This window comes from Taudactylus pleione, unplaced genomic scaffold, assembly GCF_031769625.1.
Source record: "Taudactylus pleione unplaced genomic scaffold, aTauple2 ptg000147l, whole genome shotgun sequence".
Lineage (NCBI taxonomy): Eukaryota > Metazoa > Chordata > Amphibia > Anura > Myobatrachidae > Taudactylus > Taudactylus pleione.
Window position 1 is genome coordinate 2,085,917 of NW_028284549.1, and position 144,179 is coordinate 2,230,095.

Sequence of the window (144,179 nt, forward strand, 5' to 3'; positions counted from 1 at the left end):
CTGTCCCTGCCACCTGCAATGACGAGCGGTACCAGCAATTGTCCCCCGGAGTCAGATAAGATAAACGAAATGACTGTATGGAAGTGGAGTGGGTTAAACCTCCTAGGCTGGGGGCGGACCTGTGTGGGGAATCATGTGGTAATAAGGGTCCTATGGGTTTTAGGGTTGTAGGTTATAGCAGGTATATTAGAGTTTGTTGGAGGCGGAGTCAGCCTCTTTTGTTCCTGTTTGAGTGTGGTGAAAACATTCCTGGGCTACTTTAGGCGGGAACGAACGGCAGGTTACCTATTAGCGCTGTGAATATTGCTTTACTTTTTGTTTCGCTCACCTTCGTTGACTGTTTATGTCTGCTGGACCACCCCGCCGGGGGCAGAATCATCACCTGATCGGGTGGGTAGTCAAGGTAGAAGGCTTGAGTGTATGTGTTGTGGTTAGAGTGTTTATAGTGTTAGGCTTGGGCTGTTGTTAGCCGTTCTTTTTTTGCCACCTTATTTAAATTAATTTAATTAATTTTAGTAACTAATTTCATTATCTGATATTTAAATAAAATAGCTAACAAATTCTGCCAAATACAAGTCTCTGTGTCTTTATTTCAATTGAGTATGTTTTATTATCACTGATTCACATGCGGGTCAATCCTCAGATGATGGGAGGTTTAATAATAAGCCAGGTTTAACTCGTTTCAGACCACACCGGATCCTTTGTCAGACGGATTGTTGGAGGAAGTGGGTCCCCAAATCGGTGTTTTGCTTAGGGCCCCATGATGTCTAAATCCGCCTGTTCGCCAGTGTGGTCCTTTATGCGCAGCGGCAGCCTCCACTCCACCTCCTCTGTGGCACCTCGGCAAGGCGAACGCTGGCAGCTGGGCTTCCCTGTGCTCTCACAGGAGGTGGTCCTGTGACAGTATTCCTGGGGACCTCAGCTGCCATTTGGTGGGCAGGTATGGCGTTCCGGAGCAGATAGTGCCTTATGGCCCCTCCTAGGTGGACATTTCTCTCTCGTCTCCACGCCCAGTGATCATCCCCTCTCATCACCTAGTTAAAAACATAAAAAAATTATTTATAATTCAACTTTTCAGGGACATAGGGGTTTAATCATCATTACATAATTATCAATGGTGATAGTATCGGGAAATTGAGGCTGAGATTTTCGTTCTTGACCAACAGATCGGATAATGGAAGAAATGCGTTTCTGGATGTTTTCTAACCATTTTATCTGTAAAACACTAAAATGATTGTTCATACAACTATAACATAAATCAGGCCGATCACCCGATTATTGACAAATCGCCCCAATAATTGTATACTATGTAGGTAACATTACTCCCAGTGTGGTCCTTGACATTCTCATCCATGAACTTAATCTACTACATTACACACCTCTTCCAGCTGTTCTGGAGCCACGTATGTGCGGCGCTGGATCCTGGCCCAAAATGCATCTTTTTTCTTCCGGAAGAACCATACTGGATACACCCAAGAAATGTCATCGTACATTCTTACATAAAACAGTTCATCTTCTTCCATTTGATTGGCCAGAAAGCTATAGAAACAGAAGAACACAGTAATAATAAGCATCACATCTGCAAACATGTCTAAATTACCAATATTACAGAGGACCTACCATGTTTTCCACAGCTCCTTGTATGCCAAGTACAAGGCTATGGATAGACTGTGATGTAGAAGGGTAGAGCCCTTCTCTGGACATAATGGTGTAAAGGGCCTCTCTTTACTGAACACAATTTAGTATTGAGATTTCCATAGATAATTTCCTCTCCAGCTATTGTATCATTTATCAACTATCCAAAACGATTCCTATTTTGTTAGCGCCGTCTCAGGATGGCAGTTACAGAAAGAATCACCTTGATCTTTTAAAAGAATGGGCATACCATGCCTCCCCCAGAAATAAATAGTAGTTCTGGGGGATAATGTTGTATTTTTACATTACACTGTCAGTTATACTGATGACCTGGCCACGTACATACTCAGAGGAGAACGGAGGTCTCTAGAGTGATAACTAACTTTTATTGCTCTGGATTGTTTTCTCCATGGCAGCTGGGTATTGTTGCTCACCTGCCATGGTGATAAATCACTGTTGAATCACTATGATACATACACTTATATTGCCATGATAATCAGTGATAGAAGACTAGACTGGCCAGTACACTGCTGTGTCCTGATGTTACACTGATAGCTACGGTATAATTTGTGATCTTTAGTTTGAATTCAGGAAACTTTATTGTCTGGAAGTACAGTAAATTATATTTAAATGAGTAAATAACCCCTGACTTGGTTAGTTAGTTCTTCTGGAACATTTTGTATTCTGGTCTCATTTCATAAATCAATGAGTTAAAATACTTACAGTGCGCAGTAAAAGTTGCTGACGGTGTATTCATCTACAGTGAGACCAGCCCTCATGAAATAGATGAGGGCCATCGCCAGTAAGTACTAGAATATAAATACCAGATACATTATTAGATGGAGAAATGTGTGTATACATACACCAGCAGTACTATTGTCCACTGTTGGGAATAAAATTGGTAACATGGTTATGAGATTTGGAAGTGTAGTTTTGGAGGATCTACATGTAGTCTAGTAGTGTCCACTGTTGGATTTGTTTGGCAGGGTGCTGACCACTGAGGAGGGCACATTATAATTTTGAAGGGCAACATTTTGGGTGCGATGCATTGCTAAATCTGAAACATATAGTTATTGATATGCATTTAAATATGTACATAGAACCACTGCTTATTATATAAACCTTTTATATTCTATTTAGTAATTAATAATATGCCACACAATAGTGCCCCCACCAATTCATAATATGTCACACAATAGTGCCCTCACCAATTCATAATATGCCACACAATAGTGCCCCCACCAATTCATAATATATATGTCACACAATAGTGCCCTCACCAATTCATAATATGCCACACAATAGGCCCTCACCAATTCATAATATGCCACACAATAGTACCCCCACCTATTCATAATATGCCACACAATAGTACCTCCACCAATTCACAATATGCCACACAATAGTGCCCCCACCAATTCATAATATGTCACATAATAGTGCCCTCACCAATTCATAATATGCCACACAATAGTACCCCCACCAATTCATAATATGTCACATAATAGTGCCCTCACCAATTCATAATTTGCCACACAATAGTGCCCCCACCAATTCATAATATGTCACATAATAGTGCCCTCACCAATTCATAATATGTCACACAGTAGTGACTTCATCAATTCATAATATAGGGCATTTTTATCCCAATCCGCATTTATTAATGCTCATGACTTTCAAATGAAGTAATGTAGGTAAGTAAGTGTATGGGCACGATGCAGATAAATCGGTGGTGGTTCTATAATGGGCACAGGTCATCGTATCTTTCCAGCAACATATTTGGAAAGATGGAGACTCCACAACAGATAGCAAAGACTCGGTCACTGTGCCAGATACATTGCTGGAAAGATGGCCGTACAGCCGGGAGCAAGTATGGGGAGGGGCACTACATGGGCACAAGTACAGCCAGCACTGGCATGGGGGGGTGCTTTACTATGAGAGCCCCCTCATCTCTTAGCATGCCTCTGAGATAACCTTACACACAATGATCCTTATGTCAGAAGAGACAGTCATTGGTTTATGTTGGGAAGTACATTACTGGAAGCGACATGTGGAATTTCCATAATGAGAGATACAGCAAACACTAAAACATATGAAGTTGGAATCCCCTATAAACTGCTGTATAGTGAGAGAAGTACTGGCTAATAATAATAAGGAAATACCTTGTCAGACATCCTCATTTTCTTATCCCTCCTGAGAAAACGCTGGATTGTAGGTAATTCTAAAATGAAAAGCATGAAATGTAATAATGATAGAGGATATAGTGGGGAAAATGACAGAATTTCATTGGTTGATAGGTAACTGCCTTTCTACATAGCTAGACTGGCGTCACAAGGGGGTACGGGCCACACTGGGTGACACCATCCAAAGGGGGTGATACCAAAATAGCAGAGCTGCTCTGCTATTTTGATGTCACCCCATTGGATGGTGCCAGGATGCGGAGAGAGACAGGGAGAGACTGTGGGCTGCCCCAGCAGCTGCAGGAGCACTGGGGAAGCCCACTGTGTGCCTAGAATGAGAGGTGGTAATGTCCCCTAGATTGGCACACATAAGGGGTGTGGCTTCGCGGGTGAGACCACGCCCCTTTCTGCAAAGTCACGTACCCTTTCAGGAGCGCGCGCCTACGGTGCGCAGAAGGACTCAGACCACCCGCACCAGGTGTCACCAAGCTAAGTGATGCCTCTGCATAGCTACCCATATAATAGTATTCATTATGCTATACATGTAATACATAAAGTAATGTAGCATATAAACAAAACTTTGCAAGTGAATCTTCTCTTATAACAGTTTAAATCTGTTTGTGCTGGGATGAGCTTACTCTGCCACCATGCTTTATAGGGGTTTGCTGAATGCTTTGTACCCATTGTGCTGGGAGGAGCTTACTCTGCCACCATGCTTTATAGGGGTTTGCTGAATGCTTTGTACCCATTGTGCTGGGATGAGCTTACTCTGCCACCATGCTTTATAGGGGTTTGCTGAATGCTTTGTACCCGTTGTTTTGGGATGAGCTTACTCTGCCACCATGCTTTATAGAGGTTTTCTGAATGCTTTGTACCCGTTGTGCTGGGAGGAGCTTACTCTGCCACCATGCTTTATAGGGGTTTGCTGAATGCTTTGTACCCGTTGTGCTGGGAGGAGCTTACTCTGCCACCATGCTTTATAGGGGTTTGCTGAATGCTTTGTACCCATTGTGCTGGGATGGGCTTACTCTGCCACCATGCTTTATAGGGGTTTGCTGAATGCTTTGTACCCATTGTGCTGGGATGGGCTTACTCTGCCACCATGCTTTATAGGGGTTTGCTGAATGCTTTGTACCCATTGTGCTGGGATGGGCTTACTCTGCCACCATGCTTTATAGGGGTTTGCTGAATGCTTTGTACCCGTTGTGCTGGGAGGAGCTTACTCTGCCACCATGCTTTATAGGGGTTTGCTGAATGCTTTGTACCCATTGTGCTGGGCTGAGCTTACTCTGCCACCATGCTTTATAGGGGTTTGCTGAATGCTTTGTACCCATTGTGCTGGGATGAGCTTACTCTGCCACCATGCTTTATAGGGGTTTGCTGAATGCTTTGTACCCATTGTGCTGGGATGGGCCTACTCTGCCACCATGCTTTATAGGGGTTTGCTGAATGCTTTGTACCCATTGTGCTGGGAGGAGCTTACTCTGCCACCATGCTTTATAGGGGTTTGCTGAATGCTTTGTACCCATTGTGCTATGATGGGCTTACTCTGCCACCATGCTTTATAGGGGTTTGCTGAATGCTTTATAACCGTTGTGCTGGGAGGAGCTTACTCTGCCACCATGCTTTATAGGGGTTTGCTGAATGCTTTGTACCCATTGTGCTGGGATGGGCTTACACTGCCACCATGCTTTATAGAGGTTTTCTGAATGCTTTGTACCCATTGTGCTGGGATGAGCTTACTCTGCCACCATGCTTTATAGGGGTTTGCTGAATGCTTTGTACCCATTGTGCTGGGATGAGCTTACTCTGCCACCATGCTTTATAGGGGTTTGCTGAATGCTTTGTACCCGTTGTTTTGGGATGAGCTTACTCTGCCACCATGCTTTATAGAGGTTTTCTGAATGCTTTGTACCCGTTGTGCTGGGAGGAGCTTACTCTGCCACCATGCTTTATAGGGGTTTGCTGAATGCTTTGTACCCGTTGTGCTGGGAGGAGCTTACTCTGCCACCATGCTTTATAGGGGTTTGCTGAATGCTTTGTACCCATTGTGCTGGGATGGGCTTACTCTGCCACCATGCTTTATAGGGGTTTGCTGAATGCTTTGTACCCATTGTGCTGGGATGGGCTTACTCTGCCACCATGCTTTATAGGGGTTTGCTGAATGCTTTGTACCCATTGTGCTGGGATGGGCTTACTCTGCCACCATGCTTTATAGGGGTTTGCTGAATGCTTTGTACCCGTTGTGCTGGGAGGAGCTTACTCTGCCACCATGCTTTATAGGGGTTTGCTGAATGCTTTGTACCCATTGTGCTGGGCTGAGCTTACTCTGCCACCATGCTTTATAGGGGTTTGCTGAATGCTTTGTACCCATTGTGCTGGGATGAGCTTACTCTGCCACCATGCTTTATAGGGGTTTGCTGAATGCTTTGTACCCATTGTGCTGGGATGGGCCTACTCTGCCACCATGCTTTATAGGGGTTTGCTGAATGCTTTGTACCCATTGTGCTGGGAGGAGCTTACTCTGCCACCATGCTTTATAGGGGTTTGCTGAATGCTTTGTACCCATTGTGCTATGATGGGCTTACTCTGCCACCATGCTTTATAGGGGTTTGCTGAATGCTTTATAACCGTTGTGCTGGGAGGAGCTTACTCTGCCACCATGCTTTATAGGGGTTTGCTGAATGCTTTGTACCCATTGTGCTGGGATGGGCTTACACTGCCACCATGCTTTATAGGGGTTTGCTGAATGCTTTGTACCCATTGTGCTGGGAGGAGCTTACTCTGCCACCATGCTTTATAGGGGTTTGCTGAATGCTTTGCACCCATTGTGCTCGAATCGCAGATGCAGCCAGGAGGTGCCTGACACATGTATCAGAGATGGAGGGATGTGCACAGCCGCTTGTGTCCCGCTCTGCACATCTGTCCTTCCCTGTATCAGGCCCAGTAGTCACTGATAAACTCCACTTAGAAGAACCAATAGTTGGTAAAATTTATCCATCACCAGAAAATGGGAAGAGTGGATTCTACAAACTATTGGTTCTTCTAAGTAGAGTTTATCAGTAAATACTGATTATTAAGCATCAATAGTGAAGTGCACCCTGAGACATTATGTGTAAGTGATAATAAATAAGAAGAGAATAAGCCTTACCCAGCAATTCATAGAAAGCCTCTCTCTCCTTGTGTCTGAGGAAAGTAGACAGGGAATCTTGGCGGCTGTCTACTCTCCTTCTCTTAGCAGGATGTAACTCGGCTGGCGTCCTGTGATTAGAAAGTTTTCTCTATTATATATGATAATAATGATCAATTACAGTATTTTCAAATGAAAGATAATGGATACTATGTAGCATCCTTAAATGCCCCTCTGCAATTCATTGTTTGCTGTATTTTGTGTGCGCCCAGCACAGGAGGGTAACATACCGCTTTTGGGAAATGCCATCATAAAATGGGGGTGCAGCTACTTTTGCAGGATAGTAGTTCTGGCTAATATGCTCATAGTGATAACAGTTATAATGTGAGGTTATAATGTCATCCTACTAATAGTATAACAGCAATCCCCAATTAGTGGCCTCTCCTAAGTGCCAATAATAATCCAAATAGTTTTGCAGGTGGAAGAAACTCTGCAGCCACCCACAGATCAGGTAATTCCTCTGTAAATGTGCTTTAATCTTATTTATATACTTTGTCCCAGAAGATGACGATTTGCATGTGGAATCATTTTGAGGGTCATATTGGCTCTATGACTGAGTACATTTTTTATATTTATTTTTTCAAAGAGAATATTAGATCTAAAACTATAACAAAGTTAGGGGTGTATTTACTAAACCTTGGATGGAGATAAAGTGGACAGAGATAAAGTACCAGCAATCAGCTCCTAACTGCCATGTCACAGGCTCTGTTTGAAAAATGACAGCTAGGAGCTGATTGGCTGGTACTTTATCTCCATACACTTTATCTCCACCCAAGGCTTAGTAAACAGACCCTTAGTTACAAATCTGTACCCTCTATACTGACCTGCAGAAATCAGTGGTATTGTTTGTCTGCATAATATCTGCATCTACTATGTGCACAGTCACCTGTACACTATTTATATCCCATTACCAGCGTGACCCCCATTACTACTCACCCTATAGCTTACTATTGTAGTGACTCGCTTATGGTACTTACCCACTGTCCATAGCTCTGCTTGTCACTCACAACCAGCAAAGACTGAAGAGTATAAGTCCTAAATAAACTAAATAAAACTAAAATCTATCTAAAAAGTAAAAAAATATAGAAAATATAATAAAATACTAACTAATACTAACTAATACGAACTAATTCTAAGTAGAAAATAATAATATAAATAGAAAAATATAAAATATAACAAACTATAAATATAAATAAAACTTATCCTACTGCCTATATCTAATTCTAAGTATAATATAAAAAAATAAATGAAATATATATAAAAAATTATAAAATCTAAATACAACTTATCCTACTGCCTATATCTAATACTAAGTATAATATAATAAAATAATATAAATATAAGTATAACTAACTAACTAAATCAATAAAGAAATAAAGAAATGCAACTAAAGTCTTATGCTCGTCAGTGGTCTGGCTGTTATGTCATAAGACTCCAGAGGTCTCAGCCAGGTTGAACAATCACAAGTGATGTCACAATGACAACCTTTGATGACTAATGTTTTAGTGCTGTTGTCATGGATACAACATGGCTTAATGGGCCACTGAGGCTAAAATGCTGCATTACATAAAGGAACTAATAGTAACATTTACAATTACATGAGGCAGTAATTGTGGTGGAAGACTTTGTCCTATGCATATCAGTTTTCTTGTTTATAGGTCTACTGAGAAAACTTGCAGTTAGCCTGTCTTAGGCCCCTGACACATCAGCAAATGGTTTGGCTGCTATGGGGCCCAGAGGTGAGAGGCCCAGGCAATGCTAAAGGAGCAGAGCAGTGGGTCCAATGCATTCCCAGTGATGTCTGAATTGGCATCTAGGGGGAAGGAGGTATAAGCGAATACTATCTACAACTTAGGCGATAGGCACAATGATGCATTGTTCCACAGAGGTGTATTGTTCCACAGAGGTGTATTAGTGATAGTGACCCGGATCTCTGTGATTACATTGTCTGCTATATTATGGAAAGATAAATGACCTTATTTATCAATGAGTTTTATCATTCACAATGAGTGACAAAACTCGCTGCGTATGATAATGGTGCCACTGGGGAGGCAGCGAGGAGGTGGCAGAGGGATCCGCTGGGATCCCTCTTCGCATCCCTGGATCTCCTTCCCATATGAAGATGGCGCTTTTTCCTGCAAGCAAACTCCTAAAACTATCAGTATTGGAAGATTGCTGAATATCAGGTGTTCCTATTCGGGCCCCTGATGATGAATGGCCTGGTAACCTAAATATGCGGAATAATAGTGTTTCCTCATGGTTACCAGGCCATTTATTGTGTGATGAATAGGCCCCATAGTCCTCATGCATTTATGAATATTCTAATTGCATATACTTGAATTTGTGGTTACTTATATCAGCTACTGACTATTGGGAATGATCCAGCATAGATCGCAAATGTAACCGCGTACACATATCGGTCTATGGCGTGTACTGCGCATGTGTATGCACCACAGTGCACATAATAGTAATGCAGTCACACTGTGATCACGTACACAGAAAGAACGTCATCGCAGAGTGAGTGACGGGATGTCAGCATTTCGGGGTGGTGACGGGGGAGTGGTCAGAGAAACGCAGGCGTGCCAGTCTGTATGAACGCCGTTACATGGCCGTGCATAAATTAGCCACTGCGACGGCATACACAGTTTGTGTGCTTATTTAAACTTGCAATGTTACTCGATGTTACTGATGTGTGCACAGGACTGTGAGGTATTACAGATGTGAGATAGCAGTAGTGGGTGTCTCTATGCTGGCTGAACTGTGGCTGATGTTACAGATGTAGACACAGGACTGTGAGGTATTACAGATGTGAGATAGCAGTAGTGGGTGTCTCTATGCTGGCTGTGCTGTGGCTGATGGTACCGATGTATACACAGGACTGTGAGGTATTACAGATGTGAGATAGCAGTAGTGGGTGTCTCTATGCTGGCTGAGCTGTGGCTGATGTTACAGATGTATACACAGGACTGTGAGGTATTACAGATGTGAGAAGGCAGTAGTGGGTGTCTCTATGCTGGCTGAGCTGTGGCTGATGTTACAGATGTATACACAGGACTGTGAGGTATTACAGATGTGAGATAGCAGTAGTGGGTGTCTCTATGCTGGCTGAGCTGTGGCTGATGTTACAGATGTATACACAGGACTGTGAGGTATTACAGATGTGAGATAGCAGTAGTGGGTGTCTCTATGCTGGCTGAACTGTGGCTGATGTTACAGATGTATACACAGCACTGTGAGGTATTACAGATGTGAGATAGCAGTAGTGGGTGTCTCTATGCTGGCTGAGCTGTGGCTGATGTTACAGATGTATACACAGGACTGTGAGGTATTACAGATGTGAGATAGCAGTAGTGGGTGTCTCTATGCTGGCTGAGCTGTGGCTGATGTTACAGATGTATACACAGGACTGTGAGGTATTACAGATGTGAGATAGCAGTAGTGGGTGTCTCTATGCTGGCTGAGCTGTGGCTGATGTTACAGATGTATACACAGGACTGTGAGGTATTACAGATGTGAGATAGCAGTAGTGGGTGTCTCTATGCTGGCTGAGCTGTGGCTGATGTTACAGATGTATACACAGGACTGTGAGGTATTACAGATGTGAGATAGCAGTAGTGGGTGCCTTTATGCTGGCTGAGCTGTGGCTGATGTTACAGATGTATACACAGGACTGTGAGGTATTACAGATGTGAGATAGCAGTAGTGGGTGTCTCTATGCTGGCTGTGCTGTGGCTGATGTTACAGATGTATACACAGGACTGTGAGGTATTACAGATGTGAGATAGCAGTAGTGGGTGTCTCTATGCTGGCTGAGCTGTGGCTGATGTTACAGATGTATACACAGGACTGTGAGGTATTACAGATGTGAGATAGCAGTAGTGGGTGTCTATGCTGGCTGAGCTGTGGCTGATGTTACAGATGTATACACAGGACTGTGAGGTATTACAGATGTGAGATAGCAGTAGTGGGTGTCTCTATGCTGGCTGAGCTGTGGCTGATGTTACAGATGTATACACAGGACTGTGAGGTATTACAGATGTGAGATAGCAGTAGTGGGCGTCTCTATGCTGGCTGTGCTGTGACTGATGTTACAGATGTATACACAGGACTGTGAGGTATTACGGATGTGAGAAATCAGCAGTAGTGGGCATCTCTATGCCGGCTGTGCGATTGCAAACATTAGCAGCAGCTCTGCATGTGATTACGGAGCTGTGATCGCAAGAGCAATTCGTACAGAATCAGGCCCATTATGTTCTGCGCTAATTTACCGCTTATTAGTTGCTGCATTCTAGAGTTCATTATGGATTCTGCAAGGCTCTGGTCCTGATTCAGCGCGGATCACAAGCTTGCGCACGCACGCACCCGGCCACTGTGAAATTATGCAAATTAATGCGATCGCACTGCCGCCGCAGCACAAGATGCAGATGTCCAGCACTACACAAAGCCGCCCCCTTACCTTTACTCACTGCCACCATACAGTGAAAACATCGGTAACATCGAGAACCATCGGACCCATATGCACAGTTGTGGTTGACCTGACCTCACTCACAAAGAGCTAAACTTCCTGCACGCAGTGAGAGCTCAGGCTGCGTATACCATCGCATTGGCTAATTTACTGGACGCCACTGTAATGGCGTTGAAATATACTGGTAAGCCTGCGTTTCACTTGCCACCCCCCGTCACCATCCCCAAATGGCCACTTCCTGTCAATCATTTTATGCTGAGACTGAGCGCTCACTGCGATCGCTTCCCAATCGCAGCAGCTGGTTCACACATGTGCACTGCGATACATACGCATGTACAGGACGCAAAAATCAGAGTGAGACCATCGGGCTTGCGACGAGACCCTGTGGTAGGGTCTCGGCTCCCACAAGCCCAAGTAGACTTCCTGCTCTAATACAGCACTCTCGGATCGCAGATGCTGACAGGAGGCGTTTATTTCTATCAGACGTTTCCTGCAGCATTAGCCAATTACACATCGCTGGTGTGACCACAGACCTAGTAGCCATGTGTCCTGCACTTACATCAGTATCCGGTCCCATGCTACAAAGTATTGTTCCATGTCAGCCATGGGTGTACTCTATCTATAATGGCTGCAGTGTGGTTGTGTTGCCCTCGGGCCCCTGTGCCACTAACTGGTGTTTGTGTACACTGATTGTATTTACCACATATTCCATTACAGTGTTATCATGAAACTGTTATTTATTTATATTACACACACACTTTATCTATCTATCTATCTATCTATCTATCTCATAGCTATTTATCTATCTCATATCTATCTATCTATCTCATATCTATCTATCTACCTCATAGCTATTTATCTATCTATCTCATATCTATCTATCTATCTATCTCCTATCTATCTATCTCATATCTATCTATCTATCTCATATCTGTCAATCTATCTATCTATCTCATATCTATCTATCTATCTCATTTATATTTCACATCTATCTATCTCATATCTATATATCTATCTATCTCATATCTATCTATCTATCTTATATCTATCTCATATCTATCTATTTATCTCATATCTATCTATCTCTCATATCTATCTATCTATATCTATCTCATATCTATCTATCTCATATCTATATATCTATCTATCTCATATCTATCTATCTATCCAGGGTCGGACTAACAATGGCGCGGGTGGAGCTACAGCTCCAGGCCTCCCATTGAAAATAGGCCCACATACACTGGCTGCGGTAGAGACAGGAAAATAAAAGACTTTTTTTTTCCTGTCACCACCAGCCCAGCTAACTCTTCCCCCGGCCGCCTGCAGCTAAGTTTATCCCTTTCCACAATCCCTTGCCCACCTCCCATACCTTCCCCTTGGCCGGTGGACGGACCGGCCGGCCGTAGCCCCGCCCACGTCCGACCCGCCGAAGCTCCGACCCCCAACTCACCCGAAGCTCCGCCCACTGACCCTCCTGCTCCCACCATCCTGTCACCTAGCTCAGGAATCAGGAAGGAAGGCAGCCCAGCAGGTCCATATTAACTTCCTGCTACAGGTCAGTGTAATGTCTGGCCCCAGAGTATGTAAATGTGTATATATATATATATTTGTGTGTGTATATATATACTATGTGTGTATATATGTGTGTATGATATATGTATGTATATATATATATATATATTGTGATAGGATCACTGGTAAAGTGGTCTGTGGCAGGTACATTTGTCCCAGATTCCTGTCTTTTGTGTTTTAAACCCCCAGGAGAAAGTCTGCAGTGTAGCAGGCTTGAGTTTCGGCTTTTTGAAAAGCCGGTTTGGGACCTGGGGGTTGTGGGTGAGAGGAGAGGGAGGGCTCCTCCCACGGCCACTCCAGGTTTTGGTTCTCGCAGCCTGGTATCAGGCTTGTTAGTTTTCCACCTGAGAGTGGCTAATATAAGCCTAGTGTGTTGAGGGCTGATTGTCTCACCTGGGAGAGCAGATAGGGAGTTTGCTCAGAGACACTTGGATACCTAACTGCGAGTGTTGTGCTGTGCTTTTGTTGCTGGCGAGAGCATTAGGCCCTGCCAGGTTCTGGTAGTGAGGGAGCTACCTGTGAAGTTAGTGCCCCGACAGGGCTAGGATTTATATTTATGTTTTCTTTATGTTTCTGACATTGTACAATAAAGACTGGTGCCGACCAGCTTGTACTTGCATCCAGACTGGTGTGCTGCTTCCCTGCTGCTGTTTGTGTGTGTAAGGAAGGAGTCCTCTACCCAGGAGAGGGACCCCCTAACCTAACTGTGTCACAATATGGTGGAGAATGCGGGCACCCACACACACTGAAGTTGCAGCAAGAGGAAAACTTTCCGTTTAAAAATTAAAGGGACAGACACCCAATTTGTGAGTGTGGAAATAACGCTGTGTCCTTGGAGTCCCATAGAGGAGGCGTCAGCCCATGCTCAGAGAGGCAAGGTTCAGCTTCCAACTTACACCCCAGGGCAAAATGGAGGACATTATTAAAGCCCTGCTCCAAGCTACAGCAGCTCAGCAGGAATCTACCAGAGCTCTGCAGGAATCCACCAGGGTGCAACTGTTGGCCTTGGAGACAGCCCAGGGGCAACAACAGGTTGCCATTGAGGAAACCCGCCGGGCCTTAGCGGAAAACAGCCAGGCCATAAAAGAGGTGGTACAGCACCTGATCGCCAGGCCCAGAGATGTTGGTACTGGTCCTCCCACCACCACTCACTCCGTACGAGCCAGTCACTTCCTCCAGAAGATGACTTCGGGCGATGATGTGGAGACCTATCTCACCGCATTTGAAAGAACGGCCGAAAGGAAGAGTTGGCCCAAGGAGCAGTGGGCCAGTCTGGTGGCACCTTTTTTGTCTGGAGAGCCGCAAAAGGCCTATTTTGACTTATGCCTGGCTGATGCCAAGGACTATAAAAAACTAAAACAGGAGATCCTAACTCGCTTGGGAGTCACCACCTTTGTTCGTGCCCAACGGGTCCACCGCTGGGAGTTCCATATGGACAAGCCTCCACGTTCACAGATGCATGACCTTGTCCATCTGTCCTCAAAATGGCTACAGCCCGAGACGCTGACGGGACCACAGATCGTGGAAAGGGTTATGATGGACCGGTACCTGCGATCATTACCTGCGACTCTGCGCAAGTGGGTGAGCCATGCAGACCCTAAGTCCGCGGACCAGTTGGTCGAGCTGGTGGAGAGGTACGTGGCGGCTGAGGAGCTGATGAGTATGCCCCACCGAGCCCCAATGGCGCACCGGCGAACTCCCAGAGACACTGGTAAGACTGTTCCAGGGGAGAAGGGTGCTGGGCAGTGGAATGTACCTAAGACTGAGGGTGTAGAACCTGGAGACAGGCCTGCCAGGCCGGGAAGGTTCTTGCCCCGTAAACGACTAGACATTAATATGACTCAGTGTTTCCGATGTGGTGGCTTCGGCCATATTGCCGCTAATTGTGCACTTACAACTGAAACTATGCAATGTGATACTGCTCATGTCTACCGCAGGGGGTCTTTCTTTGCACAGATAGCCTGTACGGCTGACCGGCAGGCTGAGACTGATAAGCACATGTGTGTACTCACTGTAGATGGCAACCGAGTAGAGGCACTGTTAGACTCTGGTAGCTTGGTGACACTTATAAAAGCTGAGCTGGTGAACCCCTTGAGGCATACAGGGAAAACTGTTGGTGTGACCTGCATACATGGGGATACTCGATATTATGTTATGGCCGAGGTGAACATCGAGACACCATGTGGCTCTGCTATAGTTTCTGTGGGTTTGGTGCATGGTCTGGTGTACGATGCAATATTGGGGAGAGACTTTGCTCACTTCTGGAAGTTGTGGGAAAGCCGTTTTGTTCCAGAGGTGAACAACCCCGATCCATTTGAGAAGGTTGTCGATGTAGTGGAGGAGGGAGTTTCTTCTGAGTCAGAGTTATTCCCTTTTTCTACTATGGTTGGCGAACTAGAGAATGCGGGACGTGACGGTGGCCCGCCAACTGATGTGCCTCCCATTGAGGTGGGAAGTGTTATTGGGCCAGGTGATCATCTGCCTGATTTAGAGGTCAGAAGAGAGGTCTTTGCCGTCGAGCAGTTGAATGAACCTACTTTGGTAAAAGCCAGGGAGAATGTAATAGTTGATGGTAAACCCGTAGACCCTGATAGTCCTTTGTCCTATCCCCACATGGCAATGTGTCAGGATTTGTTATATCAGGTGACTAAGAAGGGGGAAGATGTTGTGGAACAACTAATAGTTCCCATAGCCTACAGAAGAACAGTGTTGGATCTGGCCCATGGTCATATAACGGCAGGCCATCTAGGGGTAGACAAAACCACTGAGCGAATAATGCAGAGGTTTTTCTGGCCCGGGCTTCATAAAGAGGTATCTGACTTTTGCGCATCCTGCCCTGAGTGTCAGTATCATGCTCCCAGGCCACATTTTAAGGGTTCACTAGTTCCATTGCCTATCATAGAGGTGCCGTTTGAAAGAATAGCGATGGATTTGGTTGGACCCTTAATGAAGTCTGCCAGGGGACACCAGTATATTCTGGTCATAATGGATTACGCTACCAGGTACCCGGAAGCGATCCCGTAGCGCAATAAGTCAACCAAGACCATTGCCAGAGAGCTAGTTCATGTCTTTAGCAGGCTGGGTATACCTAAGGAGATACTAACTGACCAGGGTACACCGTTTATGTCCAAAGTCATGAAAGAGTTATGCCGACTGTTCAAAATCGAACAGTTAAGAACTTCGGTTTATCACCCCCAAACCGATGGGCTGGTCGAGAGGTTTAACAAGACGTTAAAACACATGCTTAGGAAAGTGGTCGACAAGGATGGTAGGGATTGGGACTACTTATTGCCGTATTTATTGTTGGCCATAAGAGAAGTTCCCCAGTCCTCCACCGGGTTTTCACCCTTCGACTTGTTGTATGGGAGACACCCAAGGGGGTTACTAGACATTGCCAAAGAGACATGGGAGGGGCAGTCTAGTCCTTACAAAACGGTGATTGAGTATGTTTCTCAAATGCAGGAGAGAATTGCTGTGGTAGTGCCGATAGTGAGAGAGCACCTGGAACAGGCTCAACAGGCATAGCAGAGGGTATACAACCGCAATGCTTGGTTACGCAGCTTTGCTCCTGGGGACAGAGTGTTAGTATTGGTTCCCACTGTGGAAAATAAACTTTTGCTAAATGGCAAGGGCCCTTTGAAATCTTAGAAAGAGTGGGGCTGGTCAATTACAAAGTTTAACAGCCGGGGAAAAGAAAGCCGGAACAGATATACCATATAAATCTGTTAAAGCCCTGGAAAGATAGAACGGTACTGTCGGCCGTCCGAGACCCTCCAGTAAGTCCAGGGCCCTTAGTTCCCGAAGTGACAGTGGCAAAAACCCTGTCGGCAATTCAACAACAAGAGGTCAAGGAGTTTCTGATTAGAAATAGGGTGCTGTTCTCTGACGTACCTGGGAAAACCTCGGTCATTAAACATGACATCATCACTGACCCAGGGGTTAAAGTTAATCTAAAGCCCTATAGGTTACCAGAAGCACAAAGAGAATCGGTGTCGAAAGAAATTAAAAATATGCTAGAGTTAGGGGTTATTGAAGAATCACATAGTGAATGGTCAAGCCCCATTGTGTTGATTCCAAAGCCCAACGGGAGTGTGCGTTTCTGCAATGACTTCTGAAAGTTGAACAGTGTTTCAAAATTCGATGCCTACCCAATGCCAAGAGTGGATGAACTGACTGAGAGACTAGGGACGGCAAGGTATTTAACCACTCTTGACCTAACCAAAGGGTATTGGCAAGTACCGTTAACCGAGAGCGCCAACCAAAAGACAGCTTTTTCAGCGCCAGAGGGCTTGTTTCAGTACAAGATGTTGCCCTTCGGGCTACATGGGGCACCCGCTACCTTCCAAAGAATGATGGGCAGGATTCTAAGGCCCCATAGACGGTATGCGGCTGCTTATCTGGATGACGTGGTCATTCATAGTCCTGATTGGCAGTCTCACTTACCCAGGGTGCAAGCAGTGTTGGACTCCATCTATAAGGCAGGTTTGACAGCCAACCCAAAAAAGTGTTGTCTAGGCATGGAGGAAGTAAAATATCTGGGATACACCATTGGCAGAGGCCTGATAAAGCCTCAGCTCAATAAAGTTGATGCCATACAAAACTGGCCACGGCCTCTGAATAAGAAGCAGGTGAGAGCCTTCTTGGGAATTACGGGGTACTACAGGAGGTTTATACCCAACTTTGCCACCATGGCAGTCCCACTGACTGACCTGACCAAAGGCAAACAAAAAGTCATGGTAGAATGGAGTCCTGAGGCAGAGAAAGCTTTTCAGGAGTTGAAAGTAGCATTGTGTTCCCAACCAGTCCTGACGACTCCTAATTTTGAAAGGGAATTCATAGTACAAACCGATGCATCAGAAGTAGGTATAGGAGCTGTCCTGTCCCAGAACAAGGAGGGTGAGGAACACCCTATTTTCTATCTTAGCAGAAAGTTGAATGTACATGAGAGAAACTGTGCCACAGTGGAGAAGGAGGCGTTGGCCATAAAGTGGGCGTTAGAGGTTCTCAGGTACTACTTGGTCGGAAGAAAGTTCAAATTGATCACTGACCATGCCCCTCTGAAGTGGATGTCTGAAAATAAGGACAGTAATGCGAGAATTACAAGATGGTTCTTGGCGTTACAAACTTTTAAATTTTCAGTGGAACACAGGCCAGGAAGCCAGCTGGCCAATGCTGACGCGTTGTCATGCGTTCATTGTTTGGGGGTTTCAGTTGTTCCGCCCCACAGGTCGAAACAAAGGGGGGGGATATGTGATAGGATCACTGGTAAAGTGGTCTGTGGCAGGTACATATGTCCCAGATTCCTGTCTTTTGTGTTTTAAACCCCCAGGAGAAAGTCTGCAGTGTAGCAGGCTTGAGTTTCGGCTTTTTGAAAAGCCGGTTTGGGACCTGGGGGTTGTGGGTGAGAGGAGAGGGAGGGCTCCACCCACGGCCACTCCAGGTTTTGGTTCTCGCAGCCTGGTATCAGGCTTGTTAGTTTTCCACCTGAGAGTGGCCAATATAAGCCTAGTGTGTTGAGGGCTGATTGTCTCACCTGGGAGAGCAGACAGGGAGTTTGCTCAGAGACACTTGGATACCTAACTGTGAGTGTTGTGCTGTGCTTTTGTTGCTGGTGAGGGGCATTAGGCCCTGCCAGGTTCTGGTAGTGAGGGAACTACCTGTGAAGTTAGTGCCCCGACAGGGCTAGGATTTATATTTATGTTTTCTTTATATTTTCTGTCATGGTACAATAAATACTGGCGCTGACCAGCTTGTACTTGCATCCAGACTGGTGTGCTGCTTCCCTGCTGCTGTGTATGTGTGTGTGTAAGGAAGGAGTCCTCTACCCAGGAGAGGGACCCCCTAACCTAACTGTGTCACAATATATACTGTATATATATATATATATATATATACGTGAGTGCGTATGTATACATATATATATATATTGCAGAAAAGAAATACTAGCGCACAACCTTTTTTAAAAAACCTTTTGTGGATAGTCTTATAACAAAAATTATCATTAATAAATTCTTTGTGGCACTTGTGAATGTGAACAACACTCCTGATGATGACAGGTGGCCGCAATCTTCTAAAAATCCGTATGGCAAACGGAGAAACAAGGGTGCTGAAAAATAAGAAAACGTGCGCCTAATAGTGTAGTATTTAAATAAAAAGCTATTAGTGCTCAATATAAGTAATATGCGTACCAAACAATAACTTTGAATAAAGCTTATCTGATGTCCAGGTCAACTTCCTATGGTCAGGAAACAAAACTGCCAATAGATTCCGGATATCAATCCAAGGACGGGTACCCTCTTACAAGGACCTTTAAATAAAAGGGCTCAAGCCAAGCCCATAAACATAATAATACACTATATTATGTTTATGGGCTTGGCTTGAGCCCTTTTATTTAAAGTTGGCCGGAGCACTCAAGTCCACAAACAAACATTACACATCATTAGTCCACATGAAACAGTCGTTTCGTCATCATAGAGCCTGTATCCCCTGCCGAGTTGAGACTGCAAGAAAGTCTCTCACTGCTGCCACAAAGTCTGATAGGCAATCAAGGGACTGAGGAGCCAAGGACCGACATGCGAAAACTCTTCATGGTGGCTTGAGGATTGCACGGGGTATCATCTGTGCTGACGACTCCATCCCTGACAACAGAAGCGACAAATCGATCCCTGGGGTGGTGGTAGGAGGGGATCCGGCCACATCGATGTCTGAAATAAAAGAAAAACAGGGGCAGTATCGAACTCCAGGGTCCCTTGCATTCAGGCAATGCACCGTATGCGCAGGCGCAGCAGTGTAAAGAGAAAACGGGACACCAATCAAATCTAACTGCTGTATGAGTGGACCCAGCACGCCGACATGGCGGATGCTGGGGGAGCAAACAATGCCAACCCTTCTTGTAAACAGAGCCTCCCGTATAACAGCAGGGGCCTCAGAGCACCTCCACTGACACAAGCAGCGCAGCGATGGCTCCTGAATCGAGGAATGTAGTATTCCCCGATATTGGCAAACCCGCATAAACACTGACCATGCGTCACCAAGCCATTAGGAGATCACAACCCACGGCACGGGGAAACCAAAGCCGTAGGCATGTACCGAAATTACAGAGGGCTGTGTATAAAACACGGCGTTCCTTGAAGAGCGTTGTATGTGGAGGTGGTGGACTCGGGACAAACTTTTTTCCCTATGTAAGCTATATATAACTATGATTAGGTATATATGAATGGGGTTGAGAATGCAATGTAAGTTGTGGAGCTCCCTAACTTCTATGAACATATATTTGTAAATAACAGGGGGTGTGTATGAGATATTTTGTAATTTGAAGAGCGATGCATGTGGGGATGGACTCGTGTCAAACCTGTACCTGTATGTAAAATAAGATAAATATATATATCTGATTAGGTCTCGATTGGAATAAGGATGAGACTACAATGCAGAAATGTGTAGCTCGCCCAACTCCTATGCACAATATTTGGAATATAAAAAAAAAATTTCACACCAAAATGTAACATATAAAACAAATATTCCCAAGGGCCAGAACCCACGCTGGAGTAGGAACTGGACCACTGAGGGGATACCTGCAATCATGCCAGCAGCTATCGCATGAACGTACCTTATGTATGACCACACCATGTATTAGACACAGCCCCCAAATTAAACCGGTATGGAAAAAAACACCCATTCATGGGTAAGGAAAAAACCAAACCGCGAGCGCCGGCTATAGGGAAAGGGCCAGAATAAACCAAACGGAATAAATACAATACAACTACCGAAAGTACCAGGGAAAAATTATATAGACAAAAGAAAATAACCCCAGTCACTAAGTGGTCCAGTATACACGAGCACCGGCTACAGGTGAAGAGCATAAATTACTGTACGTGGATCAATACAGTTCAGCTACAGAAAGCATAAGGGGAAATCATATGGATGAAAGAAAATGATGCCCCGAAACGTGGAGTTCCTATGCATTTACGCTTATGACAAAAACTTATAACAGAGAAAGTGAGTAAACAAGTGAAGAATAACAGAGGAGGAGGTGGTAGGTGAATACTTGATTTTTGCTCTGAGCCCGTGATACCATTCACAAACCGACTCCACCTTGGGCACGCGGTGAAAGAGGGAGCGGAGAACGCTTCAGGTCCCCATGTGGTCATAGGGTCCCAAGACATTCCCCAACTCTATTAAACTCATGGAAACCCATGTAATGTAAATTAGTATATTTAGGACATAGAATGTATATATTAGCGTGATATTAGTAATATTGCGCAAGAACACATTTGTGATAGATTAACTTATGAATACTCCATTATACATATCTTTCTTATCCACGTTTCTCTGCCGCACTTATTTTCTTATCTATGGGCATGACTAAACATGAATGGTATTTGTAATAAATGAGATTGATGGACTATCTGGTCTTATTTAGATTGAAATAATTAATTTGCTTGTTTTAATATTAAATCAATATATCTTATTGTGCGCACTGACTTATAATTTTCGACATATCAACAATGTGCATGACTATAACATGAATGTTTGCTGTATTAAATGAGTGTCATATGACAAAAATCTATAATGCAATAAATCTAATAATGAACCGTGCAGAAGAACCGCAAAACAAAAGGGCCAAACGCACCGCGGTACCTGACATGCTGGCTTATGATAACGTGTGCTACAACGCATTTAACGCGTATATAATCACTGCATTCATTTATGAAATGAGTGCTCTAACAATATTATTGATTAATAAAACTGTTTTTATGACTAGATTAATTAAAACTGGTTTGTTGACAATGACCAGCCAACTGTGAGTAGACCAAATAAAGGCTGTGCGGAGGTGGGTTGGTAAGCTTCTGAGGAATATGGCACATGGCCGAGAAACGAGATACGCCATGTCCTTGTAGTCGTGGGTTACGTATGAAATGAGCCCTCACAACAAGCGAGTATAAGACCGCCGACTCCTGACATAGAGCAGCGAGGAAATCTCCCAGCACTGTAATTACAGATTCCTGACAGTCCAGACCAGGAACTGCGGCTGACATGAGCGCTGGAGAATGGTTCTTAGACTGCAACCAGATATGAAGACCACCGCCTCCCTACTGTTATTTTTAATTTATTATATTGTTGGCTTACTGATCCATAACTTACTACAGGCGTAACCATATACCTAATTAATACCATAAAGGATGTACTAATAAATACACAGTAATTACCAATTGCCACGAGGCGTATAGACAGCGCTCACCTATGCTAAATAGCAGGACACAGCCGGGGAAAGGGAGAGGGCACCGCCGGAGTCTACGGCTGGCACCCGTGCCGATAGCAGCAGCGTGCACACAGCGGACGCCGAGGGGACATAGGAGAAACCGCACACGCCCCACCCGATCACCGGGGGGACAGCCGCGGCCGCCCATAAGGGCCAGAAAGGGCCATAAGTAAGGGGGGTGGGGGAAGGGCAAGGCAGACACCACCCCAAATCTGGCTACATTAGACAGACAGGCGGAGATGAATATTCCCAGAATCCCATACAGTGATTCAAACCCCAGTCACTCTATATAATAAAGCAGTGTAATGTACACTGCACCACCAGAATATTGCAGTGAGATATAGGGAGAGAGGGAGATGTCTAATGGACCCAACAATCCTGGAGCCCCTGAAACCACAGAGGGGGGAGACAGCAATTCTGCTGGCTGCTAATATATAATAACCACTATTTTTATCATCTTTAGCCTTTTAACACAGCTATGGGAAGGGGAGCTGATTAGCCAAGAGCTTGCTCATGTAGCACAGAGAGAAATAAGTGAAGTTAGCATAAGGCTCAGAGAGGAAGATGAGAGACAGGAGGAGCCATGAGGGAGGAAGGCAGAATCCTGTCCTGACCTGTACATGACCCTGTGCCCTATTACATGTTACTGTCCTGACCTGTACATGACCCTGTGCCCTATTACATGTTACTGTCCTGACCTGTACATGACCCTGTGCCCTATTACATGTTACTGTCCTGACCTGTACATGACCCTGTGCCCTATTACATGTTACTGTCCTGACCTGTACATGACCCTGTGCCCTATTACATGTTACTGTCCTGACCTGTACATGACCCTGTGCCCTATTACATGTTACTGTCCGGACCTGTACATGACCCTGTGCCCTATTACATGTTACTGTCCTGACCTGTTCATGACCCTGTGCCCTATTACATGTTACTGTCCTGACCTGTACATGACCCTGTGCCCTATTACATGTTACTGTCCTGACCTGTACATGACCCTGTGCCCTATTACATGTTACTGTCCTGACCTATACATGAGCCTGTGCCCTATTACATGTTACTGTCCTGACCTATACATGAGCCTGTGCCCTATTACATGTTACTGTCCTGACCTGTACATGAACCTGTGCCCTATTACATGTTACTGTCCGGACCTGTACATGACCCTGTGCCCTATTACATGTTACTGTCCTGACCTGTTCATGACCCTGTGCCCTATTACATGTTACTGTCCTGACCTGTACATGACCCTGTGCCCTATTACATGTTACTGTCCTGACCTGTTCATGACCCTGTGCCCTATTACATGTTACTGTCCTGACCTGTACATGACCCTGTGCCCTATTACATGTTACTGTCCTGACCTATACATGAGCCTGTGCCCTATTACATGTTACTATCCTGACCTATACATGAGCCTGTGCCCTATTACATGTTACTGTCCTGACCTATACATGAGCCTGTGCCCTATTACATGTTACTGTCCTGACCTATACATGAGCCTGTGCCCTATTACATGTTACTGTCCTGACCTATACATGACCCTGTGCCCTATTACATGTTACTGTCCTGACCTATACATGACCCTGTGCCCTATTACATGTTACTGTCCTGACCTATACATGAGCCTGTGCCCTATTACATGTTACTGTCCGGACCTGTACATGAACCTGTGCCCTATTACATGTTACTGTCCGGACCTGTACATGAACCTGTGCCCTATTACATGTTACTGTCCTGACCTATACATGAGCCTGTGCCCTATTACATGTTACTGTCCTGACCTATACATGAACCTGTGCCCTATTACATGTTACTGTCCTGACCTATACATGAACCTGTGCCCTATTACATGTTACTGTCCTGACCTATACATGAGCCTGTGCCCTATTACATGTTACTGTCCTGACCTATACATGAGCCTGTGCCCTATTACATGTTACTGTCCTGACCTATACATGAACCTGTGCCCTATTACATGTTACTGTCCTGACCTATACATGAACCTGTGCCCTATTACATGTTACTGTCCTGACCTATACATGAACCTGTGCCCTATTACATGTTACTGTCCTGACCTATACATGAGCCTGTGCCCTATTACATGTTACTGTCCTGACCTATACATGAACCTGTGCCCTATTACATGTTAGGCAAAGACCTGGCTCATGGAGCTATTTATTCCTGATCACACAGAGAGAAATAAGTGAAGTTACAATACAGAAAGAAGAAAGAGAGAGGTTAGGGACAGAGTTAGAAAGAAAAGAGTATATAGAAATGTAGAACTACAACCTAAGTGTGACCATGCAGCCTGCAGATCAGAATCAAAGAAAAGAGAAAGATAGAGAAAAAAGAAAGATAATTGAACTTAGGATGCATGGAGACCGTAGTTTATAACATTCTTGAAAAACATTTCAGTGACATGTTATTTGTGATTGGATCAAAGGTGGACTGAGGGGCAATGGGTAATGGGCTATCAATAGCCTCTCGCTCTGGTCCTTGTTTATTGTAAAAAAAATTCTTTAAGCCGCAATTTCCTATTCAACCCATATACTTCAAGTTTCCACTGAAAGTCATACAACTTAAACATTAACCTGCCACAGGAGTAGCGTCTCCTTATTGTTTCTACCATTCTAAGTGAAGTCCTGAGAGTGCCGCCCCGTTACTTGTTTGTATCTACTTGGACTTGGTTTTTATTAGGACCAGGAGGGAATTCACCAAGGCACGTGTATGTATATATATATATATATATATATATATAAAATGAATATCTAAAAATTGAGAGTGGTGTTTGGAGGGAAGGAGAGAGAGTGGCGGATTTCCAACAGTGGAAACTTAGTTTTAAGGTAGGCACCAGCAATACCTTCCACAGAACTAAACACACCCACAGCACAGGCCACACCCATATGTTTACCACACCTACACCACATTGGTCATGACCCCACATCACCACTCAACAATAGTGAAACTAAAACAAGTTAAAGGAACCTTGTTCATAGAGGTGCAGTACTGTAAACGCACATACAATAATCCTAGATAATAATGTGCTAGCATCAAGTCACTAATAACACCATAACATGAACCCCATCTCTTTACCAACGAACCAGCTAATACATAACGATCACATAGATGGTAATAAAATTACACCAATCATCACCATAACACAGTACTGGTGTTAGAAACAATAAGGAGACGCTACTCCTGTGGCAGATTAACGTTTCAGTTGTATTTCAACTTTCGTCAGAAACGAGTGCTAAAATACAAGGATATTTACCTTTATAGTGTGATCCCATCACCATGCCGCGCTGGACGCCTCCTCCCCGCTCAGGGCGAAGAATACTGACGTCACCTACTAGCGACGTGCGCCACCTGGCGCCTCCTGGAACCGGGGGGTAGCCTAGCAACGGTATACAACACCCAGTTAGTGAATGAAATACATAACCACAGGCACAAGATCGCCATATCTATAAATTTAATACATTCCTTGAAGAATCCCTGCTCCTATACTGTGCTAGGTTGCAGACATATTTTAAAAGATTAAAGAACTTAATTAACAGGAGACGCCAATTGAGTTAAGGGTACTCAACAAAGACCTTACATTTGTGCCTTCATGTAACAGAGATGACTTTCAGTGGAAACTTGATGTATATGGGTTGAATAGGAAATTGTGGCTTAAATAATTTTTTTACAATAAACAAGGACCAGAGCGAGAGGCTATTGATAGACCATTACCCATTGCCCCTCGGTCCACCTTTGATCCAATCACAAATAACATGTCACTGAAATGTTTTTCAAGAATGTTGGAAACTACGGTATCCATGCATCCTAAGTTCAATAAATCGCTCCATCCTAATATGTCAAAAGAAGAATTCATGGCACTAAAATGCCTAAGCAAGGATGACAGTATAGCAATCCCCCCAGCAGATAAGGGGGGCGGGATTGTTATACAAAATATGACACAATACCAATCATTCTAAGTGAAGCCCTGAGAGTGCCGCCCCGTTACTAGTTTGCGTATATATATATATATATATAATCTATACATTGGGCTCATAGCGCGAAGTGAATAGTGCGGGAATCAGCTCCCGGAGCTATTCAATTCATCATGCTGCTAAGTCCGACTAAGGATCTCTTCTCGCATCCCTCGCATCACTAAGAAAATGTCTGTGGTGGCCATTTCCCCTGTACTGAGCATGCGCAAAACAATGGGAAAATGGCCACGTCGGCCTCTTTTCAGTCATTTACAGTGCTGACACCGGCGCCGATGTGGGACTCCTGAGTGGTAAGTATAATATGGGTGCAGGGTGTGCGGTGCGGGCCCCCCCTGGACCCAGTGGCCTGTGTGCACCGCACACCCTGTACCCATTATAAATATGCCCCAGTATATATATATGTATACATACACACTCACATATATATATATATACACACACATAGTATATATAAACACACACAAATGTATATATATATATATATATATATACTTTTCTATACATATATATATATAAAGTATATATATATATATATATATAAATATATATATATATATAGTAAATATATATATATATACTCACATACATACTCTGGGGCCAGACATGACACTGACCTGTAGCAGGGAGTTAATATGGACCTGCTGGGCTGCCTTCCTTCCTGATTCCTGAGCTAGGTGACAGGATGGTGGGAGCAGGAGGGTCAGTGGGCGGAGCTTCGGGTGAGTTGGGGGTCAGAGCTTCGGCGGGTCGGAGGTGGGCGAGGCTACGGCCGGCCGGTCCGTCCACCGGCCAAGGGGAAGGTATGGGAGGTGGGCAAGGGATTGTGGAAAGGGATAAACTTAGCTGCAGGCGGCCGGGGGAAGAGTTAGCTGGGCTGGTGGTGACAGGAAAAAAAAAGTCCACTGCAGCCAGTGTATGTGGCCTATTTTCAATGGGAGGCCTGGAGCTGTAGCTCCACCCGCCCCATTGTTAATCCGGCCCTGGGATTATGTATTTTTCCAGAAGGAGCACTCTTCCAGATATAGAAAATAGAGTAATAAATTCCATAGGATATGGGGTCTGTTTATAGATAAATTGGATATTACGGTCCAATCGCAAATCTTTAAACTCTTTGAGAACACAGAATGGTATCTACACCGCCTATTTTTATTAGAAGATAATTGAAGACAATTTGCAAGAATAAGATAGAATCGATCTGGTTACCTGGCATACAATGAGATTTAACTTTAGATTGTTATACTTCTGCCCCTCCCCCTTCCCATCTCTCCTAGTGTGTCTTCCCAGTATGTCTATATAGATAACTATATAAATACCATCACCATTTAACACACTATGAAAATGCATCGTACGTTGTAGGATCCAGGCCTATCACATTTTTGAAATTCATATAGTTGTTATATGTAACCAGATTGTCCATGTTGACTCTTTAACGATTCACACTTGACTTAAACTGTAGGTATACTGACATCTCTTTATATAACCCCTTTTGGTTAATTATCTATACCTATTTGTGATATGTTTTACGATATGTTCTACATTGTATGTAATCTGACTTTTCACAAATACTAATAAAAAAAGATTTAAGCAAAAATGCAGCAGTAAAGATAAAGAGGTTATTGTCAACCTGACATAAAAAAAAAATAGGAAATGAATACTGGGGGTCATTCAGACCCACTCGCGAGCTGCAGTACGCTCGCAAGTGGGTCGATGTTCCCCACTGCGCATGCGCACGACGGAGGGAGCTCCGTCATGCGCATGCGCGAGACCCGGCGAGCGACGGGCTTTCCATCGCTCGGGGTCTCGCACCAAAGGGGGCGTGCTATCGATGTTGATTGACAGCACGCCCCCTTTGGTGGGCGAGCCGAGGGCATGCCTGCCAGACGGAGGCGTTCCCATGGGAACGCCTACCGTCTGAAGCCGGCCCCACTGACATCACTAGTGATGTCAGTGGGAGTGATTTTGGCTCTGATAGAGCCAAAATCACTCCAGGGCTCGTGGCTGGGAAACCCGACCGCAGGGTTTCCCTCGCAAGTCCGATGGCCGCGATGGTCAAGACCATCGCGACCATCTTTTTGGACGCTCGTATATGCTGTGGGTGGTGACCCACAGCTATACGAGCGTCCAGGAGGACGCTCCATTTTAATGGAGGAGGGCTCTGATTCAGAGCGAGCACTCTGGTCAGAGCGTCCGGCTCTGAATCAGGCCCTCTGTGCCTTAATATTTAAGCTGGGACACCAGTACAGCACACATAATATGAATAAAAAATATACATATGTATTTTATTCAAGGCAAATGCCCATATACAAACAGAAATTATTAAAAATAAACAGTTAAGAACAATTAACACAATAAATCATATTGAGCATAAAAATAAAAATGCATTCAACAATATAAGAGTTGATCAGACTCTTATAAAAAGTGGTAGCAGACGAAAGTAACAAATAAGAATCATTAAAATATATGAGAAAAATCCAGAGTTAATGTGACCACAAATGTACTGTATCCAGTGGAGGAGTGTGTATCTACTTGACTGATACAGATTGGTACTGTAACTCTAGGTGATAACCTCGGAGAGCCTTTCAGGGCAATAAATATGCAACAGTTTGCCTCTGATTTAAATACAAATGTCCCGACATTAGTAAATTGCAAAAATGTGGCGTCTTCTAAGGGAGATTATAACTTTGTATATCCACTGCTGTGCATACGAGTCACATGTAACTGTGGACCTCATTCAGAGCCGCTCGCAAAATGAATGAGGGCGGCCGCATCTAAAAAATGATCTGGACTCGCTAGGCTGTTACCACCCACAGCTTCAACGAGCGGCCAGGATGATGGTTGCGATGGTCACGACCATCGGGGCTTGCGACGAGACCCTTGTGGTAGGTTCTCGTCTGCCGCAAGCCCCAGAGAGCTTCCAGCTCTATTAGACTGGTGATGTCAGTGGGGCCGCCCACAAATGGCAGGCGTTCTTTTTGGAACGCCTCCGTCTGTGAAGCCACCCCCCCGCCACTACAAAACGGGGTGCGCTGTCGATCAACAACGACAGCCACCCCTTTTGTAGTGAGCCCCGGAGCAAGAGAATTTCTTTCTCGCTCTGGGGCTTGCACACGCGCAGTGCGGCCGCTGCGTGTGCGTAGAGCCCAGCATCGACCCGCTTGCGAGCGGGTCTGAATGAGACCCTGTGTCTGATTACAGCAAATAGTTTGGTAGTGGATATCACTTAGCACCCTATAATCAGGGCTGTACTTCAGGCCAGGGAAGGGCGAGTACAGTGTATTATCCGCCATGTAACACTCCACAGTTCCTATCTCAGGAAGCGCCAGCGGCACACATGTACTGGTCAGCCGCAAGATGCTCACAGTCACCGTCGTATTGCACAGGAGACAGCGCGGGTGGCACAGCGTGGAGGGAGCCGGAAACACTGACCGTATGCAGCGGCAATAGAGCAGAGTAGTTCACGTGTCACTGCCGCCTAGCCGCTTTAGATTGCAGGCAGGGATAGTATGCAGCGTTACTGCGTCAGCCAATCGAATAGTCATCAGTGTGAGATATCAAGCCCAAAGTGGATCTCCGGTTCACAATTGAGGGAGCAGCAACATGTTTCGGCTACCGACCGTAGCCTTTTTCAAGCTGAATTGCTCACCTCCATTAGTTGGGCAGTTTAAGTAGCGTCTAATCCGCAGGAGAGAGGGGTAGGTTTAGGGCACCCCTAAGGAAATTAGGCTTAGGCACCCCCCTGTGAAGTAATAAGGTTAGGATAGGGAAAAAGGGGGTGGTTAGGGTTAAGCACAACCCAGGGGGAGTTTAGGGCCTAGGAACCCCCCGGGGGAGGGTTAAGTTTAGTTTGCGGGGAGGGGGAATTAGGTTTAAGTACTAATGGATGGGAGGTTTAGGGTTAGGCACCCCTTAAGGAGGGTTAGGGATGGGGGGAGGGGAAGGTAAGCTGTACTTACCTCCACTGTTGGGATTTCCTCCCTTCGGCAAGCCGCTGTCGGAATTTAAAACCGGCTGTAACTGCCGGCAAAACAATCCCATTCCATTTTGGACAGGTGGGAACTTGTATACCAGGGAAGTATAGGCACATGATTATGAATGGAAGAGATATTGTAATGCTTCTTATGGCCCAATATAGTCAACCAGAGCACTTCTGACTATGCCTGACAATCAGGGGTTATGTGCTAACATATCAGCATTTGTGGCCACAATAGATCCGTCCACTGGACAAAGCCCGCCAGCCCCCGGCATCCAAACTTCGCCTCCAAGTTTATCCCTCTGCTGGACGCCGGTCAAAGCCAGCCCGAGGCATTTTTTTAGAGTTGGCGGATATATATTTTGGCACCCCTCTGTGGACCTTCATCTCAAATCACTCATTCCCGCCCATGGAGTACCTCAGGCCAGCACCCCTCATCACATGCACCCCACACCACAGCCCCAGTCATCAAAGCCCTTTCATCACAGGTCCCATATCCCCCTCATCAAAGCCCATCTCTCTCCTCTCAAACACAGCCACCATATACCCCTTGTCATAGCCCCCAAATCCCCCTAGTCACAGCCTCTCATCATTTCCTCCTTTATTCCCCTCTTATGTCTTCATCACAGCCCTCAAAATCCCCCTCATCACAGCCCACATGACCCCCTCATAACTCCTCAACACAGCCCCTATATCCCACTCATGACATCCCCTCATATCCCTATCATCACAGCCCTCCCCTTCACACCAACCTCCATCATAGCCCTCCAACACACCCTCATCAAAGCAACTCTTACTCCCCCTCCATCAAAGCCCCTCTCACACACCCTCCATCACAGCCCCTCTCACTCCCCTCATCACAGCCCTCCATCACACTCTGATCATAACCCCTCTCACAGCCCCCTCCATCATAACTTTATCAAAGCTCCGCTCACTCCCCACCAAAACAGACTTACCTGCTGGCTCCAAGCTGTACTTAACAGCAGCGCTGCTGCAGTAGAGGACTGGCAGTGGGGGACTGGTCTGGCTGCGATGTTGGCGGATGCCCTCATGGGCACTGTGGTGCGGCCCACTTTGCATATGACTGCTTGCGACTGGGTCAGGGCGCTTTACCCGGCTGCATAACCAACTTATTTGTAAAACCAGCACTGATGCCAGTGGCGTCCCTCCCCGTGGTGAAATCCGGTGCGGGAAGGGTTGCCATGCGTGCGGCGCATGCCGAAAAGGGGGCGTGGCCTTGGAGATGGGCGTGGCATCACAGCCCAAACCCGGTCCGTGGATAAACAAAACTTATCAATGGGGTGGTGCTGGTAGGGGGGGTACAGGAGGTGCAGGCATGCGCAGTGCCGACTCCCTCACTTGGACAGAAGCCGAGTGCTGCACTTAATAATACAGTGCAGCACCCAGCTCCTGTCTCTGAGGTGGAGCCTGCTCCTTGGAGTCACCCCTCGGCGGATGATACCCGGGTGCAGGCTGCACCCGCCTTGTGACACTGCTGCCGGTCTGAGGCCAGCTCCTGGCGTCGGCTGTGCGGCGCACCACAGCTTACCTCCTCCAAGCTGAGCTTAGTCTGCCTAAGGGCCCTCACTCTTTCTCCACGCAGCGCAAATGCCTGCACTGTTCGCCGCTTTGACAGCGGGGGAAGCCAGCATCGAAGTAGTGTGCATGTGATTCATGGTGACACAATGACCCTGCACCATATGAGCGCATGTATCGGCACCAGGGCCGGATTAAGGTCTGTGGGGGCCTCTGGGAAACAAACTTGAGGGGGCCCCTATATACCACCATTTCTTGTCACCCTAGGATTTTTTGTCCTTTCTATTTACCTTAATGCCCCTCTTGCAATGCCCACTGTAGAAGTGCCCTTTATGCAATGTCCCCAGTAATGGTCCTCCCTATACAGTGCTCCTTATTCAGTGCCCCCTGTAGTAGTCCCCTCTATGCAGTGCCCCCTGTAGTAGTGCCCCCAGTATTGGTCTTCCCTATACAGTGCCCCTTATATAATGCCCACAGTAGTGGCCCCCCTATACAGTGCCCCCAGTAGTTGTCCCCCCTATGCATTGCCCTTGGTAGTAGTTCCCCCATATGCATTGCCCGCAGTAGTAGTCCACCCCTGTATAGTGCCCCCAGTAGTAGTTCCTCCATGCTCTGCCCCCTGTTGTAGTCCCCCCCTATACAGTGCCCCCAATAGTAATCCCCCCTATGCAGTGTCCTTTATATAGTGCCCCCACTTGTATTCCCCCAAAAGCATTGCCCCCAGTAGTAGTAGTCCCCTATACAGTCCCCCAGTAGTAGTCCCCCCCATGCTCTGCCCCCTGTAATAGTCCCCCCTATACAGTGCCCCCAGTAGTAGTCCCTCCACGCTATGACCCCAGTAGTAGCCCCCCCTATACATTGACCCTTGTAGCTGCCCCCCTATACAGGGACGCCTGTAGCGCTCCCCCCTATGCAGTGACAGTGCCCCACACACACAAAAAAATAAAAAAAAAGACCTGAATCCCCGCTCCTGACACGAGCCCGGCTCTTCTGTTGCACAGTTGGGAGAGACGTCAGCATCATGACGTCTCTCCCATAATCACCAGCTGCGGGGGAGAGCCGGCTCCCTTAGTTGATGAAGCAGCCAATGAGAGTCTGTCTGACTCTCATCGGCTGCTGTAACATACACACAGCTGAGGCCGGCGGCTGTGTGTATGTCACTCTGTAGTGTGGCCACGCTCACTGCGCGGTCTACACTACCCTAGCGGAGGGGACACTAGCGGCGGGTGCAGACAGCACACTACTGCTAGTGGGGGCCCCTCCGTGTGTGGGGGCTCAGGGACGACCCCCCTTAATCCGGCCCTGATCGAGCCAATTTCCTTTGGCAAGTGGATATAGATTTTGATGCTCTTCTGTGGACCTTCATCTCAGCTCACTCATTCCCCCCCTTGAGGCCCCTCATCACATCCCTCCCCATCACAGCCCCTCTCACCACAGCCCCCATATCCCCCTCACATGCCCTCATCACAGCCCCCATATGCCCTCATCACAGCCCCCATATCTCCCTCATCACAGATCATATATCCCCCTCATCACAGCCACTCTCACTACCCTCATATCAGCCCCACATATCCCTCTCATATGCCCTCATCAACAGCCCCCATATCCCCTTCATCGCAGGCCCCATATCTCCCTCTTATGCCCTCATCAAAGCCCAATATCCCCTCATCACAGATCCCATATCCCCCTCATCACAGCCACTGTCACTACCCTCATATCAGCCCCCATATCCCCCTCATATGCCCTCATCAACAGCCCCCATATCCCCTTCATCACAGCCCCCATATTCCCCTCTTATGCCCTCATCACAGCCCCATATGCCCTCATCACAGCCCCCATATCCCTCTCTTATGCCCTCATCACAGCCCCCATATCCCCCTCATATGTCCTCATCAACAGCCCCCATATCCCCCTCATATGCCCTCATCACAGCCCCCATATCCCCCTCATATGCCCTCATCAACAGCCCCCATATCCCCCTCATATGCCCTCATCAACAGCCCCCATATCCCACTCATCACAGCCCCCATATCCCCCTCATCACAGACCCCATATCCCCCTCATCAGAGCCCCTCTCACTCCCCCTCCATCACAGCCCCTCTCACAGCCCCTCTCACTCCCCCTCCATCACAGCCCCTCTCACTCCGCCTCATCACAGCCCACCACTCATACTTACCTGCTGGCTCCAGATGGTCCTTAACAGCGGCGCTACAGCAGTAGAGGACTGTTGGGACTGACCTGGCAACAACGTCTTTGGGAGCCCTCCTGAGCGATGCGGAGCAGTCTGTCACTGGCTGCAGTTGGGTCAGGGCGCCCTCCTCTACATGTCGCCATACCCAGCTGCGTAACCAACGAATATGTAAAACGGGACCTGCCGCCGGTCTCACTCCAGCTCCTGGCATCGGACTGTGATGCTGAGCGGCACCTCAGCAGCTTACCTGCTCCAAGCTGACCTTACTCTGCCTGAACTGTCCGCCGTGTTGACAGCGGGGGAAGCCGGCATCAGAGGAATGTGCATGTGCTTCATGGTGACAGCAGCAGGGGGGAGTGCGAATGGGGAAGTGCACATGTACGTAAATGATGACCCTGCACCATATGAGTGCATGTATCGGCACATAGATGTAAGCAACTCACCTCAAACAGATCCTCCTCCACAGATCCCTGGTATGAAATACTAAATCCCTTAGTTGTACCATTAAGCCCTAATGGGGTATATTACTTCTGTTTCTATCCTTTAAGAACTCTATACAATGTGAAATAATTATTTTAACCACACCAATATATGTATAGTTTTTATAATAAGGATATGAAAAATTGGGTTTTAACATTCACAAAAAATCCACATTACCATGAACACACCTGCGAATAATACAAACAATAAAAAACTGCGCCCACACGCCGGAGATAGAGGACGTTATGCGTTCCACAGGTTGAACCGCAAAACACAGAGGTAGCGACATAGGAGAGCGCGGCAGTATAGGAACCTTTCTAGGACACCTGGAGGTCCAAAGCATGGTACGGAGGAACCGGATGTAGCATGCGTTCCCCTGTTTGGAACGCATGCCGTCATTTCATCCTATTTCAACTCCGTTCTGTCAAACAAACCATCATTTTTGTATGGGGTATTTCAACACCGTTCTGTCAAACCGTTATTTTTGTATGGGGTTTATCCGATACAAGTGAATATATGATGATGAAGTAAGTTTCTATAGTCCCACATTTTTATACACATATATAGAGGTAAATAGGATAAGACTATTGAGTAACCAATGAGGATACATTAAAGGGTATATATAGCAGAGAAGGGTAGCATAGAACTCACCTTGAGAAAGGCTCCATAGGAGCAGAAACGCTTTGGTGAGTCTGTGATAGCGGAAGGAATACCAGGTGTTGTGTGGAGGAGATTGACTGTACATTGAACCAGGGGGAATAAATGATCCGAATACCCGGGAGGTGACTGTTTGTACCCTGTTTTTTTGCCAACTTGGGTGTGTGCTATTCTACACCCTACACTATCTGGTACGCTGCTAAATTGATGAAAATGTATATGTTTTTTAATAGATTAATAAAACTATGCTTCACTACATTTGAATATACCTTCTTTTTGAGGAAACACCTAAATTCCATTGGGAAGAAGTTTTTTCACTACAGATATATTTTTGGGAACATTACCACTTGCAAGATTAAGTTTGGTTACTTACCTCAGAGGAGCGCAATTGACCGCAAGTACTGTATCTTACATTGTGATACCTGAGAATAAGCTGTATTCACACAAAGCATATATTATACTGTAACATTACTTTACACCAATCAGTTTTTTATAGATAACCCTGACATACATTCATTGTTCAAATACAATTTTTGGCTTGTGTTAAATGCAATTTATCTAGGTAAATTATTAACATACCTTTCAATTTATTGATTGTGGTGTCTCATATTACACCTTAGTTAGCTAATGATTTTACTATCCAAACGTTTGAGTTAACTAATCACATATGAATGCTGCATAGCTTCATATGTTTTACTAAAAACAGGTCAAATATACATATAGCTATCAACTTTGAATACCTTATGCTAGTAATAGTTCACTGTTTTTAAATACTGTACAATATAGATGGTTAGATTTCTTAAGTTGGATCTATCATATAAAATAGCTGAATCACCTTTGTATTCATCAGATGTTGTCATGTATCCTTTGGTAGAATTTTAAGTCTGTTCCTGAAAGAGTCAGCTATTGTTCACAGTTAGCTAATGTCTGGCTGCAGCTGCTAATTTGTTACTTAATATTTGGTATGACCACCTTCAAAACAGCATCAATTCTTCTAGGTACACTTGCACACACTTTTTGGAGGAACTCAGCAGGGAGGCTGTTTCAAACATCTTGGAGACCTAATCACAGATCTTCTGTGGATGTAGCTCTGTGGGGGCCATATTATCACTTCCAGGTCGCCTTGTTCTTCTTTATGCTGAAGATAGTTCTTAATGACATTGGCAGTATGTTTGGGGTCGTTGTCCTGCTGCAGAATAAATTTGGAGCCAATCAGACGCCTCCCTGATGGCATTACATGATGGGTTACCTAGGCGTGGTGGGTAGGCCCATAACCATGACCATGATTATGCCAAAACCTCTTTTATTATTTGCAAAATTCTATTGCAAAATGTATTATAATATATAATGAGTAATGATGGAGTTGTGCATCTGTAATTATTTTTGTATGTTTGCAACAATAGTCTCCACAGGTAGCACCTCCCATTATAGATAGTTTCAGGGTGTGCAGTCTAGGGCCCCCTTTCCACATATTCTATTTAGTGTGCTCCTATACAGACATGAAGGTATTAGACACTTTCAATCTAGGCTAGCACCCCTTCCCACCTGTCCCTTATTGGTTTTAAGCAGGGATCTTGCATTTTGACTGCACTTTAACAAGAGGCACAATCTAGGTAAATCCTAAAAATGTTTATACTGTAGTGCAGCTAAGGGTTGATTTTTGGGGCGTGGGTCCCCTGGATTGCTTTGGTTGGGCTGCTTCAGGGCATCGCATTATATACACATTTTTCCTTTCTTGCACTTTTAGCACTTCCATTGTTTGTTTAATATATATGTATTATTTTCACATCTTTATTTTTCACCTCCCTACATGCAGCAGCAGCTGCTCTTATCTATCCTACACCTTTTTACACTTCACCTTTCCTTATTGGAGTGATGCCCTGGGGTGGCTCAGCTGGGCTGGTTTGGGGGTGTCCTGCGCTCTAGATTTCAACCCCAGTATGTTAGGGACCTACCCTCAGAGGTTACCTGGGAGCGGTGGGTAGGCCCATAACCATAGCCATGATTATGCCAAAACCTCTTTTATTATTTGCAAAATTCTAGTGCAAAATGTATTATTATATATAATGAGTAATGTTGGAGTTGTGCATTTGTAATTCTTTTTTGTATGTTTGCAACAATAGTCTCCACAGGTAGCACCTCCCATTATATATATTTTCAGGGTGTGCAGTTTAGGGCCTCTTTCCACATGATGGATAAGTACCTGCCAATATTTATCAGCATTGAGGACACCATTAATCCTGATCAAATCCCCAACTCCATTTGCTGAAATGCAGCCCCAAACCAACCTCTACCATACTTCACTGTTGCCTGCAGACACTCATTATTGTATCGCTCTCCAGCCTTTTGGCTCAAAACTGCCAGAAACCAGTTGGACCCCGATACATCCTTTTACTGTTTGAAGAAGTCTGATCAGAAGTGGTTTTCATGGAAGCATTGCGGCCAAAAGCCATACCTTCGACGTGGAAAAAGGGCCAAGTGACTCAACTATGCACACAAACATAGGAACGGGGGTGCAGAAAAATGGCAGCAGGTGCTCTGTGTCACAACCAGGTACTAGGGACACCTCTGTTGAGGCCAAGAACCGGGGGTTAGGGTGGTAGAGCAGTAACTGATGGGGGTGATAGTGGAAATGTCTTCCTATTGCGGCCAAACCTAGGTTTGGCTAGACCTGCCCAGAGGCACAGAATCTAACCCACTTGGCGGTCTTCACCAGTGACCCCTCCTATTGGGATTTGGGTTTCGCCGTACCAAGTGAGCAGGTCGCGGCCCTCTGGACAGGTACCTGGGAGTGGCAGAAGACAGAAATCTAATAACACTAGAAGTTTACTGAAAGCTTTGGTTACACTGGAGATTACTAGCAATGGGACAGACTGGGGTAGAAATGGGATGGCACTGGGAAACACCGGAAATGGAGTGGTACTGGAAATGAGGGAAAGATTTCTGGACTGCACAAGCTGACCACATATATAATGGGAGGTGCTACCTGATGAGACTAATTGCAGGCACAGAAACAGACAAATCTCAGGTGCACAACTCCAAATTATTAATAATATATACAAATGCAATCAAATTTTGCAATCAATTGAGGTTTTTAGCATAATCATGGCCAAGGTTATGGGCCTACCCACCATATCCAGGTAACCTCTTTCGGGTAGGTCCCTAACATACTAGGGTTCAAATCCAGAGCGCAGGACCCCCAAAAACTGGCCCAGCCAAGCTGCCCCAGGGCACCACCATAGTAAGAGAAGTGCAGTGTAAAGAGATAGTTAGGAACAGCTATCTATTTCAATGCTGGAAATGAACCAGACTTAGGCTTGCTCTGGAAGACATGGAAGATCCTGAGACTGACTTGCTGTAAGGAACACAGGGAATGCAGACACAGGGATGCACTGTGAATTGATAGAGAGCCAATTGCAGGCTTGCTCTGTAACTATGTGAGAGGTGAACATGTAACTCAGGAAAATCAGCATGAGAAGGGAAACTGAATACTAGTAATCAGCTTACAGCTGAAGCATGTAAAACAGAGAGAGCTGAACATGTAACTCAGAGAAATCAGCATGAAACAAATACTTATAACTCAGGGAATCAGCAAGAAAAGGGAAACTCAGAATACTGGTAACTGCTTACAGCTGAAGCATGTAACACAGAGAGAGAGATGGACATGTAACTCGGAGAAATCAGCATGAGAAGAAATACTTATAACTCAGGGAATCAGCATGAATAGCTGAACTGCACACTGGAGAGAGAATCGCTGGAAAACACTGGAAGTTGAAAACAATGAGGAGCCTGGAGTGAAGAAGTAGTACTCAGTCTCTGGAACACTGAAGACTTGAAGTAAATGAAGAAATGAAGTTGATCAGGCAACTTCCTATTCCTGGAGTCAGACTGAAATACCCCCAGGCAGAAAATCAGCTGAGTGACCGCAGGACTACCATTGGGAGAGACAAATGATATGGACCAACATGGCTGTGCCCATGCCCGCTACCACGGGAACCAGGACGAATGCACAGAATCCCTAGCAGACCCCGGGGAGAATACTCAGTCACCACTCACCTCCACTGCCAGCGACTGAACACCTAAGTCCAAGGACGCCGCCGCGGAGGTGAGTAGCGGCCGATCCCAGGCCGTATCCTTACACCTTGGACTGATGAGTCAAAATTTTAACTATTTGTCTGTAACAAAAGGCAGTTTGTTCGCCGAAGGGCTGGAGAGCGGTACAATAATGAGTGTCTGCAGGCAACAGTCAAGCATGGTTTAGGTTCCTTGCAAGTTTGGGCTGCATTTCAGCAAAAGAAGTTGTGGATTTTGTCTGGATTAATGGTGTCCTCAATGTTCAGGCAGGTACTTATCCATTATGCAATAACATCAGGAAGGCATCTGATTGGCTCCAAATTTAGTTTGCAGCAGGACAACGACCCCAAACATACAGCCAATGTCATTAAGAACTATCTTCTGCATAAAGAACAAGGAGTCCTGGAAGTGATGATATGGCCCCCACAGAGCCCTGATCTCAACATCATCGAGTCTGTCTGGGATTACATAACGAGACAGAATGATTTGTGCAAGCCTACAAAAATGGTGTACAAGTGTACCTAGAAGAATTGATGCTGTTTTGAAGGCAAAGGGTGGTCACACCAAATATTGATTTGATTTAGATTTCTGAACACTTCTATTTTTGAAAGCATTCTTACTTTGCAGCATTTTTCCATACCTGCCTAACACTTTTGCACAGTACTGTGTGTGTATATATGTATAGTGATATAGTCGGGGTAGGGGGTCCCTCTCCTGGGGTAGATGGACACCTCCTTACACACAGCAGCCAGGAAACAGCACACCAGTCCAGGGTTGTTCGTGCAAGCTGGTCGGAACCAGTTTTATTGTGCAATAGACACAACAAAATAAACAAAACATAAAAATAAATCCTAGCCCGTCTGGGCACTAATTAGACAGGTTATTCCCTCTTTTCAAGTGGCAGGGCCTACTGCCTTACCACAAACACAGCCCTTTCATATATCACAGTAGTGTCTGTTCACCCAGCGTATGTGAGACACTGAACCAAAACCTAACACAGCTTATCTGAGTCACTTCCAGTTGCAACTACTAAATCAGCCTGCTCTCAGACTGAAAGGCCCAACACCTGGAATGGCCTGTGGATGGAGCCCTCCCTGTCTTCTCACATCCACACCCCCAGGACCCATTATCCGGCTTTACCAAAAGGCGACACTTCTGGTCTGTTTGGCATAACAGACTTTTCCTGGGGTTTTTTAAAACACATATGATAGGAATCTGGGACACACATATATGCCATCCCAGACTTCTTCAATGCATCTATCACAATATATACTGTATATACACTTGTGAGTGAGTCAAAAATTATCCGCATTCCACTTATATCAAACCTTCTGTCTAACCAAAATTCTGTATAAAACTTCTGTTGGCCGCACTGACTTATCAACGCTTTCCGTACTAGGTCGGTGTCTCCCCAGTCACCGCTGTGCAGGTTGTTACGTCAGTTCATTTATGAGAAAAAAATGGCTGCCCCACTTGTGATTTGCACGAAAGAAGAGCAGCGTGCAGCGATTTGTTTTTTATGGTCCGAAGGTGTGTCTGGTGCCGATATTTATCGAAGACTTTGTGCACAGTATGGAGAAAGTGTTTTGTTGTGAAAAAGTGTGTATGAATGGATAGAGAAGTTCAAAGAAGGTCACACAAGTGTCAGCCATGTAGAAGGAGCTGGACGCTGTTGGATAGACGAGTGACAGTGGATTATGTTGAAATGAATTTGCAAATCGGCCATGGCTCTGCCTATGCAATAATCCACAACAGACTTGGATTTTGAAAGGTTTGTGCGAGATGGGTACTAAAATAACTCACGGAAAAGCACAAACAGAAGCGTTTGGACATCTGCAAACAAAATTTGGACCGATACTCTAAGGAAGATGACAGTTTCGAGCCTGAGCGATATGGCAGAGTATGGAATGGAAACATCCTCGAACGCCGACCAAGAAAAAGTTCAAAAGTCAACCATCAGCTGGAAAATTGATGCTTACAATTTTATGGGATTCTCAAAGGCCATTATTGGAACACTATCAGGAAAAATAATCAACGATCAACAGTGCTCATTACAGTGAGATGCTCACTGAAGAGCTGAAGCCTAAAATTCAAACAAAATGCAGAGAACTGCTATCCAAGGGTGCTGTGTTGTTGCATGACAATGCATGTCCGCACGGTGCTGTTCATACTGTCGACACTCTCCAAAAACTTAATTTTGAGGTGTTAAAGCATCCTCCCTATAGTCCTGATTTTGCTCCATCGGACTATCACCTGTTTGGTCCCCTGAAAGAAGCCCTAAGAGGATGAAAATTCACGTCTGATGAAGAGGTGAAGACAGCGGTGCATTCGCATCTCTAAAACATATTTTAATGAGGGAATATGAAAGCTTGTTGAACTTGACAGATGGACAAAGTATATTGAAAAACAGGGAGATTATGTCAAAAATAATGCATTTGTCTTTTCTTAAAGTTGATTAAAATAAATTCTACAGCCAGAGTGCAGATAATTTTTGACTCACTCTCGTATATATATGCCATGTCCCTTTTGCCAGCTTCTGCCCATAATGTATTGTAACCTCCTCTTGGTGGTGGTTGTAAGTATGCAGTGTGACATAACCAGATTCTTAATTATATTTTATTTGTAATAACAAAAAACACACAGGACATCTTGTTGAAAAAGATTCCGTTTTATTTTCTCATGAGTGCTCATAAAGTGTTTAATTGGTTCGTCTCCTTCTTTACAATCCCTATACTTGTGAAGCATTATGCACAGTAAATATTGTGCGCCATAGAATGACGCATCACAATGAGGAGGGGTCCATGTGCGGCGGCAGCTTGTACTGGTGCCCCACTGATGATGACGTATGGCGCTTAGTACACATGTTATTCTGATGTTATATTGTAATCGTTGCTAATGTTTTACCTTTCGGTAAATGTTTGAGTGTACCTTGATGCTCTAGTCTATATTAATATTTGCTCGGTTATAATAAGAGAAATTAATTAGTTTATGTTATGTTGACAATGATGACTTGTGGCTGGTGTCCTGATACTGGTGTTCTGGGGAAGGAGTTGGGTCAGGCTAGGGCAGACAGAACACAGGAGAGGACATCTGATATTATGTGGGGTCCCAGCTCTCCTAACATGCAGGAATATGTATACGTCACATACACAGTAATTGTGATGTACTGTAACATGTTTAAGGGACGCTATGCACTAAGCAGTCGGTTGCACACTGTTAGATGAGTGCTGACCTATAAAATAACTATTTGCCTAATGTTGAATGTTTTGGGGCAAAATATACTTTTTTGTACACCCAAATAATTACAAAAATGACTTTTGTGCACACTGTGCTGATTTTATCTTGCTCTAATATGTACATTGCTTACCGGCTGTGAGGTTCTCTGGAAAATCTTCCCATTTGGGGAAATATAGATTTAAATGACTTTAAACTGTAATTCATGGTGAATGTGTGAAGCTCTGTTTAGACCCATACAGTTCTGGGATTCACAAGTGTAAAAATGCAGAGACACAGTGGCAGTGACATTTGTGTTTTTCTTGTAACTTAAACACAATGGAAAGTAAACAGAAGACCAGTGAAAGACTTGTGGTCTCCAGGTCCCTTCTCCTGGGACAGCTGCTGCTGGACTCAGGTTCTCTATTTGGATTTGGTGGCCCCAAACTGTCTGTAGTGGAAAAGGCTCTTGGCGTCCAGGTCTCCAGAGTATTTCATTGCTTCAGCAAACAATTTGACTACCTAGAAAATATATGTAAAAAGCATAATACTTAATGGGCGTATAAAAATATCATGATTATCCGTGTTCCTTGCCCGTTTTAGCCATGTAAATTTGATGGGCAACCCTGGGCACAACTGTTGGGACTAAACTTGCTGTGATAAATATTACATGCTGATCACCCACCCAGTGGGGATCTGGGCATTACATAATATGTACATCTGCAGCAACTGTAGATTATCCATCAAGAGTGTAGAACACTGGTGCATCTATAATGCATAGGGGCCACTAAATAGGGGGGGGGGGCATAGCGCACACCCTGCACCCACAATTATATATATCTCTCAGGAGTCCTGCGTGGGTTGGCACTGCAGTACAACAGAAATCACTGGGAAAATGACGGTACGGACGTTTTCCCGGTATTTTGCGCATGTGCAAAAGATGTCTCCAAGTGCAAGGCGTGGGCGCTATAGACTCTACTATGCTGCCAGAGAGGAAAGGTGCCCGAACGGAGGCTGCACAAGGGCCCTCTCCTGCATAAAGCTATATTTACTAAAGTGCGGGTTTTTAGGAGTGGAGCCATTGCCCATAGCAAGTAGCAACCATTCAGATTCTACTAAAACATTTATTGTCTCCACTTTTAAAAACCTGCACTTTAATAAATATACCCCTTATACCTCCTCTGCTGTATAATATCATTAGTTGTATCTGACAATTCCTTCTCCCATTTGTAGAGCTGTGCATGTATCTTTGTGACCCACCTGGAAGTTGGTGAGTAGGGCGATGCCGCTGTCCACCGCAGTCCTCCGTATCTCAAAATTATCACGAACGTGTTTTGTGTTGCTGTTCGGCAGGTTAATCACCATGTCGATGTTGCCTTCTTTAATCAACCTGTGCAAAGAATAAAACAGATTAACTGTTTCATACCAGTAGCATATTGTACCATATTCCTCAGTCAGAATCTAGACAAGTCAGCCACTAATATAACACCCAATCTGCCCATACACAAACACAACCTACATTGGCCAGGTAATAACTGTTAGAGCCCGACCTTCTCTGCCACAATCAGAATTGCTGCTATTGGAAGGTTTGTCAGGGTTCAATAGAAAAGATGAATCCTCTCTATTCGGCTGCTTCTGCTTGTTGCCTGAATTTCCTATTATAAGGGCACAGTGGGGCAGCAAAGTGGGCATTCCTAGATGGGGACTGGATGGTGGCCTGAAGTGAACGCCAAAGAAAATACGTCTCATGGGCGTGTCAGTGAAAGCGGCTGCGTTCTCAGAATTACAGCCTCAGTGGCCATGTTCAGACAGACCAACAGCAGCTGCCATGCGGAAGCCTTCGCCTCTGAATACGGACCAGTGTGATTCCAGCCTAAATGCCCTGCGAGCTCGCTGCCTGAAAATGATCTGCTTTGCCGGGAGAGTTGGTAAAATTGCCATGTGTCAGGTGAATGAAGATAAATGAATCCCCTTTTGTGGTGTCCATAAAGCTTTTGTGAGTTTTAGTACAATATGCAGAGTATATTCATTTACAAATAAGCTATTATTACAATACAGTAAATATACACAGTAAAAGTGGCATATAAAGTCCAATGACCTAGTATCAGGGGGTACCGTATAAAGTCCAATGCCCTAGGGAATCGGGTACCGTATAAAGTACAATGCCTTAAGATATCAGGAGGTACCGTAAAAAGTACAATGCTCTAAGGCATCAGGGTTAAGGTGCCGTATAAAGTCCAATGCCCTATGGCAGGGATGGAGAACCTCAGACCCGGGGGCCGTATGAGGCCCCTGGAATCATTTGGTCCGGCCTTCAAAGCTCTTTTCTGCTAGCCTCATCTGGCTAGCACTGTACCTAGAATGGCACCCTGCAGCCAGAATCTATGCAGCAGGGCTGCCCGGAGCGTCCTTAGGATGCTTCAGACGGTCACAGCGCTGCCCTTACAGCTCCCCTGGAACATACTCAGTTTGCTCCGGGCATTGCTGTAATCACTGCCGATTGTGGCCCTGCCCCTGTGTGACATCACACAGAGGGGGCGTGTCCTGTACCGGGCCCATGAGTAATGTTATATATATCAAAATGGACCACGGCAGAAAAAAGGTTCCCCACCCCTGCCCTAAGGTATCAGGGTTAAGGTGTCATATTAAGTTCAATGCCTTAGAGCAGTAGGGTTAAAGTGCAGTTAAAGTCCAATGCTCTAAGGTATCAGGGTTAAGGTGCCGTATAAAGTTTATTGCCCCTTGGGTATCAGGATTAAGGTGTTGTATGAAGTCAAATGCACCAGGGTATTGGATGTAATACGGCACCTTAACCCTGATACCTGCTTACACCTTGAGCACCATCATCGGCAGGAATGACTACTGTGCACTGATCCTGGTAAGCGCTTTGGTGGCTTCTGAGAGGCAGCTGCTGGACTGAGCATTCCTGCTGTGCGGCTAATGCAGTCTGCATCCCGGCAGCAGTGTAGGAACACAGCCGCACTGATTACAGGAGAATGACAATGGTGACTAAGCCGCCACAGAAGTATTGTTTATGTGAGTGTAACACTATCCAGTTTTTATGAACAGATGAGAACTTGACAGCAGGGAATATACTGTGTATACAGATGCCGTCGTGTACAATAGCCCCTACTTCTTTGTACCACTACTGACCAGGAACTGAGCCCTAGGAGACTTCCTGGCAGTCGATCCCTTCCCATCACTGGTTACAGTTGGAGCACATTTGTTGCTCTCTGGGCCTGATTCAGAGCTGAACGCTCTGACCAGAGTGCTCGCTCTGAATCAGTGCCGTCCCAGCTAAATTTGGAGCGGCCTCCTGGCCGCTCGCATAGCTGTGGGTGACCACCCACAGCTTATGCGCGCGGCTAAAAAGATAGTCGCGATGGTCAAAGACCATCGCGACCATCGGGCTTGCGACGAGACCCTTCGGTAGGGTCTCGCTTCTGCAAGCCCAAGAGTGATTTTGGCTCTATGAGAGCCAAAATCACTCCCACTGACATCATTACTGATGTCAGTGGGGCCGGACTCAGACGGTAGGCGTTCCCATGGGAACGCCTCCGGCTGGCAGTCACGCCCCCGGCACGCCCACCAAAGGGGGCGTGCTGTCACTCACCATCGACAGCACGCCCCCTTTGGTACGAGATCCACAATGACGGCTTTGCCGTCGTTATACGGGTCTCGCGCATGCGCACGACGGAGCTCCCTCCGTCATGCGCATGCGCAATTCGGCACCATCGACCCGCTAGCGAGCGACCTTCGCTCGTGAGCGGGTCTGAATGACCCCCTCTGTACACTCTATATTGGAAATGCCACTTGTTATGTCTGTCTGGTGATTGTACTCCAAAGACATCGTTAATGAGCTATCAGTGCTGTGTGCTCTATTGGTGGATAGATGTGATCTAAAGAAAAGGAAATGTGGCTCTATACGGTGTAAAAAACACATTATTAAGGGTAGACAACTTGGGTTTTAGGGCCTGATTCAGCACAGATCGCAAATCTGCACCCGCCCTACGGGCACTGCAAAATGATGCAAATGAAGCAATCACAGCAAAATATAAAGCCGCCCACTTCCCTTTACTTACATTCACAATACCTTTTGCAAGTGTGCAAAAACATCGAGTAACATCGGACCCATACGCACAATTGTGGTTGACCTAACCTGACCTGACTCACAAAGGGGTCTATGTACTAAGCAGTGAAAAGTGATAAGTCTGTGATAAGTGCCAGCCAGTCAGCTCCCAACTGTCATTTTTCAAACAGCCTGTGAGATGACAGTTGGAAGCTGATTGGCTGGTACTTATCACAGACTTATCACTATTCACTCTGTCACTTATAACTGCTTAGTACATAGACCCCATAATGTTAAACGTCCTGTCGGTATCTAGAGCTCAGGCTGCGTATGCCATCGCAGGGGCTTAATTATGCACGCCCCTGTAATGGCGCTCAAACGCACTGGCACGCCTGCGTTTCTCTGGCCACCCCCCTGTCACACTCCCAAACGGTCACTTCCTGTCAATCACTGAACTATGAGACTGCATACTCGCTGTGATTGCTACCCCATCGCAGTGTCTAGTTCGCGCACTGCGATGTATACGCATGCGCAGAACGCAAAGATCGGCCGAGTACGTGCGAATTCTCATTTGCGTTCCTTGCTGAATTAAGCCTTTAGTGTAGTCCTGTTAGTGCTGTTATTTATTCATGTATTTATTGTTATGTGCTAGTATTGTCAGCTGATAACTTTATTTATTCTTTATGTGCATTTTTTTATACATGATGGGTTTTGTGTCTTAATAGCACCTTAGTATTATTTGCCCTCATGACGTGGTTATTACGTCACCATTCCTCCTTAATTACTGCTTTTAGTAGTAACTATACAATACAAGTTTCTTTATTGGGAGCAGCACTAACATGATATAGGCCCTGATTCAGAGCCGGACGCTCTGACCAGAGCGCTCGCTCTGAATCAGGGCCCTCCTCCATTAAAATGGAGCGTCCTCCTGGACGCTCGTATAGCTGTGGGTCACCACCCACAGCATATACGAGCGTGCAAAAAGATGGTCGCGATGGTCTTGACCATCGCGACCATCGGACTTGCGAGGGAAACCCTGCGGTCGGGTTTCCCAGCCACAAGCCCTGGAGTGATTTTGGCTCTACCAGAGCCAAAATCACTCCCACTGACATCACTAGTGATGTCAGTGGGGCCGGCTTCAGATGGTAGGCGTTCCCATGGGAACGCCTCCGTCTGGCAGGCACGCCCCCGGCACGCCCACCAAAGGGGGCGTGCTGTCAATCAACATCGACAGCACACCCCCTTTGGTACGAGACCCCGAGCGATGGAAAGCCCATCGCTCGCCGGGTCTTGCGCATGCGCACGACGGAGCTCCCTCCGTCGTGCGCATGCGCAGTGGGGAACATCGACCCACTTGCGAGCATACTGCCGCTCGCGAGTGGGTCTGAATGACCCCCATAGTTTTAATCACATATATATTTTGTTTTTTATTTAATATCTATATTTGTCTGTTGTTATAGGACTTACTTGTAGATGGAGGGAGAGCTGGACTGTGCCTCCTGGGATGGCCAAGCGACAGGCGTGGCTGGAACATCATTTGCATTGAGCCAGTCTGCAGTGGCCTCTGTAGCGTACAGCTGTATAACAGGAGGAGAAACAGCTTTTATACTGACAGCCTACAGTATACCTGTATTCATACAGATGTGTCAGTTACTAGTTGGTACCTGTTATATATAGAAAATACTCATTAGGACATGCAAGCTCTTTTCAAACTAGATTGAGAGGAATGCGTTCGGCATCCCGGCAGTTGGTGTGCTGACGCTTACATTACCGGCGCTTTCATCCCGATCACCGGGATACTGAAGGTGAGTAGCGGGGTTGGGGGGGGGGGGTTTGGTTTAGAGGTTAGGGTTAGGCACTAGGAGGAGGGATAGGGTTTGGCAGCCAACAAGTGTCGGTATGCTAACCCTGTCGGGATGCCGGTGTCGGGATTCTGTCCGCCGGGATCCCGAGCGCCCGCATCTCCTACCCAACCCGATGAGATCTTATTCACTGAAAGTGAGAGAAAAGCTGACCCCGACATCAGCATATATCACACCAATACCCCTTAGACGTTGGTTTTTATCAGGACACATCATTCTGTATACACAACAACATTCCGCCACTGAGCAGAAGGAAACCGTTACTGTACCTTGAATCCTTCCTCTTTAAGCTGCTCTGCTGTGCCAAGGAACTGGGGCCTGAAGGAATGCTGCAAAAGAGAGACGTTTATAAGATGGTTGCAGAGAGATCTGAAGGCAAATACACAACAAATATATAAACCTGTAAATTGCATTGTTGAATGCACATTGCATCTATAATGTCTGTTATGTCAATATGGTCTGTTGTTGTCCACACAAAACAAAAAACCCTGTAAACTGTGGTACCAACTCATATTCTTTAGAATGTAAGCTCTCACGAGCTGGGCCCTCTTACCTCATGTGCTTCTCCTTCCCTTACTTCTATTTTAATTTACAACAGCACCTAACACTTGGTTATAGACACCATGCTGCTTATTTAAGTGTTATGCTGCAATATATAAATTGATTTGTCCTGCATTGTTTGTACTGCTATTAACTATTTTTTGTGTGCTCATTTGTTTATGTACTGTGTAAGGCGCTGCGGAACCCTTGTGGCGCAATATAAATAAAGGATAATAATAATAATATTACATAGGAACTCTGCAGTATCAGAGGAAACTATTGTCCAATTTGCTAAATTTTAAAAGAAATTGTGGAAGTGTCTAGTATGGTGTTTTGAGAGATGTTTGTAAGTTGTACAGTATTTGTGTCGTCGTCCCCCATTTACTCAACAGATGAGCTCAGGAAGATTAATTTGGTACATGGCTTATATCAGATGCGTGTATTGTGCACCCAGAGTTGGACTGGCCCACAGGGGTACAGGGGAAACCCCTGGTGGGCCCCACTGCCTGAGGGCCCACCCCCTACTCTAGGGATCAGGTTTCAGATTGTGCATTTGAATTATACATATGTTACATTATACTGCAAAGGACTATGGTGTATTTTCTACAATACATTGCTGTTATTAATCAGGTACATTAACATGCATGCATTAGCAGTATTTATATATAATTTTAAAGAGGCCCCAACCATGCACACTCTAATGGTTAGCCAAGCCTCTGTGGAGGCCCGGCACACCCCATCTGTGCTGGCAGGCCACACCCCAAAGTATGGGCCCCTATCACTGCATTTTCCCAGTGGGCTCTTCTTGCCCCAGGCCGACACTGTGTGCACCTACTTTACATGCTATATAAAAAGTGCTGTAAGTGATAAATATTAGGCCATCATAATCAAATATATAGTAGACAGATTAAAAGAACCACTCAGCTCTTCTCTGCTTTCACATGGTGTGTGTGTGTGTTGTTTTTTTGGCTCTTAGTAAAAGGTAAGAGGAGTCGTGTTATGGATTCCGGACAGCAGACTACGCAGAACAAGGAAAATGTATTACCCTGGCTTACTGTTTTAGGCTCACAGGTCAGCCGTCAGCTTGCCGAGCAGTTGTCCAGTTTGGTTATTGTCCACCAAAGTAACCCTGTGTTGCTACCAAGTCATCCTTCTGACTGGTCTAAATCAAATGAATTTTAATTGGGCTGGCTGACAACTAAAATCAGCCAATGATTGAATCAACGTGCGATTCCCTTTGTTTGGCTTTATTGCTGACCATGCTGATGTATAGAAAGTGCCTCTTATATGTGTGTCTGTATATCTAGTTATTAGGCATTCAGACCAAATGGCTAAATTATACCATATGTTGATAATTATTCGCTAGACTATATTAGGGCATGTATCACTAACCTGGATTCCAATGAGGATGCCCTTCTGGGGCAGTTTGAAGCCGGTGGAGATCATGGCCTTCAGGAAGGCAGAATAGATGTTTTGTCCAAAGCAGGCCACCTTATCCAGACATAAATAGACAGAATCAGCACACAGTACTGTACGAGCTCACATAGGCTGTATTATTATTAGCCATTTATAACTGTATTTCTTGTATAGACTGTATAATTGTATTGCTGGGCTGCCGTGGTCAGAAGCTTCAATTGTTGTCATTAATGGCTCTTCTACTGTATGTCACCTCTTTGAAATTACAGGCCATGAATGGTAAACTGGCTATAATCCTATAAGCTATCAATATAATTTCAGAGATGGGTATTGTAAACCGATTTTTTTTATGGGATGAAATGTTTGGTTGTCACCATGGAGGATATGTAGCACAGTTTAGGACATTTTCCTTAGTGATCGACCACAGTGACAGTATAATGCACATTGTAGTAACAGGGCTATTCATGGTGTAGGGAGATTTCGCTGACAGCCCACACAGGGCCTGATTCAGCAAGCGACGTAAGTGAGAGAACGCACGCACTCGGCCAATGTTTTTGCACTGCGCATGCGCAAACTAGTCAGTGGGATCGGGTAAAGGGTACGCAGACTACACGCAGTGTGTACGTAGACCCTTCAGATATTGATTGACAGGAAGTGCTGTTGGTGGGTGGTGACGGGGGGGTCGGCCAAATATAGGCATGCCAGTGCGTTTGAATGCGGTTGCAGGGGCGTGTATAAATTACCCATTGTACTGCCCTACGCAGCTGGAGCCCTCACTGCGTGCAGGAAGTGTATTAATTCCTGAGCAAGGTCAGGTCAACCTCTATTCTGCGTATGAGTCCGATGGTTCTCGATGTTACCAATGTTTCTGCTATCGTGCGGACTGCTCACGCTGTGAGTGAAGAGAGGTGGGCGGCATTATGTATCGCTGGGCGTCTGCCTCTTGTGCTGCGGTTGCCGTGCGTATGCAGTGATTAGCATATTTTCTCAGTGGCTTGGTGCGTGCGTTCTCTCGCTTGCGTCCCTTGCTGAATCAGGCCCACAGTCCCATGCTATAATACTTGGGCACCTGAGTTCACCGAGCTCTGAAAACTGATTGCGGAAACTGGCGCCATCTTCAGGTGGCATTAGTTCCCTCATATTGGGAGGGAAACCGGACTGCAAAGAGGGATCCCTCCATCCCTCTCTATGCGCAGACGTGAACTAATTAGCAATTTAAATAGCAGTGATAGGCCTCGTGGTTACAGCTACTATTCGAAGCAAGTGTCCCTGCACAGGAGCAATATTGAATTGCTCCGATAGTGTGTTGGATCTGCCATCGCAACTCCCAGCCAGTCAGGTCCTTATATCACATGGGGCGATCTGCATTAATAAAGAATAGACCCCTGACAGAGACCATCGTAGCAGCGCCCAGTCAGAAATAAAAGCTGAGATGATGCAAGCCAGTATAAAGTACTCTGCAGCATTTTACAATTGGGAACAAAACAAAGAGGTATCTGGGTAATTGTGGCGCTTTCTAGCCAGATGAGTTATTTTGACCTTCTTACTGGGCTGTCTTCTGACAAAGGATCACTATGAAAGACGTGAGATGGATCTAACATGGAGTTTTATATAATATCACTTATTTCCTTTTGTGGGTGCCTTGTTATATTTTACACCGGTAAAGAATTATACTTTACACTGGTTGGTGTTGAAGAATTAAAACATTTTAGTTTGTCACTGCAGGATGTTTTTTTTAGTGTCTATGGTGCTGATACTGAGGTGGGAGCAAAGCATAAAAGTGCAGGTAACTGTGCACCTTGGTAAAACCATGCTGCACTGCCGGTGGGGGAGATGTAACACGGGGAGATGTAACACGTGCAGAGAGATTGGATGTGGGAGGGGCGCGTCCTAGCTCAAATCTACTGTAAATTGCAGTGTAAAGCTGGGTACACACTGGGATGATGTCGAGCCAATATGCCATTTTGTAACAACATATCACCTACATCGCTCAGTGTGTACCAGCGATTGCGCGTTCCTGCGGTCACTAGCTATGGTCGCCATGTTTGATGTGCTGCACATCAAACCAAGCGATATCGCTGGCGGCCAGTGAATGTTGTAACGGTAATCGTTCCATCGTTCATTAAAGGGGTCCAGTGTAGGCGCACAATCACTGTTCACGGGCATTCATTCCGATTGTTGGAACGAATGCCTGTTGCTCCAGTGTGTACCCAGCCTAAGGATAAAGCTGTCCAGCATTTGTAGACTACATGCAAAAGCAGCCAGTAGTTACCCTGCATGCAAAATCAATAAATGTATTTGCCCCCCCCCTTTGCTCCTAGAGTAACTCAGAATCAGTGCTTGTATGCAGTGACCATGCTTAACTGAAATACACAACCTCATTGCTAGTTAGCGGTTATTTTTTTAATCCTAAAACAGATGGAAATGCCTCGGTACATTAGGATGGTTCACATAAGATCTTTATGATTCAACAATGACAGCAATTAAAGAACTGTGGGCCTGATTCAGAGCCGGACACTCTGAAAGAGCGTTCCCTTTGAATCAGGGCATTTTGTTTATTTTTTTGTGTGGCCTCCTGGCCGCTCGCATAGCTGTGGGTGACCACCCACAGCTATAGCGAGCGGCCAGGTGATGGTCGCGATGGTCTCGACCATCGCGGCTTGCGACGAGACCCATGTGGTAGGGTCTCGTTCCCGCAAGCCCCAGTGAGCTTCTGGCTCTTAATAGAGCCGTCAGTGGGACCGCCCCCAAACGGCAGGCGTTCCGTCAGGAATGTCTCCGTTTGGCCAGTCACCCCCCCTGCCTGCCAATCACAATCGACAGCTGCCCCCTTTTGGTGCCAGCCGGGTCTCCGTCATTCGCACGTCGGAGCCGGCATGCGCATGCGCAGTGGCCAAACATCGACCCGGGTCTGAATCAGGCCCAGTGTGAGAAAGAAGAAAACAGAGAGTTACTGGTCAGCAGATTGTACTGCTATCGAGCTACTGTATACACATATTTTTTAGCTGGCTGGGCCTTTTTCAGGACATCACCACTTAATTCACATAGATACTTTTTCATCACCTTTCTATTTGTTTGTTCATTATTTATGTCATTTTAATTCTTACTCATTATATTAACTCTTATTGATTATCTTTACACATCTATACTTTACACTTCACTATCACCTTTTTTCCCTTTTCATGTGATGCCCTGGGGATGGTCCTTGGATGGATTCTTTTGGGGTGTCTTGCGCTTTGGACGTGAACCCCTTAATGTTAGGGACGCTGGTATAGAGGAGCCTTGACGTTGGCCCGGCGCTTAATCATATATTTGCAAATGTATGCAACTAATACCTCTGAATCTCTATTATCATGTAGGATTCAAGTATTTTTGTTGAGATTGCTGCAGTGTGCTGGAGGGAATATCCCTTTTTTTCTGTGGTTCAGTGTAAACCCTGCCCTTTACAAGCACATGTGCTATATCATTAAGCGGATGTGAGCGACCACCACACTTTTTATTTACATATTTTTAGCATTGACCTCCACTATATTATCTCTCTGCAAATTTAGAATTAATAAGATATATTTACCTCGCCGGTGGATGCCATCTCACACCGCAGAATTGGATCGGCTCCTCTCAGACGAGGCCAGGAAAACATGGGGGCCTGGTAAAAAAATTAAATAAAAAAAATAATAATAATAAGTGAACTCAAAAGTAGAGTAAAGTTGCCGCCATCTCAGGAGCTCACCTTAATCCCAACGTAGTCTGCAGGGATGATGGGACTCTCTAATGTCGGAAGTGAACTCTCGTCAATTTTTTCTCCAATCATGACTTTTGTGGCCACATCGATGAAGTCAAGTCCTAAGGTCTTGGACACAAATGGGAAGGAGCGGGAGGCCCTCAGGTTGCATTCAATCACCTAAAAGCAAACAAGCAATCCTGATGTAATAGACAGGAATAACAATCCACCACTAACTGGTTGCTATGTTAGGACTCAAGGTATAAATGAGTTGCCAGTGATAGAGGAAGCTTTAGAGGAAGCTCCGGCTTCCCGACCGCCGGTATCCTAAAGGTAAGTAGAGGGGGAGGGTTAAGGTTAGGCATTAGGGGGAGAGGGCTAGGTTTAGGCATTGGGGGGGAGGGTTAAATATAGGCTGCAGGGAGGATGGTTAGGTTTAGGCTGAGGGGGGGAAGGGTTAGGATACCTACCAACAGGCAGGGTTGGACTGGCCTACAGGGGTACAGGGTAAATCCCCGGTGGGCCCCACTGCCTGAGGGCCTGACCACTTGCTTTAATGTCAGGTTCCAGACTGTGCACTCAAATAATACATTGTTACTCTATTAGAGGGTCAGTTGCATGGTCTCTAATGTCTTATCAAACCTCTGTGGGGGCTGGCCTCATCCCCTGTGCTAACTGACCACACCACAAAGCATGGGCCCCTATCACTGCATTCCCCTGGTGGGCCCTTCATATTCCAGTCCGACACTGCCGACAGGTGTCGGTATCTTTACTCTATCGGGATGCCGACGTTGGGATTTTGACCTCCAGGATCCAGTACCCAACCCATGAGAACGTGGGCTAACACCTGGACTGTCACTTACCAAGACATCATTGCCTCTGACAAGGAACTGCACGTTGAACGGTCCAGAAATAGCAAACGCATTTGCAATTTTCTTGGTGGCAATTTTCACCTGCAAATCACAGGAAAAAAGTTAGATTTGTAGCCACTTTTCAAAGTTTATTAGAGAGACGGTTTAGTTAAGCTCTACCTATAATCTTCTTTGTCCTATGAAGGACATTTTTAGTGGACCTGTTGACTGAGGAGAAAATTCATAACCTGAGAAAGCAGATTAACTTGTCCCCTGGAAATTGTATTATACATTACTGTCTGTGGGAAAAGTCAAGGGGGGGTTATGTAATAGGTGCGAGCCGCAGCCCCTGCGGGAACTCCTGTGCGTCTTCCCATATTTTTAAAGCAACAATCATTTTAAGGGCAAAACCAAGCTGGTTTTGCCGTTAAAATGCCCCCAAATCTCTCACAATGGGCTAATTAATGCACCAGGAATTCCAATATTGAACGACAAACACTTTTGTTATTTGCTTGTTTATTTTTATATCAATGGTTTAAAATAAAGAAAAATCGCTACAGTTAAAAAAAAAAAATGTTTTGTACAGTACCAGTTACCAAGAGCTCAGATCAGCATAATCCCAGATTATTAAAATCATTTTTACTGAGATATATAGCTTACTTTTTTATTTGGCAAGTGCCAAGCAGACCTGCCATGGATAAAATCAGGAACAGCTGCTAAAATTAGTATACGTCTTTTGGCTCTTACAGAATACAATTTACTTCTTATGGCGAGAGATATTTACATGGAGTGTAGTTTGTTGTATCGAAAGCAGAAAAAAAATGTGACTTGTTACATGGCGAGATGGTTAGAACATTTGGGCAGAAGTCACCCTGTATCTGGGCAATCAGTTATATCCAACTGAAAAAGCAATTCACAGCTGACTACTAAATCCTGTGCGCAGTCATCAGTTGGCTGTATTATTGCTCTGTATTTATGGCCAATCACCGTGACACCTGACTGCGCAGATCTGTGGCTGCTGACCACACGTGTGCGGCAAATTGGACTCTGATGTTCATTCATCGTGCCAAGCATCTGGAGTTTTACTTTATGCTATAAATTGTCCCTGTAGTTAAAAATTTGATTGAAACATTTACAGATCGGTAACTTTAAGGAATTTGCATCAAATTATTCTAAGTACTTTTTCTTTAATAGGATATCACTTTTATACTCTGGCTGTCAGACAGTCTACAGTACTTTATGTTGACCAAAGAGCTACAGTACTGTAGGTGACAAAGCGGGAGAAACAATAAGTGATGTACTGTATTATTAGAAGTAGCAGAATTTATTATAGATGATACATTTTATATATATATATATATATATATATAATTATATATATATATGTGTGTGTATGTATAGTCACATCATAATAAGTGTACCTTAACACAAGTGACATTTAAAACAATTTATTCTGCCATATGACAAACATAAAACTTGAACAGTGGAATTCCACACAATAATAGCAGCGATGATAGTTCTATTTGTGAAAAATATTGCTATAAAGTGCAAACATATAAAGTGATTGAGTAGTCCATAGAATAAATACCTCAGGTTAAGCAGATAAATACGTTTTGAAAAACCAGATATAAAACACAGAGAGAAATAATTCTTAAAAATAGGATAAAAGAATTTTGTTCTAAAAACAATGCTTATCTGAATTGATGATAAAAAGTTCAAAGTTCATCAGGCAAGAAAAGGCAGCTACCCAACGCGTTTCGTCCTTTTGGACTTTATCTGACTACTCAATCACATTATATGTTTGCACAGCACATGGCACTTTATAGCAATATTTTTCGCAAATAGAACTATCATCGCTGCTATTATTGTGTGCAATTCCACTGTTCAAATTTTATATTTGTCATATGTCAGTATTTTATTATACACACAGAGAGGTTGTTTTGTATCTGTATCTCATGATTGTTTTACCGAACATTAAATGATACCTTCTCAAGTGCCCCTTGGCTGATGGTCTGTGTGGGGATCATTAGAGTGGCATCTCCTGAGTGTACGCCAGCATCCTCCACATGCTCAGAGATAGCATGAGAAATGACCTGTACAACGTGGGATAATAGAGATGAGTAAATTGTTGCGTTATTGACCAAATGAAAAGTCCCTCTCCCAGGAACTTCTGCGATGTGTAGCCCCTAGGCTGCAATGGCCAATGACTCATGCCATCTGGCTACCTGGGCCAAGCTCCAGAGTGCTTTGCATTCCGGAACTTGGTGAATTTGGCATTTTAGCAGCCCCCATAGAAAGCTATAATGGCTGCTTTTGCGATCGAAAAGTCCCTCTTACATACATCCGGTGAATCCTTAGTTTTTGCCGGTAGCTCCGGAAGATGAGATCCCTGGATCTATAGGAGCCCCCATCCCTGCGTGTGACTTTACATATGTAGTAAATTATGGCCTCGATAATCGGCGATAAGAAGTTAGAATTATTGGGACCAAGTCATGATAATTTATAAATATGCCCCTATGTAAGATGCCCCTTTGCATGGGGCAATGTGATGCGAGAAATGTACATTTTTATATATACACAGGATAAAAAAAATTATATCTCCTGCATAAAAACATTAAAACATTTCACACACAAAAAATGGAAAAAAGAGGAAACGGCTGCTATCTGCATATTTTTCCTGAAACGTGATTGACAGTATATAGAATAAATAGTTCTGTAGGAGCACTGCAGATATACAGAAGGAAGTTAATGCATAGCAGTATGTAATAAAGCAGAAGGGAGTTTATAATGGAGGTCAGATGTCTGCAATGTCTCACTGAAGAAAGCCTTATAAATAATTGTAGCAGAACTGTATATATGTGTTTCTAGATAGCTTTTATATGTTAACTTATTACTGTGCTTTAAAGACCAGCTGTAAAATGAAACCTACACGCCCTTCTTTGCCGACGGCATCCATCTCTACTTCTCGGGCTCCTTGTATGAACTTGGTGATCACCACCGGGTGCTCCTGTCAAGATAATAATCAAATAAAGTAAATTCCACAGTTCAAAATATAACACCCTTACTATTTGTGAGGCCCATATGGCGGTAAACAAAATGCTGAGACACTTGTGGAGGCAGCCATGTGGTATAGCTGCCATCCCCAGTCTGTAATCTTTCGGTATGTCCCATAGCATGGACATAAATGCCATAGGTGCAAGGGGTGCAGCTGCTATGTGGCCCAGAGCTCAGGGGGGCCCATCTTCCTTGATAAAGTTATATGTGTTATATACATTTTTCACCATTGGTTGGTACATAGGGGCCTTCAAATACCTAGTTACACCCCTGTCTCATAGCTATTGCTTCTATCACACAGTGCGACTCTTTCTTAGATCAAAACCATTCCCACCTAGAATGTTTAAAGGCTTCTTCTCTCTGCATCTAAACCCATGGTACGAATACATAGGACACCTACAGTAAATATGTCAAAAAGAGGCACTAATGCAAAATAAGGAAGAGCTGGTGTACTGAAGTTGATTCTGAATAATTATTAGTGCAAACAGTTACGTAGAACATACCCTCTGGTATTTCACTTGAGAGAGTTGTAGGTAGAAATACCTTTTTTATCCCGTCAATGGTGGATAAAACCTAGGGATAGCCAGGAATGATTTGCCATCAATGATCTATGGTTTTGCCATCTGTGGCAGAGGTCTGATGGTTTTCCACTATTGAGGGCAGAGATACTGCAATGTTTTGTTTTCATCCCCCGAGGCTGGGCGCTTAGCCCTGCCGCTCTCTCTTAGCTCCACCTCCTTCCAGTGACCCGCAGCGGGGATCCTCATCAATGGTTCTATCTCAATGGTTTCCTATCCTCAATGGTATCCTCCAATAGCCATCCGTAATAAAAAATCCTTTTTATAACCACTAACTAGATACAGATAGCACAAGTGGTGATGTATTCACTGGTTTTTATTATGTTTGGATTTGGATTTTAATTTCTGTCTTTAAATTATATTGAAGAATATTATGCTAAAATCCATCTGGTGGAAAGCATTGTACTTTCTTTCATGTAGTAACTTGTTACTCTACTTCTACTAATAACAAGCTCTTCTCTGAGTGATGTCATGTTAGTCCTTCTTTATGTGATGTCATGTTAGTCCTTCTTTATGTGATGTCATGTTAGTCCTCCTCTAGTAACATGGTATTCTCCCTCCGCTAATAAAATTTTATTTCCTCTCTGGTATTACAATTATACTCTCCTTACTGGTGTCATGATATCTCCCCCCTAATAATATGGTATGATCCAATTAGTGATGATATGTTATGCTTCCTTTGATAATTACATGCTCGGGGCCGGCTCTATACATTCCGGAGCTCAGGGCGAAAGTATCCTTTAACGGCCCTGAGCTCGGGGGGAGACCATTTGCCTTAAACTTAGCTTAAGTAGGATAGATGGTCCCTCCTCATTCTGCTGCTTCTAGTCCGTCTTCTCACAGAGTCCGCTACCAGAATGCCATGTGTGACAATGTCACGTGGTTTGTTGTCATCACGCCAGGCATTCTTAGAGACATGGGAAGGACCAACTGGACGTCATGGCACGCCACAGTTTACCGTTGTCTTAGTAATAAACTGCAGCAGTACCATGTTGTGCAGTTGTTCCCTGCACATCAAACAGTCGTGTCCAAGAGAGGGCTCCGCTGCAGGCAAGAGCCCTGCTTGCCCGCCCCTAGAACCACCAGCTACGTCATTGCATCTCGCACCCCTCGCGGTCGGCTCTCAGCCCGAATTTGCTCATTTTGCTCACATATAGCTAATAAGCTTCAGTTTTCAGATCTGAACAAAACCGAGCCAAAACGGAACTGCTCATCTCTAATTAAAATGAAGGGCAAACTCAAATTTTCATTAAAAAAGTTATACAAATGGTAAACTTCATTTGGTCAAGTCTGACGGGACACTCTTTTGTGATATCATAATCAGAAACAAATTGGTACAGAAATGTCAATAAAACTTCATAGCAGTATTTGTGAAATTAGCAATATCACACATATAATATGTCTGCGTTCTGTATCGTTTCATTTAATAATTCCATAACACGCCAAAGTTTGAATAAGTTAATGCATAAGCAAAACGTACATTTGACAGATTTCTTATTGGAAAATGGGACAAAAATGTTCTGGAAAATATATCACATGTGATTCCTGTTACCGGTAAAAGTCTGTCATGGTGCTTCCACTATTACAGCACATCTGCCCCTCCCGGGTAACTGTACTCTTATATCGCTAGGAGGGCAACGTGACGCTCTATGATCTGCGCTGGACACAAAATCTGATCTTACCTGGGAGACTCTTGTGGCCTCAGCCAGGAAATTCTTCAGCTCCTCTTCTCCATACACTACATTCATTGCTGAGCCGCTGAGGGGGGAGTATAGAAAACATGTATTATCTTACAGTATTTATACGCACGGCTGTTACTTGTTTTATCTGCACTATTCAGTAACGGCCAAGTGTTAAAGTAAAGTTAAGCTGCATACACACGTAACGATTTTAGTAACCAACGATTTTCGTTAACGATTTTCGTTCAGATTTTCCCTTGAAAAAGTGAACGAAAATCGTTTAGAAAAATCGTTGGTTACTAAATTAATGAACGATTTTGTCAACGACTTTCATGAACGATGAATGATTTTTTAATCATGCATATAGTGAATGGACATCGTTCATCGTTCATTCTGTACAACATGAACAATTTTCTGAACGAAAATCATTCTGTTGGACAGTCAGAATGGAAGATTATCGTTCATCGTTCACCCCCAAAAAATGAACGATTTTTCAAACGATTTAACGATAACGACGTCGTTATAGTTAAATCGTTCATAAAATCGTTACGTGTGTACGCACCTTTATAAATACTCTTGTCTGTAAGTTGCATGAGACATACTGTAAATGATACAATCACAAATGATATAACTTAGATGATCCATCTAATTCAGTTAAACAACAGCATCTTCTTTTGGTGATATTTATCATGCATAGGGTTTATTCTAAAGAACTGAATGATTAATATTTGCACTAAAAGTAATCAGACTGTGCCCAAGTACATGTAGTAGCCGGCAGGAGCTTTGGGTCACATCTCCCTGCTACTGAGGACAATTATATGGACTAGCCTATATAAGACTTGTGGTGACTAAGGCAGGGCCAACATAAAGAGGGATGCAGTGAAAAGGTCGGCAATTAGGGGATAAATACTCAAGACAACACTGGAGGGTCACAGTTCTGACCCAGAAGTCACAGTCCGGGACCCGGAAGCCGCGCTGGACTCGCTACAGCCGTCAGGAGGAAAGTAAGTCACCTTTGACTTAACATGTCGACATTTCATCACTCTCTACAAGATTAATGTTGACATGGACAGCTTTGACAGTATGACCATGCCGACATTCTCATGTCGGCGTGATAACTGTCGGACAGTATCATACCATGCTCCATAAAGATTGGTTTTATATGCTATAATGATAGCTATACTTTCTGCCCTGTTTTATAGCTACAACAGTTCAAAACGCTATAGAGTAGTAAATGACCATGTAAAATCAATTGTTAGCTTAATAAACCAACATAATAAGTAAAACATATAAAGATAAAATAAATTTTCAGTACTAATAGTGAAGCTAAGTTCAGGATACAGAAGCTATGTAATATTGTCTGGCTGCTTGTGTGTTACCTGAGCACGTAGGACGGACGCAGCAAGCAGGGATATCCGACCGTCTTTGTAAACTGCAGAGCATCATCCTGCAGGAAGATAGAGCACAGCACGTGTAATGATCAGTGAATACAGCACATAATATAGAGTTGTTAGCGTCTGTCTAGACTTAGACACAGCCCGTCACAGACATCTGTCTCACCAGAGAGTTCACTGCTTTCCATGGGGCTTGGGCGATCTGCAGCTCATCCAGCACAGCAGAGAACGTGGAGCGGTCTTCAGCCCGATCGATCTGCAGTGGGCTGGTGCCCATAATCTTCACCCCGTTCTTGTGGAGGGGCACAGCCATGTTGTTGGGGATCTGCCCTCCTACCGAGATGATGCAGCCGTCGCATTGCTGGTAAGAAATAGAATGAACACTTATCACCTGGCCTGGGAGATACTGGTTTATAGTCAAGAGTGTTTCGCTCATGTCTGTAGTCACTCAAAGCTGCTCCAACTGCTAATCATTGTCATCGTTCTTTTGCAACTGATCGTTGTGTGACAGCGCCAGAAAGATTTCTGAATAAACAGAGCTTGGAACACAAGGACAGCTGGTAACTGCTCCATCATTCGCATGGCTTCCGGTTACTAATAGTCAGAGTGTGAAGCAATGAGAGGGGGTGTAGTAAATTATGGTACATGCTTTTCTTCTAAAAATTATATCTATAGCAGTGCCGGTTCATACCTTCTTAGTGGTGGGGGGCTGCAAGTGTACATGTACTGGGGGCCAGGGCTGTAGAGAGCCAGGCCCGAGTTAAAGCTAGGGGGTGGGGCCTAATGTAAAAAAAAACAAAAAGAAGAAAAAATGTGCTCCACAGTGGGGCGACGTTGTACCCATCAGCTAGGGGCAGATCCAGTAAGGGGACCGAGATCAGTGCAATCGCTCTCCCCCTTCCTATCTGGTGCAGGCAGAGGAGAATGCTGCTGCACTCAGTCTCCCTGTACTCACAGCATATCTTGGGGGGGGAGAGGGGGTAGTGGAACCAGACCCCCACCGGGCCCCGTTATCAGTACTCGCCCCTTCTCTTGCTGGGGACTCACTGGTGGTGGCGGATTTTACTGGCGAGGCTGCAGCCCCAAAGTAAAACCCTCCACTGATCTAATTCAGCCAGACCCGTTTTGCGAGCCCGCTCGTAAACTGGCAGCACACTGTCAGTGATTGCCGTTCGGGGGCGGAGGGGGATGCAATGGCCTCTGGGCCTAATTTAGACCCGCTCGCAAGCGGGTCGATGTTGCCCAAGTGCGCATGCGCGAGACCCGAATAACGACGGCCAAGCCTTCGTTATGGGTCTTGCACCAAAGTGGGCGTGCTGTCGATGGTGATTGACAGCACGCCCCCTTTGGTGGGCGTGCCGGGGGCGTGGCTGCCCAGACAGAGGCGTTCCCATGGGAATGCCTACCGTCTGGGGCAGGCCCCACTGACATCACTAGAGCCAAAAGCACTCCAGGGCTTGCGGAAGCGAGACCCTACTGCAGGGTCTCGTCGCAAGCTGATGGTCGCGATGATCTTGACCATCGCGACCATCATTTTAGCTGCTTGCTATGGCTGTGGGTGGTCACCCACAGCTATGCGAGCGGCCAGGAGGCCGCTCCAAAAACTAGGAGGGACGGCCCTGATTCAGAGCGAGCGCTCTGTCAGAACGTCCGGCTCTGAATCAGGGCCTCTGTTTCTTGAGGCGTGTGGCTGCCATTGGGGGGGAAGGATGTCTGTCAGCTGACTGAGATTTCCTGGCCTCTTCCTCGCAGCTGCGACAGCCGCCTGCGTGACCCCATGGGTCACCTTAGCCAGCCAATGGTCCGCAGAGTATCCAATGCTGCGTTGGATAATGCAGCTTGGATATTTAATGCAGCAGGAGTTGTGATGCCTCCTCTGCATTACCATATCTGCACAGACGGAACAGCTAAGCTGCTTACGAGCAGCTTAGTTATTCCGCCTGAAGCTGAATCAGAGCCTGTGGGGTCTATTTACTAAGCAGTGTTAGGAGACAGTGTGAAAAGTGATAAGGTGCCAGCCAATCAGCTCCCAACTGTCATTTTTCAAACACAGCCTGTGAGATGGCAGTTAGGAGCTGATTGGCTGGCACCTTATCACTTTTCACTCCTAACACTGCTTACTAAACAGACCCCTATATCTTTATCTGGGGTAAGTGGTTCATAGACTTAATATACAGTAATTGCCATGTAGTCTAATTGAAGGCATACTGGCTGCTATCCATGATGTGTAATCTATGAGTTAGTAATTTGCTAGAAAAATGGCCTTTTAATGTTTCCAGGCTAGTTGTTAATTACACTGTGATCATGTGCAGTGCGGGCTAGTATTGTATGTTGTGGGTGCGTCAATGTGTTACAGTAATACGAGTCTCATCCAGCAGCTCCAATGTTTCAGAACTTGGGTCACTCACCTCCTGTTGGAACACATCTAAAATTCTTTCCAGTGACAGCTCCTCAAAGTAGAGTTTGTCGCATTCATCGAAGTCTGTGCTAACGGTCTCTGGGTTGCAGTTCAGCACCACAGTCCTCTTGCCGAGTTGCCGTAATGTGCGAATGCTGGAGACTGCGCACCAATCAAACTCAACACTGCTGCCTGCACCATGAAAGAAGAGGGTGTTAGATGGGTCATAGAGGAGGAGGACAGATAGCTTCAGCAATGGAATACAATAGTGATGTTCCTATATAATCTGCAGTTCTGTGTAAGGTACACGGGGGGGTGAAATAAATACATGAAGATACATTTGACCATTTAAGTTTACCGAATAAAAAGCCTCTTAACTGAAGGAATTAAAATGATTTGACCAAGTGGTTATTGTGTATATGCAGACAGCAAGAACTTGAGGGTCTGTCCGATTCTCACACCAATGTATAAATGTCTCTCAATAAGGGTGGTAAAGCCTTAGGCCGTGTACACACTAGGACGTTATCTGCACGATATGTCATTTGCAGGCAAATTGGAATGACATATCATGCAGATCGTACATTGTGTACGCCTGATCATATACGAAATCTTCGGGCTGGCCGTGCTACATGGCCAATCAGAAGATTTCGGGTACGATGTGGTGCAGTTCAATGAAGGACGGAACGAGATATCATTCTGTCATCCGTAGAATTGCACAGTGTGTACGGGCATGAAGGGAATTTGGCTCGACCATTGCGCCGATTGCCCGTCGTCCTAGTGTGTTCACGGCCTTAGACAGTTATCTGTATAGGGGGGAGATTTATTAAAGCTTTCCACTAAGGGGCTCATTTACCAACAAGATAAAGAGGTTAGGTTCTAACTTTACCACTGTTTATCACTGTATCGCCTACACCATCTACAGAGAGCGCCTACACCATCTACAGATAGCGCCTACACCATCTACAGAGAGAGCCTACACCATCTACAGAGAGCGCCTACACTATCTACAGAGAGCGAGAGTGATATCGTCTCCACTGCTGGCAATGGGATTGTACAATGATATGATGTTTTAAGAACAGACTTAATTTCCAATACATCATAGAGGGACACTTGCTAGGGATCACTACCTCAATGTGATCCCTTATTCTCTCGGTCAGTTAACACCTGATGATGATGCAAATATACAACAATTGAATTTGTGTCTGTACATTTGCTATTTAACAACAATAAACACAAACACACTTTTTGTTTGGCTGTATCAGCTTAATATCAGTGGTATGAACCATATATTCCTGTAGTATCCTATAATCAGCGAATATCTATACGCTATCACTATAATATAGGGTAATTTACATCCCAAAATATATTGGAACGTAAATATTTATATTACGCACCACCAGCCAATCTTTATTATGACCTAATGGAGGCAGTCACATGCGCCGCCACTTATGTTTAAATCACATTTTCCATCTTTACGACACATCTATAGTTTACCAATTTTCGCTGTTGTTTTTTCTATATTATTAATATTTAATTATAATTTATTAAAAGTAATGTTTTAATCAAATGTGCACCACCCATGACAGTTTCTTTTCCCTTTCTCTTTGTGTTTATATGTACAATACAGTTGTCAGTGGTAGCACCCCTCAACAATATTTTTTGATAATATATTAGGAGGGCCTCTGTTAGTTTCTCACTTTTGAGAAAGGATATAATCATTCTTGTGCGACTGTAATTGCTTCTAAGACATCTACAGAGAGCGCCTACACCATCTAGAGATAGCGCTTACACCATCTACAGATAGCGCCTACACCATCTGCAGATAGCGCCTACACCATCTACAGAGAGCGCCTACACCATCTAGATAGCGCCTACACCATCTAGAGATAGTGCCTACACCATCAACAGATAGCGCCTACACCATCTGCAGATAGCGCCTACACCATCTACAGATAGCGCCTACACCATCTGCAGATAGCGCCTACACCATCTACAGAGAGCGCCTACACCATCTACAGAGAGCGCCTACACCCATCTACAGATAGCGCCTACACCATCTAGAGAGAGCGCCTACACCATCTACAGATAGTGCCTACACCATCTACAGAGAGCGCCTACACCATCTACAGAGAGAACGCCTACACCATCTACAGAGAGCACCTACACCATCTACAGAGAGCGCCTACACCATCTATAGATAGCGAGAGTGATATCGTCTCCACTGCTGGCAGGGAAGCCTTCCATGCACTGCTAGGTCAATGCCGGGTGAAACTGTCATGCACATGCGCAGACAGGCCTTCGTACATGCGCATGACACGGGGATGTCGCTGGAACTTGCCGGCGAGGTAAGTAATGTTGAATACCAGCTGCATATTCTTTTGTATCACTGCGATAGTAAACAAAATATGCCGCTGGTATTAATAATCGTTACAAATTAATCACTTTTATTTCATTGTATAGAAACCTTATATTCCATTGGATTAAACTGCATTAACGGCCCTACATACATCTTAATGCAGTTTATCGGTTCAGTGGGAATTGTAGTCAAGTTGATGTAGGTTTTGCAACAATGCTCCCCCTGCCCAGTTCACGTTGCACACCTGGTTACTGCGCTAGAGTGTCGCCTCTGTAATGCAGAAGTACCCCTAAATGTGCAGGGAGGCAAAAAAGTCTAAAGAGGTATCATTTATAAAATAGAAAACGTCACATAAAAAGTACAACCTGCTAACACTGACCAGGGCCCACAGCGTAAATGAAAGGCATGGGTGTTAAGAGGGGGAGTGGATAAAATGGGGGGTGCTTTAAAAGTATTCCCCCTCCTTTATGGCTTGGCCTGTCCATCCAGACAAGCCCTGGGACAGGTAAGTTTCTTTGCTCCCCTGCCACTTACAATTACATCTTCCGTCTGCCACATTTGTGTATTAAATGTTTTGTTTTTTTACATTGGCCAAAATGTGCCTTCTGTGTGTACTTCTGTGTACCACTTATGTGTGTCCTAATGTGTTCCACTTGTGTGTACTTCTGTGTGTACTTCTGTGTTCCACTTCTGTGTGTCCTTCTGTGGGTACTTCTGTGTGCCACTTCTGTGTGTCCTTCTGTGGGTACTTCTGTGTGTACTTCTGTGTGTCCTTCTGTGGGTACTTCTGTGTGCCACTTCTGTGTGTCCTTCTGTGGGTACTTCTGTGTTCCACTTCTGTGTGTCCTTCTGTGTGTACTTCTGTGTTCCACTTCTGTGTGTCCTTCTGTGTGCCACTTCTGTGTGTCCTTCTGTGGGTACTTCTGTGTGCCACTTCTGTGTGTCCTTCTGTGGGTACTTCTGTGTTCCACTTCTTTGTGTCCTTCTGTGTGTACTTCTGTGTTCCACTTCTGTGTGTCCTTCTGTGTTCCACTTCTGTGTGTCCTTCTGTGGGTACTTCTGTGTTCCACTTCTGTGTGTCCTTCTGTGTGTACTTCTGTGGGCCACTTCTGTGTGTCCTTCTGTGTGTACTTCTGTGTGCCACTTGTGTGTACTTCTGTGTGTACTTCTGTGTGCCACTTCTGTGTGTACTTCTGTGTGTCCTTCTGTGTTCCACTTCTGTGTGTACTTCTGTGTTCCACTTCTGTGTGCCACTTCTGTGTGTACTCCTTTGTTCCACTTCTGTGTGTCCTTCTGTTTGTACTTCTGTGTGTATGGGTACTTCTGTGTGCCACTTCTGTGTGTACTTCCGTGTGCCACTTCTGTGTGTACTTCTGTGTGTCCTTCTGTGTGTCCTTATGTGTTCCACTTTTGTGTGTATTTCTGTGTGTACTTCTGTGTTCCACTTCTGTGTGTCCTTATGTGTTCCACTTTTGTGTGTACTTCTGTGTGTACTTTTGTGTTCCACTTCTGTGTGTCCTTCTGTGTGTACTTCTGTGTGCCACTCCTGTGTGTCCTTTTGTGTGTACTTCTGTGTGCCACTTCTGTGTGTACTTCTGTGTGCCACTCTTGTGTGTACTTCTATGTGTAGTTTTGTGTGCCACTCAGTCACTAATCTGGGTAAAAAGGCAAACTACAGGGTTCTGATACGAACGACCTGCGCCATGCCGTGTGCCACATACTGTATCATTATGCTTAATCTGCGACTTTATACCAAATTCCTCTGCAACAAAGTACTAATCTACTCTGCCAGGTAGAGAATAAGTGACTATGATGAGAATATGATTCAAAATTCAGGGAAAAGTACAATCGCTACCCTTGGCACAGAGTCTAAGTTATGCCAACCGTCTCGCGCCATAAGGTGTAAAGATGTATAACTGAGAGCGCCTCAGTTATACATCTGTGTACACCTTATTACTGTTTTAACTTTTTTACAGTTTGAACCACTTTTTTGTTTAATCAGTTTTTCAATTAGAAGGAACAATATTTTTATTATGTTACAATTTATAATGTACTTTCCTAAAAGGTGCTGTCCCAGTGTTTACAGCTAGTGTGACACCATTATTAATTATTGTGGGAACCATTACAATAAATGTACTTATAAAGCATTTTTGTTTTACGTTATTTTTAAACTGGTTACTATACGATTTCTATCATAGTCTCTTTGCAGTTAGTGTGTTTTTGGTGTACTGTACTTTGTTATGCTTTTCCATGAACTGTTTATTCTATAAAAAAAAAGAGGATGACAGGACTCAGACAATACCTATATGATATGGCCCACAGCCTAGAACCATCATGCCATGGTCATCAAACTTTATATCATGCTCCTAGAAAGGGAATGAAAACTTACATTAGCCATAGAGAAAAACAAGGATTAATAAAAGTATTACTAGGTGTTAGTCAGTATATTTCCTGGGTCAGGTCTCACACCCTACAGTATGCTCCATTATATGCACAAGCCTTCAGCAGTGGTGTAACTAGGGGGGGTCAGCCGGGGCTCGCTCCCTGGGCACCATCAAACCGGCAGCTCTGATGCGCCGCCTGATGCGATCCAGATAAGTAGTTTCAGTTAGTGTAGTGCGGACCACACTACACAGTAAAACAAACACACCGCAGCCGGCACCGGGTAGTACAATCATACTACCCGGGGGCGGTGTGTTTGTTTTAGCAGCCAATGAGAGTCAGACAGACTCTCATTGGCTGCTGCACCCACGGCCGGTGTTGGGCTGGAGCTCACTCATGAGTTTCACCTTCCGGCTCCTGTAGTGGTTGAAGGGAGAGACGTCATGACGTCTCTCCCATAGTGCCGAGCAGAGGACAGAGGAGCAGACGGTGGCGGGTGCAGGATTCAGGTAAGTATTTTGTTTTGTGTGTGTCTTGTCACTACTGGAGGCACTGTATAAGGGGCACTGCATAGGAGGAACCACAACTGGGGGCATTGCATAGGGGGACCACTACTGGGGGCATTGCATAAGAGGGGCCAGTACTGGGGGCACTGCATAAGGGGCACTACTGGGGGAATTGTATAAGGGGCACTACTGGAGGCACTGTATAAGGGGCACTGCACATGGGGACCTCTACTGGAGGCACTGTATAACGGTACTACTGGGGGTACTGAATAGGGGGGACTACTACTGGGGGCACTGGACAAGGGGCACTGCATAGGGGGACCACTACTGGGGGCATTGGTTAATGGTATTACTGGGGGTACTTCATAGGGGGACAACTGTATAGGGGGCACTGCATAGAGGGACCACTACTGGGTTGGGGGACTGCATAGGGGGACCATTACTGGGGGCACTGGATAGGGGGACCACTACAGGCGGCACTGTATGAGGGGCACTACTGGGGGCATTATATAAGGGGCACTGCACAGGGGGACCACTACTGGAGGCACTGTATAACAGTACTACTGGGGGTACTGCATAGGGGGACCACTACTGGCGGCACTGTACAAGGGGCACTGCATAAGGGGACCACTACTGGGAGCACTGTATAATGGTATTACTGGGGGTACTTCATAGGGGGACCACTGCATAAGGGGCACTGCATAGAGGGACCACTACTGGGTTGGGGCACTGCACAGGGGGACCACTACTGGGGGCACTGTATAAGGGGCAGTAAGTAAATTAACATCTTTTATCATATACAGATGCATATATTTAATTACATGCTATAGCACCACAGAGCTGATCTATCGTACCTGTCCATTGTAGGTGAGGTAGAGGTAGTTAGTTATTGCTGGGTATTCAGCAGCCAAGGTATCAATCTGTAGGTAAAATAAATGACATTTGCAAGTGAGAGAGGAACATCTGGAGATTGAGATACAGTATTTGTGTAACTGCTTATCTAGTCTTTATTACTATTCATTTTAAAACCAAGCATAACTAATTGTTAAGCATTATAATAGTACAAAAAACGTATTGTAGCTTATTTAATGATATTTTTTATACAGTATAATGTAACCCCCGGCATCTATTAGAGCCAGAAGCACTCTGGGGCTTGCGGCCATGAGACCCTACCACAAGGGTCTCGTCGCAAGCCCCGATGGTCTTGACCATCGCGACCATCATCCTGGCCGCTCGCAATAGCTGTGGGTGGTCACCCACAGCTAAGCGAGCGGCCAGGAGGCCGCACAAAACAAAAAAAAAACGCCCTGATTCAGAGCGAGCGCTCTTTCAGAGCGTCCAGCTCTGAATCAGGCCCTGAGTGCGGTGTGTCATGCTTGTCTACTCTCCTGCAACGTCCGAGAGACTCCCAAAAATCGGGTGGCCCAGCCAGACGAATTGGCAAGTCTCCCGGTGCTGCTCCACCGGCCAGCAGCCTCCCACTTACCGAGCAAAAGTGGGCAGTCTGTGCGGCCGATGACGCAATTCGCCCTGAATCACATCATTGCCTCCACCTTCACAATGCTGGTATTCATGGCATTGTGTAGCGGGTGGCATGGTCAAAGTTATTCAATCACTTCCACAGGCACATCAACTTTACCGCGGACCCACCGCTGGCTGAACCGACATGGAAGTCGGCAAGTATGCAGGGTGTCCATGTTACATACTTTTTACCTCATCCCCCCACCATATTAACCCTTGTTGTCAAAGTTTATTTAACTTTGACAACAATTTAGCTATGTCTAATCGGGTTGGGTACAGGATGCCGCTGCTCGGGATCCCGGCGGTCAGAATTCTGATACCGGTATCCTGACAGATTGAGGGGTCTATTTACTAAGCAGTGTTAGGAGACAGAGTGAAAAGTGATAAGGTACCAGCCAATCAGCTCCCAACTGTCATTTTTCAAACACAGCCTGTGAGATGGCAGTTGGGAGCTGATTGGCTGGTACTTTATCACGTTTCACTCTGTCTCCTAACACTGCTTAGTAAATAGACCCCTTAGGATACTGACGCCTGTTGATAAGTATCCTAAACCTAACCTCCGCTTCTAAACATAACCCTCCCCCTAGTGTCCAAACCTAACCCCCCCCTAGTGCCTAACCCTAAACCCCCCTAGTGCCTAACCCTCCCCCTAGTGTCTAAACCTAGCCCTCCCCCCCAGTGCCTAACCCTAAACCCCCCCTAGTGTCTAAACCTAGCCCTCCCCCCCAGTGCCTAACCCTAAACCCCCCCTAGTGCCTATCCCTCCACCCCTTAGTGCTTAAACCTAGACCCCCCCTAGTGCCTAACCCTCCACCCCTTAGTGCCTAACCCCCCCTAGTGCCTAACCCTAGCCCTCCCCTAGTGCCTAGCCCTCCCCCTAACCCCACTACTTACCGCTAGGATTCTGACTGATGTCGGGATTCCGGCCCCGGCATTCTGAGGGTCAGCATCCTGACCTCTGGGATTTAAGTCTAAGGGGCCTATTCATCATACCTAGACTTTCCCTGGAGGTAATTAGGTTTAGAACTGGCATGGAGCTCTATCTAATTACCAGAGGAATTTATCATTCCTCCTCCCTATAACTATCTATTCCGAAAAGCTGTCATTTTTGCGATGACATCTTTTCAGGAAATAGAGAGTTATCCCTCTCTACACTAACTTACCGCAGCTGGAAACAGTGCTGTGCATGCGCTGTTACATTCGTTAACGACGCACCAGAGCGCCGGAGGAAGACGCCGGGGGACCTGCACACGCGGATACAGGTAAGTTTCACCTGCTATTCACCACCTCACAGTGGCGGATAGTACCTCCATCAAATTCCGAAAATTCATAATTTTCTAAATTTGATGAATACCATAATTTCCACATCCCCATACTAATGTATGGGGAGTGTGGAAATTAACGCAGGGGGACTTAGCCGGGAGATATCAGTAATATATCCTGTGCTAAGTGGCTTCATGAATACTAAAATAACGTTATTTAAGGAAAATGTCCTTAAAAATGTTAATTTAGTGTTGATGAATAGGCCCCTAATTGATTGAATTTCCTCTTGTAGAGGGAGGAAAAGGAATGAGCCCCTATTTCCACCTGGAGCTTTATTACAATTATATTTCCCTTTTTTAATTTAGGAATCACATTCAAGTGCAAGAAGAAGCATTTCAGGAGGAACTTTGGGCCATTTCTGAATAAAACTACTTAAAATAAACTACTAAAAGCAAATCACTGCAATACTTATACCCCTTTCACACATAACCTAAATACAGTACATACACCAACCTGGGTCTAGACTATGTGTGAAAGGGGCTGACCTGGTTATTAGTCCTGGGTCCACAACCCTGCTCTGTACCAGTGTCGGGGACTAAGAACCGGGAAATGTACTGGTTGATAGACCCTTGTATTTCCCAGGTTTGTCAGTCTTATGCTGGCCAATCACTAGTACGACCAACATAAGATGAGATTCATCTTACGATTTCCCTTGAACTCCCCGGGAGCTCCCTGGCAGTCCTGGCCGCATGATTGACACACGATGTACATACGATCTCACCATACGATTGATCTGCAGTTTAGGAGGGAAGGTCATTGAAAGAACACGCACTTCTTCAAAATGTCACTCAAATGACGCCGGTCGGACACACGATGCATCGCATGCACAAATACAGGACACGATCTGCATACGATTATGATAGATAATATGGACTGCACATCTGATCACACGATATGTTTTAAGAGCGGCGGAAGCACGCATCGGATAGTATCCTACCTAAATACCACACGATTGCCACACGATTCATCGTACGACGCATCTAAAATCGGGCAATCGGCCTCAAAATCGCACTAGTGTATGGCCAGCATAAAAGGGGTATTAGAGGGTACAAGGCTGCAAATTGCACCATCAGTCCCCTACACCCCCCATTTCCAAGTGAATCGGATTCAGGAAATTGCTCTACTCTCCCACGAGCCCCAGAGAGACCCCACCAATATCTGTGAGCTCCCAGACGAGCTCCCAGACATTCCAGGAGAGTGGGCAAGTATGACATATCTGTCTTTAAAATACAGTAAGACCCATTTTGCAAATTCAAAGTGGCTGCAGCACAGTATGAAACCCTATTTGGTGATAGTAACTGTGTCAGTTTGCATTGGTGCTTATAGATTGAGACCAAAGTGCTTTGGTTTGCAGAGCAAGATGGTGGAGTTGGCGGAGGGACAGAAATTGACACCAACCAATAGGAAAAGTTGGGAAAAACAAAAGGATGTTCCTTTCTGAGTACGGTGTAGATGCGCTTTTAGGCTGATAGCTACTTTCACTCCAAAAGTTTTCGGAGTTTGTTCTCTCACGAGAACAAGCGCCATCTTCAGACGGCGCTTGCTCTCATAGCCCTGCTCCTTCCTATGGGAAGGAGTTCTGGGGATGCGAAGAAGGATCCAACCGGATCCCTCCGCCGCCGTCTCACGGACTACTCAGCGGCTGTGCACATGCGTGGCCTCAGGTCACGCATGTGTAGCCAGGCCAACGGGGAGGAGATAAGTAATGCAGCTGCATCATACGGCCTCCGATGATGAATAGGCCATATTGATTCTTATAACCAATGCAAGGATATGGCACTGATTATATCATTTGAATGTATATACTGTATCTCTGATTTCTTTTTTTTCTTCTAAGTATATAACAGCTACATAATGGAGATAAGGTGCAATCAGGGAGATTGCTAGACTCTACAGGGAGTCAGGGAGACTGCTACTATTTCAGGGAGAGCTGGCAAGTATGTATTTATCTAGCACAGTTTTTAAATTGACAGAAGCTCAAGCAACCACTCTCCAAAGTTTGATACATCTCCCCTTGAGCCTCTAAAGCTATCATAAAAAGTGCGGAGCGTCAGTGGAGAAAGTCACGCTCTAAGGCTGACTTCCTCCATTTCAAATTTATTCTCTCCTCCTACAGTGCTGCCCTGTCTCTCTCCAAACAAACATATTTCAAGAACCTCATCTCCTCCCAGTCCTCAAACCCCCGGCGTCTCTTTGCCACTTTCAACTCCCTACTCTGCCCTTCCCCTCCTGGCCTTCCCTCCTCGCTCTCTGCCCTCGACTTTGCCACCTACTTTACATCTAAAATTGACTCCATACATGAGGACATCATATCCCATCAGACCCTCAGCACTCCTCTCCCTCCTTGCCCTTACCACCCCTCCCCTTCTGTCTCACCAACTCTGACATCCTTCTCCCCTGCTTCTGGAGAGGAAGTCTTGGCCCTCATCCGGTCCTCCCCTCCTTCCACCTCCCCTCTTGACCCTATACCTTCCCGTCTCCTCTCCCACCTGTCTCCTGCCTGTTCTCATCTGGCTCACCTCCTTAATCTCTCCCTATCATCTGGCACTGTCCCTTCTGCATTCAAACATGCTCTTGTCTCCCCCATTCTTAAAAAACCTACCCTTGATCCTAACATACTTTCAAACTATCGACCCATCTCTCTTCTCCCTTTTACTTCCAAACTCCTTGAGCGTATTGTCTACAACCGCCTTACCACCTTTCTTTCCTCCCACTTCCTCCTTGACTCATTTCAATCTGGCTACCGATCTCTCCACTCCACGGAAACTGCCCTCACGAAAGTCAGCAACGACCTCCTTGCTGCCAAATCCAAGGGCCACTACTCTCTGCTCATTCTCCTTGACCTCTCTGCTGCATTTGACACTGTAGACCACCCTCTCCTCCTGCAAATCCTTTACTCTCTCGGTTTACGTGACACTGCTCTCTCCTGGCTTTCCTCCTACCTCTCTGATCGTTCCTTCGCTGTGTCCTCTCCTGACTCCTCTTCCCCTCCACTTCCACTAAAGGTAGGAGTTCCCCAAGGTTCTGTTCTTGGACCTCTCCTGTTCTCCCTATATACATCCTCTTTAGGTGAACTCATTAACTCCTTTGACCTCCAATATCATCTCTATGCAGATGATACTCAAATTTACCTTTCCACCCCTGAGCTCACCCCTGAGCTCCTTACCCGTATCTCCAACTGTCTCTCTGCTGTCTCTTCGTGGATGTCCCAGCGCTTTCTTAAACTTAACATGTCTAAGACTGAGCTGATCATCTTCCCACCCTCTTCCACTACATCACTTTCCACAATTTCGTTATCTATTGATGGCACAACTATCTCCTCTAGCCCCAAAGTGCGCTGTCTTGGAGTTATCCTAGACTCCTCCCTCTCCTTTAAACCGCATATTCAGCACCTCTCGCAGTCCTGCCGTTTTCACCTAAAAAATATCTCCAGGATTAGACCCTTCCTCACCCAGGATGCCACTAAAACCCTCATCCACTCACTGGTCATATCCAGATTGGACTACTGTAACCTTCTCCTAGCTGGCCTCCCAGTCTCTCACCTCTCTCCACTACAATCTGTTCTCAATGCTGCTGCTCGGCTCATCTTCCTCTCCAGACGTTCTATATCTGCTTCCCCTCTCCTTCAAGCCCTACACTGGCTCCCCTTCCCCTTCAGATGCCAATTCAAGGTTCTTACATTCACCTACAAAGCCCTCAGCAAATCCTCTCCCGCATACATTTCTGACCTTCTCTCCCTTCACACTCCCGCCCGCCCACTTCGCTCAACTAATGCATGCCGCCTCTCTTGCCAACTGATTACTTCCTCCCACTCCCGCATCTGAGATTTTGCCCGTGCTGCTCCCTACCTTTGGAATGCTCTCCCTCTCCCCATCAGACTCTCCACCTCTCTACAAATCTTCAAACGGGCTCTCAAGACCCACTACTTCATCAAGGCCTTCCAGCACTCCTCCTAACCCACCTCATGCTCTTTCCTTCCTATCTTCCCCTTCTGTGTCACGCCTGTCTGTCTGCCCATCCCCTTAGAATCTAAGCTCTCATGAGCAGGGACCTCTTCCCTCATGTGCTTCTCTTAACATTTTCTTCTACTCCCCATTAGGGCACCTAACACGGGACCGCCAACTCCCGGCAGCTTATTGTGAGTGCTTTAATCACTATTTCAGCAATGTATATAAGTTGTGTCCTTGTCCTGCACTGTAATGTACTGTAAGTTACTTGTTTCTTGTTCACTTATTAGTTCTATGTACTATGTAAGGCACTGCGGAACACTTGTGGCGCCATATAAATAAAGGATAATAATAATAATCCCTTTCTCTATGGTAATCTGGGACAAATTTTATATTATCTGTTTTAATTCTGGAGCCGATTAAGTTGAAATTTGCATTTTTCCCACCAAAATAGAAGAGTAGGGCTGGTAGACGTGCTCCCTGGGCACAAGTATAATAGCACGTTGCAGTAATCTTGTGTAGTGGATGTGTTGTACAATTCACTTACCTGCTTCACCCAAGGCTTTATATTCTTCTTAAGCCTAAGCTCTCTGGTTTGAACCTCCGTCATTCCCATACACTTCCCAATGTACCGATCAGAGAACCCGATCTCCTTGGCTCTCTGCAGTGTCTTCTCCGGTACAGATTCACTGGACGGAAACATTAGCCAGAACTTTAGCCTAAACGGCAGCACGTTTTTCAGCTACTGTACATACATACATTGTGATGGCCAAATAGACCATAAAAACCTGACAATTATCAGATGACCATTATCTGCTGAAAAGGGAGTATACGGAACTATGTGTATTATATGTAAATAATGTGTCTCATTACTGTAATATAAAGCTAGCCTGTGCCATTTATTTCCAGAATGCTTGATGTTTTCATAAGATATCGCCCGCTTCCCTTTGGAAGTCCCAGCACTCCTTACTTGCCATGTTCAATAATACATGATACAAGTAGGATGAATAAAATTATTTTTAATGAGTACATATTCACCTGTCAGAAGGGGAGCGAGGGAAATCAAGGGCCCTGGACGCACGCATGACGCATCCGAATAACAATTTTATGACCAACTGATCAGTTCTACACTTCCCTGCAGCGTGCTTATAGATTATACGGCCTTTATTAAATAAGCACCCAAGTCTCTAAAGAAATCTGAGCACTAGCTTGTCTACAGTACATAATACTGTCACACCCCATACTCAAAACATACATGTTTCACATGGTACAATTCAATTATATGAACAATCAAAATGAAAGACATTGGGGCTCTATTCTGATTTCATGAACCAGTGACGTGTTCTGTTTATCTGCTTTGTGCTATTCATAGAGCAAGGTACCGTTGGGGAAGCTTATTACTTCTCCAGCGGGGCACCTGCCCCTGTATGTATCACATCACCTTTCCGTTCCTCTGCTTAGCAACGCATTCGCCATCTCTGGATGGCGTAAGCAGGTGCTGTTAGGGGAGAAGAGCAGCGAAGACAGCTGTCTTTCTGCCTTCTCCCTGTTGTCTCCGCCCCCTTTCCTGCCAGCAGTCAATCAGAAGTGCCCTGGGTATATGCATATGCATATCCCGGGTCACGTCCTGCAGTGCTGGCTGGCGGCTGCCCCTCTGGCCAAGTGCCCCTCTTCCTACACCTGCCCCGCTATTGTAATGTAGCCCGGCATGTGCATATGCCGGTTCACCTCCATCCGGATTGTCCGCTGCCCCCTGCACCCCCTTGTTCCTTCTCCTGCAACCGCTAAGTAAGGTGACCCAGCTTATGCATAGGCCAGGTCACCTCCATCCTGACTACCCGCGGCCCCCGCGCCCCCTCATGTTCCTTCCCCTGCCGTAGTGTCCTGCACAGAAAATCCCCGAAGATGAAGGGAAGACCGGATGACAGGATATACCACTTCAGTAAACAGGTAAGTGTACATGAATTGCTACTTATCAAAACTATAGATCGAATCGAAGTGATGCGATCTATAGTGATAGTAACAATTCTATACCGCAGATCTTCATGAACAGACCCCAGTTAGGCTTAACCATTTCAAACAAAAATATTTTCTTTTATTATTATATTACACACAGTGTAAAAAATGATGATTTGCTCTTACCTCTTGCTTGCTCTCAGGGTCTTCTCCATACTAAGGATGTCTTGCATCTTGTACAGAAACCACTTATCAATATCTGTGAGTTTGTTGATCTCATCAATGGAAATTCCTGTTTCCAGAGCCTAATATAATTCACAATGAGTGATATCAGGGTCATCAACATATTTCTGTATCCTGGAACATTTTATTGCCTATATATTATTATTAGTTATGCCATTATTTTTTTTTGCTGTATTTTTATATTTTAACTCTTATGAAAACTTAATCTGATCACTATATACGTTCCTTGGCAACCCTGAAATTACAGTGCACAATATTACAGTGACCACTTCTCCTTGTTCTCCGCTATTACATTTTCCGCCATTGTCTCTCCCTCATCACCTTGGCCATGCTGAAGACACGTGTGCTGGTGGGCTCAGCCATATCTTTCCTCAGGTTTACGTCTGATGCCCATGCTTTGTTCATAGGGAGGTTTGAGGTGAAGCCATCTATTGATGGGTGGCACATTCTCAGGGCCTTCTGGAAAGTTTCTTGAAATGTACGACCAATGGCCATGACCTGCAAATAGGCAGCAAGAAATGTTCAACACACAGAGGAGTACTCCAATGGTTGACACAAGTAAAAGTCCTTTATGTTAAGTGAATACTTCCAATCGTGTCAAAGAACTTAGCACCAAAGTTGGACGTGGAAGACAACATTGCGCACACGGAACTATTTGAAATTAAAAAAAAAGTCACCCAATGGGAGTGTGGATTTATAATGGGAAGTGAAACACACATCGGAACCTGGAGCTTATGATGCTCACCTCTCCTACGCTCTTCATGGAGCTGCCAATTAATCCTGAGGCACCATGGAAACGATCTAAATCCCACCGAGGTATCTTGGTCACCATGTAGTCCAGACTGGGCTCAAAGCAGGCTGTGGTCTTTCCTGAGACAACATTCCTGATCTCTGGCAGGGGAATACCCAAGGCAATTTTGGCAGCAATGAAGGCAAGTGGATACCTACAAAGGTCGTACATAAACAATAACCTTACTGTGCCAGACAAGTAACTATCTTTATGTTATTTTTAATTTCCATCTTACCCGGTGGCCTTGGAAGCAAGAGCAGAGCTACGAGAGAGTCTGGCATTGACTTCAATGATAACATATTCCAGAGAGGTTGGATGCAGAGCAAACTGTATGTTGCATTCACCAACAATCCCCAAGTGCCGCACAACTTTAATGGAAACAGCCCTCAACATCTGGCACTCTTCATTGGACAGTGTCTGGCAAGGAGCTACGACAATCGAGTCCCCTGTTCATTTAAAGAAACCAAAGTCTTCAGTGAGTTAGTTAAAGGTCTGTCTCACATGGCCAAGAACAGTACTCATTGTTACTCAGGGAAGAGTATAGAGAGTAGCAGAGCTCTAAAGCAGGAAAGTGATCTCCGATAGCTGACATGATGGCTCAATTTATTAAAAAGTTAAACTATTAATTGTTCTTTTGAAATAATAAAATAAGCATTTAAAGAGTTAACTCCCCCATGCTCATTTGCAATTGATTATAGCGTGACAGTAAATTGGGGGTCTTTATATATTACGAACCCAGACAGTTAGACTGTGCTTCCCCCTTCCCCCGACCAGTGTTTCCCAACCTCGGTCCTCAAGGCACACTAACAGTCCAGGTTTTAGTGATATCCATGCTTGGGCACAGATGGTTGGATCAAAATAACTGAGGTTCTAACTAAGACATCTGTGCTCAAGTATGGCTATTCTTAAAACCTGGACTGTTAGTGTGCCTTGAGGGCCGTGGTCGGGAACCCCTGGCCAAGATAGAGTAACCGAAACTCAGGATTATATGACATAGATGTATATGGGAAACCCCTGCAGTTTGGCTGGACAGGGCTAATTATGTAACTATTTAATGTATATAGCAATATGTTATTGGGTGCGGTAGATCTTATTCTCTACATATTTGTAGTTATTTATATGACTGGGAGTTGCCATATTGTTTCCTCCGCTGAGGTCAAACTAAATACTATCCAGAAACATTAACTGAGCACTGGAGAACTATTGTATCGTATCTGACATTGCCAAGCAATAACTGCTGAACAGAAATAAGAGTACCCCCGTGTAGCTAATTTAGAAAATCCATGAAACACGTATATTGTTTTGACTATAGTTTAAGTTTGAAGCCCCCTTGAAATGTACTATGGCTTACCTGTGTGGACCCCCATGGCATCTACGTTTTCCATGTTGCACACAGTGACACAGTTATCCGCCGCATCTCTAACCACCTCATACTCAATCTCCTTCCAGCCTACAACCGATCGTTCCACCAAAATCTGGTTGGTCATCGCCAAAGCCTAGAACAGGAAACAAAGTATATAAGAGTTTTAAAAAAAAATTATGTTTTTATGCTAAAAGATAAGAACATTTACAGATTATTTCAAATTCTTAGATATTATTTTCCGTAACAATACATCTGTATTTCTTTGCACTGTACATTTTATTGATGATATTTATTAGCCTTTCTTAGCAATGTTATATTTTCCTGAAAGTGGATGGGCCTCACATCTACACATCCCAAAGCCTCAAGCCTAGTTGGACATCCTCAATTTCTTTTTTTTAATCTCTGTTTTTGTTTATTAACGACAGCTGTAACAAAACAAATATATCAGTAGATAGTTGTACAATAGAGCTATATAATATGCGAGCATGTCTGTATGTCTGTTTGTCCTTTATGCCAGAGTTTTGGATGTAGTTACACCAAATTTGGCAAGGTGGTGTAGTTTGATCAGGATTAGGTTTTTGCCTAGGTTTGAATTTTGTCAGGGCCACACACTGTCACACAATCCCTAAAAATGGAAGCACTCTTAAATTACACAGGTTCCGGGGCTGGCTCCAGTGGAAATTGGCAGTCTGCCAAAAACCTGTGAAGAAACTACAAAAGTATCCTTTCCAATCTGAACAAGTGTCAAACTTTACAACTAATGCAAATTCATATAAAATCCAGAGTTAGTCCTTTTTAAAGTGACCATATATATTTGTAAGCCCTCTGTGTTTGCATGCAAGGGGCGTAACTAGAACTTTGGGGGCCACATAGCGAGATCTTAAAAGATCTCCCCTAGAGCTAAAAAAAACACATACATTTGCCCCCACACAGAGCCCATTCATGATATGCCACACAAAGCCCATTCAGGTTATGCCACACAGTAGTACCCCATATACACATTATGCCATGCAGTAGTAGTGCTCCTTATGCCTGATGCCACACAGTAATGCCCCTTACAATACACAGTAATGCTCTTTACACATTATACCAGACAGTAATGCCTTTTACAGATTTTGACACATAGTAGTAGAACATATTATTTCACACTATAGTAGTGTCCCTTATACATTATTCCTCACAGCAGTACCCCTTATACACATTATGCCACACAGTAGTGCCCCTTACACATTATGCCCCCCCAGCAACTCACCTCAGCGTGTCCCTCAGCAGCCTCTCGCCTCTCCCTGTGTTCCATCAGCAGCCAGCAGGTGTGGATTTGGTGCTGGGCCACCAGCTAATTACACTCAGGCAGCGGCAGATATGGAATTTTAATCTGCCGCCGGTCACGAGCCAATTGGAGCTCGCAGACCAACAGCCAATCTGGAGCCACCACTACTGATTGGCTGCCGGTCTGCTAGCTCTGATTGCCTCGCAACAGGCAGCCGTATCTCCATGGCTTCCTGTTGGTGCGCCAGCTGTAATCAGCTGGCAGGCTGGCACCAAATCAACACCGTTTCCCTTGGCAGCCATGACGGGACCGGCCCACCTTGTGTGCAACACTGGGTGCAGGGGGAGCGGCTATCCACAGAGGCAGCTCGGGCACCATAGCAGCCCCACCCCTTGCTCCCACATTAGTTATGCTGCTTGCATGCATATTAGCAAAGGGTGGGGTCCTTTTCAGGATCAATGGAATGAGGTTATAGGCGAGGACAATGTAAACAAATAACTAACTTATTTATTAGTTCTATGATCATAATGCCATGTCTTGTATATGTATTTCTTTTCAGTCTAGCTTCTGTTTGAGCTTCTGTAGTCTGTACTGCTGCACTGGACCATTAGGTTACAACTTACTACACTGAGGCCCTGATTCAGAGCCGGACGCTCTGACAGAGCGCTCGCTCTGAATCAGGGCCGGCCATCTGAATTTTAGAGCAGCCTCCTGGCAGCTCGCATAGCTGTGGGTGACCACCCACAGCTATAGCGAGCGGACAAAAAGATGGTCACGACGGGCTTGAGACGAGACCCTTGTGGTAGGGTCTCGTCTGCCGCAAGCCCTGGAGTGCTTTCGGCTCTATCAGAGCCGAGAGCACTCCCACTGACATCACTTGTGATGTCAGTGGGGCCGGCCCCAGACGGAGGCGTTCCCATGTGTGCCCCTGGCACGCCCACCAAAGGGGGCGTGCTGTCACTCACCATCGACAGCACGCCCCCTTTGTAGCGAGACCCATAGCGACGGCTTGGCCATCGCTATCCGGGTCTCACGCATGCGCACGACGGAGCCGGCTCCCTCGTGCGCATGCGCACTGGGCCAACATCGACCTGCTTGCGAGCGCTCAGCACAGGCGAGCGGGTCTGAGTCAGGCCCTGAGTACTATGGATGTGCTGCTGCTTTGATAGAAGTGAATAGACCTTGCTGAGTAATTCCCCCTGCTCTGAAGTGTCCGCTCTTACCTTTGTTGCCAGGTCTGTGAGTGTTTGCTTATCAGGACAGAGACCTGACCCCAGGCCGCCCAGGGCATATGCGGATCGGATCATAACCGGATAGCCAATTTTGTCAGCTGCTTCCAGGGCATCTTTCACCTACAAGTACAGATTTTTGTTGTACTATTAATATGACAATTTTACATCTATATACACAGCATATACAATAATGAGATAACACGGTTCTAAAGCTATTATAAACCTGGCATATATTCATATTTTAATCCTTCTTTATTAGTTTATGGTAAGTGCCTTAAAATCAAAAGATCAGTTGAGTTCTCAATATCACTTCCACAATTTAATGCCGTGTTTGGGAAACTATGGGGCCTGTTCATGATGTTAATTAGAATTAACATTCTAACTCGCCACAGATTCCGGAGCAATTCATCATTGCTCCGGCGTGGTGACAGCTGATGCGATATCAGCTGTCCCCACGCGCGGCTTCACTACTCCTTTTCAGAGCAGTGATGAGAGTGCACATGCGTGACCTACAGGTCACTCATGCGCACAAGAGCCCCGACGTCTGGCGGAAGGAGCAATACACAAGCGGGAGCATTCACCATCTGAAGATGGCGAATGCTCCCGCAGTCAAGCTCCGAAAATATTGTATTTACAGAGCTTGATGAATTCTGTCCCCATACTAGTGTATGGGGACAGCGGGTCATTCCACAAAAGGAAGGTAAGTAGGAGACATCTGTGATACCAGTGTATGGGGACAGCAGGCCATTCCGCCAGAGGAAGGTAAGTAGGAGATATCTGTGATGCTAGTGTATGGGGACAGCGGGCCATTCCACAAGAGGAAGGGAAGTAGGAGATATCTGTGATGCTAGTGTATGGGGACAGCGGGCCATTCCGCCAGAGGAAGGTAAGTAGGAGATATCTGTGATACTAGTGTATGGGGACAGTGGGCTATTCCGCCAGAGGAAGGTAAGTAGGAGATATCTGTGATACTAGTATATGGGGACAGCGGGCCATTCCGCAAAAGGAAGGTAAGTAGGAGATATCTGTGATACTAGTGTATGGGGACAGCGGGCCATTCCGCAAAAGGAAGGTAAGTAGGAGATATCTGTGATACTAGTGTATGGGGACAGTGGGCCATTCCGCAAAAGGAAGGTAAGTAGGAGACATCTGTGATACCAGTGTATGGGGACAGCAGGCCATTCCGCCAGAGGAAGGTAAGTAGGAGATATCTGTGATGCTAGTGTATGGGGACAGCGGGCCATTCTGCCAGAGGAAGGTAAGTAGGAGATATCTGTGATACTAGTATATGGGGACAGCGGGCCATTCCGCAAAAGGAAGGTAAGTAGGAGATATCTGTGATACTAGTGTATGGGGACAGCGGGCCATTCCGCAAAAGGAAGGTAAGTAGGAGATATCTGTGATACTAGTGTATGGGGACAGGGGGCCATTCCGCAAAAGGAAGGTAAGTAGGAGATATCTGTGATACTAGTGTATGGGGACAGCGGGCCATTCCGCCAGAGGAAGGTAACTAGGAGATATCTGTGATACTAGTGTATGGGGACAGTGGGCCATTCCGGGAGAGGAAGGTAAGTAGGAGATATCTGTGATACTAGTGTATGGGGACAACGGGCCATTCCAGGAGAGGAAGCTAAGTAGGAGATATCTGTGATACTAGTGTATGGGGACAGCTGGCCAGTACGGGAAAGGAAGGTAAGTAGGAGATATCTGTGATACTAGTGTATGCGGACAGCGGGCCATTCCGCCAGAGGAAGGTAACTAGGAGATATCTGTGATACTAGTGTATGGGTGTAAAGGAAAAGGGAGAGATTCCGCACAGAACCAAAAAATTAGAAAATATTAGAAAAGTATTATAACCAACCATATTACATTTATAGATATAAATCATCATAACTCAGTGTTGGTGGTGCTCCCACAGCCTAAAACAGTATATATTCAAACACAAAGAAAGAAGTAAGGCTCTTTGTTGGGGCACACTTAGAAGAATTATTCAAAGATAATAAGTTTTAAAAATTAACTTTTAATATAAATATTAAAAATAATATTTAGAGGTACCAATAATAACAAATATAAATAAATTGGCGAAAATATTTATTAAGACAATTTCTGCAATTCACATACCACACAAGAAAAATAGTGAATATACTATGATGAAATAGGAAAATACCATAGATATTGGTATACAAGTTACACCATGTGCCGTCCTATTAACCCCAATAAAACAGTGCAGATATTTTTATCCTACAGTACCAGGTCTTCCTAGACGGTCTCCCATACTAGTAATAACCAGGCTTTTACCGTATCGCTTCCAAGATCAGACGGGTTTGGGCATGATCAGTAAAATATGACTGTAGGTTTAATTGGTGTCACTGAAAGTAATTGGGGATCTGCCCTATGCACATGACATATACTTGTAGAGGAGAAATGTAGGACTGTTTACAACAGAAACGTCCAATTGATTGGTGATAAATTTCAAAAGAAGGAATGCAGCAGCATACCTTACTAGTGATGCACACATAGCATAGTAAATAATATGACTGAGAGTATTGAAGATAACATCGATGTGCAGCACATATGATAGAAATCCTAAATCAAATGGTATTAAGCAATAAAAGAAAAAAAGAAAGGAAACATTGGTAAATGGACTACGTATGTTAATCAAAATTAATTGAGAGCAACACCCAAATGTATCTTAAGCTACATCTATGTACTCAGCATAGAGGATATCAACACCCTGTTTAAGCTGGGTAAAGAATAATAGGGTTAAATATCCCACATAGATATCAAGAGTACATATTTAGGTTTAGAGCAAGAAAAATTAACATTCAGTCAGCATAAAGAAAGAAACATCATATATATACCAGTTCATCAGATAACAATTTCAACCTCAGTAATTAAGCTAACCAAATTAATGATCTATCAATATATTGCAACCTGATCAAAAATATAAGGTTGTCAGACCAAGTAATCAGCTGTTGGCTGAATAAATACAATGAACCATAGGCAATGTATTGATATATAAATAAAATGTAGATTCCGCAAGCTGACAAAGAAGAATATGGACTAGAAATATTTGCTCCCCTAATAGCAAGTTGCAGATGATCACATGAAAATAAGATAAGTATTAATTAGGGCTAATCAGATAGAACATCTGCCAGTAACATACAATACCAGTGTGGAGTGATAATGAGTCCCGTCCGTGCACTGACTTGGTCTCAAAGAAACATTAGCAGATTAGTCATCAGCCGAGAGGACGCGCGTTTCGCCCATGTTGAGGCTTGTTCACCTCTGTGGTGAGACCAAGTCAGTGCACGCTTAAACAGGGTGTTGATATGCTGCTGCATTCCTTCTTTTGAAATTTATCACCAATCGGACGTTTCTGTTGTAAACAGTCCTACATTTCTCCTCTACAAGTATATGTCATGTGCATAGGGCAGATCCCCAATTACTTTCAGTGACACCAATTAAACCTACAGTCATATTTTACTGATCATGCCCAAACCCGTCTGATCTTGGAAGCGATACGGTAAAAGCCTGGTTATTACTAGTATGGGAGACCGTCTAGGAAGACCTGGTACTGTAGGATAAAAATATCTGCACTGTTTTATTGGGGTTAATAGGACGGCACATGGTGTAACTTGTATACCAATATCTGTGGTATTTTCCTATTTCATCATAGTATATTCACTATTTTTCTTGTGTGGTATGTGAATTGCAGAAATTGTCTTAATAAATATTTTCTCCAATTTATTTATATTTGTTATTATTGGTACCTCTAAATATTATTTTTAATATTTATATTAAAAGTTAATTTTTAAAACTTATTATCTTTGAATAATGCTTCTATGTGTGCCCCAACAAAGAGCCTTACTTCTTTCTTTGTCTTTGAATATATACTAGTGTATGGGGACAGCGGGCCATTCTGCAAAAGGAAGGTAAGTAGGAGATATCTGTGATACTAGTATATGGGTACAGCGGGCCATTCCGGGAGAGAAAGGTAAGCAGGAGATATCTGTGATACTAGTGTATGGGAACAGTGGGCCATTCCACAAAAGGAAGGTAAGTAGGAGATATCTGTGATACTAGTGTATGGGGACAGTGGGCCATTCCGCCAGAGGAAGGTAACTAGGAGATATCTGTGATACTAGTGTATGGGGACAGTGGGCCATTCCGGGAGAGGAAGGTAAGTAGGAGATATCTGTGATACTAGTGTATGGGGACAGCTGGCCATTCCACAAAAGGAAGGTAAATAGGAGATATCTGTGATACTAGTGTATGGGGACAGTGGGCCATTCCGGGAGAGGAAGATAAGTAGGAGATATCTGTGATACTAGTGTATGGGGACAACGGGCCATTCCTGGAGAGGAAGGTAAGTAGGAGATATCTGTGATACTAGTGTATGGGGACAGCTGGCCATTCCGCAAAAGGAAGGTAAATAGGAGATATCTGTGATACTAGTGTATGGGGACAGTGGGCCATTCCGGGAGAGGAAGGTAAGTAGGAGATATCTGTGATACTAGTGTATGGGGACAACGGGCCATTCCGGGAGAGGAAGCTAAGTAGGAGATATCTGTGATACTAGTGTATGGGGACAGCTGGCCATTCCGCAAAAGGAAGGTAAGTAGGAGATATCTGTGATACTAGTGTATGGGGACAACGGGCCATTCCTGGAGAGGAAGGTAAGTAGGAGATATCTGTGATACTAGTGTATGGGGACAGCTGGCCATTCCGCAAAAGGAAGGTAAATAGGAGATATCTGTGATACTAGTGTATGGGGACAGTGGGCCATTCCGGGAGAGGAAGGTAAGTAGGAGATATCTGTGATACTAGTGTATGGGGACAACGGGCCATTCCGGGAGAGGAAGCTAAGTAGGAGATATCTGTGATACTAGTGTATGGGGACAGCTGGCCATTCCGCAAAAGGAAGGTAAGTAGGAGATATCTGTGATACTAGTGTATGGGGACAGTGGGCCATTCCGGGAGAGGAAGGTAAGTAGGAGATATCTGTGATACTAGCGTATGGGGACAACGGGCCATTCTGGGAGAGGAAGCTAAGTAGGAGATATCTGTGATACTAGTGTATGGGGACAGCTGGCCATTCCGCAAAAGGAAGGTAAGTAGGAGATATCTGTGATACTAGTGTATGGGGACAGCGGGCCATTCCTGCTTTAACGTATTGATGAATGGCCCGAACACTTAATTTTTACAATTGCAGGTGAAAATTTTAATTTTCACCTGCTTTTGTAAAAATTAAGTGATGATGAATAGGCCCATCAATCTCAAATACAAGTTTTTCACCTCTTTGTAAAGATTTCTGTATCACTCAGAGAGTTAGTGTAAAAATGTATATGACATACTGTGGGAGCGTCTGCATTTTTCATAAAAAAAAAGGGAAGGGAGGACGATACATTCTGCTCTTCTGTACGACATATCAGAGGTTTATTCAGGTTACGTCCCACTTTAATTATTCAACAGCTTTTCTCATTAATCAGTATTCTTTCACACGGGAAGTATTAAAGGTTGAGTCTCCCATATCCAAAATGCTTGGGACCTTGAAGTATTTTGGATGTCGGATTTTTCCGTATTTTGGAATATGTGTATACCATAATGAGATATCTTGTGAATGGGACCCAAGTCTAAACACAGAATGCATTTATGTTTCATATACACCTTATACACATGGACAGGATGTACTAACCTTGCGGAGTACATCCCCCCAGACATCGCATTGTTACTGATCGCATATGCACTAACATATGCGATCAGTACCGCAAAGGACAGCTCCTCCGTTAAGAGGTGTCGTTTTCGATCAGCGCTGCGCCGTGGACTTCCGGGTTTATGACCCAGGAGTCCATCTGCACATGAGCAAAGTGATGCGGGAGCCGCGGGGCATGCTGGGAGGGATCCGATCGGATCCCTCATACCAGCACAATGTGATAGAAGCCCATAGGCTTCTATAGGGTAATGGCAGCAAAAGCTGGCGTTACCCTCCGCATCGGAGCCTTGGCGGCTAGCCATTGATACATATGGAAAATGCGTTAAAACCCCCAAAACAGGGTTTTTACTGCATTTTCCATTTAGAACATCCCAGCCAGAGGCCCGTATTCAAATTGAGGCAAAAAGACCAGACTTTTCGCCTTCTTCGCCTGTTTTCCAGGCGGAAAAGTATCACGTGCGTGCTCGCTATTCCCCATATTCAATTCCAAAGTAGGCGAAATCGAGAAAGGGTAAAACTTGGATAGGAAAAAAAAACGGGAATTTTCGGGAAATAATTGTAGGACCCCCCTAAAGATGTCGAGACCTCTGGAATCACTATGGGTACCCCCCGTTTTTGCCTGCAGAAGATAGTCGGCTTTTTAAATAGATGCGGCAGGTGGTTATTTTTCCCGACATTGAAGAAGTGATGCAGAAGAGCACTTAGGTTTTTTTTTCTTTTAAAAGTGGTCCCATCGAATGCATATTTCTAAGTCCCTAAAGGTAATTTTAATAATTCTTCAAAAATACAGCTGCCGCTACTCTGCGCAATGAAAAAAACACCTGCCAGATACTTGGGGACCCCACCAGAATTAATTTCATTAGTTTGGCATTTTGTTTCCCTATTTATTTTTTTTCACCCCAAAATTTTGAAATTTTTTTTTTTGGAGTGTCCCATTTTTTTTTTGCACATTTCGTTTTAAGGGGGCATTCCCAAGGGTGCAGGCTATTTTTTTAAGCCTGCACCTCTAAACCCAAAATCTGCACTTTTTTTCACCTGCTATAGGTAATTGAAAAATGATCCCTGTTTTTTTAAAATGACCGTTTACCCCATTTACGAAAAAAAATGTGAATTTTCGGGAAATATGCCTGGGACCCCCCGAAAGATGTCCAGACATGGGGGATCACTTTGGGTACCCCTATTTTTGCCTGCTGAAGGAATCGGGGTTTGTATTAGGCGCAGCTGGGTTTTTTTCCCGACATTGAAGAAGTGATGCAGAAGAGCACTTGGGCGCAAGCATATTTTTAAGTCCCTAAAATTATTTTTTTAAATTCTGCTGCTGGCACCCACATTGAAGAAAACACCTGCCGCATACTTCCAACCCCCTCTGGAATCTATTTAACTATTTTAGAAGTGTTTTTTCCTAATTTTTTTATTTCAACCCAAAATGTAAAAAAAAAATTTGGGGTGTCCCGATTTTTTTTTTTTTACACAGATCATTTTAAGGGGTCATACCCTAGGGTGCAGGCTAATTATTTTAAGCCTGCACCCCTAAACCCCAATTCTGCTTTTTTTTTCGCCAGCTAAAGGCACGCGAATATTTATCCCCGTTTTTTTACATTGACTTTTCGCCCTGGCGGACCAGAGTGCCGGAGGAAGACGTCGGGGGACCTGTCCACGCTGACACAAGTAAGTTCTACCTGCTATTTGCCACCTCACAGTGGCGAATAGTAACTCCATCAAATTCCGAAAATACATCATTTTCGGAATTTGATGAATACCATAATTTCCATATCCCCATAGTAATGTACTAATGTATGGGGAGTGTGGAAATTAACGCAGGGGGACTTAGCAAGGAGATATCGGTGATATCTCCTGTGCTAAGTGTCATCATGAACACTAAAATAACGTTATTTAAGGAAAATGTCCTTAAAAACGTTATTTTAGTGTTGATGAATAGGCCCCTTTGTCTCCTAACACTGCTTAGTAAATAGACCCCTTTATCTCCATCCACTTTATCTGTCTCCAAGACCTAGACCCGTTGTTGGTCTGTCTGCGCCAAGCAGCGGCCTTACCGATTCAACGGCGAAGCTGGGCGCAATGGGTTCCTTAATCTCATTCAGTTTGTCAGAGAAGAGCTGCCTGTCTTCTGTGAACATGATGGATTCCACGGAGGTTCCCAAAACTCGGACGCCATATTCCTTAAGCACCCCCCGTTTGAAGAGCTCCACTCCTGCCATGATAGTAATAATACAGGTTGGTACAAATGTTGATACACCTACTTACTACAATATAAAAGACTTAATTTTATTATATATAGAATCTAACATTTATCACTAGATAACTGTATCCTATGGTTACGACCCTCATCATGGCATACTCACCGCAGTTCAGGGCAGTCTGCCCACCCATCCCCAGTATGATTCCATCTGGTCGTTCTGCCTTGATGACCTCGGTGACAAACTGTGGTGTGATAGGTAGGAAGTAGACGGTATCGGCCTGCTTGATGCCCACCTCGTTGGTCTGGACGGAGGCGATGTTGGGGTTCATGAGAACAGTTTTCACATTCTCTTCCTGTAGACCAAAGTTCACATGAGACAGCCACATCTTACTTATAACAAGCAACTTAGTACATAGTACATCTTGGTAGAGCAGCCAGATACGTATTAAAGGGTCACGTTATTATAGACGTTACCATGTCCAGCAAAACTTAGCATATGCCATGTGTGGCTACCTTGTAATTGGATTGAATATAAATGAAACAGCTGTGTACAAGGTAGAATTGAGGCATTTCATCTCTAAGGATCCCCACACACGTTATAGCGGCCGATCCGACGGATTGCAACGGTATCGCAGCTGTATTGTCCGTGTGTGGGCATGATATCGGTCACTGCACGCTCCCGTGGGGTCGTCCACCGCTCCTCCAGATCTTTCTGTCTGCACAAGAGATCTGGAGAATCGACGGATGATCTCATGCTAGTCTATACGGGGGGGTAGGTGGAGTGGGCCTTTAGTCCTTTGCAGAGATCTTTTATTCTATGGGGCCTATTTATTAAGGGGTTTTTTTTTTTAAATAAAATGATTTAGAAACTGCAGTTTCTGCTAATTTTTGTGAGCTATATGATTGGTGCTATGTACTAAGAGCCTAATGCAGGAGATTTCACAGAAAACGCCTGCAAAAGGCTAATTACTGCTGCAGATCACAGTCCCCATTATTATCAATGGGGACTACGGTCTGACCCCCTATGTAGCAAACTCCGAAAAGTTTAGCTTTTTGGAGTTTGGCCCCGTTATTTGACTCCATCTTCAGAGGTTGTAAACTGCTATAAGCCTATGGAGGCTTTACTCGCAGGAAAATAATCTTCTGATCCCTCTCCTGCAGCCTCGGGACGGCTACAAAAACTCACACTACACGCAAGCTGTTATCGCAACTGTGATGGTTTAAAAGAGGAGGGGGCTTTTGTGCAGACTGTGTGCGGGCCCCCTCCTCTTTGCGGTGCAGTAGACTGGCATTGTCCCAGAGTCTATTGAGCATACACAGGTCTCCGGTAACATGGTGTCAGCGCCCTGGTCCCGGAGACATCTCTATGTTGCATGTGCAAATCTCCGGGAAAATGGCCACCACGCCATTATCCTGGTGATTTGTGCCGTTGCTGCAGCACAAGGTACTGGAATCCTGAAAGGTATTAAACATGGGTGCAGGGTGTGCAGTGTGGACCCCCCTGGAACCAGGGCCCCGTGTGCACCGCTCATCCTGTACATATTTATAGATGGGGCCAAGATATGAAAAGCTACTTTAAGCTTCGAAGCTTGGTAAATGGGCCATTTTCCCAGTCCTCATAGAACGCTGCTTTTACAACGCAGGGACCCCATCAGATATCGCCCTCACAACAAATCTATTCGCTACATTAAATAATGCGCCAATCCTTAAAAAATTTACATTTTCAGATGAATGGCTGCAAAAATAGTTTTTTGATGAATTGCCCCCCCCCCAGCCAAATGTATTGGGAGATTTGCTTCAATGTCAATATACTGCATATGAAAAGCATTAGTGATACTATTTATACGTATTATGTTCATAAAATCAACATTAAGTCATGGAGCGAGATAACACGTATGCTGTTTAGCAATGCTCATGATAGAAAATGTTTCTACTGTGCTACAGTCAGAGGTAAAACCTTTCACTTACTTTCATAGCTTTCACCGCCTGAGACCCGGAATAGTCAAACTCTCCTGCTTGTCCAATGGACAGACCGCCGGAGCCCAGGATCAGGACTTTAGACACCTGCAAACGGGGAGATTTAAGACAAGCAGCAAGACATTAAAAAGGAGATTTAAGCTTCTCTGTAAGGCACTGGAGTCCATTAAAAAATTATTGAATTTATATTATAATGGATGAGAACTATGTTTTTGACTCCTGGGGGTGTATGTACTAAGCATTGGTCCTAAAAACCCGGCACTTGAAAGGGTAATGACTTTACTAGAAACACACAGCTAGAACACTGCCTTTTAAATTTCAGGCATGCACACAATCAGAAGCGCTGTGTTTTAGAACACGAGGCTTAGTACATAACCCCCCCAAGTCTCAATTTCTTAAATTTTAAAGAAAAGTGAAGATCTTGTATCTTTCTTACATCAATTCTCTTAGACTGCAGAGCTGGTTTGGGCATCACCGATGTCAGGGTGGTGCCTTTGCCCTTCTTTATCATTGACATGAAGACATCAAACAGGAACTGAAATCCAAAAACAAAAATATCAGTATACAGCGAAAAGAGTATGAAGTATTAATTGCTAGCACAGCAGAAGTATAGTAAGTCCAATAGACGTAGCATCTTTTCTATAACACTTTAATAGTGATTGTTGCACCCTACCTCTGTGTCAGTAGGACCAGGGTTGGCCTCAGGGTGGAACTGTGCAGTGAAGATGGGTTTGGTCTCATGCATGATGCCCTGTGAATACAGATTAAGCCATATTTAGATATATTCTTGCTCATACACATTATAGGCTTAGGAACCTTCCTTACCTCGTTGCTTTGGTCATTGATGTTCACAAAAAGTGGCTTCCAACCTGCAGGCAGGGATTTACTGTCCACCCCATAGGCATGGTTCTGCGCAGTGATGAAGGCCTGTCCATTCATTGCGTTCATAACAGGCTGGTTCTGCCCCCTGCAGGAAGGAACACAAGGCGTGATAAGTTATCGGAACTAGTCCCATTAGAGACCATAATGAATGTACTAATTAAATGTACTCATTGCAGGTTCTAATATGGGGGAGATTAATGAAGCCTTGGAGAGAAATAACGTGGCGAGAGATAAACAACCAACCGATCTGCTCCTAACTGTCACTTGACAGGCTGTGTTTGAAAAATGACAGTGAGAAGCTAATTGGCTGGTACTTTATCTCCCTCCACTTTACCTCTCCCCAAGTTTTGATACATCTCCCCATGTCTTTCTAAGGCGTATAAGTGTCTTTTTTACCGGTCTGTGTGTGTTTGCAACAGAGCAAATCAATACTTGGAATGCATTAAAATGCTCCCAACCCACCACATTCTGGGCCTCATTCAGAGGCGGTCATAGGATGCAAGCGGTCGTTCTGAAACAGGGCGGCCGCTTGCATCCTGAACGGCCGCCTCCATGTCGGTCGTTAGGCTGTGGGTTAACACCCACAGCGTCAGGACCATCGCGACCATCGGGGCTTATGACGAGACCCTAAGGTAGGGTCTTGTCAACCTTAAGCCCCAGTGAGCTTCCTGCTCTGTTTGAGCAGGAAGCTCCCACTGACATAACCGATGATGTCAGTGGGGCCGCCCCCAAACGGCAAGCGTTCTGACAGGAACGCCTCCGTTTGGCCGGGCATGCCCCCGGCCCGCCCAACAAACGGGGCGAGCAGTCACTCAACATCGACAGCTCGCCCCGTCTGCTACGAGACCCCTAACGACGGATCACCCGTGGAGCAACATCGACCCGGTCACGAGCTCGTAGAGCTAACGACCGAGTCTGAATAAGCTGCTCTGTCCATCCAGGCACAGGCAGTCGTAGCAGGCAGAATATCGCATATCTGTATGGCTGTATAGACGTGCGCACACTGTTCTGGGTACACGCACAAGACAATCTACGCCAACTGCATAGTACTCACTGTGCATCAGCCCCATAGTAATTCTATGGACAAGGTGAGTTTCAGTGTATGGGAGAGAGTTATTTTCCCTGATATGCGATGGGAGCAGACGAATAACTATAAACGGCGTCCCATGAGTCTACTTGTAAGTTTGGGCATTTCAATTAGTGCAATTTGCACGTGGTTTACTGTCATTAATGTCAGACACTACATAGTGTCTAACTAATACATATATTCAGGTGATTTACTGCTATTAACGTGTAATTTATTTATACACCTTTACACGTCCGTAGCTAGGATAGTGCGGCCGGTGCCATGGCACAGGGCACCACAGGTCAGGGGGCACTGTTTGGGCCTGTCACATTTCTGTTTATTATCATTCTTGCTTGTAGCTTCCTCTTATTTCATCCCCAGCATCTCCTGGCCTCCCCTCTCTCTTCCCTGGCCCTTCCCCATGAAGCCATGGCCCTTTTTTGGGTGCATTATGTCCCTTTGAAAAATGAGGGGGGCGCCAATGGTCTTTCTGGCACAGGGCACCAAAAAGTCTAGTTACGGCTCTGCACCTTTACATTGTATAATTATTGCCTGCTGCAGCTAAACTGTAAGCTTTAATTCCCTTCGTTTTCACTGTACGTTGTCATAATATTTTGAAGTGTCATCCTACCTGTTCGCCATGGGCAACCTGTATGTCTTGGCACCAGCTGCCAAAGCTGCGATTTCATTCCCCTTGCAGATACCAAACATCGGCTCAGGGCGGTCACTGTTAAAGACCTGAGGATTTATGGGGAAAGAAATGAGCTTACCAAACTACACACCACATACAGTATGCGGGCCTGCGAGTGCTCTGGGGAGCTGGCTTACCTTCTTCAGGTTTTGTATTAGCGGCTGGGCCATTTCTGGGTTCCCGGGTCCACTGGTAACTAAGAGACCGTCGTATTCCATTTTGGAGAAGTCATGATTCCAGGGGACAAGATTGACCTCTGCCCCTCGCTACAGTGAGAGGAATATACATATGTAAGACTGACATGAAAATATTCTCAGGCTACGTTCTAACAAGGCTTGAAGAAAACATCAGAGACCTTTCATATGGTCAAAGGCATGCTGAGAGAGTAGTTCGCCAATGTAGGCTCACTGTTTTTATTTCACTTTTTTTTTTAAATAGGTGATCAAGGTCGCATCCATTAATAATCTTTCATTAAATATAAAAATTTATAAATCATTTTTGAGATCAGAAAACAATTTAGAGATCCGGAAACAACCGAAAACTTAATTTTTATCGGAGGTTTGACCGCAATATAGGCTTTGATGCATCCCGTCCAATATATGGGAAATGTAAAAAAACAAAAACTTTTTAGTACTATTAACTATTACTAATCGGCGCTATTATATTCCCCAACCAGCATTCCAATTTCCATCCACCTTTCCCCGTCTTACCTTTACCAGCTGACGGATGATGTTGTGTTTCACGCCACAGTCCACGGCCACAATCCGGACAGGGTTCCCTTTACCAAATACTTTGATCTCCTAAAATGACATGCAGGAAAGTAACAATTTAAAGACTATCCCTTTCATGTTGCCCCTTCTGCAAACCAGCTGTGGGTCTGATACCGAGATCCGTATGAAACTGCCATACACACACCTTATAGGAAAGTCTGGCTGCATGGCCATGACACTGCCAGAGACAGACCTTTCCAATGTCTACAATTGTTGCCGCCCAGAAACGTCAATTGCACTGACGGAGATCTGACCACTGACGGAGCCTCCATCTACTGTAATATCGTATACCTGGTGCAGCGCATGTGTAGTCTGCAAATATTTGTTAGATTGTCCTCTATTGGCCTTGGATGGGCCCTTTACACCCACCAAACACGAGCACCTGCCTTATAGGAATACTGCACACAACTATGACATGTTGATTAGCTCCCAAATATGTTTTATATGCTCAAGGTAAACATTAGTATCTATTTAAAGCATTCATTCTTTTACTTGAGATGCGGATGAAAGCTTTGCTCCATTAGGCCCTGCCCCTCACGGCATACAGTCACGAATTCTGCACCCCCCTCCCCATGGATCCTCCATACCCGGCATTACGCTCCACCGTCCTGCTCACATTTCATTCGGAAGGTGGGGGCAATGCGGTTTAGCCAGTTTCTCTTCCAGGGGACCCCACAAAAACGCAGGCGTCTCCCCAATGTTTTGGGAGACTAGGTAAGTATGACTTAAAGTTATCTGTGACCACGGCAGATTACTAGAGATGATAAGAACTCTTCAGTCTGTTCCCCTTTTTATAGGAATATTGTAGATTTGCAAAGTCCCAAAAAACTTCAAAATGTAAAAAAGTTTTGAACACACTACATATACTGTACAGTACATTAGGAGTCTTTAACATGCAGTCCTCCAGTTGCTGTGGAACTACACGTCCCAGCATACTTTGGCACCGTTTTGCTATTAGGGCATGCTAAAATTGTGGCAGGGTATGCTTGGGTTTGTAGTTCCAAAGCAGCAGGAGGGTGCTTGTTAAATGCCCATGCTGTAGATTTATTCCTCAGGAATGCTGGGATATATCACATACAGTAGTGTAGTGGCATCTTATAACTTGAGATATAGGGAATTATACTGTATGTTACACTGAGAAAGGCATTTGTGGCAGATGTCAGTGCAGCTTAGTAAATATCTGCACAGTTACACCGCTACCTGTCTCCATGACATTACCTTTAGTAGCTCTAAGGAAACTGCACATTGGTATCAGCCAGGTACCCATAGGTAATCATGTGATCACGCAGACAGTTTTCACCTTCAGTTGATTTTAGTGTCTTAAGTTTGTGCAAACAATCGTCACTGCGCTCATTGCGTTCCTTTTCTAGATTCCTACTGTGCTTTTTAGCCATGCATTTATATCATCACACAGAATTGTTTACTTTAATTGTTCTGGGATATGACACATTACTCAGAAAATCAGCAGTCTCCCCGACAGTTTTCGGAACAGTGAAAGTTAACCCTCCAGATGTTGTGGATTCAGCAACCAGAGGATGTACTGTACTGTAGCTGTGGTCCGTACAGTAGATGCAGCTAGAGTAGACTTTATTGTACATGACACTGGGAGATCCATCAAGCCCCGGTACTAGAGGGCGGGGACAAGGGTGTGAGGGCATGGGCACACTCCTTCGTTAATATCAGAGCCCTCTTTACATGTTGTGTCACCTGATCCATGATATATTGGAGGGGCGTGGCTGTCCCTACTCGAAAGCACGGGCCCCAGACAGCGAAGGGCCCAAGTGCTTTGTCCCCCCTCACAGCGCCATTGGATTTAGTAGAAAACCCTTTTACAGTACCTGTTGATGAATGAAAGGTTGATCTATTCTAGACAAACATGTCATGCTTATGTGAATGTAATGTTTCTTTACTTTGGATAATAAATAAAAGCCTAAAAGATAGATAACGGCTCCATATTACTGTATAAGAGGAATTACACATTACTGAAGAACACATAGGGCCGTATTCAATTAGGAGCGAAAAGTCCGTTTCGGCGTTACTTTTTCGGCGATGATGTCATTTTCACCGGTCTCAACTTATCCCCGTATTCAATTATTGCGTATTTTCACTGGCGTGATAACGCAATGCAATGTAATAGGCGAAAAAGTTTCGCCTTTGAATACCATGGGGAAAAAAGTGCAGAATTGGGGTTTTGGGGTGCAGAGGTGCGGTAACCACCCTGCACCCTTTGGACACCCCCCCTGACGCTAACTGCATCAAAAAATGCAAAAAAAACACAAAGGACATCCCAAAAAAGCACTTTGAAAAAATGGGTGGAAAAAAATCAAAGTGGGGGTACAAATTAAACAATTAAAAAACTAGCGAAATAGCCTTTGGGGGGGTCTGCAAGTATGGGGCAGGTGTATTTTTGATTGCAGGTGCTTGCTGAAGGTGCGTCTTGGTGCTTTTTAATGCTTGACTTTACACATGTTAAAATATGCTTGCACCCATTTTCATGTACCCCAAATTTGATGGGAATACTTATTTTCCCCTAAAAAGTAGCAAAATGCTATTCTTCACCACTTGCTCATAGACGCTAAATAGAGCCTATTGAGACCTTTTAAAAAACCCAAATACCTTTAGCAGGGCTATTCAGGGGTACCCATAGTGATCCCCCATGTCAGTGCATCTTTAGGGGGGTGTCAGCCTGATTTCCCTAAAACTGACAGAACTTTTTGACGATTTTGAATTCGCCATGTCCTGTTTTCGCACATTACGCAGGGACGCGCGCAATACTTTTTCGCCGGCAAAACCTCAGATAATGGCGAAAAGTTCTGGCCTCTGACTTTTCGCTTCAAATTGAATACGGCCCATGAAGGCAGATTCAATTACAGTACCTGCGGGTTGTGTCCCACAATTTCTTCTCCTTAGTAACGCTATTTAAAGACCCACGATGAACCCTGTGCAGCCCCTAGCAGCAGTTAGCTCTTATTTCTGATCCCGCCTCTGGGCGCGGTGATTAGCCCCATAGCGTAGGATCGTTATTGGAGAAATATCAGTGGTTTGATGTCTGCATTAGCGCCAGTGAGAACTGACATTATTTTTGCTAACCTTGGTTGATACTTCTGAAATCAGGTTCCTCTTGTTTGGATCCACAAACTCCACCGGCTGCCCCTCAAATTCAATTTTGCCCAGCACAATGCCCTGGATAGGGAAATCCTTCAGTTATACTCAGAGAAAATCACATTGTGCATAAACCATTTCCTGACATTTTCTTCTTCATTTTAGTCATTACAATTCCTGATAAATTTCTCAATATCTAAGAAGTGCTTGTAACACTATTGGGAGTAAATATATATGTACAGTAATACCGCCTTCACACTGAAAGTGCCGGGTGGGTTTGCCGGTTCTAGCCTAATACCCCTTTCACACAGAAATTGAAAGTACCGGGTAAAGCACTTTTACCCGGTAATTTGCAGATCAACATGGGTATTTTTCCTTTGTGAAAGAATCAACACGGGTCGAAAAACCTGGGTCTCCGACCACGCTTTTTACCAGGGTCGGAGAGACGGCATTTTAGACCCGGGTTGACCCTTTCACACAGAAAAAACACCTGTGTTGATCTGCAAATTACCGGGTAAAAGAAAGTGCTTTACCCGGTAATTTCATTTTCTGCGTGAAAGCTGTATCCAGTAACTGAACGATAATGTACAGTAAGAGCACTGAAGCATGGCTATTATTATAGGACTGACAAATATCAGTACATAATGATTTTATTACCATTTTATCCATCAATATGGGATTATTTGAAATGCAAACTTGAGTGTGTGGAGTTATCTTCTCATTCACTTTCCAAAAGCTATCTTTCATTTAAGGCTCCCATTTGTTCCCTGCTATTACAGGCAGGTGATGGTTTAGTGTCACTGGGAACATTTACTATATAAAGCTTATTGTCCTAAAATTCATATTCTTTAGTAACTTACATTAGATGAACAAAGTTAGTGGAGCTGAACCCAAAATTGCTTTACTGCACTCACCCCCTACAGTGCAGCTAATGACTTTTATGCCTTTCAGCAAATGTCACATCTAAGGATGTCCTGGTGTATTGGCTAATACAATTTTTAGGTCCACCTCTTGCAGTGTAGGAGGCATATATAAAAAACTGGTGCACGGAAGGTGCAACCAATCAGATTTTTTTGTTCATTTTCTAACTAGCACTAGCAACATGGTAGATGGCTCCTGATTCCTTGTTATAGATTACAATAGCACCAGTTACTTATTACCCAGTATACTGGAGCAGGCAGTCTAATTATATCATTTACAGCACACAAGAGTTTTTTTTACTAAAGAGGCTCAACTTGAGACCTGAGACCTTAGAGAAAAATCGAAGACCAGCTCTTTATTATAGCTATATAGATAGAAAGGTATGTTCACTATTATCAGTCTGCGACAATGACTTCATCCCTCTGGGGCATCTTTATTTAACTATAACCATCCCTGAACTATTACTGTTGTCTTACATGTGAGAATATTTGCTCTCATACAATTCATTATTAATCTGATTCTGAATAAACATTTTGCCCATTGGCACCATAAAGTGGCTGCTCGTGTTGCGACCGTATGTTTATCCTACGCCCACACGTGTCCTGGTTTTCCAATGACAGATCACTTGTTAGCACCTGACATCTTTAAGTCTATTTTCAAAACTGAGGGGTCTATTTACTAAGCAGTGTTAGGAGACAGAGTGAAAAGTGATAAGGTGCCAGCCAATCAGCTCCCAACTGTCATTTTTCAAACAGCCTGCGAGATGGCAGTTAGTTAGTTAGTTAGTTAGTTAGTTAGTTATGAGTCACCTGGCAAAACTCAATTTAACAGCATAAGTGACTATAGGTTCCACTTCCTATAGCTACTTTTCTTTTTCACCTTTTTTTGAGATCTAAAATGATTGTAGTCAGGGCCGGGGCAGCTGCCTACGGTCCTGTAATCTGAGGGGGCGCCGTGAAAGCCACCTAGCACTAAAATATAACGATACCTCTTCTTAATGCTAGCAGCATAGGTGGATCGTAGAAGAGGGTCTTGGAGGAAGCAGGGGTGGGACATTGGCCTGTAGGTCTATCAGAAACAGCACTCGATGGCCAAATACCTATTTTTGCTATTAATCAACCTTTGAAGATAAACTAATATGTAAAGTGATTATGAGGCAGCTCTGACTGTACCTTGTCCCGAATCTTTTTTGCCAACATTCTAGTGTCAATTCCACAAAGTGCAGGAACCTGGTAAGGAGAGAATAGAAGAATTCATCATATGAGCTTCGCTAAGGTGTTAATTAGCTCAGAAGTAAATATATAATATATATAAATATAAAGACTGTTTATATTATAAGTGTAATATATGAAGTGTCTGTAAATTAGATATATTGTTTTTTTGGTGCCAGAATACAATTGCTCATTGATCTTATGTTAATAGCATAAAATATAGCTCACAACGTTTATGTGTATGCAAAGATTCTAATGCTGGGTACACACTTATACCTCTTTTCCACCAAAAACCCAGGTCCGACCTGGGTTTTTGGACATTGTTCCAACCCTGGTCAGACCCAGGTCAGACTCATTTACACTGCAGCTTCGATCTGGGTTACTCCCAGGTCAGCCCTGTTCACACTGAACTCAGGTCTGCCCTGCTAAACCTGTGAGGTCATAAAAAGTGGGAGGTGAATGCCCCACAACCACCAATCAACTCATTTTAGGCATGACCCAGGTCAGATAACCCGGGTTGAAGCGTTTACACTGCACCATTACCCAGGTCCATCCTGGGTCCAACCCTGGTAGCTACCTGGGTTGGATTGCTGGGTCACTTGACCTGGGTTATTTTTCAGGGACCCTTTTACACTGAGCTGCGACCCGGGTAGACCCAGCAAAAACCCAGGTTTTTGCTCTGGTGTAAAAGGGGTATTAGCGATGTATACCCGGATCATAACATGGGTAAACATTGAGCAATGTAATGCTTGATAGAACAATCCCTCGTTACCTTGCAACGGCGCCGCATGTGATATCATCGGCCATGCAGCAGTAATTTAATGAGCTGCCACAAACGAAGCTACTTGTTAATTATACGGGAGTTCCAACTGAACTAGAGAAGCAGCTCTGACATGACCTCCAAGTACATAGCATGTACGGAATTCAGGGCGTGCGCAGAGACGCCACAGTCAGCTGCGCAGCTCATCCTATGTGACAAGTGTGACGCCCGTTTTGTCAAATGTGGCACCAGCATAAGTAACAGGAATGAATGACTATAGTATAGGTTATATCTAGGATACTTCTATCAATCTTTCCCAGTCCTGGCTCACACACAAGAGCCTCTGCAAACATCACAGGGCGCACGGAACATGATCATCTACTGCATTGGCTACAAATCTGTGTGAAAAGGGGTAAGTTTATCTGGAAAGGGGGCAGATAATTTGCTTTACGACCCATAGTGCAACAAGTGGTGTATGAGAAAAATGCAGAGCCTGTGGGACTATATGCAAGATACTGGTTTGGGGCCTCATCTCCCCTCTGTTTGTAAAGCAGCAACAAAAGAAAATATATAAGAAAACAGGTTAGAATAATAACATGGGGCCATCAATGCCCACTGGGCCCTATAGTTTATAAAATGTTACTGTTATATGTTTGCATCCCTGTATGAAATAATTGTTTTGTTTTAACTCATAAGAAGCAAAATCTATATAATAACGGTGCACGGTCTGTCCCCAGTAAGACATGCGAGATGGGAGCTCCTCCCACTAAGAAACCCCTCAACCCGGTGGATGCTGGATCCAAAAGGCTAGGGTATTTATCTTTACGATTCCTCTGTAACAAATCTTGTGGCAGCACTTTGTGGTGTCGTCGCCACCTACTGGTGAACCTAATGCAAATACATGAACAGCATCTACAAACCTTTTCTTCATGCAACCACTCAGACAGAGACTTAACTGCCCCCCAGTGATTGTATTCATGACTGTAATCCAAGACCAGCAGGCCAGACACCTAAAAAAAAAAGATATTTTGATACTGTAGATATTTTGATCCTGTACTATTAACTGTGCTCACAAAAAAAAAAAATATGACAACCTGAAATTGGATGACTGTACAAATTGTGAAGGTTGCATGACATGCACGTGTATTGGTACAATGTGCTGTGTGAGTTTTGGGAGACGTGCACCAGCCATGTGCTCAGAGTGAGCCTGCAGCCACGTGAATGATGGTGCACTGATCATGTATAGGTTGTATGCTGGGCACAAAGCCAATACAAAGAAATATAGAGTGAGAGAGTTCATATGGCTCGTAGGTGAAAGGTAAAATCATGACTGTGCACGTACCTGAATATTCTCTGACTCAATGTATTTCATGAGACCGTATGAGTCTAGTGCCTTAGTGTCAGGTGCTCCACCGTTTCCTATGATGGGGTTGGTGAGGGTGAGGATCTGACCGCGGTAGCCCGGGTCTGTCACAGCTTCTACATACCTGTGGGCATAAGATAATACAGTGAATATCCAGCCATGTAATAACTGTCACATACAGATATGTCCACATACACCTAACCTGAAATAACCCCGTTTGGCGCCCCATGGACTTTGCGAGTAAGCCACGCCATGTGTGCCGCCACACAGTTTTTGTAGCAAATTGACATCGTATTCGCATCACTAATTCGATAAAAGTACAAAGAATGAGTACCCTGGATACTGGCGCTGTTATTGCGAGCCGCTGCTGTGCGCGACCGGGACGCTAACCTGGGTAAAAAGGCAAAAGACTGACAACTGGTACCAATGCCATCGTGCCACACAGCACTGTGCTTAATCTGCCACATTACACCAACTCCAGTGTGAATAAAGTACTAATCCTAAGCACCCCGTACATTATAAGAGACTTTAGAAGCAGCTATGATGTGACACGGACATTAAATTCATAAATAAGGGGTGTATTTACTAAGACTTGAATGGAGATAAAGTACCAGCCAACCAGCTCCTAACTGTAATTTTTTCAAACACGGCCTGCCACGATCTGATTGGCTGGTACCTTATCTCCATCCAAGGCTTAGTAAATACACCCCTAGGTCCAGTAATTCCTACCTGTGGCGGAGTGTCTAAGGGTCTATGGGCCTGATTCAGAGCTGAACGCTCTGACCAGAGCGCTCGCTCTGAATCAGGGCCCTCCTCCATGAAAATGGAGCGGCCTCCTGGCCGCTCGCATAGCTGTGGGTGACCACCCACAGCATATGCGAGCGGCCAAAAAGATGGTAGCAATGGTCTTGACCATTGCGACCATCGGACTTGCGACAGAGACCCTGCAGTAGGGTCTCCCTGCCACAAGCCCTGGAGTGATTTTGGCTCCCACTGACATCACTAGTGATGTCAGTGGGGCCGGCTTCAGACAGTAGGCGTTCCCATGGGAACGCCTCCGTCTGGCAGGCACGCCCACCAAAGGCACGCCCCCAGCACGCCCACCCTTTGGTGCGAGACCCGGAGCAATGGAAAGCCCGTCGCTCGCCGGGTCTCGCGCATGCGCACGACGGAGCTCCCTCCATCGTGCGCATGCACAGTGGGGAACATCGACCCGCTTGCGAGCGTACTGCCGCTCGAGAGCGGGTCTGAATGACCCCCTATGTACTAAGCCTTGGAAAGAGTTAAAGTGGAGGGCCATAAAGCACCAACCAATCAGCTCCTGTCACTTTACAAGCTGTGTTTGAAAAGTGACAGTTAGGAGCTGATTGGTTGGTACGTTATCGCCATCCACTTTATCACTCTCCAAGGCTTAGTAGACCCCTAATGCCGCGTACACACTTCCCTATATTGTGAACGATTTAACAATAACGATATCGTTATTGTTCAATCGTTTACAATATTGGCAAGTGTGCAAGCAAGATATCGTTAACGATGCGCGCTCCTGCGGATCGTTAACGATATCTTTCATCACCTGAACATGCAGGCTAACCTGACGATATTGTTATTGTTCAATCGTTCACAATATCGGCAAGTGTGCATGCAAGATATCGTTAACGATGCGTGCTCCAGTGGCAAACGCAGGATTGGTCATGGTGTGGGCTGGTGAGGGGGGTTTCCAGGCAGCCGGAAATCCCACCTGCGTTTGCCTATGCACTTCTGCGGATTGTTAACAATTTATTTTCATCACCTGAACATGCAGGCTAACCCAACGATATCGTCAGGTTGTGCATGTTCAGGGATGCTGCCAGTGCCATCACTGATCGATATCGTTCAGTGTATAGGCTCGATGTCGTTGAGCCTATACGACATTGAGCCCGGCAAACACAGCAACGATATAGCTCACGGAGCGAATCATTAAGTGTGTATGCGCCTTAAGTCTTGCTATGCAATCTAAATTGGCCCATACATGCGATAGGCACTGTGCAACGCGACGGGGGATCCGACGTACTTAAGGATGAGTTGTAAGAACAAAAAAAAATAATAATTTTGTGAAATGTCTAAATGAATATTTTATAGCTACAGTTATACTGTATAGAACAGGAGCATTTATGAAAACTGTTGCACTGGGTAACTGTAAAAAAAAAGATTTTGATGTTTGCTCTCCTTATCTAGACTGTACAACAAACGTTACTGAAATTGACCCGCACTCTGCAAATTTGAAGATTATCTTGTGCAAGTCGGGGACTAAATTCTTTACATTTTTCTACTATACATTTCTACATGCGCAGGTGATATCTTTAGAAGATTGGGTCATTTTGCTTTACAAAGTTTGGAAAGCCTCTCAAGGCCAACTCACCCGCCCAATCCTGTGTTAAAGACGACCTCTCCGGCGACGGACTTTGGGTGTCCAAAAGAGTATCCTTTCATTCTGGTCCCATCTTGCAGTACTAGATTGGCAGTGTGCGCCTAAACATAAAATATTTCATCATTTCATTATATGGAAAGCTATCATCACTTACCTTACACTATTTGTTTGTGGACATATATGGAAGACATGTAGGGAGTGATTGTAATTTGGGAGCAAAGCCCCAAAAAAAATAACGACAAGTAACTTTGCACCCTGGCAAAACCATGCTGCACTGTAGGCGAGGAGATGTAAGAAGTGCAGAGAGATTTAGATTTGGGAGGGGTGTGTATATAATCTGAAATATAAATTGCAATGTAAAAATCAAGCTGCCCAACATTTGTGCACTACAGTATATGCAACAGCATTCGGTATTGAGGGGTCTATTTACTAAGCAGTATTAGGAGACAGAGTGAAAAGTGATAAGGTGCCAGCCAATCAGCTCCTAACTGCCATCTCACAGGCTGTGTTTGAAAAATGACAGTTGGGAGCTGATTGGCTGGCACCTTATCACTTTTCACTCTGTCTCCTAACACTGCTTAGTAACTAGACCCCCTAGTCTGTATTTGAAAATAACATAATGCATGTATATTGTAAATATATATATGAATGTGAGTGTTTCGTGGACATTGTAGTATTTTGTGTGTTTCTCTAGGTAATGATCCAGCACTAAAAAAAATGTTTTTGAGTTACAGCCCATAAATTAATCATCACACAGGGGGCCTGATTCAGATCCGCTCGCAAGCAAGTCGATGGCCGGGCAGTGCGAACGCGCGGTGTGTGCACTGCGCCTGCGTGAGCCCCGGAGCAAACGAGAAATCACTCGCTCCGGCGCTCGCATCCAAAAGGGGCGGCTGTCAATGTTGATCGACAGTTCGCCACATTTGGTAGGCGGGTCGGGCGGGGGTGGATGGCTAAACAGAGGCGTTCCCGAAGGAACGCCTGCCGTTTGGGGGCGGCCCCACTGACATCACGTGTGATGTCAGTGGGGAGCTTCCGGAAGCTCACTGGGGCTTGCGGCAGACGAGACCCTACCCATCACCTGGCTGGTCGCTAAAGCTGTGGGCGGTCACCCACAGCTTAGCAATCGGCCAGAAGCCTGGTCCCAAAAAATTTTAAAAACACCCTTCAGACCTGCGAGCTACCTCCGGCAGCGAGCGGGTATGAATCAGAGCCAGGGTCTGTTGAAAGCAAAGCAAAAACAAAAACAAGTAACTTTGAACCTGCAAAGTGAGCAAATACATTTATTATTTTTGCATGCAGGGTAAATACCGGCTGCTTTTGCATGTAGCCCGCAAATGCTGGACAACTTTATTCTTACACTGTAATTTAGATTTAAGTTTGGACACACCCCCCCAAGTTTAACTCTCTCTGCATATGTGGTATTTGCCCCACCTGCAGTGCAGCATGGTTTTACCAAGGTGCAAAATTACTTTAAGGAAAAAATAGAAGACGCGTCAATGTTACTCGCACAGTTTTGCCTGCATTTATGTTTCATGTCTTCCTCATAGAGATAATACAACTTTCATCTGAGGTGTATAAATAATACAGGGGCTTGTAATCAAATAGATTGTAATGTATAAGAGCAATGAATGCATTACATAATGTCACGTAGGCAACATTTTTGCACCCGTGTGACCTGTCTTTTCCCTGTCAGCCTCAAACTCTTTCTGTGCTAATTTGTGTTTGCCCTTTTTTGGGTTACAATACAAATAGTATATTGAACTGAGGGACCTTTCAGTGTACAGTATAGTATATATACAACATTGTACTTAGCTATACTAAACTACTTAAGGCAAACCTTACTGATCGTGTTTGTAATACAGGTTGAGTCTCCCATATCCAAATTCTCTGATTTACGGAATATTCCGAAATACGGATCTTTTTAAGCATGACTGAGATAGTGAAATCTTTACTTTGATTGGTCCAATGTACACAATCTTTGTTTAAGGCACAAAATTATTAAACATATTGTATAAAATTATCTACAGGCTGTGTGTATAAGATGTATATGAAACATAAATGCATTCTGTGTCTAGATTTGGGCCCCATTCCCAAGATATCTCATTATGGTATGCAAATATTCCAAAATACGGAACATTCCGATATCCAAAATACCCCTGGTCCCAAGCATTTTGGATATGGGAGACTCAACCTGTATTATAATGACAGATCATACAGCTATTACACACAGGATTGTTTATAACAAAGAGAATTACTAGTGGTATATTCCTGGGATAAAGGTGTTTATGGAAGCAGAGAAATCTCTTTTTGTGGATGAATATATAGCAACCACTAATTTAACCAGTAATACTCACTGTGATTATCGTTTATTAGTACAGAGACCTAATACTCTATAGTAATGGATAGTTGGGGAATATAAAGCATTTATACGGAACAGATGGTGGACATTTAAGGTCGATAAGAAGGTAGGGTCATGAGAACAAGGGGAAGGGAGGGCCCTGCTTATGAGAGTTTGCGTTCTAGAGGGTAATGCTGAGACAAGAGAAGCAAGTGGGACTGGATACTTAAGGGGGGTATCCACTAGGCGATTTTAACAGGCGATTGCACGATAACGTCGTCGTTATCGTGTAATCGCCCACAAATCGCCCGCAAATCGGGCATGCAAATGACAAGAACGACCAGCGATGCACGTGCCCGCTGGTCGTATTTGCCATCTATCATCGCCCGTACATACTGTTGCTGCCGCTGGACCTCTCTGCAATACACAGGAAAGGAACCAAACAGTCACAGCCTGATGACACTGGACACTCACATGTTGTGAGTGTTCAGTGTCATCAGGCTGTGGCTGTTTGTTTCCTTTCCCGTGTATTGCAGAGAGGTCTGGCGGCAGCAAGAGCGGCAGAGAGGTCCATGTCTTAATCTGCCTAGGCTGAACGAGTGAACGTTCAGTCTAGGCACATCACTAGTTGTACAAACGAGAGCACGATTGCAATGTCGTAATCGTGCTCTCGTTTGTATATCTAGTAGTGGATACCCGCCTTAAGGCCCGTATTCAATTGGAGGCGAAAAGTCCAGACTTTTCGCCTGCTGGATTTTTCACCTTCTTCGCCTGTTTTCCAGGCGGAAAAGTATCGCGCCCGTGCCTGCTATTCCCCGTTCTCAATTCCAAAGTAGGCGAAAAATTGGGAACCGGCAAAACTTTGATCGGCGAAAAAATACGGAAATTTTTGGGAAATAATTGTAGGACCCCCCTAAAGATGTCCAGACCTAGGGGATCACTATGGGTACCGCCGTTTTAGCCTGCAGAAGAAAGTCGGGTTTTTAAATAGCCGCGGCAGGTGCATAAATGCGGCTTTGAAGAAGGTGATGCAGAAGAGCATTTAGAAGGTTTTTTTTGGGAAAAATAACTATGCCCATCAAATTTGGGGTACTTGAAAATGGGTGCAAACATATTTTTAAGTCCAATAAATGATTTTAAAAAATTCAGCAAAAATGCACATGCCGCTACTCCCGCAATGAAGAAAACACCTGCCACATATAAGGGAGCCCCTCTGGACTCCATTCCGCTAATTTAGAAGTGTGATCCCTATTTTATTTTTTTTAAACCCCAAAATGTAAAATATTTTTTTTGGGGTGTCCCTATTTTTATTTTTTTTTACTTTTTTTAATACAGATTATTTTTAGGGACCTTTCCCAGGGGTGCAGGCTATTTTTTTTAAGCCTGCACCCCTAAACCCCAATTCTGCACTTTTTTTCGCCTGCTAAAGAGAAGCGAAAAATGATCCCCGTTTTTTTACATTGACTTTTTGCACCGGTCGAAAAGTCAATTAAATTGAATACGGGTATAATGGAAATAGGCGAAAATGATGTGATAGGACTTTTCGTCCCATATTGAATATGGCCCTAAGGGCTTAATTGATCAACTAATGATATTGTTGTTGTCACTCATTTTAAATGGTGCTTCAACCAATCAGCTACTAAAGCTGGGCATTCACTATACAATTTTCTGTCAGATATCTGTCCAATCTGGCTGGTTGGAATGAAAACCTGGTAATGTATGAGAGCAAATGACAATCGTCCATTTGCTCACAAACACTGGAAAATAGCCAAAAATTGTTGTTCAGACAAATTGGTTAACACACAAATTTAACCAATTTGAACAATTTTTTTTTTTCCTTTTTCAGTGTTTAAAATCATATGATCGACTGTCATTTGCTCCAATACATTACCAGGTTTTCATTCCAACCAGCCAGATGGGACAGAGGGCCTGATTCAGAGCCGCTCGCAAAAAGCTTGCGCTCGCTCTGAATCAGGGCGTGTGCTTTTTTTTTTTTGTTGCGGCCTCTTGGCCACTCGCATAGGTGTGGGTTACCACCCACAGCTTATGCGAGCGGCCATGATGTTGGTTGCGATGGTCAAGACCATCGCGACCATTGGGCTTGCGACGAGACCCTTGCGGTAGGGTCTCCTTGCCGCAAGCCCCAGTGGACTTCCTGCACTATTAGAGCAGAAAGTCCACCTACTGACATCACTAGTGATGTCAGTAGGGCCGCCCACAAACGGCACGCGTTCCTGCAGGAACGCCTCCGTTTGCTCCCTGCCTTCCAAATGGGGCAGCTGTCAATCAACATTGACAGCTGCCCCTTTTGCCAGAGCGAGTGCTTTTTGCGCTCGCTCTGGGGCTCGCGCACGCAGCGCGTGCGCACTGGGCCACCATCGACTTGCTTGCGAGCGCATAGCACTTGCGAGTGGGTCTGAATCAGGCCCTGATATCTGACAGAAAATTGTATAGTGGATGCCCAGCTTAACTGTCATTTTTCAAACACATAACAGGAGCTGATTGGCTGAAGCACCATATAAAATTAGTAACAAGTGATAACAAGAACATCACTCGTTGATAAGTGAGGCTCTTACTTAGCAAGAGTACAGCTTGTACTTAGCTTGTATTTAGCAAGAGTATTATCAGTAGCTGGTTATACCCAGTAAACTTGGTAGCAGGCAGGAGTAGGATAGGCTTTGATAAGAGTATGGTGAAGTGAGGTAAGTGAGAGGATGAGCATAGAAGACATCTTGAAAGTGGGATTATTGAGAGGTGTTATCAGAGATGAAGGCACAGGTTGGAAGGAGATCCAAGAGGGAGAGTATATTGAGATGAGGTTTAATAGGCATGAGAAGGAGGCGAGAGTAGTTCCAGTTGGATTTTGGAAGGTATTGGGATCCGGCGAAACAGGAAGATCAGTCTTGCTGCTGCATTTAGGATGGAGTGAATTGGGAATAGACAGGTGTGGGAAAGACAGAGGAGAAGTTGCAGTAGTTGGAAAATGGTGGGAGAACAGATAAGGGCTTTGGTAGCATCTAGGGTGAGAAAGGAGCATATTCTAGCAATGTTTCCAAGGTGAGGCTGCATGTGAGAGATGAGTTATGGATGACACAAAGACGGAGCACTTAGTGGACTCAGGAGAGAGTGGTGGCTGTAATGGTGAGGGAGATCAAAAGTCAGCATATGGGGAAGGTAACGGGGGTGGCTAGGTAAACGCAGGCATCTCTGACCATCTAAACTCCGTTTCCTGGGCATGCATAAATTAGCCACTGCTATCTCCTGCGCGGCATGAACTCTGACCGTGCCAGGAGAGACGCTGTGTTTGAGACAGGGCAGAATTGGCGCATATGCTGCTTAGCTGCCCGATCTGCCTCGATGTACCCGATGTTTACACAGGTGCGCGACTTTGGAAGGATATGAGAAGGCTGCAGTGGGCGTCCCCGTGCTCAGGTAAGCTCTGGAAGACAGCAGATTTTTGCAGCTGTGTTCCATGGAAAATCGCAGATGCGATTGTATTAGCGCCCGTCTCTGAATCAGGCCCTGTGTACGGTAGAAGAGGGTGATTGATGGTGATAAATCCGTCACTGGTACAGGAGGAACGGCGTATAGATGTGTCCCATTGGCTTAGCTGTTAGTATAGTGTTGGTCACTTTAGCAGGGCCGAAACTAGGATTTTTGACAGTAATTTGTTGCCCCCCCTGGTAATTCCCCCATAGTAATGCCCCCTGCAGCAGTGCCCCTATAGTAATGCCCCCTTCAGTAGTACTCCTATAGTAATGCCCCCTGAGGTAATGCCAATATAGTAATGCCCCTGTAGTAGTGCACATATGGTAATGCCCCTGTAGTAGTGCACATATAGTAATTCCCACATAGTAATGCCCCTGTAGTAATGCCCATATAGCAATGCCTCTGTAGTAGTGCCCATATGGCAATGCCCCTGTAGTAGTGCCCATATAGTAATGCCCATATGGTTAATGCCCCTGTAGAAGTTCCCATATAGTAATGCCCCTGTAGTAGTGCCCATATAGTAATTCCCCATAGTAATGCCTCTGTAGTAATTCCCATATAGTAACGCCCCTGTAGTAGTGCCCATATAGGAATGCCCCTGTAGTAGTGTCCATATGGCAATGCCCCCATAGTAATGCCCCTGTAGTAGTGCCCATATAGTAATGCCCATATGGTTAATGCCCCTGTAGAAGTTCCCATATAGTAATGCCCCTGTAGTAGTGCCCATATAGTAATTCCCCTGTAGTAGTAGCCATATAGTAATGCCTGTTTAGTAGTGCCCATATAGTAATGCCCCCATAGTAATGCCCCTGTAGTGCCGCTTACACAAAAAAGAAACAATACTTACCTTAAACCCCGCTCCTACTTCCGCTGCTGCCTGGTCCACCCGGCTGCTCCTCGGAACTATAGGAGAGACGTCATGACGGCTTTCCCATAGTGCCTGTGGGGAGAGCCGGAAGCTGGAGTTCAGGAGAGAACTCCAGCCTCCGGCTACCGCGGAGCTGCAGGGAAGGAGCCCGGGCGCCCACTGATAATAAAATCTCAGCGGGTGTCTGGCTTGGAGCCCCCTGCGGCGCCGGGCTGGAGGACACTGGCGGCGGGTGCAGCTGCGCACCTGGTGCACGTGCACTTCCAGCCCCTCCCCTAGTCGCGGCCCTGACTTTAGTGACGGCAGTCTCGGTGGAGGGCAGAAGCGCATTTGCAGAGGGTCAGGATGGAGAAGAAGGAGAGAAAATGAGAACGGTGGTTTTACACTAGACACTGGAGTAGATTGGAAACAAATAAGAGAAGAGAAATTGGGCAATGGTTGAGAGACTGGGGGCCTGATTCAGCAAAGATCGCACCTGCAAAGCTGCACGCAATGCGATCCTTGCAATCATGCAAATGCAGCAGGATGTGTATGACACCCCCTGCTGCATGTGCGTTCCAATTACTACAACGGAGGTCGCAGGCTGGGATCACCATCGCGACCATCGGTGGTTGATGGTCGTGATGGTGGACGGCGCCGGGCGGCCGGCCAGCTGAGTAAGCCTCAGCTTACTCAGGTTGGCCGGCTTGCAAACTTGCAAGCCCAGCAGACTGCGTACGTCCACGCAGTCTCTGGGCTGGCCACTCCTGGAAAACGGGGCCGACACGTAATCAGGCAGAGGCATTCAAGGGCTAGCGTGCGTGTTAGCAGGACCCATTCTGCGCCCTCGCAGAATGGGTCCTGCACGTGCGCAGATTTCCGATTATCAGGAATCTACATTCTGCAGAATTAGCCCCTGGGTCAAGAGATGCTCTCTATAGGATAAGTGATAAGCACATATTTGTACCAGTGGATGGGTGCCAAGTTACTGTACCTACTGTATAAGAGCAGCCTAGCAATGAGAATAAAGAAAGGTACTATATGTACTACACATACATCTTTGTTGTAGGTCACTGGAGCTGGGATTAAATTGAATATTAGGAAATAAATATTTTCCCCAAACAGTGTTGGATATGATTTGACTGAGTTTTATTCAACATAGAACTAGCCGACTAGGAACATGTAACACGTTGGATCCCCCTATTTAGGGCGGCCTGAAACTTTAATTCTAAATAAGTAATCCTGTAACAGTGATTTTGCACCTAGATGCTTTTTCTTATCCAATACCCCTACTCTAAAGCGGCCTATCCATTAGGCGACCTGAAAGACTGAACGACTAGCGTTGAGTCCTTCAGGTCGCCGGGTACAGTGCCCGCACTGACCGGCGTTCACTGAACGTCATTCAGTGCAGGAGACCGACCTCCTATCTGTGAACATGTGGAACCTGACGAGCATAGTCAGGTTGATGGGCATGTTCCACAGATAGTCGGGGTCGGCAAGGACCCAGCGTGCACGCGCATCGCTGGTTCTTGCCGGCTATCCATTAGACGACTTTCTGATCGTTCAAAAAGTGGTGTAATGGATAGGCCCCTTAACAGCTCTACACAGCAAAAAAAAAAAAAGTTTGCTTAAACCTATCAGTAGATGAAGGGAATTTAAATAGAATGAACATGAAAACATTTCTATGCCCCCTTACTGTCTAGCTGTAGGAATGTATATATGTTACCTATATAATAACTACAACCTTTGTCATATTTTATTTATAAGGTTACAGTACATAGATCTAACTACCTGTAATGACTAATGATATTATTACTAATGCAATAGTAAGTTTACAATCAACATCAGCAATTAAATGTCACTAGTATAAAACTAGTAGGAAACCAGGGTGATGTTACTGCTATACAATCCTTTGCATCGACTTATGGCAGCGTTATAGAAACACAATTCCTGTATGAAGATCAAGATAAAAACCGCCTTGGAAAAAGTTCAAAGCCATTTTTGGAAAACACAAAGGGGGGAGACGTACTAAGCTTTGGAAAATGATAAAGTGGAGAGTAGTAAATTACCAGCCACTCAGCTCCCAACTGTCATGTTACAGGCTGTGTTTGAAAAATTACAGTTAGGAGCTGACTGGTTGGTAGTTTCTCACACCAATGTGTCACTTTCCAGAGCTTATGCCAGGTACACACTAAGCGATATGTCTCCTGATCCAGCAGATCGGAGCGATATATTGGGCACATTGGCCCGCGCGTCGTCAGCGACATCGTTGCAGGTCCAACGGGCGAAATCGTTAGCAGGGGCCATGCTGCCAAATGCATCATGGCTCCTGCCGTCGCCTCTTCATTGGCAGCATCAGCAAGTGTGTATGCACTTGCCGATAGCGGCACCCCATCGATAATGAGGCCGGTACTAGTGTGTACCGGCCTTTAGTACATCTGCCCCAAAGAAAGACATATTAGACGCATGTGAGCTGAACACAGAATGGAGTTACTAAGCAGATAAAGTAAAGCCAACGTTGGTACCTTGACACTCATGAACCGGACGCCGGCTTTGGAAAAGCCCCATTGATGACGGGCAGAGGCGCTAAGAGCCCCTGCCCTGGCCGCCTTAAACACAGATAATATCCGAGTCATCTCTGGGGCCCTGTGGAGCCTCTCCGCTCTTCCTCAGAAAGTGGTGCAAGGTGTGTGCGCCCGAGAGTGGCTGCTAGGAAAGAGGCTGAAACCTGGGACACTTTTGCTGATATGTGCTCTGATGTGGGCATTTAATAAATCGAAGCCAACCCCCGCCTCCCCCATTACCCCTCCCTCTTCTGCACAGAAGATACACTTTGATTTTTCAGATGTCTGTGTGACTTAGTTGCAACACAGATTAATCATTATCTCTTGGAGTGATGTTCAAACACACATCGCGTTATGAGACCTCTGCTTCCCTTTTATCAGCAGTGGTAGACTCGGCCTGCGCTAAGGGATCAATAGAAAAGGCCAAAAACAGCTATTGAACTGTCCTGAAAAAGCCTTTTTCAACATACAAATCAAATAAACTAAAAGTAACAGTTTCCTTAATACCTGGGACACCCTACATACATGAGAAGTTTAAAGAAAATATTTGTCTGGAAAAGAACAGATCGGTTTTATGGACAGTTGCGCCATGTCGGAAAAAGTACTCTTGATCATTTTCATGCAATCAGATTTGGGGTGTGCAATATACAGGACACAATCTGAGGATGACCCGTCTTCTGAAAACACTGGACCGTTGTTAGGCCCTGTCCCTGCCGCGAATCACGGGTCCATGGCAAGAGAAGGCGTGGCTTAAAAAAATGAGATTTGCGTCATTTTAGCCCAAACCCTTCCATACATACCCACGAGTCCCAGAATTATATTCCCATCCTGCCCCCTTCACTAGGTGGGATGCAGGCGATCCACCCACTCTATTGGGGGACTACTCGAAAAATCATGAGTCTCCGATCCTTCCCATCTACAACTGCTGTTCTGCTATCGAACATCCAACACATTCATTAACCTATAATGACCCGCGATTAACGATCGCGGGTCCCTATAGTAAACAGACTAACAAGGTCAAAATCGACCATGTATGCCGGTTTTCCCGGGCGATGGACGATGGTCGATAACGACCATTCGTGTCTGGCATTAAAGTGAACGATTTGAACGATAATGATAAGATCCTTATCGTTATCATTTAAATCGTTCACTTTATCTGAACGTGTGTACACAGCTTAAAGCTGCATACACACACAACGATTTTTTGAACGATTATCGTTAAACGCTATCGTATAACGATAATCGTTTGAAAAAATAATTTGAAAAAATCGTTCACTTTCTGAGTCAAACGATGAACGATAATCGTTCATGCGCGTTCACGTTTGTAGTTTGTAGTTCAGTCAGACTTGTCAACTCAACGATTTTCATTAAGGGAATATGCAAAAATCGTTTGTAGTTCAAAAAAATCGTTCATTACACTTTAAAAAATCTGACAGATAATCTGACAGAAAATCGTTCATAAAATCGTTGGTAACAAAATCGTTGTGTGTGTATGCAGCTTAAGATTGACCTCAATATATTCAGCTTTCCTACTTTGCACTGGGATGAAAGGTCACCGTCTGTGACCCTGTGGGGATATATGCAGTAGACAAAGTCACAGTAGAGTGGGTCTGCAAATGTTTGGATACTGTATATCTGTTTATATTTTTTTCCCTTTTTCCTAACTCTATTGTTGTTACTTGGGTGTTTACCTCTCGCACCTACTATTTTGCCACTTTCAATTATTTGTTTGTTCTGCAGGTGCAGCGTAAAATCCACTTCCAGTGCTGTGCACCGTGATTACCACCAAAATGCCATAGACATATTGAGCGCGCGGTCCATTTATTGCCTGGAGAAGCTGGGGGCAGCCCAGTAGCTACCGGAGCCCTGGGCTCGTCCCCAACATGATGAGAAACGATGGGCGGAACACGTGGTCACCCCAAAAAATATCATACAACTGAAGGCGTGGCTTATCAGACACTCAGCTACGTCCCCTCAATGGGACGCGAAAAAGATGGGGGGTGTGCATTGATTTTACACCAGCTGCCACAACTGCCACCGATACTGTCTATACTTGCACCAGCCCCATGTTAGGTGCAAGAGATCCGTCTGAAATAGGCCTCCCTTCCCCATAAGCACGATTCAGAGTCACATGGAGCTTTTCAGACACGCCCACAATACGTCCTTGACACTCCTATAAGGCAGGCAGGTTGCGCGCGATCACATTGTCACCGGCCAGTTCACAGCTTCAAACATCTAATTTCACGGAAAAACGTTCTTCACACTGCGATTCATGAGATTTTTCTGCCTCTCCTCTCCACGCACCTACAGTATGCACAGTTCTGAGTTTTGGAGATCATCGCAGTTGTGCACTGGAGCAATCATTCCCAACTCCAGTCCTCAAGGAGCCCTAAAGGTGCGTAGATCCACTACACGAGTGTAGAACGACTGTACAATCACAACATCGTAATCGTGCACAGTGGATATTGTGCCCACACTGAACGATACGTCGCTCAGTGCCGACACCCTCCCCCAACCCCGAACATGCACAACCTGTCAATATCGGCAGGTTGGCCTGTACGTTCAGGCAATGACAAATGGCGACAACGACCAGCAGGAGCGCGCATCGCTGGTCGTTGCTGGCATCTTCACTGCACGATTAATGAACAATTGAACAACGATGTGGTAATCGTTCAATCGTTCATTTTCATCGTGTAGTGGATAAGCGCCTTAAGAGTGTGAGACACGGTGGTGGATTGATCATTAATGTTGTGGAAATAGGAGTGTGCTGCTGCACAGACTCCAGTCTTCCTATACTTCAGGGAGGATTCATGCCCTGTCCCAAAATGGCCGCTGTAATCACTACTGGAGTTGTGTAGGGCCAGCTTTTTTTTTTTATTGTGTACAGTAACATGGTGGTGGATAGAAGTCTCTTGCTTAGCTTCTATGAGAGACCCGGTTAAAACCTGCATATAAAGCTGTTTCAGATCCCTGCACTGCTACCCGCAAACAGCACACATTCACCAGCTAATGAGCTGTACAGAACCCTGCTCTGCTCCATTACCAGTGTGCATGTAACAGTGAGTACGGCTGTACCTACTATACTTCAATAACCAACGCAACTGGTTAAGTAACTGGGAAATATTCCATGCCCACTGTGGATTTTATAGCAGCGTACGGTATGAGCTAAATACACTAATGCCTTTCCTTGTTTTTGAAGTTCTGTTTCAAAATTTGGATAAATATACAGGTTGAGTCTCCCATATCCAAATATTCAGAAAAATTGAATATTCCGAAATACGGAATATTTTTAGCATGACTGAGATAGTGAAACTTTTGATATTTGATGGTTCAATGTACACAAAAATATTGTATAAAATGACATATAGGCTGTGTGTATAAGGTGCATATGAAACATAAATTAATTTCATATACTGTATGTACACAAACTTTGTTTGAGCCACAAAATTATTGAAAATATTGTATAAAATTACCTTCAGGCTGTGTGTATAAGGTGTATATGATTCATAAATGCATTCTGGGCCTGATTCAGAGCCGGACGCTCTGACCAGAGCGCTCGCTCTGAATCAGGGCCCTCCTACCTAACAATGGAGCGGCCTCTTGGACGCTCGCATAGCTGTGGGTGACCACCCACAGCTATAGCGAGCGTCCATGATGATGGTCGTGATGGTCAAGACCATCGCAACCATCGGGCTTGCGACGGAGACCCTACGGTAGGGTCTCGCTGCCGCAAGCCCTGGAGTGATTTTGGCTCTATCAGAGCCAAAATCACTCCCACTGACATCACTACTGATGTCAGTGGGGCTGGCTTCAGACGGTAGGCGTTCCCATGGGAACACCTCCGTCTGGCAGCAACGCCCCCGGCACGCCCACCAAAGGGGGCGTGCTGTCAATCAACATCGACAGCACGCCCCCTTTGGTGCGAGACCAGGAGCGACGGAGAGACCGTCGCTGTCCGGGTCTCGCGCATTCGCACGACGGAGCTCCCTCCATCGTGCGCATGCGCATTGGGTTGACATCGACCCGCTTGCGAGCGTCCTGCGCTCACGAGCGGGTCTGAATGACCCCCTCTGCGTTTAGATTTGGGCCCTATTCCTAAGACATTTCAATATGGTATGCAATTATTCCAAAATACGGAATATTTCGATATCCAAAATACCCTTGGTCCCAAAGCATTTTGAATATGGGAGACTCAACCTGTACTGGGAATTGAATATACATCTGCTGAAGGATGAAACATCGCATAAGGGAAATGTGTGGATAGTATGGTTCATTTACTTAAACTTGTGATTCTGGGTGGAGATTCCTCGGAAATATGCACTGTTAGGGTTCCCTCATAACTGGAGTTGGGAAGAACTAACACTGACAGAAACATGCAAAACCATTACATGCTCAATGATGTCTTTTGGATTTTTTTCTGCATTCCTATAAAAAGTATTGAGGAGAAATTAATCATTACAAAATGCCATGCACTGATACCTGGGTAATATAGACTTTAGTAAATAGGATCTGTTGACAGGTGATCTTTTTCACTTTTTTCTTGAAGCCTGATTGGGTGGAAAACCTTATGAATACATGCAATGCAACAGCAGAGATTTATAAAATCAGCATAAAACATGCTCAAATATTAGTTATGTATTATCACCGCTTATTTTATTTTTCCGCATTGTTTTAAAAAATTGGTTACTCTCGAAAGTAGCATTATGGTGCACACACACGGTCAGATTTGTTGTCAGATATAAACGATAATGATTTTAAAAATCGTTCAATCGTTCATATCTGAAAGAAAATCTGACATGTGGGCCTGCAACGATGAAGGATGCGCGTTCCCGCATGTCAGATAACGATATCTGACATCTGATGTGTTTGCAGTCAGATTTTGACGATTTAATTCATTTTAATACAGTCTGAAATCGTTCAGTCTTTCAAATCGTTGGTAAAATTGTTCATCATTCATGTGGAGGGATGTAGTCTGGAATCCAACGGTCTAAATGCCGACTGCCGGCTTCCAGACTGCTTTATCCCGACTAGGGACGAATGACAGGCGTCTAAATGTAGACGCCTGTAATTTGCCCGACGTCGGGAGACCGGCGCCCGGCATCCCGATCAAGCGGATGCCGGGCACCGCAGCGGACAGCCCTTTTAGGTTTAGGGCTCACGGGGGGGACTTAGGGTTAGGCACCGTCCCGGGAGGTTAGGGTTAGGCTAGGGGGAGGGAGGGTTAGGGTTAGGCACCTCCGGGGGGAGGTTAGGGTTAGGCACCCCCCCGGGGGACTTAGGTTTAGGTAGCGGGAAAGGGGGGGTTAGGTTTAGGCACTTAGAGGGGGAGTCAGGGTTAGGCACAGTGGGGGAGGTTAGGGTTAGGCACCCCTCATGAGGGTTAGGGGGGTTAGGTTAGTAAATACTTACCTTTAGGACGATCGGGATTTCCTCCTTTGTCGGGCAGCCGCTGTCGGGAATTGAACCGCCGGCCATGCGTCCGGCGGTAATACATATCAAACCCCATCTGGCAGATCTAACCGTGTGTATGCACCATTAGTGTTCCATCAAAATGATGTTAAATTGTAGATTGTTTATATTTTAAAAAGAGTGAGTAACGTGTCTGTGAATACTTTAATTGCTATAAAAATGTTTTTGTTTTGTTTTTTTAGTACAAAAAAGAAGTTTTCAAAATTCCAGGTAAGACTTTTATCATTGATATCAAAGGTTCATTTGTGTTTGCATTTAAAAAAAAAATGCTGAGAGAATGTTTTGACCACTAGTTGCTGTGTCCTCTGATGCTGTATTTGCAGATATTATATGACCTCTGGGGGAATCTCCCTAACATTAATTTAGCAGGTGGATTATATCAAAGCTGTGTCCTTTGCTATACTTTGCCCAGAAGCTGGGTTGGACACATTAGACACAAAGTGGAGCTGAAGAAGGAGCGTACATACCCCTGTATGTTGCACTTACTGTATATGGTCAGGGCCGTATTGACAATGGGGCGGATGGAGCTTCAGCTCCAGGCCCCTCATTAAAATAGGCCCACAGCATCTTCTGTTCTGCTGTAGACATTAATTTTTTTCCATGCTACAGCAGCCTGCTAGCGGGCATCCAAAACTCCTCCCCCCCAACCGCGAACTGCAATTTCCCCTCCCACCCCGGGATCAACTACTAGCATAAATTGATTACATAGAGGCACAGAGAAAGGCTTCACTAGCCTTCCCTGCACCGCATACACAGAGTCCCGCGCCTTGTGACGTCACGATGTGCGAAGTCACTTAAGTTCCACCCTGTCTACGGTCCGCGGCGGTACCCAGAAAGAAGCAGTCCGGCCACGTACTATAAGTGATCTCTGTGAGGGCTGCTCGACGGCCACGGACTGTCCCTCTGAGGTGTCATGCTGGCTGCTGGTGATCGGGGGACACAGAACAGAAGCCTCTTGCTGGCTGCTGCAGTGCTGCTGATAATCAGTTTGCAGGTACTGACAAGATATATGTGTGTATGTGTATATATATATATATATATATATATATATAGAGAACAAATGTGATGGCTATGGCGTCAACCAACAACAGCAGGTATTCCCAGGAGGTCTCTCATCCCAGTACTGGCCAGGCCAACACATGCTTAGCTTCCAAGATCGGGCGAGATTGGGCATATACACAATGGTTTGGTTGTAGGTCCCCTTTTTGACATACACAACTACCACCTTGTCTCTTACAAGAATGGAGCAATCTCGTAACTCTCATTACATCCTTGTGGAGCCATGGTATTCAACTCAAAGATCCAGAACATTTCTCTTCTTGAAAGTTTGTTCCCTAGATCGCCCCCTCTCTCTCCTAATTTCACATGCTCTATTGCTTTAAAAGTTAGGTCCTCCGGATTGGAATCAGGGTAGACAGAGAAATGCTTAGACACCGCATGTCCGTCAACTTTGTTCTTAATATTGCGAACATGCTCTTGAATTCTCAACTTTAACGGTCTCTTAGTTTTCCCCACGTTTATATATATATAAAAGTGTGTGTATATATTGTATATGTAGTATATATATTTACTGACAAGATATATACATATATACGCACACATATATATGTGTATATATTGTATATGTAGTGTGTATATATATATATATATATATACACACACCGTGCAGTATTTGTAGTGTGTGTAACTGTATATATATATTGTGACACAGTCAGATTAGGGGTCCCTCTCCTGGGTAGAGTTCTCCTTCCTTACACACACACACAGCAGCAGGGAAGCAGCACACCAGTCTGGATGCGAGTACAAGCTGGTCGGCGCCAGTCTTTATTGTACAGTGTCAGAAATAACATAAAGAAAACATAAACATAAATCCTAGCCCTGTCGGGGCACTAACTTCACAGGTAGTTCCCTCACTACCAGAACCTGGCAGGGACTAATGCCCTCACCAGCAACAAAGGCACAGCACAACACTCACGGATAGGTTTTCAAGTGTCTCTGAGCAAACTCCCTGTCTGCTCTCCCAGGTGAGACACTCAGCCCTATACACACTAGGCTTATATTGGCCACTCTCAGGTGGAAACCCTAACAAGCCTGTTACCAGGCTGCGAGAACCAAAACCTGGAGTGGCCGTGGGTGGAGCCCTCCCTCTCCTCTCACCCACAACCCCCAGGTCCCAAACCGGCTTTTCAAAAAGCCGAGACTCAAGCCTGCTACACTGCAGACTTTCTCCTGGGGATTTAAAACACATAAGACAGGAATCTGGGACAAATGTACCTGCCACAGACCACTTTACCAGTGATCCTATCACATATCCCCCCCCTTTGTTTCGACCTATGGGGCGGAACAACTGAAGCCCCCAAACAATGAACGCGTGACAACGCGTCTGCTTTAGACAACAGGCCCCCTGGCCTGTGTTCCACTGAAAATTTTAAAGTTTGTAACGCCAAGAACCATCTCGTAATTTTCGCACTACTGTCCTTATTTTCGGACATCCACTTCAAAGGGGCATGGTCAGTGATCAATTTGAACTTTCTTCCAACCAAGTAGTACCTGAGAGCCTCTAACGCCCACTTTATGGCCAATGCCTCCTTCTCCACTGTGGCATCGGGTAGGCATCGAATTTTTAAACCCTGTTCAACTTTCGGAAGTCATTGCAGAAACGCACACTCCCGTCGGGCTTTGGAATCAACACAATGGGACTTGACCATTCACTATGTGATTCTTCAATAACCCCTAACTCTAGCATATTTTTAATTTCTTTTGACGCCGATTCTCTTTGTGCTACTGGTAACCTATAGGGCTTTAGATTAACTTTAACCCCTGGGTCAGTGATGATGTCATGTTTAACGACCGAGGTTTTCCCAGGTACGTCAGAGAACAGCACCCTATTTCTGATCAGAAACTCCTTGACCTCTTGTTGTTGAATTGCCGACAGGTTTTTTGCCACTGTCACTTCAGGAACTAAGGGCCCTGGATTTACTGGAGGGGCTCGGACGGCCGACAGTACCGTTCTATCTTTCCAGGGCTTTAACAGATTTATATGGTATATCTGTTCCGGCTTTCTTTTCCCCGGCTGGTAAACTTTGTAATTGACCTGTCCCACTCTTTCTAAGATTTCAAAGGGCCCTTGCCATTTAGCCAAAAGTTTATTTACCACAGTGGGAACCCACACTAACACTCTGTCTCCAGGAGCAAAGCTGCGTAACCGATCATTGCGGTTGTATACCCTCTGCTGTGCCTGTTGAGCCTGTTCCACAACATCTTCCCCCTTTTTAGTCACCTGATATAACAATTCCTGACACATTACCATGTGGGGATAGGACAAAGGACTATCAGGGTCTACGGGTTTACCATCAACTACTTTTACATTCTCCCTGGCTTTTACCAAAGTAGGGTCATTCAACTGCTCCACTGCAAAGACCTCTCTTCTGACCTCTAAATCAGGCAGACGATCAACTGGCCCAACAACACTTCCCACCTCAATGGGAGGCACATCAGTTGGCGGGCCACCTTCACGCTCCGCATTCTCTAGTTCGCCAACCATAGTAGAAAAAGGGAATAACTCTGACTCAGAAGAAACTCTCTCCTCCACTACATCAACAACCTTCTCAAATGGATCGGGGTTGTTCACTTCTGGAACAAAACGGCTTTCCCACAACCTCCAGAAGTGAGCAAAGTCTCTCCCCAATATTGCATCGCACATCAGACCATGCACCAAACCCACAGAAACTATAGCCGAACCACATGGTGTCTCGATGTTCACCTCGGCAGTAACATAATATCGAATATCCCCATGTATGCAGGTCACACCAACAGTTTTCCCTGTATGCCTCAAGGGGTTCACCAGCTCAGCTTTCACAAGTGTCACCAAGCTACCAGAGTTTAACAGTGCCTCTACTCGGTTGCCACCTACAGTGAGTACACACATGTGCTTATCAGTCTCAGCCTGCCGGTCAGCCGTACAGGCTGTCTGTGCAAAGAAAGACGCCCTGCGGTAGACATGAGCAGTATCACATAGCATAGGTTCAGTTGTAAGTGAACAATTAGCGGAAATATGGCCGAAGTCACCACACCGGAAACACTGAATCATATTAATGTCTAGCCGTTTACGGGGCAAGAACCTTTCTGGCCTGGCAGGCCTGTCTCCAGGTTGTACACCCTCAGTCTTAGGTACATTCCACCGTCCAGCACCCTTCTCCCCTGGAACAGTTTTACCAGTGTCTGTGGGAGTTCGCCGGTGCGCCATCGGGGCTCGGTGGGGCATACTCATCAGCTCCTCAGCCGCCACGTACCTCTCCACCAGCTCGACCAACTGGTCCGCGGACTTAGGGTCTGCATGGCTCACCCACTTGCGCAGAGTCACAGGTAATGATCGCAGGTACCGGTCCATCACGACCCTTTCCACGATCTGTGGTCCCGTCAGCATCTCGGGCTGTAGCCATTTTGAGGACAGATGGACGAGGTCATGCATCTGTGAACGTGGAGGCTTGTCCCTATGGAACTCCCAGCGGTGAACCCGTTGGGCACGAACAAAGGTGGTGACTCCCAAGCGAGTTAGGATCTCCTGTTTTAGTTTTTTATAGTCCTTGGCATCAGCCAGGCATAAGTCGAAATATGCTTTTTGTGGCTCCCCAGACAAAAAAGGTGCCACCAGACTTGCCCACTGCTCCTTGGGCCAACTCTCCCTTTCGGCCGTTCTTTCAAATGCGGCGAGATAGGTCTCCACATCATCGCCCGAAGTCATCTTTTGGAGGAAGTGACTGGCTCGTACGGAGTGAGTGGTGGGGGGAGGACCAGTATTAACATCTCTGGGCCGGGCGACCAGGTGCTGTACCACCTCTTTTATGGCCTGGCAGGTTTCCTCGATGGCGACCTGTTGTTGCCTCTGGGCTGTCTCCAAGGCCAACAGTTGCACCCTGGTGGATTCCTGCTGAGCCCTGGTAGATTCCTGCTGAAGTTTGTTCATCTCCTGCTGAGCTGCTGTAGCTTGGAGCAAGGCCTTAATAATGTCCTCCATTTTGTCCTGGGGTGTAGGTTGGAAGCTGAACCTTGCCTCTCTGAGCATTCGCTGATGCCTCCTCTATGGCACACCAAGGACACAGTGTTATTTCCACACTCACAAATTGGGTGTCTGTCCCTTTAATTTTTAAACGGAAAGTTTTCCTCTCGCTGCAACTTCAGTGTGTGTGAATGCCCGCATTCTCCACCATATTGTGACACAGTCAGATTAGGGGTCCCTCTCCTGGGTAGAGGTCTCCTTCCTTACACACACACAAAGCAGCAGGGAAGCAGCACACCAGTCTGGATGTGAGTACAAGCTGGTCGGCGCCAGTCTTTATTGTACAGTGGCAGAAATAACATAAAGAAAACATAAACATAAATCCTAGCCCTGTCGGGGCACTAACTTCACAGGTAGTTCCCTCACTACCAGAACCTGGCAGGGACTAATGCTCTCACCAGCAACAAAGGCACAGCACAACATTCACGGATAGGTTTTCAAGTGTCTCTGAGCAAACTCCCTGTCTGCTCTCTCAGGTGAGACACTCAGCCCTATACACACTAGGCTTATATTGGCCACTCTCAGGTGGAAACCCTAACAAGCCTGTTACCAGGCTGCGAGAACCAAAACCTGGAGTGGCCGTGGGTGGAGCCCTCCCTCTCCTCTCACCCACAACCCCCAGGTCCCAAACCGGCTTTTCAAAAAGCCGAGACTCAAGCCTGCTACACTGCAGACTTTCTCCTGGGGATTTAAAACACATAAGACAGGAATCTGGGACAAATGTACCTGCCACAGACCACTTTACCAGTGATCCTATCACAATATATATATAGATATATATATTATGTGTGTATAGAATATATATATATATATATATATATATATATATACACACACACACATATATTGGATAATTGCGCAATGAGTCCACTTGTACTTAGTCTATGACTTCCACTCTTTAAAAGGGTCGCTTCTCTTAAAGCTTCACCCAGCCCGGTATTGTGTATTCTAGGAACAGAAAAGCAGAACACAATTGTAAAGTGTATAAACACTTTATAGTATAAAAGCAATCAGTTACGCTCTGTGGGCCTGATTCAGAGCCGCTCGCAAAAAGTGAGCGCTCGCTCTGAATCAGAGTGGGCGCTTTTTTTTAAGTTGCGGCCTCCTGGCTGCTCGCATAACTGTGGGTGACCACCCACAGCTTATGCGAGCGGCCAGGTGATGGTCAAGACCATCGCGACCATCGGGCTTGCGACGAGACCCTTACGGTAGGGTCTCGTGGCTGCAAGCCCCAGTGGACTTCCTGCTCTAATAGAGCATAGAGCAGGAAGTCCACCTACTGACATCACGAGTGATGTCAGAAGGGCCCCCACAAACGGCAGGCGTTCCTGCAGGAACGCTTCCGTTTGCCCAGCCACCCCCCCCTCCCCGCCTTCCAAACGGGGCAGGCTGTCGATGCTGCCCCTTTTGGATGTGAGCGCCGGAGCGAGTGTTTTTTGGCGCTCGCTCCGGGGCTCGTGCACGCCGCGCATGCGCACTGACCAACCATCAACCCGTTTGCGAGCGGGTCTGAATCAGGCCCAGTGTTCAGTTAACCGGCAGGGATTCCGAAACACAGAGTGTTACAGGAGTCCTTTCGGGAAACGGTGCTAATGGGTCCTTGGCGATCAGCGACTGCACCAAGCTTGTTCCATGCTGCTTATTTTAAACTTTGAATGTATGTAACTGATTGCTTTTATATTATAAAGTACTTATATATTACCAAAGGTACAAGCAACAGGAGGGTGAGACAGGCACTCTGGACACATAAAAATGATTTAAACAGCAGCCTCTTAAGTTGAAGCTTTCAGAGAACTTTTACTTTTCTTTCGTCAGGCCTGATTTTATGAACATCTTTTATGCGTCGTCCAGAGTGCTGCTCTCACCCTTCTGTTGCATATATATATATATATATATATATATATATATAGAAGTGGAATTGGCAAAAGGCATGCGCCTAATAGTGTAGTACTTAAAACAATAATGTACGTGCTCAAAATATAATGTGTGTACCAAACAATAAATCTTTAAGGCTTATCTGTGATTCTTTCACTGGGATTCCATATGGTGGGGTAGGTATGGTCCTCCAAAAGATCAGGAAAACCTTGATAAAAGAGGCTCTTATGACGTTAGCAGCGGCTCAGTCAGAGCAGTCTCCAAACACCTTCGAGTGTTCCAAAGGGGAAAGGAGGAGATATCTCTATCTGCTCACTTCTGCTGCAGCCGTCCCGTCCTGCTATGGGGATGCCTTGCTAAAGAGAGATCTTGCAACCCCTCTCTGGTGCAGGACATCCCAAAATGCTTTGCAAATTTTGCCAAAAGAGGAAAGCATGAAATATTAAAGATCTCTCCTGTTTTCCATCCACCTGCTCACTCAGCATCCATCTCCATAGATTTACATGGGGACGGTATTTACCAAGATCAAGAAAGCTTTATAGATTTGGTCTGCATGGGCTAACACCATCTTCATCTGCTATAGGACTGTTCTGCCGAAAAGGGATTTTGCAATCCCTCTCTGGCGGGCTACAGGACGTCCCGAAGTGCTTTGCATCCACAATCACATCACTTCTATCTATAGCACCTTTGCAACTGCTGCTCATGTGCGGCTTTCCAGTAGTCACAGGGGGGTCCTACTTTAATAATTTCTCATCGTCAGGACGGGCTCTTATCAGAGCCCTTGTCCTAGTGATTAAAATGGATACATCCGAGTGGATCAAGAATCTCTATTGCCACAATTTGTAGTCTTATGCTGCATACACACGTAAAGATTTTCTGTCCAACCATCCAACTAGTTGATTGGTTGGAATGAAAATCTGGTAACGTATGGGAGTAACTGACGATCAGCAATTTGCTCCCAAATGCCGGAAAATGGACAAAAACTGTTATTTGAACAAATTGTTTAGATCAAACATTTAACAAACTTGTCTGAACGACCATTTTCATCTGTTTTCTGGCATTTGAGCAAATTGCTGATCATCAGTTACTCCCATACATTACCAGATTTTCATTCCAACCAATCAACTAGTTGGATGGTTGGACAGAAAATCTTTACGTGTGTATCCAGCTTTAATTTTGAGGGGTAGCCCACATAATTGAATAGATATATCCCTATAGCTATTAGTAAGGTAAGGTCTGTCTTTTTGCATATAGAGGGATTTCCCATTCATGACATCACTAGGTGACCCACATAATAGAGGGGTTTCATATTTACATCATCATGCCATTTCTCTTTTTTGTCATATTACAGTCACATTAACACATTTATTTGTAGACTATCACATTAAGTGAAGAGCAGAGGGAGATTGAGGGTTTTTGAAGTTAGGCGCTAGTCACCCCCTCTCCAAATATCACACCCCCACATAATTAGTCACACTCCCGCGGCACTAGTCACACACCCCTGCGGCCGCACACAATAGGCCCTTCATAAATTTCAGCTCCAGCCCCATGTAGACCTTAATCTGGCACTGTATATGGTTATCATGGTTCAGTGGTGGAATTAGGGCGGTGCAGCCAGTGGTTTGCACCGGGGCCTGCTGTGGTATAGGGGCCCACAGCCGCCTGCATCCAAACAGCGCCGCTGCACCCGCCACCAGTGTCCCCCCAGTTTTTAGGTTTAGTGCAGACCGCAGTGCGAGTGGTCCGCACTACACAGTAACAAATGCACCTCCGCCAGCTGTGTGTTTCTAATAGCAGCCAATGAGATTCAGACAGACTCTCATTGGCTGCCGAGTCCATGGAGGGAGCCAGCTGAAACTCACTCATGAGCTCCGCCTTCCGGCTCCCCCTGCAGCGGGTAATGGGAGAGACGTCATGGCGTCTCTCCCATAGTGCAGAGCGGGCTGGGAGGAGTGGGGATTCAGGTAAGTTGTAGTTTTGGGTCTTTTTGTGTGTGTGTAAGTGGCACTGGCACTGCATAGGGGGGTTACTGGGGGCACTGTATAGAGGGGGTGGCCGCTACTGGGGGCACTGTATGGGGAGGGCGCTACTGGGGGTACTGTATAAAGGGGGCCTAGTACTGGGGGCAATGCATAGGGGGGACTACTTCTGGAGGCACTGTATAGGGGGGACTAGTACTGGGGGCAATGCATAGGGGGGACTACTACTGGAGGCAATGAATAGGGGGGACTACTACTGGGGGCAATGCATAGGGGGGCCACTACTGGGGACACTGTATATGGGGCACTACTGGGGGCACTGCATAGGGGGGACCACTTCTGGGGGCACTACTGGGGGCACCTCATATTGGGACCACTACTGGGCACTACTGGGGGCACTGCATAGGGGGTCCACTTCCGGGGGCACTGTATAAAGGGCACTACTGAGGGCACTGCATAGGGGGACCACTACTGGGAGCACTGCATAGGGGGGCCACTTCCGGGGGCACAGCATAATGTGAGACCACTGCAGGGGGCACTGCATAGTGGGACCAGTACTGGGGGCATTGTATAAGGGGCACTACTGAGGGCACTGCATAGGGGGGCCACTTCCGGGGGGCACTGCATAGTGGGACCACTACTGGGGGCACTGTATAAGGGGCACTACTGAGGGCACTGCCTAGGGGGACCACTACTGGGGGCACTGCATAGGGGGGCCCAAAGCATTTTCTTGCACCTGGGCCACCACTCTCTAGTTCCGTCACTGCCATGGTTAATGAAGTTCAGCAAACTGCCCGACAAGCAATCACTTACATAATAGCGGGTCCTTCGATGGCTTTCGCTAAAGTTAACGGCCACAGGGCCTGATTCAGAGATGTACATCATTAACACAGCAACTGCAATTCTGTACGCAGCTGCTGTGCGAATATTTGCAAATGTTTCAATCACAGGGAGCAGGGCCGGACTGGCCATCGGCCACTTGTGCCAAATGCCAGAAGGGCATATGGCCTCAGGGCCGGCTAGAGGAAGGGGGAAGTGCCCCAGCCCTCCACCCCACGACGCCGGATACAGGTTATGTGTGTCACTCACGGGGAGGGAAGGGCCGCCACGGCAGTGATGGGCCGGGAAGAGATGAGGGCGTGCCACGAGGCCAGGCCCCTGTGACTCACGACACGCCCCCTTTGTGAGTGCCAAAGACGCGCACAGGGCAGACTGCCAGCGCTGAACTACAGCCCCAATCTGTCCCTGACAGGGAGTTGTATTGAGCTGCCCACTGATGTATTTGCACTTCCAAGAATCTGCGTACAAAGACCCAGCATTCCATGTTGGCTATCCTGAGTAACTCTATGGTCGCACTGAATGCCCGAAAGAACTGAGACGCCGGAGCCATGTTTTCTGCGCACTAAGCCACCATCCAGGAACGTCCAATACATTTTCAAAACTTTTCTAAGACCGTGGAACTCCCGTGCGCCTCAATCGCCATTCCGGCTCTGTGAGCATGGGCTCCGGGCAATGAGGAAAAGTCTTAATATAGCATATTATAGGAGGTAAAATATCAAACAGGACAATTAGACAGCATAGAAGAACAGTGAGCTATAAAAAAAAAGTCCCTCCTGATACCAGACATGGTCGACAACTCCCAGGGTCAGATTAAATTGTGAAGAAATGGGCTGGAGATAGTGGATAGCAAAATCAGAGGGTCTCCCAGCAATTGTTTCGTCTCATACCATGGAGGAGAGCGAAAGCATCTATGAATTTGTGTCTTAAGGTCCAAAGACTGTGAATATCTGGGGTCTATTTACTAAGCTTTGGATAGAGATAAAGTGAACGAAGATTGATCTATGGGCCTGATTCAGAGCCGGACGCTCTGACAAGAGTGCTCGCTCTGAATCAGGGCCCTCCTACCTAAAAATGGAGCGGCCTCCAGGCCGCTCGCATAGCTGTGGGTGACCACCCACAGCTTATGCGAGCGGCTAAAAATATGGTCGCGATGGTCAAGACCATCGCGACCATCGGGCTTGTGACGAGACCCTGCGGTAGGGTCTCGCTGCCGCAAGCCCAGGAGTGATGTCAGTGGGGCCGGACCCAGACGGTAGGCGTTCCCATTCCAGAGCATGGGATCAAGTCCGGGAGTCTGTATGTACATATTGGTCTCCTTATCTACTGGAGAGTGTATTATTATACAGTATTAATAACTGACCCTATTGGTTGTCTATAGCAGTGCACCAAAAACAGTGCATGTTTTCCAGATCTCCTAGTTGGCACACAGGTGTATTTATTACTGGCTGACACATGTTAAAAGATCCAAAGGTGTTGCTGATTATTTCATTTGTGATGCTGAGAAGAACATGCAGCACTAGTAAAATTCTATTATATTACTACTGTGGTCATGGTGTGGGCTAAGGAGGGGGGTATCCAGGCAACCGGAAAATCCCCCCGCTCCCACCCCCCTTGCATTTGCTTATGGAATGCATTCTACAGTATACTTTACACAGTGGCACAAATCTTATTGGAGTTGCTGTTAACCACCAATGTCACGGTGCCATTTGGAAATCCTAGATGCGTAAGATGCGCCCAGCCTACAGATTTGCCAGAATGAGCCAATGTATTGAATATCAATACACAAATGACTAATGAAAAAAAAAGAAAAGAAAAGATAGACCCCCCCAAATCCTCTCTTCTGAGTTAAAAAAAAAATAGTTTAATATGTGAGCAGCTCATGGAAAGAAACAAGAAAACATTTAGTTAAATGTGGGGAATGAGCAGTCCGTGCTTTCACCGACCTTGCACCTTTGTACCTTACGTGCAATGCCTGAACAATATTTTTGACACCCAATATGCCAATCCATGCTCAGTCAGGTTTCTCGATGTAATCATGGCATAATCAATTGCTATCGTATACCATCACTGTGAATCTGACATTTTATATACAGTATCTGTGTTCTGATGACCTTGAATGACAAGCTGAGAAAAAAAGAATTGTTTTGCTGGTTACAATTAGGTGCAAACAGTTCTACTGCTGGTGATCCAAGGCAAGAAAATAGACAATAATTTGAATGTTGGACTTGAGCCCCAAACTATGTTGCATCCAAAGCGGCTGCCTGTCCTGCCCACCCCTCAGCCTGGCCGTGGTCTACCTAGGCCAGGGGTGGCCAAACTCGGTCCTCGAGATCTACCAACAGTTCACGTTTTCCAGGTCACCCAGCAGGTGCTTAGGTGTAGTCATTACTCACTGACACATTTGAAAGATCCACATGTGGTGCTAATTATTTCACTTGTGATTCTGTGAGGAGACCTGGAAAACGTGAACTGTTGGTAGCTCTTGAGGACCGAGTTTGGCCACCCCTGATCTAGGCTATAGCACAAAGCAATATTTGGCAAAGACAATCAAAACGGATGAGCCAAATGGATCCATAATATGTAAAACTAAGATTAAGCAGCAATAGTACGAGAATACACTCACAATCACTGCAGGTCCTAAATCAGTTATTTCCACTTATAAAGGTGAGCTAGGGATAACCAGCTATTACTTGTGTGTATTTAGGTACAGATTGTTTAACTCATCTACATTAAAGCAAAGAAGAAAAAATGTTATTTAAACAGCAGTCTGGTACTTTGTATACATCCCTGTTTTTTGTTCCCTCTTAATGTATATGCAGGACTCGCACAAGTACATGTCATAACCTTTATAAGCTGGTTTGCTACTGGCAGAAATGGAGGGTGTGTAAATAGATGAGGGTGGGACGGTGGGGGTTGATTTGGAGACTGGCCACAATAAAGTTTCATGAAAGGGATTAAAACAGGTGAAGAGTTTGGAAACGTACACATTTTGCAATCCAGCTTGAGGTTGCTGGTCATGAGGCTCATCACCTCACATGACAGAGGCTGGAAACGTCAGCTAGAAGGACAAAGCGCAGAACCATGTATCAGTTACTGGAAATTAAAGTTTTTATTAGCTGAGTGCTATAACAGTTATAGCATTCAGGTAATAAAAACTTTCATTTCCAATACTGCACAGGTTATCAAACTCGGCCCTCAGGACCCCAAACAGTGCATCTTTTTCAGATTCACAGATTTTATAAAATGTGTCAGTGAATAATGAACACACCAGTGCACCTGCTGGGTGACCTGGAAAACATGACCCGTGTGGGGTCCTGAGGACCAAGGTTGAGAACCACTTGTCTAGTGACAATTTCAACATTCATAATGGCAACATTAGAAGTCGGCATGGTTCAACATGTGGAAAAGCACCATATTGACATCCTCAGAATGTCGGCATGTGAAATGTCGACATCTGAGGATGCAGAAGGTTTGTTTTATGTGAGGGTTAGGCTACGGGGGGAGGGGGAAGTTAGGGTAAGGCCCTATGGGGAGGGTTAGGGGTAGGGATTGTATTTAGGGATAGAGGGTAGAATACTCACCAGAACGCTACTGCTGAGACAACGCTCCACATGTGACCGCTAGGACTCGAAAAAAGGTGTTGGAGCCGCCGCTACCTCTGGGAGAAGGTAAAACACCACCAGATCACCAGTGACGGCTTGTCAACATTCTCATGTGAACTTGATACATGTCGATATGATAACTGTTTACCAATCATACCACATCCTTCACATGCGTTTGAGAATAGGGGGTAAATTTACTAAGCTTCGAGTTTGTGTGAGTTTAGGCATGTTTTTCATCTCGCAAATTTACTAAAGACAAACTCGAGTGAGTTTGGAAGTGAGTTCTGTTTTTACCCTGTTAAAACTCATGTGAGATTGTAAACTCGAAAAAACTCACCATCGGCCAAAATAGGAAGTACTTTACATCGAATCGAGTTTCCAATCTCGTGTGAGATTGTAGCAAACTCACTGTGAAATAGAAGTTTTAAACACTCACCTCCTGAGCTGCGAGTTTGGCAGAAACATACACAGATCAGTGTGATTTGTGTATGTTTCAGCCTGTATACCTAATATAAAGTGTTTTTATAAAAAAAAAAAAAATTACATAGGGTCCCCCCCTAAAGCATAACCAGCCCCGGACTTGCCAGCCAGTCCTGGTTCCTAAAATTACGGAGAACAAAATGAGTAGGGTTCCACCGTAAATTAGAAACCAGCACCAGGCTGCAGGACCAGTCTTGGTTTTAAATATAGGGGGTAAAAAATTGCGTAGTGTACCCCTATATTTAAAAATAGTACCGGATCAAACCGACCGGGGTGTAATGCCACAGCCCGGAGACCCTTTCACCAGGGCTCCGTGGCCAAAGCATTACAATCCCAAGCCAGTCAGACCAAGCCGGGGATCTCAGGGGAGTTGGGCCCCCCCCCAAGAAGGGGCCCCCCCTCTCCCAAAACCACAGGCTTGTTCTGATTGGTGCTGCTGGCAGCTCCGGACTCACTGTCAGTCGGGACCAGGTTAGCGCTGTAGGTGGTCACACACATACAGCGCTAACCTTAGTAAATGGTTCGGGTATTCGTTTTTTGGTTTTTTTTGCAAAGACCCCCCTGGATGCTACAGAGACCAGCGCAATGGAGGAGGTGGGTATAGGAACTTTATTGCAGGTACTCCAAATGGACAGATCACCTGGTAGCAGGTATGTGTGAGTGGGTAGGTGTATGTAATAAATTTTTACTTGTCACGGTGTGTGTGTCCTGTCATTATTTAACTATTTATTTTACAGTGGTGGTACGGGTGCCGCCCGTCTGCTGGCACTTGTAGTGCCACTGTAAAATACAATAGTTTACTACTATTTAACCATTTATTACCCCTGTACCCAATGCGCCAGGGGTGCTGGGAAGAGTCCCAGGCTTCAGAACAAGTCTGGGGTTTTGGGAGAGGGGGGGCCCCTTCTTGGGGGGGGAGCACCTCCCCTGAGATCCCCGGCTTGGTCTGACCGGCTTGGGGTTGTAATGCTTTGGCCATGGAGCCTCGGTGAAAGGGTCCCCGGGCTATTGCATTACACCCCGGTTGGTTTGGTCCGGTGCTGGTTTTAAATATAGGGGGTACCCTATGCAATTTTTTACCCCCTATTTTTAAAACCAGGACTGGCCCTACAGCCTGGTGCTGGTTCCTAAATTACGGTGGAACCCTACTCATTTTGTTCCCCATAATTTTAGGGACCAGAACTGGCTGACAAGTCCAGGACTGGTTAGGCTTTTGGGGGGGGGATCCTATGTCATTTTTTATCTAACATTTAACATTTTTTTCACAGGTTCAATACACAATTCACATATTTCACTGATATGTGCAGGCTGCTTGCACGGGTGAGTTTCGCAGAGGGAAAACACTGCAATCTCGAGTAAGTAATCTCATCTAAACTCTCCTTAAACTCTCCTCTAAACTCGCAATTTGGGGGAAAAAACTCGATCTGCTTCACCATTGAAAAACTCACTTTCAGCTAAGCTCACTTCTTAGTAAATTTGCGAATTTGATAAGGGAAAACTCACCCGAGTTTTGGTGAAGCAAAGTGAGTTTATAAACTAAGAAACTCGACCAAACTCGAATGTTAGTCAATTTTCCCCTAGGTCTTCAATAAAAGAGCCATATACTATATTCTGTTTCCTGCTGGTTGGTAGGCATTGCTAGTCATTTACCTGACCACAGATTATATATTTGTTAAAGCAGTTCACCAGGAGGATTGAAAATTTGATTGGCCTGTCTCATACATTTACTCGTTTGTGCACCTTGGTAACTGGGGCAACACGGTTGGCGTAGCACTGAAATCATGAGTTCAATTCCTGGTCATGGCCCATCTGCGTGGAGTTTGTATGTTCTCCCCATGCTTGTGTGGCTTTGCCATGTGCTCTTGATTTCCTACCACACTCCAAAAATATAATGGTAGGGTGATTTGCTTTTGACAATTACTGTAACCGTAGTGTATGTGTGTGTGCCCATGTGGTAGGCATTGTGTAGCGGGGGCGAGGCCAAAATTATGTGAGTGAGTGGCCACGCCCCCTGCTACGCCCACAACAGCCAGTCACGCCCCAATTTTGCCGATCTGGCTGCCCCATCCAGGAAGGGGCATCCAGAATGTCGGCATGTCTGATAGAGCGCACACATATTACGCAGCGTTGTACAGAGAATATGTCAGTCATTTACATCAGTCCCTGCTCCAGTGGAGCTTACAATCTATATTGTCTATCACATGTACACACTAGGGTTAATTATCCTACCAGTATGTTTGTGGAGTGTGGAAATCGGCGGAGCGGTGGAATCACATACAAACACACAGAGAATATACAAACTCCACACAGTTAGGGCCTTGCTGCAAATCAAACTGGTAATCTCAGTGCTGTCAGGCAGTAATGGTAACCACTGCGCCAACTGTGCTGCCCATAAACAGATGACATTACTTGTGGTGTGGTCTGGTATTTATAACGTCATTTAAAATGACACTGTTATCTCCTTATGCCAGTGTAACCTACCGCCAATGATCCAAATTATACTGTAGTCGGCCAAAATCTGATAGATCTCTCTGCTGAAGGCAGCGAGAATAGGGTGTAACCTAAAACTTAAAAAATGCTGGTATCTGATTGGCTACTTATAATCTGGAACATCACCAGGGCTTGGCACCTTGCACTCAGTGATGTGGCTTTAAATGCTGACATGCTGCTCAGTCATTGGCTGTCTACTGTTCAGCCATAGTCCAAATCGCACAGGTCTATCTGATAGGCAAATGTTCAAATTATTGCAACACTGGGTACATAAGATACATTGTAACCCAGCCTTTATCCATCTTGCATTCGATAATTCCAGGAAAATGAACGTCATCTGTACAGCGCAGTCTACACATTCTTTAAAAATTATTTTAAGCAGTCACTACATGTGGTAAACTGCAAAAAGTAAGATGAATACAATAAATTATGCAGTAAAAAGCATTCAGCATGGAGGAAGTCACCAATTATTATTTTTAAATTTAGTAATTTTTATTGAGCTTTCAGGAATCAAGAAAGAACAAAAAATACCAACAAAAATACAGAGGGTACATGCAAAGCGTCACCTGAGGACAGGATAGGCATAAAATCCAGTGACGGTAGTTGGAAAAACAAAATAGCAGAGCAGGGTACATAGGGCCTGATTCATTGGCGATCGCAACTGTGGTTACGCACGCAGACGGACGATTGTTGCATTCTGCCATGCGTATGCACGAAGGTCTCACTGCGATCACAGTAACTACGCAGACCTATCGCACGGTGATTAAAAGGAAGCGAGCATTTGGGGGTGGTGACGGTGGGGTTGTCGGTGAAACGCAGGCGTGCCAGTGCATTTGAACGCTTTTACAGGGGTGTGCATTAATTAGCCACTGCGACGCCATAGCTTGGGCTTTCACTGCCTGCGATGAGTAAGGTCAGACTTTGTGCAAGTGTGCGTGAGGCTCCGATGTTACTCGATGTTACCGATGGTTTTGCAGACTTGCTAAGTATTACAGATGTGAGTAAGGAGAAGTGGGCGTCCTTATGTTAGGCTGCGATGGCATAGCGATAGCAATCATTAGCATGTGAGGCTGCGTGCGTAATGGCAGCTGCGATCGCAATAGCGATCCGTAATGAATCAGATCCATAGTGGGAAACAAATCGAAACATATAACAACATAAATAGCAATGAGGGGAGGGTACCACAACATATAGCAATGAGGGGAGGGTACCACAACATATAGCAATGAGGGGAGGGTACCACAACATAAATAGCAATGAGGGGAGGGTACCACAACATAAATAGCAATGAGGGGAGGGTACCACAATATAAATAGCAATGAGGGGAGGATACCACAACATATAGCAATGAGGGGAGGGTACCACAACATAAATAGCAATAAGGGGAGGGTACCACAACATATAGCAATGAGGGGAGGGTACCACAACATATAGCAATGAGGGGAGGGTACCACAACATATATCAATGAGGGGAGGGTACCACAACAAATAGCAATGAGGGGAGGGTACCACAACATATAGCAATGAGAGGAGAGTACCACAACATATAGCAATGAGAGGAGGGTACCACAACATATAGCAATGAGGGGAGGGTACCACAACATATAGCAATGAGGGGAGGGTACCACAACATATAGCAATGAGGGGAGGGTAACACAACATTACAAGAGAATAAATCAGCACCCTGCCAGCTAATATATATCAGGCCACTGTGTTAGACCAGGTCACATTTTCCAGGTCACCCAGCAGGTGCACAGGTGTATTCATTACTCACTGGCACATCTCCCAGGTCACCCAGCAGGTGCACAGGTGTATTCATTACTCACTGATACATCTCCCAGGTCACCCAGCAGGTGACAGGTGTATTCATTACTCACTGGCACATCTCCCAGGTCACCCAGCAGGTGCACAGGTGTATTCATTACTCACTGGCACATCTCCCAGGTCACCCAGCAGGTGCACCGGTGTATTCATTACTCACTGATACATCTTGAAAGATTGACAGGTGGAGCTAATTATGTCACTTGGGATTCTGTGAGGCAGTGGCGTAACTAGGGTTTTTGGAGCCCAGGGCAAGTTAATAAACTGAGCCCCCACACGTAGGTGCGCGCATCGCAGGTGTGCGCTGAAAAAGTAGACGTGGTTACATGTCTCAAGGGGCGTGGCCACTGGAAAATGGGGGCATGGCAACATTCCATGTGCACTTTAATGCCCCAAGTAGTAGTGCCCCTCTGCAATGCCCACTGTAGTAGTGCCCCTTATGCAATGTCCCCAGTAGCAATGCCCCTGTAGCAGTACCCCCAGTAGTGCCACTTTCGGTATACAGTGCCCCAAGTAGTGCACCCTTATGCAGTGCCCCCAGTAGTACCACTTATACAGTGCTCCCAGTAATGCCCCTTATACAGTGCCGCTAGTAGTGGTCCCCCTGTGCAGTGCCCCCAGTAGTGGTCCGCCCCATGCAGTGTTCCCAATACTGCCCCTTATACAGTGCCCCCAGTAGTGGTCCCCCTATGCAGTGCCCCCAGTAGTGGTCCGCCCTATGCAGTGCTCCCAATAGTGCCCCTTATACAGTGCCCCCAGTAGTGGTCCCCCAATGCAGTGTCCCTTATACCTTATACAGTGCCCCCAGTAGCGGTCCCCCTATACACAGTGCTCCCAGTAGTGCCCCTTATACAGTGTCCCCAGTAGTGGTCCCCCTTATGCAGTGCTCCCAGTAATGCCCCTTATACAGTGCCCCCAGTAGTGGTCCCCCCTATGCAGTGCCCCAGTAGTAGTCCCACCAATGCAGTGCCCCAGTAGTGGTCCACCGTATGCAGTGCCCCTTATATAGTGCCGCCAGTTGTATTCCTCCCTATGCAGTGTCCCCAGTAGTGCCCATTATATAGTGCCCCTTATATTGTGCCCCCAGTAGTAGTCCCCCTTATGCAGTGCCCCCTGTAGTAGTGCCCCTTATACAGTGCCTCCAGTAGTGCACCCTTATACAGTGCCCTTAGGCAGTGCCCCCAGTAGTGCCACTTATACAGTGCCCACAGTAATGCCCCTTATACAGTGCCACTAGTAGTGGTCTTTCTATGAAGTGCCCCCAGTAGTGGTCCCCCCTATGTAGTGCCCCTTATACATTGCCCCCAGTAGTGGTCCCCCTTATGCAGTGCTCCCAGTAGTGCCCCTTATACAGTGCACCTAGTAGTGGTCCCCCCTATGCCGTGCCCCCTATACAGTGTCTCAGTAGTAGTCCCCCCTATGCAGTGCCCCCAGTAGTGCCCTTCTTTATAGTCCCCCAAGTGCCCCCATGAAGTAGTTCCCCCTATGCAGTGCCCCCAATACTCCTTATATAGACCCCCCAGTCCTCCCTAGGCAGTGCCCCTTATACAGATGCAGTGCCCAAAGTAGTGGTCCCCCTTATGCAGTGCTCCCAGTAGTGCCCCCAGTAGTGGACCCTCTTATGCAGTGCCCCATTAGTAGTCCCCCCTATGCAGTGCCCCCAGTAGTGGTCCACCCTAAGCACTGCCCCCAGTAGTGCCCCTTATATTGTGCCCCAGTAGTAGTCCCCCTTATTCAGTGCCCTCTGTAGTAGTGGCCCTTATACAGTGCCCCTAGTAGTACCACTTATACAGTGCCCACAGTAATGCCCCTTATACAGTGCCACAAGTAGTGGTCCGCCTTTGCAGTGCCCCATATACAGTGCCACCAGTAGTGGTCCCCCCTATGCAGTGCTCCCAGTAGTAGTCCCCCTTATGCAATGCTCCCAGTAGTGCCCCTTATATAGTGCCCCAGTAGTAGTCCCCCCTTTGCAGTGCCCCTTATACAGTGCCCCTAGTAGTGCCCAGTAGTAGTCCCCCCTATGCAGTACCCCCAGTTGTGGTCCACTCTATGCAGTGCCCCCAGTAGTAGTCCACCCTATGCAGTGTCCCCAGTAGTGCCTCTTATATAGTATCCCCAGTACCCCCTATGCAGTTCCCCCAGTAGTGCACCTTATATTGTGCCTCCAGTAGTAGTCTCCCCTATGCAGTGCCCCTTATATAGTCCCCCCTTTGCAGTGCCCCCAGTAGTAGTCCCCCCAAGCAGTGCCCCCAGTAGTGGTCTCCCCTATGCAGTGCCCCTTATATAATGCCCCCAGTAGTAGTCCACCCTATGCAGTGCCCCCAGTAGTGGTCACCCCATGCAGTGCCCCTTAAATAATGCCCCCCAGTAGTAGTCCCCCCAAGCACTGCCCCCAGTAGTGGTTCCCCCTATATAATTCCCCCAGTAGTAGTCTCCCCTATTCAGTGCCCAAAATAGTGCCCCTTATATGGTGTTCCTAGTATGCAGTGCCCACCTCCTCCCACCAGCAGGGCCAGACAAAGACACACACACACAAAAACAAAACACCTTAATCCCGGCTCCTGTGCCTGCCCCCGGTCCTCCATCCGCCCAGGCCAGCCCACTCTGCACTATGGGACAGACGTCATAGCGCCCAGGGCACGAGCCCTGCTCGACCTCCCCTACTTACGTCACTGGTGTGAGGAGACCTGGAAAACATGCACTGTTTAGTGTCCTGGGGACCGAGGGCCTGATTCAGAGCCGGACGCTCTGACCAGAGCGCTCGCTCTGAATCAGGGCCCTCCTACCTGAAAATGGAGCGGCTTCTTGGACGCTCGCATAGCTGTGGGTTACCACCCACAGCTATAGCGAGCGTCCATGATGATGGACGCGATGGTCAAGACCATCGCGACCATCGGGCTTGCGACGAGACCCTGCGGTAAGGTCTGGCTGCCGCAAGCCCTGGAATGATTTTGGCTCTATCAGAGCCAAAATCACTCCCACTGACATCACTAATGATGTCAGTGGGGCCGGACTCACACGATAGGCGTTCCCATGGGAACGCCTCCGTCTGGCAGCCACACCCCCGGCACGTCCACCAAAGGGGGCGTGCTGTCAGTCACCATCGACAGCACGCCCCTTTGGTGCGAGACCCGGAGCGACAGCTTGGCTGTCGCTCTCCGGGTCTCACACATGCGCACCACTGAGCTCCCTCCGTCGTGCACATGCGCATTAGGGCACCATCGACCCGCTTGCGAGCGTCCTATGCTCGCGAGCGGGTCTGAATCAGGCCCCGAGTTTGAGAACCTGTGTGTTAGAGAAATGGGAAGCATCTGCCAAAGGAAGGTTGAATTGCAAAGAAGGTTTGCTTAAGTTCTCATTCCCAATGGCGCTTCCTGGCTAAAATGGGCTCCTCTTTAAAATGTAAATCTATGCTAGAAACTGCCTGGAACAACTACGTGTTTAATAACCAAAACCAGCAGCTTCTGGCAATCTGCTAAAGCTGTGCCGAGAGGAGACCTTTAATCTTTTATGCATAAGTATAGATATGAACAGGACATCTCTTATAGAGCAGCTCAGTCCTCTTTGACTAAAGCCTTCCAGGCATTTAAAGCTCCCCCTTCTCTAACCACTAAATCAGTATATTATGAAGCCAAATTACATTTGGACTAAATCTTAACTCAAATAGATCAGCAATTTCTCCTATCTGGCAAACATATTTTTTTGCAACCTGGCAATAAACCTGCCCAGGGGAGGATAGGGGTAATTTCAACATAGCAGCACTTGCAGACAAAATCTCTGGGGTTTATGTACTAAGCCTTGGAGAGAGAGAACGTTGATGGAGATTAAGCACCAACCAATCAGCTCCTAACTGTCACTTTTCAGGCTGTGTTTGTAAAATGACAGAAGCTGATTGGTTGGTGCTATTTATCTCCATCCACTTTATTTCTCTCCAAGGCTTAGTATGTACCCTGTGGGGTCTATTTACTAAGACTTGGACGGAGATAAGGTGCCAGCCAATCAGTTCTTAACTGTCATTTTTAAAACACAGCCTGCGACATGGCAGTTAGGAACTGATTGGCTGGTACTTTATCTTCATCATGGTACGTTCACTTTATCTCCATCCAAGGCTTAGTAAATAGACCCCACAGACTTCTAAATGGGATGCGGTTCATATACCGACACACGGGATGCCGACTGCCGGGATCCCAGCGCCGGAATCCTGTTCAGCATCGGAGGACTGGCCACGGAATGGCAACATAGCTGGAGATGCCGACGCCGGAATCCCGACAACTGGCATCCCGAGCGTAATTATAGCTGGGCCGGGTAGGTGTTAGCCGCAGGGGGGGGGTTAGCATTAGGCACCCCGGGGGGGATTTAGGCTTAGGCTACGGGAGAGGGGAGGTTAGGGCATACTTGCCTACCCTCCCGATTTGGTCGGGAGCCTCCCGAAAATCGGGTGCCGCTCCCGACCTCCCGAGATGGCAGGCAAGTCTCCCGGCTGCCGCGGATCCCTCCTTTCCCACCGCAATAACTTGTAAAAATCACGGCAGCGAAGGGGGTGACGCGATTTGTGTCATTTTGGCACCTCCCCCTGCTTCACACTGCCTGTAATATCGCCCGCAAAAACTTGTCATCTGGCCGGCCCCGCCCCCGTTTGCTGGCCACGCCCCCCAGTAATGCCGATCTGAACGAGAGGGTTAGGGTGCGGGGTGGGGAGGGTTAGTATCAGGGTACAGGTTAGGGTCATAAGGAAAATAGGACAGGGGAACACTACTTACCGTTCCCCTGTTGGGATTGTCCTCATCGCGATGCCGCTGTCTGTATAGTGACAGCCGGCATCACAAGTGTCGGGATATCATACCCATACATACCCTTCTGAATCACCCATTTTAATAGCAAAGACATTGTTGATATACTCTACTGATATTACTATAACCTTTACACCCTATAGATTGGAACAAGAAACAGGAATTTTAGAGTCACATTTCTCTCCCACAAATCTCATCTGCGCAGGTGGAAGCACTAATGAGCCTGATTACTGCTATTGAGGTCACTCCAGCCATAAACAAATCTCTACTATGAAGACCCGGGGTCCTGACGACCATAGTGGTGAATTCTTTAAAATATTGCACCCTCATATAATGAACATTGTTGTCGACATCTTTAATCCTATTATCAGTTCTCTGAACCTCATTCAGAGTCGGTCGTAGCGGCCGCACGGTCGTACGCCACCGATGTTCACTAAACTGCGCATGCGTAAAGTTCGCAATGCGTGTGCGCAAACTAGCTGCTATGATCAGAAATTTCTCTCTCCTTGAACACAGCCAGGTCGGTAGTTTGAGTGACAGATTGAGGCGTTCGTGGGTGGTAACAGGGGAAGGTGCTTGAAAACGGGGGAGTGGAG

At 45.5% G+C, this 144,179-nt stretch overlaps 1 protein-coding gene across 1 annotated transcript; it reads right to left on the reverse strand.

Annotated features, from left to right (window-relative positions):
* Nucleotides 1–42,843: 42,843 nt before the first annotated feature.
* Nucleotides 42,844–115,250, reverse strand: CPS1 (carbamoyl-phosphate synthase 1). The gene is made up of 38 exons (XM_088474143.1): nt 115,140–115,250; nt 105,929–106,038; nt 103,510–103,654; nt 103,088–103,177; nt 101,369–101,425; nt 99,264–99,356; nt 96,114–96,203; nt 95,541–95,669; nt 95,344–95,450; nt 93,590–93,731; nt 93,438–93,515; nt 93,201–93,299; nt 92,756–92,851; nt 90,951–91,140; nt 90,642–90,799; nt 82,863–82,991; nt 80,358–80,502; nt 79,242–79,452; nt 78,962–79,160; nt 78,538–78,714; nt 78,160–78,278; nt 76,565–76,706; nt 70,081–70,146; nt 68,641–68,704; nt 63,993–64,174; nt 61,751–61,945; nt 61,570–61,637; nt 60,194–60,269; nt 57,809–57,886; nt 56,865–56,972; nt 54,892–54,981; nt 54,038–54,208; nt 53,879–53,953; nt 50,284–50,382; nt 48,621–48,680; nt 47,957–48,066; nt 43,681–43,810; nt 42,844–42,942 (listed from the first exon to the last, which is right to left on the reverse strand). Exons 1-38 carry the CDS (start codon nt 115,248–115,250, stop codon nt 42,844–42,846), a joined length of 4,488 nt encoding a protein of 1,495 aa, XP_088330269.1.
* Nucleotides 115,251–144,179: the final 28,929 nt, after the last annotated feature.

Bases quoted from the DNA above. Each gene is read 5' to 3' on its own strand.
- CPS1 (XM_088474143.1), bottom strand. From the start codon at position 115,250: ATGACTCGGATATTATCTGTGTTTAAGGCGGCCAGGGCAGGGGCTCTT. The intron at 103,178-103,509 runs GTACGTGCACAG...TTTTTTTTTTAG, and splicing joins TTGAGTCAGAGAATATTCAG to GTGTCTGGCCTGCTGGTCTT. The intron at 93,516-93,589 runs GTAAGGAAGGTT...CTGTATTCACAG, and splicing joins TCAATGACCAAAGCAACGAG to GGCATCATGCATGAGACCAA.